At 44.9% G+C, this 144,179-nt stretch overlaps 1 protein-coding gene across 1 annotated transcript; it reads right to left on the bottom strand.

Moving 5' to 3' along the window:
- Positions 1-19,682: 19,682 nt before the first annotated feature.
- SEZ6L (seizure related 6 homolog like) lies at positions 19,683-112,445 on the bottom strand. The gene is made up of 16 exons (XM_025399159.1): positions 111,569-112,445; positions 110,315-110,448; positions 107,705-107,897; positions 105,600-105,785; positions 98,976-99,141; positions 94,283-94,449; positions 93,165-93,359; positions 91,196-91,334; positions 63,681-63,877; positions 56,382-56,576; positions 53,180-53,371; positions 38,132-38,326; positions 30,058-30,090; positions 27,843-27,954; positions 25,464-25,566; positions 19,683-23,020 (listed from the first exon to the last, which is right to left on the bottom strand). The coding sequence occupies exons 1-16, from the start codon at positions 111,771-111,773 to the stop codon at positions 22,991-22,993; spliced, it is 2,442 nt and encodes an 813-aa protein (XP_025254944.1). The 5' UTR covers positions 111,774-112,445; the 3' UTR covers positions 19,683-22,990.
- Between the last annotated feature and the right edge of the window lie 31,734 nt (positions 112,446-144,179).

Here is a 144,179-nt window from a genome sequence, read left to right on the forward strand (position 1 = left end):
GCTTTGTCACCCAGGCTGGAATGCAGTGGTGTGATAATAGCTTACTGTAACTTCAAACTCCTGGGCTCAAGGGATCCTGCTGCCTCAGCCTCTCCAGTAGCTAGGACTACAAGCATGTACCACCACACTCAGCTAAGTTTTTAATCTTTTTGTGAAAATGGGATCTTGCCATGTTGCCCAGGCTGGTCTCAAACTCCTGACCTCGAGCGATCCTCTGACCTTGGCCTCCCAAAGTGCTAGGATTACTGGTGTGAGCCACTGCACCTGGCCCTGAACAGATTTTTCAGTGTACAACGTAGCATTGGAGAACTTGTTCATCTTATGTGTTATTTTTATATAAGAAGGGTGTGGTGGTAGGGTTGCTAGAGAAAATTCAGGATCCCAGTAAAATTTGAATTTCAGATAAACAACACTTTTCTTTTTTCAAGTATAAATATGTCCCAAATATTACACTTTCGCATTGGCCCAGCTTGGCTCATGCGACCATCTCTCCACTAATCATGGAACCTCTGATTGGCCGGACCTTGGTCAGGTGTCCCACAGTCAGAACTTTATTATTAATACTACAGGTTTATTTAACTTTCAAATTTAATTGGGTATCTTGTATTTTTATTTTGTACGTTTGGTAACCCTACGTGGAAGAAAGTCAGATGGGTAGGGTGTGGGAGAATTCCTGAGTTTGGGGAAGGAGAGAGATTTGAGTAGGTTCCCAGGAATGTGAGACTCTTGGGGACAGAAATGGGTACAGAGGATTTTATAGAAGTTTTTCTGTGTGATGTGCCTGGTCATACACTTCCCACTCCGTCCCTTCTGGAGAACATCAGCACAAGTTAGAGTGTTTGAAAGTCTTTTGTGTGGTTCACTGGTTGGGGGCAGCGTTGTATGAGCCCTGGGTCCAAAGCCACCCCATTTTTTATCCATAACACGCAGCCTGGGCAAGGAGGAGCAACAATGATGCTGGTTTCTTTTACTGCCAAGAATGAAGGGCAGCCTGCTCATTCTCCAAATCATATTTTGTTTTACCGGAATGAATCCATTTCATCAGATGTCTTTGTCCAAAGAAAATAACCATTGTGAGGAAACAGAAGTGTGATTCCGTTTCTGTAGGATTCGCAAGGCCTTCCTTGAGAATCCCATGCTGAGGATGCCATCTGGTGGTTTAAAGGGACCCAACTTGCCAGTGACACTGGCCCTGTTTTGGGCTTCTCTATTGGCTGATAGTCATTTCTTCACCAAATATTTGAGTGCCTACTCTGCGCCAGGCACCGTGATAGCGCCACCAACAATAGTATTAATGACACAGTTTTAGAATGGTATAGGCATACCATGTTTCATTGGGCTTTGCTTTATTGCACTTTGCAGAGACTGATTTTCTACAGATTGAAGGTTTGTAGCAACCCTGCACGGAACAAGTTCAGTGATGCCGATTTCCCAACAGCATGTGCTTACTTTATGTCTCTGTGTCATGTTTTGTTAATTCTCACAATATTTCAACTTTTTAACTATTGTTATGTCTATTAAAGTGATCTATGATGGGTGATCTTTTATATTACTACTGTAATTGTTTTGGGGTGTCATGAACTGCACCCATAGAAGATGGCAAAAGTATTCCATAAATGCTGTGTGTGTTCCGACTGCTGCACAGACTGGCTGTTTCACCATCTCTCTTCCAATCTTTAGGTCTCTCTGTTCCTTAAGACACAACAATATTGAAGTTAGGCCAATTAATAACCCTGCAATGGCCTCTAAGTGTTGACGTGAAAGGAAGAGTTGCCCATCTCTCATTTTGAATCAAGAGGCAGAAATGATTAAGCTTAGTGAAGTAGGTATGTTGGAAGCTGAGACTGGCCAATTGCTAGGCCTCTTTTGCAACTTAGCCAAGTTGTGAATGGAAAGGAAAAGTTATTAAAGAAAATTAAAAGTGCCACTCCAGTGAACACACCAACGAAAAGAAAGCAGAACAGCCTTATTGTTGATATGGAGAAAGTTTAAATGTCTGGATAGAAGATCAAACCAGCCACCACATTTCCTTAAGCCAAAGCCTAATTAAGAGCAAGGCCCTACCTCTCTTCAATTCTGTGAAGGCTGAGAGAGATGAGGAAGCTGCAGAAGAAAAGGTTGAAGCTAGCAGAGGTTGGTTCATGAGGCTGAAGGAAAGCAGCTGTCTCTGTAACATCAAAGTGCAAGGTGAAGCGGCAAGTGCTGATGTAGAAACTGCATCAAACTAACCAGAAGATCTAGTTAAGATCATTGAGGAAGGTAGCTACACTAGATAATGGATTTTCAGTGTAGATGAAACAGCCTTCTATTGGAAAAAGATGCCATCTAGGACTTTCATAGCTGGAGAGGAGAAGTCAATGCCTGGCTTTCAAGCTTCAAAGAACAGGCTGACTCTCTTGTTAGGGACTAATGCAGCTGGTGACTCTAAGTAGAAGTCAGTGTTCATTTACTGTTTCAAAAATCCCAGGGCCCTTAAGAATTATGCAAAATCGACTACTCTCCCTGTGCATGTATGACAGCACATCTGTCTATGGCACAGTTTACTAAATATTTTAAGCCCACTGTTGAGACCTACTGCTCAGAAAAAGATTCTGTTCAAAATATTATTGCTTATTGACAATGCGCCTGGTCACCCATGAGCTTTCATGGAGAGGTACAAGATTACTGTTGTTTTCAGGCCTACTAACATAAAATCCATTGTGCAGCCCATGGATGAAGGAGGAATTTTAACTTTTAAGTCTTGTTTAAGAAATACATTTTGTAAGGCTACAGCAGCCACAGGTAGTGATTCCTCTGATGGATTTGGGCAGAGTAAATTGAAAACCTTCTGGAAAGAATTCACCATTCTAGATGTCACTAAGAACATGTGTGATCCATGGGAGGGGGTCAAAATATCAACCTTAACAAGAGTTTGGAAGAAGTTGATTCTAACCTTCCTGGATGACTTTGAGGGGTTTAATACTTCGGCGGCGAAAGTGATTCAAATGTGGCAGAAATAGCAAGACGACTAGAATGAGAAGTGGAACCTGAAGACGTAACTGAATTGCTGCAATCTCATGACAAAACTTCATGATGAGAAGCTTCTTCTTATAGATGAGCAAAGAAAGTGGTTTCTTGAGATGGAGTCTAATCCTGGTGAAGATGTTGTGAACATTGTTAAAATGACAGCAGTGGATTGAGAACATTACATCAACTGAGTTCATAAAGGAGCAGCAGGATTTGAGAGGATTGACTGCAATTTTGAAAGAAGTTCTACTTTGGGTAAAATGCTATCAAATAACATTGCATGCCTCAGAAAAATATTTCATGAAAAGAAGAGTCAAACTTCACAAGTTCGTGACAAATTTTACTGTTGTCTTATTTTGAGAAATTTCCGCAGCCACCCAGCCTTCAGAAACCACCACCCTGATTAGTCAGCAGCTATCAATAATATCAAGGCAAGGCCCTCCACCACCAAAAAGATTATGACCTGCTGAAGGCTCAGATGATCATTAGCATTTTTAGTAATAACATATTTTTAAATTAAGGTATGTAATTGTTTTTTAGACATAATGCTATTGCCCACGTAATAGACTACAGCATAGTGTCAAGTAATAGACTACAGCATAGTGTCAAGATAACTTTTGTATGCACTGGGAAATGAAAAAATATGTGGGTTTCCCTTTGTTGTGATATTAGTTTTATTGTAGTGGTCTAGAATGGAATCTGCATGATCCCCAAGGTGTACCTGTAATTTCTTAGTTCAGTGCACATAAAAATTTATACTGGGAGTATGAGGAAATAAAAACTAGGTCTTTAAGACTTTTAAGCCATGAAATTAGTGTTGAAACTGTATTTTACTATGTTATGTCATCTTTCAGCGCAAAGGGTTAGTTAATCTTGGACAGTGACATGATATGGAGAGAGAAAGAGAGAGGGGAAGGGAGAGGAGAGGGAGGAAGAGGGCGAAACTTGGCATGGGAAGTTGGTGGGGGCACAAGACTGAAAAGTAGGTAGAACTTTCCAGAAAATGGCATTTATACCTTATCTGTGTTTTTAGATTCCACCTTGATGAACGATTTTCTCGGTTTGTATTTTTACAGCACATGTAGATGCATCACTTAAATTTCGCAATGTACATAGCCAGTTTCACGAATTATGTTTTATGATTCTCTCAGGTGGAATAATGTTCACACCTTCAGAAACCCAGAATTTTCTCTCTTTTTGCCTTAAAAAACATTTTTTTTAAGTTTCATAGACACCGGGGGTACTAGTACAGGTTTGTTACATGGTTATACTATGTCGTGGCGATGTCTGGGCTTCTAGTGTACCCATCACCCAAATAATGAGCATTGTACTAATTGTGCCACTCAGAACCCAAATAGTGAGCATCGTACCATTGTACCTATTGTGAAAAGGTAACTTTTCAACCCTTCCTCCCCTTGCCCCTCCCACCTTTCCTCCCTTTTGGAGTCCCCAGTGTCCATTATTTTTATCTTTATGTCCATGAGTACCCATTGTTTAGCTCCCACGGATAAGTGAGAATGTTTGGTAGTTGATTTTCTGCTTTTGAGTCATTTCACTTAGAATAATGGCCCGAGGTCCATCCATGTTGCTACAAAAGACCTGAGTGTCTTTTAGTATTGTGATAAATGCATGAGTGCAGGTGTCTCTCTGATGCAATAATTTCCTTTTCGTTGGGTAGACATCCAGTAATAGGATTTCCGAGACCCAGGGCTTTCTGCTTGTCCACCCCGTCATTCTTCGTGTATTGCTTTTGTCTTCGAGCTGAGCTGATCACTTCCATTGTGAGATGGCCATGGAAGTTACGACACATCATGACAGGGTTCAGGGTAGGAAGACAGGGGCCTGCGGCTGGAGCTGTTGGAACTGTGTCTGCCCCCTTTGATCAGGAAAGCGAATACTTTCTGAGAACAGCCCCTCTGCCTCAAGCCAATTTCTGCTGAGGCTCATTGGCCAAAAGGAGTCAAGAGGATCAACCCTAGCAGTAGGGGAGGCTGAAAAAAATGAATGTCAGGATATTCTAAGTAAAACCAACCATGATGCATTGCCTGGGGCCAGGTTCATAGTTGCTCCAAACAAAACTGGGATTCTGTTAGCAAAGGGAAAGGAAACAGATACGGCGGGGTACTTTGGAGTGTCTGCCCCAACATTCCACGACAGTTAGTATAACTTTTTCTCTTTCTTTTGCATGGGGAGGTAGAAACCCCCTCTTGGGGAGTCCCACAATGATGCAGGAGGAAATTTACCCCCTCCAGGGTCCCTCACCCCACTAAGCTGCTAATCATCGATGGAGTTGAGATTCAAACCCAAAGTTCCAGCTCTTAGCCACTGCCTAATCCATCCCTAACACCTCCCGGGATATGAGCCAAATAAGGCCAGACTCCTGCATGCAGGGCATCCCCAGGCTGAAAGAGCCCTGCTTTGTTCTGAGCACCCTGGGAGGAAGTGGCTCTGCTCTCTGAAGGTTGGCCTTCTACCCCGGTATCCACAGGGAGCCAGACCTCCTGGGTGCTGTTCCCTCAGGTACCAGCTGTGTGAACCTGGGTAAGTGACTTAGCCTATTTGCACTTCAGATGCCGCCATCTGTAAAAGAAAACGGCTGGTTTCTTTACCCACAAAAGTAAATGAGATACTACAGTGCATCGAATAGCTAGGAAATCTAAAAAGTATTCTAGAATTTAGAAGGTGTATTTAAAATGTAAAAAACAGCCAGGTGTAGTGTGTCACACTTGTAATCCCAACACTATGAGAGGCTGAGGTGGGAGGATGGCGTAAGTGCAGAAGTTTGAGGTTGCAGTGAGCTTATGATTACACCATTGCTCTCCAACCTGGATGACAGAGCCAGACTCTGTCTCCAAAATAAAAACATACATTGGCTGGGTGCAGTGGCTCATGCCTGTAATCCCAGCACTTTGGGAGGCTGAGGCAGGAGAATCGTGTGAATCCAGGAGGCGGAGCTTGCAGTGAACCAAGATGGCGTCACTGCACTCCAACCTGGGTGACAGAGCGAGGTTCCATCTCCAAAAAAAAAACAAACAAAACAAACAACAACAACAAAATACATAAAATAAAGTAAAAAAACAAAACAAACAAACAAACAAAACAAACAAACAAAAAACAAGCCAGGCGTGGTGGCTCACGCCTGTAATCCCAGCACTTTGGGAGGCTGAGATAGGTGGATCACTTGAGGTCAGGAGTTCGAGACAAGCCTGGCCAACATGGTGAAACCCCATCTCTATTAAAAATGCAAAAATTAGCTGGGTGTGGTGGCACGTGCCTGTAATCCCAGCTACTCCAGAAGCAGAGGCAAGAGAATTGCTTGAACCCAGGAGGCGGAGGTTGCAGTGAGCCAAGATCACACCACTGCACTCCAACCTGGACGACAGAGCAAGACTCTGTCTCAAAAAAGAAAAAACAAACAAACAAAAGAAAAACAAACAAATAAACAAAAACAAACAAAAAATAATTAGCTAGCAGTCAACAAATGCCAACAATTATTATTATTGTCATTACTGTGTTATCCTGACCGGGATCTCTTTGGTAACTTTTTTTGGGGTCCTTTCTCTCTCCTGGCCCAGGTCTCTCTATCTTGTTTCATTTGTCTAAAGCACATCTACTAGTGAGGTAGGTTCTGATCTCAGGAGAAGCTCTGTCTCTTCACTATTACTCTAAACTTGGAAGACAGCCAGGCCTGGGAAACAGGATCTGGGTTTCTGAGGCATCTGGGGCATGCAATGACCTTTCCATCTTTTTTCTTTCCTTTGTCCTTCCTCGGAATCCCCATTCTTTTACTGGCTGAGTGACAAGCCCATGAATGATCAGCTGAGCTCTGGACCTGCCAGCTGTCCCAGGTTCACTGAATAGGCTTCTCCCCATGGGGCCTGTCAGATGCCCAGCCCTCTGTTTGCTTTTTCCTTTCTTTCTTTTCAATTTTTTTTTCTTTTTTTGAGATGGAGTCTTGCTCTGTCACCCAGGCTGGAGTGCAGTGGCGTGGTCTCAGCTCACTGCGACCTCCACCTCCCAGGTTCAAGCGATTCTCCTGCCTCAGCCTCCTGAGTAGCTGGGACTACAGGTGCCCACCACCACGCCTGGCTAATTATTGTATTTTTAGTAGAGATGGGGTTTCACCCTGTTGGCCATGCTGGTCTCGAATTCCTGACATCAAGTAGTGCTCCCACCTCAGCCTCCCAAAGTGCTGGGATTACAGTGTGAACCACCATGCCCAGACCTTTTTCAAGTTTTTGGAATGGTGTCTCACTCTATTGCCCAGGCTGAAGTGCAGTAGTACAGCCATAGCTCACTGCAGCCTCGACCTCCTGGGCTCAAAGATCCTCCTGCCTCTGCCTCCCGAGTAGCTGGAACTACAGGTGCATGCCGCTATGCCCAGTCAGCAGCCCTCGGTTTTCTAATGGGAAAAAATTGCATCCCTAATGGAAAGAGGCAGCCTGACATGCACCTAGAATGCTTGCCTGACAAGACTCCCTAACTTCCATATGTGTTGTGCATTCTCCATGAAGGTAAAGGGTGAGTGTGGAGCCCCCAAATCCTCCTCCTTGGAAACTAGCCAAACTGTTGGAGTCCCCATGTGGCCGACAGAGGGAGTGTCACACATGAGGTCCACTCTTATCTCTCCCCTACTTCCCTGGGTTGAGGTCTGCCCCTGTGGCCTCTTCAGCCCCCTCCCACTATGTGACCCCCTCCCTCCAGCCTCCAGCCACACTGGTTGTCCCTCAGAGATGCCAAACTCCTGTTGTCCTCCCTCCACATCCTCCATCTGCCCTGAAAACTTTCTCTGATGTTCTTTTACTGCTCCACTCTTGCTTTAGGTCTCAATACCAATCACTTCCTTGACCATTCATCCCAATCACAAGTCCCCCTGGTGCACCCCTGTATCTTTCATTCTTTACACATTTCCTAGCTTGTGCTCCTATGTTTACTTGCCTAGGTAACTGATTAGGGTCTGTCTTCCCAATAGATTATAAGATCTAAATGAATAAGAACATGTTTTAAGCCGGGCGCGGTGGCTCAAGCCTGTAATCCCAGCACTTTGGGAGGCTGAGACGGGCGGATCACAAGGTCAGGAGATCGAGACCATCCTGGCTAACATGGTGAAACCCCGTCTCTACTAAAAATACAAAAAACTAGCCGGGCGAGGTGGCGGGCGCCTGTAGTCCCAGCTACTCGGGAGGCTGAGGCAGGAGAATGGCATAAACCCGGGAGGCAGAGCTTGCAGTGAGCTGAGATCCGGCCACTGCACTCCAGCCTGGGCGACAGAGCGAGACTCCGTCTCAAAAAAAAAAAAAAAAAAAAAAAAAAAAGAACATGTTTTATTCTCTGCTATAGCCTCAGATCCTCGTGCACAGCCAGCCACAGCGTACTACTACATGCTACATACTACAATCCGTCATGCTGCTGTCTGCTACAGTCATGTTTACTTAGCCACAGGACACTACAGTGCTACTACAAGTCATGTGTCACTTAGTGACAGAGATACTTTCTGAGAAAAACCATTAGGCAATTTCAATCATTGTGTGAACATAATAGAGCGTATTTACATAAACCTAGCTGCTATAGGATAGTATATGACTAAGCTATATGGCATAGCCTATTGTTCCTAGGCTACAAACCTGTACAGCATGCTGCTGCACTGAATACTGTAGGCAATTGTAACATAATGGTTAATCTTTCTGTATCTAAACATAGAAAAGGTACAGTAAAAATAAAGCATTATAATCTTACGGTACCACAGTCATATATGTGGCCCATCATTGACTAAAACGTTGTTACGTGGTACATGACTGTATATATATGTGCATGTATATATATATTAAATATATATATATAAAAACTTCTGGCTGGCCCGGTGTGGTGGCTTACGCCTGTAATCCCAGCACTTTGGGAGGCCAAGGCGGGTAGATCACCTGAGGTCAGGAGTTTGAGACCAGCCTGACCAACACGGAGAAATCCCGTCTCCACTACAAATACAAAATTAGCCAGGTGTGGTGGTGCATGCGTGTAATCCCAGCTACTTGGGAGGCTGAGGCAGGAGAATCGCTTGAACTTGGGAGGTGGAGGTTGTGGTGAGCCGAGATCGCGCCAATGCACTCCAGCCTGGGCAACAAGAACGAAACTCCATCTCAAATAAATAAATACCAAAAACTTCTGGCTACCTTTCAATGATCTTAGAACAATAGCTAATACAGTTCATGGCAAACAGAAAAGGCCTTTGAAGTTTCAAATGTGTCTAGAGATCATGCAAAGTGACTGATTGGTTAATCAAATAACAATATGACACTGATACTATAGAATACAATAACATAGGAGCATTTATTCATCAGATTCTAAGTTACAGGTGATCTGTACTTACAAGATCCTGGCCTATATATTATGATTCTGTTGAGCTTCAGTGTGAACAAACCCCCAGTCTCAGACACATCTGTAGTTAAACTACAGAGGGAGATGGTGGGATGGCTGGAGAAGAGTGACAGGAACATCTCCAGCTGGGATTTTGAACCGTCTGGGGGAGGCTTCTTCTTCTTCTTCTTTTTTTTTTTTTGAGATGGAGTTTTGCTTTGTTGCCCAGGCTGGAGTGCAGTGGCATGGTCTTGGCTCACTGCAACCTCCGCCTCCTGGGTTTAAGCAATTCTCCTGTCTCAGCCTCCTAAGTAGCTGGGACTACAGATACCCACCACCACACCCAGCTAATTTTTGTATTTTTAGTAGGGATGGGGTTTCACCATATTGGTCAAGCTGTTCTTGAACTCCTGACCTCAGGTGATCCACCCACCTCGGCCTCCCAAAGTGCTGGGATTATAGGCGTGAGCCACCGCACCTGGCTGGCTTCTTTGAAAGCCACCTCGGATTGCATGGATTCTGATTCGCCCTATGGTAACTGTGCTTTCCTGGGTACAGAGGGCATCTCTCCCAGCTCTCCTGTCCTGCTCTGAGCTTCAGGCATGGCCAGGATGTTCAATGGGAGCACTGTGGGATACGGTTGAAGGACGGGCGCTGACTCCCTTTATGGCTGGGGTTTCTTGGAATTCCCAAGCGGCCATTAAAAATTTGAAAAAAAGTCAGCTCTTCGTCATCTTACTTTTCCCCAGTGCCCCCAGAGATTAAGACAGCCATGGAAATTCTTATCTCTCAAGAAGGGCTCATTTCTTTCTGGAATTTAAGTAATTTGGGTGTATTTGTATCCCAAGATCTCTGACAGCTTTGGGGTTTTTTAAAAAACTTTTTTTTTTTTTTTAAGCTTAACTGACTTGTTCTCAGGGTTGGTTGGAAGCAATGGTTTCTTGAGCCTTTTCTGTTGCAACTGGAGGTAAATATCCAATAAGCAATTTTTGAATGAATAAATATGATTCGGACCCCTTATGGGAACTTGGCATTACCAGGCTCAAGAGAGAGATTCCGATATTGTTACTGATCTCTATTTCATAACCGATACAGTCACAAAACATCACAGCTAGTTTTTCTATTCTTTGTGTGCGTGTGTGTGTGCTGAATATTTTGCTGCATTTAACGCCAGAGGAAAGGCTGTAGATGGAACCGTCTTTCTTATTTTTCACCCCTTGGTCCTCTGCTCAATTGCTGGGGAACAGATTGAACTTGAAGGCAATTTTGGTGCCACCGCTTGGCCAAATTGTTTTCTTTGGGCTGTGTCGCTCTAATTCCCATCAAGATTTTTCTTCTGTCCTTTCTTCTAGGCATCATCGGGAGATTGGTTTGTCAAATGGATACAGGCCTGAGAGAAAACATCAACTAAAAAGACATCAGTTTTGTCTGCCTCACATCACTTTCTGGAAAGGCTGTAATGTGATCTTTTTGATGGCTGACTCTAAATCCTATGTAATGTGTAGGAAACATTTGATGGTACTTGGGTATATTATGGTCAAGGAAAGTCACCCAAAAGGCATTTTCTCTGTTGCTTAAGGATGGTAGGGGACACTACTTGAAGGGGTGGCCTGCCCCTCCACACCTGTGGGCGTTTCTCGTTAGGTGGAATGAGAGACTTGAGAAAAGAAATGAGACACAGAGACAAAGCATAGAGAAAGAAAAAGTGGGCCCAGGGGACCGGCGCTCAGCATACGCAGGTCCCACGCCGGCACCGGTCTCTGAGTTCCCTCCGTATTTATTGATCATTATCTTTACCATCTTAGAAAAAGGGAAGTGGCAGGATACTAGGATCATCGTAGGCAGAAGGTCAGCAGTAAGACATATGAATAAAGGTCTCTGTGACATGAATAAGTTTAAGGAAAAGTGCTGTGCCTTGATATGCATACGCAAACATCTCCATAAACCTTTTTAGTGTATAAAGAGCAGCATATAGCACGTCCCACCTTCAGCCCTAAGGCGGTTTTCTCCTTTCTCAGTAAACAGAACGTACAATCGGGTTTTACACCGAGATGTTCCATTGCCCAGGGACGGGCAGGAGACAGATGCTTTTCTCTATCTCAACTGTCAAGAGGCCTTCTTTCCTCTTATACTAGTCCTCCTCAGCACAGACCCTTCACGGGTGTCAGGCTGGAGGACGATCAGGTCTTTCCCTTCCCACGAGGCCATATTTCAGACTATCACATGGGGAGAAACCTTGGACAATACCCAGCTTCCCTAGGCAGAGGTCCCTGCGACCTTTGGCAGTGTACGTGTCCCTGGGTACTTGAGATTAAGAGAATGGTGATGACTTTTCACAAGCATACTGCCTTCTGTGTTTAACAAGCATACTGTGTTTAACAAAGCCCTGCACAGCCCAAAATCCGTTAAACCTTGAGTCACCACAGCACATGTCTCTTGCAAGGACAAGGTTGGGGGTAGGGTCACAGATTAACAGCATCTCAAATACAGAACAAAATGGAGTCTCTTATGTCTACTTCTTTCTATATAGACACAGTAACAGGCTGATCTCTCTTTTCCCCACACTACTGTAATCAAAGCCTTGTTTTATACTGTCAATTCAACTTTTTTGTAGATTTAGGAAACAATCTGTGAGGAAGCAAACAATGATGAATTAATTCTCATGCAGGATCATGGCATGAAAACATATACTTGTCCGCAGGGTCTTGCAACTGTAAATGTGCCCAATTTTGTGTGATCTTGGAAGCTAAGCAGGATCAGGCCTACTTAGTATCTTGGATGGGAGACTGCCTGGAAATACAAAAGCCTACAGGTGCTGTAGGCTTTTGAAAAAACAAAACAAAAAAACACACACTTATCTTACACTGCAAATCTGTGTCTGTCATGTGAATAGACTTCCAACTTATTATAAAGGGTAGATCAAGAAGCAGTTATAAAACTCTTGGGTTACCTGCAAACCCTCATTTTAAAAAACTCTCTATCCTACAGAAAGCTATACAAGAAAGAAGTGGGGCCGGGTGCAGTGGCTCCTGCCTGTAATCCCAGTACTTTGGGAGGCTGAGGCATGTGAATCACTTGAGCTCAGGAATTCAAGATCAGCCTGGGCAATATGGTGAAACCCCATCTCTACAAAACAAACAAACAAACAACAACAACAACAAAATCCCCCAAAACAAAAATTAGCTGAGCTGCCACCAGCATGGTGGCAGGTGTCTGGAGTCCAGCTACTCAGGAGGCTGAGGCAAGAGAATCACTTGAACCCGGGAGGCGGAGGCTGCAGTGAGCCAAGATTGCGCCACTACACTCCTGCCTGGGTGACAGAGTGAGACCCTGTCTCAAAACAAAAAACAAAAAAGAAGTGCACAGGGTAGACTCTCTCTGCCCAGAGTAGAAGCGGTTTAATCAAAAAAATTTTAAGCACAATTTAAATCCTTGTAATTCTATCTTTTCTCCTTGCTGACCTCACCAACAGCCACTGTTTCACCACGTCACGTTCCAAAACGTTGGTATTATGTACACTATCAATTTCTTTCCTTCCTTTTAATTTTCATTTATTTATTTATTTATTTTTGAGAGGGAGTCTCACTCTTGTTGCCCAGGTTGGAGTGCAGTGGTGTGATCTCGGCTCACTGCAACCTTTTCCTCCTGGGTTCAAGTGATTCTCCTGCCTCAGCCTCCCCCGAGTAGCTGGGATTACAGGTGCCTACCATCATGTCTGGCTAATTTTTGTATTTTTAGTAGAGATGGAGTTTCACCATGTTGGCCAGGCTGGTCTCGAATTCCTGACCTCACTCAGGTGATCCACCCACCTGGGCCTCCCAAAGTGCCAGGATTACAGGCACGAGTCACCATGCCCGGCCTCTTTCTTTCTTAACACGCCTATTTTGCCTATTTTAAGGGTAAGCATTTATAGAAGACAAAGACAAAATGTAACCTCATCAAGACTGAAGACTACCACTCCCTTTTGTTGAGATCTTTCATCCATCCTTTCCTGGTCTCTAATAGCTCAATTTTCATCCTCTTACAATTCCCTCCTAGCTAACATTTTTGGTCCCATTAGTGTTAGAGGTGATATAATGAAACATGAAAGCAAAACTAACCAGAATTTTGTCACTCAGATTTTTTTCTTTTTTGAGGAAAGATACAAGCTCTTAAAAACACAAATTGCTGATGCGGGAATTTTGTTTTTTTCATCCCAAATTTTATTACTGAGTTGGAAACATTGGTTTCAAAAATGCCAGCTGAAAAATTTCTAAACGTTAGGGACTTTTTTTTTTTTTTTTTTAAAGAAATAAGCGGCCGGGCGCGGTGGCTCAAGCCTGTAATCCCAGCACTTTGGGAGGCCGAGATGGGCGGATCACGAGGTCAGGAGATCGAGACCATCCTGGCTAACCCGGTGAAACCCCGTCTCTACTAAAAAATACAAAAAACTAGCCGGGCGAGGTGGCGGGCGCCTGTAGTCCCAGCTACTCGGGAGGCTGAGGCAGGAGAATGGCGTAAACCTGGGAGGCGGAGCTTGCAGTGAGCTGAGATCCGGCCATTGCACTCCAGCCTGGGTGACAGAGCGAGACTCCACCTCAAAAAAAAAAAAAAAAAAAAAAAAAAAAAAGACATAAGCAAAAGAAAAAAGATTTAAAAAACAAACAAAGAAATGAGCTAGTGTGCCTTCTTTTGAAAACAGTGTTTAAACCTGTGTTTTAATTGAAATACATTGTTATCATCAGAAGGGGAAGGGTTAATTTTAAATGAAATTACTTTGATTGAAATCTTTAGGCTTTCTTTCTTTTTTTTTTTTTTTTTTTGGGTCGGTCAGGTTGAATGACATCTTTAGGCTTTTAAATTTCAATCCCACATTTACTTATATTTTTAGTTTGACCAAGTTACCAAGGTGTTGGCATCACAATAAGCTGCATTTTTAGGTGCTAAAAATATTTGTTGATGAATTGATTGACGATTGACTTGGGCAAGAAGTAGGCATAAAAAATGCTGCAGGTGCTTTGCCCATATTCCTTTGGCAGTCGCTTTTCCATGAACTCTACTTGATGCTTTCTACCTGCAGCCATAGATAACTCTCTTTCTCTAAGCACAAGGAAACCCAGAGGTGCCTAGGAGTTAATGCCTCCCAGAAACAACTCAATCCCTAACAGTTGGGAACTGGTGGATAAATACCCCAGCTCCCTCACTGCTCAGAGGGAACAACCCTGAGGCTTTTTTTTCACCATCTCGCAGAATTATCCAGCCTGATGGATTCCCAGTTGTCCCCAGGAGTAACTTGCTTGACCAATGCACTTTGTATTGGCTTATTTTCCTTTCTAGTCTCACTTTACCACTCCTTTACTGGTACTCTGTGGAATTGCCTAGCAAATACATTATTTGCTCTTGAATTTTGATCTGAAGGTTTGCTTCTGGGGGAGCCCAACCTAAGATATGAGGGTAAGTCAAATATGCCTATATCTCAAGAGTTGTGAAAACATTTTTCTGTTTCTCTCTGAGAAATAGCAACATCATTGCAAGACTTTGGCATGGACACTATAGCTCATTAGAGTGGTCACCTTGCATTTATAGGGCTTTGGGAGTGTGACAGTTAATTTTTGTCAATTTGACTCGGTGATGGGATGTCCAGCTATTTGGTCAGACATTATTCTGAGTGTCCTCGTGAGGGTGTTTTGGGATAAAATTAGCATTTGATTTGTTGGTGGACTAAGTAAAGCAGATTGCCCTTCCTAATATATAATGCTCATCCCATCAGTTGAAGGTCTGAATATAACCCAAAGGCTGACCCTCCCATCAGTAAGAGGGAACCCCTCCTGCCTAACTGCTTTGAGCCAGGACGTCGTTCTTTCATGACCTTTGGATTTGAATGTAAGTATCTGTTCTTCTTGTGTCTTATGCCTGCTGGCTTCCAGATGGGAACTTACATCATTTGTTCTTCTGGGTCTCAGGCCTTAGGACTTGGACTGGAATTACATATCAGCTTCCTGGGTTTCCAGCTTCCTGGCTGCAGATCTTGGGACTTCTCAGTCTCCATAATAGCATGACGTAATTCCTTATAATCTCTCTCTCTCTGTCTCTCCACACACACACACTTAGTTTATTGGTTTTGTTTCCTGTGGAAGTGGCTTTGGAACTGGGTAATGAGTAGAGGCTGGAAGGGTTTTGAGTTGCATGCTAACCTACATTACCATGAACAGAATGTTGGTAGAGATATGAACATTAAATGTCATCCTGCACTTTGGGAGGCTGAGGAGAGTGGATTACTTGAGCCCAGGAGTTCGAGACCAGCCTGGGCAATGTGGTGAAACCCCATTTCTACAAAAAATACAAAACTTAACTGGGTGTGGTGGTGCACGCCTGTGGTCCCAGCTATTTGGGAGGCTGAGGTAGGAGGATCAACTGAGCCCAGGAGGTCTGGGCTGCAGTAAGTTGTGATCACTTCATTCCACTCTAGCCTGGGTAACAGAGTGAGACCTTGTCTCAAGAAAAAAACAAACAAACAAACAAAAAAAAACCCCCCCAAAAACAAAAAAACAAAAAACAGGTCATTCTGGTCTGCTGAGGTCTCAGACAGAATTAGAAACATGTGATTTGAAAGTGGAATTAAGGCAGTCCTAGTTGTAAGTGAAAAAGAACTTAGCTGAACTTCCTCCTAGTGTTTTATGGAAGGTAGAATTTGTGAACAATGAAACTGGAGACAGTAGTTCTCTCTTATCTATGGTTTTGCTTTCTACATTTTAGTTACCCAAGGTCAACTGCCATCTGAAAATCTTAAATGGAAAATTTCAGAAACAGGCTGACTGCAGTGGCTCACGCCTGTAATCCCAGCACTTTGGGAGGCCGAGGCCAGTGGTTGACTGAGGTCAAGAGTTCGAGACCAGCCTGGCCAACAAATTGAAGCCTCATCTCTACTAAACATACAAAAATGAGCCGAGCATGGTGGCAGGCACCTGTAATCCCAACTACTCGGGAGGCTAAGGCAGGAGAATCGCCTGAACTCTGGAGGCAGAGGTTGCAGTGAGCTGAGATTGTGCCAGTGCACTCCAGCCTGGGCAACAGAGCAAAAACTGTGTCTCAAAAAAAAAAAAAAAAAAAAAAAAAAAAAAAATTCCAGAAGTAAACAATTCATAAGTTTTACATTGAGCCCCGTTCTTCTGAGTAGCATGACAAAATCTTGCACTATCTCACTTTGTCCCGCCTGGGACATGAATCACCCCTCTGTCTAGCGTGTCCATGCTGTCTATGCTACCTACCTGCCCATCACTTAGTAGCCATCTTGGTTGTCAGATGGACTATTGTGGTAGTTCAGGGTTTGTATTCAAGTAACCTTTACTTTATTTAATAATAACCCCAAAGTTCAAGAGTAGTGATGCTGGTATATTGTTATAATTTTTCTATTTTAATATTATTCTTCATCTCTTTATGTGCCTAATTTATAAGTTAGACTTTATCATAGATATGTATGTATATGAAAAAACATAGTATATATAGAGTTCAGTACTCTCTGTGGTTTTAGGCATACACTGGGCATCTTGGAAGGTACTGCCCACAGGTAAGAGGGAATTGCTGTATTTAGCTGAAGAGATTCCAAAGCAAAGTGTTGAAGGAGTGGCTTGGTTCCTCCTGACTGCTTATAGTAAAATGTGAAAGGAGAGAGATTAATTAAAGAAGTGAGAAGTCACGCCTATAATCCCAGCACTTTTGGAGGCTGAGGCAGGTGGATCGCCTGAGGTCAGGAATTTCAGACCAGACTGGCCAACATGTTGAAACCCTGTCTCTACTAAAATACAAATATTAGCTGGGCATGGTGGCATGCACCTGTAATCCCAGCTACTTGGGAGGCTGAGGTGGAAGAATTGCTTGACCCTGGGAGGCAGAGGTTGCAGTGAGCCAAGATTGTGCCACTGCACTCCAGCCTGGGCAACAGATCAAGACTCTGTCTCAAACAAAAAACAAAACAAAACAAAACAAAACAAACAAACAAAAAAAGTGAGAAATAACAATAGAATTCTCAGCTCCCAACTGACGGAATGAATTTCCTCTTGGCCAAGGAGACCCCAGAGAAACTGAAGCTGAGTTTCTGGCCATGATGGGATGGAGGTCAGACACACCTCATTATCCCCTTGCCTTCAACAATTACCATCAATCTTTCTTCTCTAAGGGCTAAACAGAAACCAGCCCTTTCAAAAGACTCTACACTGATAATGTAGATAACTAGCTTATTTCCCCAGGTACAGAACAAAGATGAGATCCATCGTTTCTTCACCCCTCCCTGAGATGTCTGCTTCCTCGATTCCTTTTTCCTTCATTCATCTTATCTTATGTAAAATGTAAATTTTGGGGGTACTAACTAAAGTCTCTCACAACTATGTAATTATTTACCTCATTGCCCCCTCCTTCCTTTTAAGGAAAATGTAGAACTACTAAACCTCTTAAGAACATCTCTGGAAAATACAGCCACAGATGTGTCTGTGACTCACATCTTTCCTGGGTGCACCCTTCAGCTGGCTCCATAAACCTTGATTGATTGAGACACCTGCCTCCGTCACTCATTTTGGTTGTCAGAAAAAACAATTAAGCAAAAAGGAAGCAGAACTTGAAGATTTCGCAAAATTTCAGCCTTTCCCTATTGAAAAAAAAAAAAAAAAAAAAAAAATTAGAAAGCTTGTTCTGAAGAGAGCACTGAGAATGTGTCTGAACAATCACGTGGTGAAGAGATCACGCACGAGGCCAGGAATGGCGGCTCATGCTTGTAATCACAGCACTTTGGGAGGCTGAGGTGAGGGGATCACTTTAGCCCAGGAGTTCGAGACCAGCCTGGGGAACATAGTGAGACGCTGTCCCTATAAAAATAAATAAATAAAAATTTAAACAATAGAGATCATGAGTACAACTCATGCACTTCATCAGCTATCTTGGCAGAATCCAGGAATGGGATTATACCAGTGAAGACACTGCCAGTTTGAACTAAAGGGGGTAGAGAAAGCAGGACAGAATAAAGGATGACTCTCAACCTTCTTGGAATCTACAGGACCAAACCATAGAGCCATCAGCTATGAATGTGTGCTAAGAATGAAGCAGAAGGTGATTAAAGAATCATCAGGGGTGCCATTGCCACCATAGGCCCCAGAACCAAGGTGTTTTCTCCTCTGTTTCCAAGGGCAGGGCTTTGTCTCTGGTTTCAGCCAGGACAATCCCATCCAGTGCCTCAGGGGTGGACTGCTCTCTGAAGAAAGCTGTGTGAACAGGGAAGCTTGAAAGAGCCGTGGAGGTGATGCTGCCACCTCAGTGGGCCTTTAGGGCAGAGCATCAAACCAAAGAAGCTTATTCTCAAGTCTTGAGATCTAATGGAATTTACCTTGCTAGGTTTTGCACTTGCTTGAAACCTGACACCCCTTTCTTTTATTATTCTTTCTTATTATTCTCCTTCCTTATTTCTCCCTTTTGGTATAGCAATGTCTATCCTAGGCCTGTCCCACCATTGTGTTTTGGAAGCACATAACTTGTGTGGGTTCACAGATTTACAGATAGAGAGCAGTTTGCCTCAGGATAAATCATGCCTTGGTTCTCACTCATACCTGATTTAAATGATATGTACATGAGACTTTAGACGAGTCGATGGTGTTATGAGTTAAGACTTTGGAGGCTGTTGGAGTGCAGGAAACATATTTTGCGTGCAAGAAGGACATACATTTTGGGGGTGCCACGCGTGCAATGCTATAGACAGCTGTGTCTCTCCAAAATTCATATGTTAAAGCTCTAACCCCCAATGTGACCGTAGTTGGAGATAAGACCATTAGCAGGAAATTAAAGCTAAATAAGGTCAAAAGCACTGGACCTCATTTGATAAGACTGTGGCTTTTTAAGAAGAGGAAGAGCTGCCTCTGCCTCTTTCTCTTCCTCTCCTCTCTTCCTTCCTGCCTTTTCCCGTCCCTCCACTGTGTGAAGACATAGCAAAAAGGTCATCTATAAGCCAGGAAGAGAGCTCTCACCAGGAACTGAATTGGCTGGTACCCTGATCTTGGACTTCTCAGTCTCTAGAACTTTTAGAAACAGGTTTCTGTTGTTTAATCCATCTAGTTTGTGGTATTTTCTTTTGACAGGCTGAGCTAAGACAGGGAGGATGGTGGAACATCTGATGATGGCAGTGCTGCCAAACCCATCTTGTCCCAAACATCCCTTGAAGGTCCCAAAACCATTCCAGAGTGGGATGTCCTGTCTTAGCATCCAAAGTATCCGTAGGTGTTACCCCAACCCAATCCCCAGAAACTGGAAACATTCCATTTGGTGCCATCCTGAAGTGTCTGTAACAAAAATCCCACACACTTGAGTCTTTTTCATCGGTTTTATTAGCATCAATATATACAAAGTGGAAAATGACTTAATTTCATTATTCTAGCTTAGAAAGTTTGTTTTGCTTTTTATTCCGTTTGGCGATAAAATGGAAATGAAGATTTCCCAGGAGAAAGCCTACCTTTGGGGGTGCTGAACAACTCAAATAATATCTGACCTCAAATGACCCATCATGCCTAGTCAAGGACATAGGAAGGTCATGCCCTTTGGATTCACTCAAAGGGCATTTTTGCCTGAGGCCCATGCCTCAGCCTAAAGCTACCCACATATTTGCCAAATCACTACTTCTTACACAACCCTCCTGATTATGCAGACGCTTTGCTTCCTTCTGGGCTGTGTGGCAGTTTTCAAAGCTATCAGCCTGAGGTTCTATAGGCTCTCCAAGGGGTGAGCTTCAGAAGATCATAGTTAAAGCACATCTATGAAACTAAGTAAGAATGGCCATCAGGTAGCGATCAGAATACTTATGTTAGCTAAATAATTCTACAAAAAAAAAAAAAAAAAAAGAGCAAAAAGCTGAGCTCCAAGCTAAAGAGGGTCAAGTGTGTGCATTTTTAAAGCACAGGGTGGTAGCTGACAGATACAGCTTATATGAATTAGCATGTAATACACGCCATCACATGCATTCTCTGAAGCTCACAATCTCTGTAAACGTATTTCCCCACTGTTTTAAAAACAAAGAGTGGCTTGTAGGAAGGCTCAGTCCATTCTCGAGTTTCTCAAGAGTTTATCCTATTCAAAAATATTTAATCCCAATGGGTTTTAATATTGATCTTATAAAAACAGACGTCTATGAACTGTAATGAGATGCCTTGCACATTTTTGGCACTATTGTTTTTTTACCTTTACGTATTACAAATACACATTCAGATATTTTAAAAAGAAAAATAGACACCAACCTGTCTTTTCAATCACACTGTACATCGTTGAACTCGTATGATCCGTCTCTAGGCTAAAACAAACTTTTAAAACATGGTTACAGGTGCGGTACTACTAAGACAGAACTGAGACACTGGTCTCCTGAAAAAAACAACAATGACAGCAACAACAACAAAAAAACAAAAAACCCAAAGCCTTTTCTATCTTTCCAATAGCGAATAAGAACACCTGGGGTGTGGCCTGGCTAGTTTTGGGGATAGGGTTAGGATAAAGATTTATATTTTGTCAGTCTTTATAGAAGGCAAATGTTTAGTTTTCACATAACCATAATATGTTCTAAAATCAAATATTATTAATAGAGTCTTCACTCCAGGTGACCCAGGGTTAGGGTTAGAATGAGCATCCAATAAGGATTGGGTTCTGCCTTTTAAGGAAAGGTTACATTATTTTTGTTGTTATCTTTCTCCAAACATGACATTGTTCACTAATGGCCTGGAACACTTCTCTGGTTCTTGCATTAAATGGGGCTTTGGGTCCTGGAAAACAGCCTTGAGCTATTTCTTGCCATGGACCACACAAGCATGCCTTCAGGAGTATACATGCAAGATTCTTTTCTGGCAGAAGGAAAATATTCTGGTCTTAGACCCCAAGATTGAGGTCTGAGTTCCTGCTGGCAAGGAGAGTACATGTGTGCATAAAACCAGCTTTCCCTATCTTGCTTAAGATGTTTTCAATGTAACCACCAAAACATAGATTCCCCACCATTCTCCCTACGGTTAGAAAGATCTTTTCTTGTTTGAAACCCAGCAGACTTGAAACAATTCCAGAGAGAATGGGAGGGCATCAAAGAGAGTTCCAAATGCCACTGAGCCCGTGTGCCTGTCCAAGCCATTGACTGTCACCACCACGTCACCGGTCCCAGGGAGGTGAGTCTGCTTTACACATAGTATTTCTTCCATGCACCCACACCCTCCACCTTCTCTTTATTCCTGTATTTAGAAAATAATTTTCCAAAGAGTCACACATGCACCAGCTTCACTGGGTTGGGGGAAAACAGACCCTGATAAAATAGGAGGAATGCCCGTGTGATTAGATGTGGGGCTATGGAATCCTTTCTGGATGAAATTCCTCTCTCTGTCTTCATCGATGTTCAGGTCAGACGATACAGGATTCCACTGGACGGTTTGCTGTGATTTAAAATCTCCTGCCCCTGTTCTCTGCAGCTCCTCAGTCAGCATTCACACCACCCTCCAACATTCAGACAGCTTCAGAGAATAGAAAAATAGTTTCTTCTCATAGGACCTCCCGCCCCCTGAAATACTTGATGGCAAGTATACTCTGAAGATGACACCTTTTAGAGAATCAGTGCACTTGACTCTCCTCTATTTTGAGAGCTGAGAGATATTCCAGAACCCCAGGAGAAAACAGAGCTCACCCCTGGATTTCCAAACATAGCACCTCCTTTTTCCCATCACAAATCCTTGTCACTGTATGAGTGGGGCCGCCGGTGCCTCCTAAGCCTGTGTGTTTATTATCACAGCTTGAGAGTGGCTTGCTGAACATGGTGATTGATTCTGGCACTCGTAGCATAAATTATGTGCTCTTTCATCGTTGAAAGAGTGTCAAAGAACAGAACATTTTATTAACCCACTTCCCTTACCCAACGATCCCCCTCACCCAATTCTTCATTGGAACTCTCAAATCTCTCATTTTTTCTCTGAAAAATTCCCTTTGGTCATTTGTCACCTTTTTAGAAGGAAAACGTTTTCTTGTTTTGTCACTGTCCAGCAAGGCTAGAGTGGTAAAAGACAATGTTTATGTAACACCTTTGCTACCTTCAGAAGAACTGTGAGAGGGAGGGGATGTGGTAAAACCTTTCGGAAGCTGGTAGAATGGGAAGAGAGGACACAGAATTTGTTTTGGAGCGCAGTTCCCCAAATGGGTTTAAGTACCCATGCTAAATTCCAACCCAAACTAAGCCAACAAGAAATACCCTTTCCAACCTAATCTTGGGACTTAGATTTGTACTGAAAACACCATGGGCATGGTTCCCAAAGATGCATGCAATTCGATGCAGCCTTAGCATGGCATTGCTGATGGGAGAAACTCCATCTGTTGTTTTGTGTTTTTGCTGCCGCGATTTGCCACTTTGCAAGTCTTCCACCTGCCTTCAGAATTGAGGCTGTAACATGAATTTTGCTGAGGCCGCAAAACATCCAAACCCACACCTATTTCACTTTTAAATATAATAAATACAGGGAAGAAAACAGTAAACCTTCAATAAAGAGTCTAAAGAAAAGACAGTCGACATTCTGGGATTTCAATCAAATGCCACATGGTCTCTGGATGAATGTCTCGAGGAGATTGTGGCTGAGTTCACAAGTCCCCTTCTCAGGTGTAGCTCTCTTTAGATAGAAACCTCATACTCTCTGGTTTCCTGCAAGAGAGAGAAGCACAGATTTGTCAAACCCTTGTGTGGTAGAGTGATATACATACGGGGATGCAGTTCTTGGCTCCTCTGTATGTCCATGCCCTTGGTCGTAACTTTGCAGTGCCCTCTCACTCTGACCCTGACTTGCTTTTGCCAATGGGTTATAAGGAAATGGGGTACAACAGCTGCTTGAAACATACTTGTATGTTTCTGCTCACATCCTGCCCATCTGTCATCACCATGAGCTAGGCTTTAGTCGCTGCAGGAAAATGAAAGACACACAAAGCAGATCTGAGTCACTCAGCCATCAACCAGACAATGTCAGGATTACCACCCAGCTAAAACGCTGACCCACAGACTGAAGAGCAAATGAATGCTTGTTGCATTAAGCCATTGAGTTTGGAGATGTTTGTTACTCAGCATTACTATAGCTCTAGGTCACTGATACACTCTACTAATAAGTATTCATAATGTCTAGTCTCTAAAATTTTTAATTTCAGTCTGACCTTTTCCCATGATTTCAAAGCAAGCTACATAGAATGCAAAACAACATATGCCCTGATCTACCATTGCCATATGAAATGACTACAACATGTGGGTAGTTGAATTTCTTCAATATTTATGGAGTGTGAGTAATGTATTCCAAGCCCCAGGGACAAGGAGCAAGGAGATAGAAGAAGTCACAGGCTCAGCCCTGGAAGTTGTCACTGTCACATACTTTAATGGAAGTCTCCAGCTCCCATTCAGCCAACACAGATGTGCAATCACATCTATGCTTCATGGTACATGGGAGTGTGGTGGGCAGGCCCCAAGGTGGTCTCCATGATCCCCACCTCCTGGGGCTCATGCCTTTGTGTGGTCTCCTTCTTTTAAGGGTGGGTGGAGCCTGTGACTTGATTCTAACTAGGAGAATACACAGGTACTAGGATGTCACTTCCATGTTTGCATGACACAGGCTTGTGACTTCTATCTTGCAAGATGACTCTCTCTCTCATGGTGACTTTGAAGAAGCCAGCTGCTATGTCATGAGATGCTCTATGGAGAGGCCCACATGGAGGAAACTGAGGGTGGCCCCTAGAAGACAGCTCAAAGAAATTGAGGCCCTCATTCTAACAACCTGCAAGGAACTGAATGCTGTCAACAACCATGTGAGTTTGGAAGTGGATCCTTCCCTGGTTGAGCCTCAGATGAGACTGCAGCCCAGTTGCTGCCTTGTTTGTAGCCTGTGAGTCATAAAGCAGGGGGTCCAGCTAAGCTGTGCCTGGCTTCCTGACTTATAGAAACTATGAGATAATAAATGTGTGTTGTTAATTTAGGCCCCTAAGTTTGCAGTAATATTGTTACACATCAATAGATAACTAATACAGGAGATCAGAGGAAGTGGAGGTGAAGGAAGGTTAGTGGGACAAGAAACAAGTCAGGTTTATTCCCCCCAAACATTGGGAGATGGTTGCACATCGTTACACAGTGAATTTGAAGGATGATGGTTTTGCAAAGTCATAACCAGCCTTTTGCTTCCTCGCATGTGCCCTGGACCTTTGCACATGCTCTCCCATCTGTCTGACATCCTCTTCAGCCCACCGTCCAAGCCCTAACCACTTCCCATGTCTCAGCTATACTCTCACTTTCTCAACGATGCCTTGCCCAACTCCAAGTGTCCCCATTATACATTCTCCTAGCAATTTTTTCATAGTCCTTAAAAAGTATTATTTGTTGTAATCAAAATATTCATGGACACATTGGATTGTCGGAGGTCCAAGGGAGGCAAGATAGCATCGCAATTAAGAGTGTGAGGTTGAATTTGCATCCTGGCTTCAGGCTGTGCATCCTGGCTGTGCACCACCTTGGCCAAATTATTCTTTCCTCTCTCTGGACCTCAATGTCCTCATCAATCAATTAGAGATAACTGTGGAATGTATTGCAGAGAGCTGCAAGGATTCAAGGAGATTATGCATTTAAAGTGCTCAGCACATGACATGTATTATTATTGATAATAGTAATTCACAAGATGGTAAACTCATTACTGGTGGAATCTGTGTCTGTTCGGGTTCATGACTATGTTCCTAGCACCTAACACAGGGTCTGACACTCAAATGTGTAGGGATGTTTCACATGCCTTTGAATAAAGGGTGGAGCCCAGTGGGATGTGTGGGAATGCTGTACATTGCCACCAGACCACTGGTGGTCTGCTGTCTGTGGGTCTTGGGTGCAGCCTCTTTTTTCTGTGGGTGTTCTGCTGACAGTAATCAGCCTCTTGGGCTCGTCCTCAGCACCAATCACTTGTAAAGAGAGCTGGTTTCTCCCAGCAGTTATCTCTTTAGGGCTCTTCGTGGGGATAAGACAGGACCACTGGCTGTGCGCAATAGGAAATGAAATGTTTTGTCTTATTGTTGGTGAATTCAGAGCAAAGAGGGAGGGAATTGGAAAGAGACGAGAGAGATCAACTCACCCCTGTCTCATAAATGGGGTTGTCAAACTCGGTTTCCACGGTGATCTGGCTGTAGGGGTGGGAGTACATCAGAGGCAGGCGGAGATTGGAATAGTAGCGACATCTAGGGGAGAGAAAGGAGACAGAAGTTACTTCTCCCCAGCTAGGAGACACATTACAATATTGAACGGGAACAGTTGGTGCCACTTCCTGAGCAGCGGCACCTCTGTGAATGACAACGAGGATGTGTGCAAACAGCCTTTCTCAGGCGAGAATCCTAGTGAGGTGAAAGCAGAAATCATAACTGCTCTCAACTTGCAACCCAGGCAGCAAAAACCAAAGCCTTGTGACCCCCTCTTACTAGGGAGGGGGCGGAGCTTAATTTGTTTTCTCCTGGAAGGTCACTCAGGTCCCTCTTGAATGCAAAGGGAAACAAGAACAAGGATGAGCATTTATTGAGCACCTACTGTATGCCATATTGCCTTAGATCAGCCTTCCTTGACCACCTATTTATTTATTTATTTGTTTTGAGACAGGGTCTTGCTCTGTCACCCAGGTTGTAGTGCAGTGGTGTCTCACTGCAACCTCTGCCTCCTGGGCTCAAGTGATTCTTCTACCTGCACGCACCACCACACTTGGCTAATTTTTTTTTTTTTTTTTTTTTGAGATGGAGTCTCGCTCTGTCGCCCAGGCTGGAGTACAGTGGCCGGATCTCAGCTCACTGCAAGCTCCGCCTCCCGGGTTTATGCCATTCTCCTGCCTCAGCCTTCCGAGTAGCTGGGACTACAGGCGCCCGCCACCTCGCCCGGCTAGTTTTTTGTATTTTTTAGTAGAGACGGGGTTTCACCGTGTTAGCAGGATGGTCTCTATCTCCTGACCTCGTGATCCGCCCGTCTCGGCCTCCCAAAGTGCTGGGATTACAGGCTTGAGCCACCGCGCCCGGCCTTTTTTTTTTTTTTAAGAGACGAGATCTCACTATATTGCCCATTTCCCAAGCTGGTCTCAAACTCCTGGGCCCAAGCAATCCTCCAGCCTTGGCCTCCCAAAGCGCTGGGATTATGGGGATAAACCACTATGCCTGGCCCATGACCACCTATTTAAAGGTGATTTCTCTGTTACTCACCACACCTAACCATTTCCTTCATTGTGTTTATCTTAGTGTGTTATAATTTATTTGTGTACTTACTCTACCCTGCCCCCAGTAGACTGTGGGCTCCATAAGGGCAGGGACGATTTATGTTAGGCATGTTCCTGCCTCAGAACTTTTGCACATGCTGTTTCCCTGCATGAAACCTTCCTTTTTCACATATCTGCATAGGTTTCTTTTGTTTTTGAAATGGAGTCTTGCTCTGTTGCCCAGGCTGGAGTGCAGTATCACTATCTCGGCTCACTGCAATCTCCTCCTCTGAGGTTCAAGTGATTCTTCTGCCTCAGCCTCCCAAGTAGCTGGGATTACAGGCGCCCACCACCATGCCCAGGCGAATTTTATGTTTTCTTTTTTTTAGTAGAGATGGGGTTCCACCATGTTGGCCAGGCTGGTCTCGAACTCCTGACCTCAAGTGATTCGCCTGCCTTGGCCTCCCAAAGTCCTGGGATTACAGGTGTCAGCCATCATGCCTGGCCTGCATAGGTTTCTCATGATCACTTTCAAGTCCTTGCTCAAATGTCATTTCTCAGTGGGGCCTCCTCTAGCTACATTATTTAAAAGTCAACCACCACTTCTATTCCAGAATGCTTGCCCCCTCCCAGCCTTCTCTTCCTGCACTTATCAGTTTTAACACATATATTTGCTTACATACTTTGCTTACTGTCTATCTTTCCTTGTTAGAACTTGAACCCCAGGAGAGCAAATATTTTCTTCTATTTTTTTTTGTTTTTTCACAAATGATGTTTCTAGTACCCAGAAAACTGAATGGCACCTAGTAGGTGCTCAACAACAGTGAATGTGAATGAATGAGTGGTTATTCTGGGACATGGTTTAATCTCTTCCTTCTGCATTCAATGCAAGTTTCTATGACCCCCAACACCTGGGACAGTGTCTGATATACAACAGATTGCCAATACGTATTTGTTGAATAAATGAGTGAATGCATGAGTGAGTGACGGAAGGAACGAATCAACATGTCTGGCAATATGTCATATCTACGTCCTCCAATAAACCATAACCTCCTTGAGAGCAGGAATAGTATTTGTCTTACTTGCTTGGAGGTTTCATAATCGCCCAGTGTAAATATTTATCCCACAGAATTGGGCTGAATCTGGGCATCTCTGCGATCACACAAACGCCACTATGCCCGAGCTACAGGTGGAGACCTTGAGGCTCAGAGAGATGAACCGCCCAGTCCCTCTGAGTGCTGGTGGCTGAGTGCTTGGCAGTCATCTCCCCCATCAGCTCCCTACCTTGTGATGTAAATGTAGGCTCCTCCCAGCAGTAAGGAGATGATGAGGACCGGGATGAAGATAGCCAGGGCCATGTTCCCCCCTTCCAGCGACGTCTCTGCTGCCGCTTCTGCTACTGAACACAGGAGCCAGTGAGGTCCTCATTTCCCAGGTATCTGACTCCCATTGAGTGCCCACCTGCCCAGTTCTCCACCCTTTGGAGACGGCTTTCCAAGGTCTAAGGCTCTGTGAGGGCCTTAGACCTTGGAGGGCCATCTATAAAGACTAGAGGAAATGGTGCTGTTCCTTTGCAAGAGGTCCCAGACTCATCCTTGGGTGGGTTGGCCATAAGAGCTACAGAAAATCACACTGTTTGAAACCTGATCATACCATTCCCATTTTTGGGGGGCTACAGTTAAAATCTGGTTAAAGTCCAATTCACAGGAAGACTAGGAGAAAATCCCAAATTCAGTAATCGGGAAAGCAGATTTGCTGGACATTCCATGGAGTGGAGAAGAGAAACAGGAATGGGTCTGGACCCCAGATGCAGGAGTGGTGGGCGAATCTGGGTTTGTGTGTGTTGTTGAGTTGAACAGTGCTGGTGGTTTCTCACCCACAAGGTTTCTAAGGGATTCTCAGACTTGGTGCTCACCTGTGGAGCGGGGAGCTTGTTGCATGCAGACTGGCGGGCCCCTCCTGGACCTTTTGAGTCCCACTCTCCAGTCCAGGAGTGGGCTCTGAGCATTGGGGACAGCTCTCCGCCCTGCACACCCCAGTGACACCCCAACTCTGAAGGCCCGGTGTTGATTCCCAGAGGCTACCCTTGCACATTCCCTGGCTGCTCTCTCAACCTCCCATTATTTGTGGCAATTGCAAGAACTAGAACAGCTGCTGCAGGGGACTGGGGCAGAGGGCTGCTTTCCCAGCATAGCTTGAAGGCGGATCCTCCATCCCTTCTAGAAACTTGGCCTCCAGGTTTCCTCTGCCATTCTCCACGGTCACATCTAATAGAGCTTGGCTGTACACCAATCTATAACCCATTAACCACCACTTTATGGGGTCTGAAAAATCAATCCTAATACCCACAATAAATGCATGAGCACAAAACGTTACGATGGCTCTCATAAGCTCCGAGCACCCCCAGCCCTTTGACACGTTCTCATGGTTCATTGGTCGGCAAAAGGCAGAAAAAGGATACTCTGAATGGAAACTAACACGAAGTGCCCTCTATTTTCCAAGTGGAGTGTCTAATTCATGCTCCTTCACTTATATTTGAGCCCTGGTTCCACCCTCTTGGATTCAAGTGTTGTCTGTTACAAGGAACAGCCACTAGTGAAATGTAATTTACATAGCCCCAGATTCTAAGTGAACTCATTATTGTCAGAAGGCTAAAGATGGCTCCAGGAATAATCAAAACTGCTTGATTGGGTAAAAACACTTTTTTTTTAAAAAAAGAAACAATATATTACAGTATATATTTTAAAATATATATACTATAATATACTGTATTTGTATTTACATGTATATACAGTAATATATTACAGTATATATTTTACATCACAGCCCCGGTGAGTGGTTTTGTACCGAATTCAATAGCGGTGACATAGAACGCTGGACATTTCACACACGGGAGGGGTTGGAAAGGGAAGGAACCACAAAATGAAAACAAAACTGAAATAAAATCCTGGATAGATTTTAACATCTGCTCCTCATGAATAAGTCTCAGTTGGGAATTTCTAATAAAAGGAGAGCTGAAGTAAGGAGACATGGGAGAAGGGGTGGGTATGTTGAGGGGAAAAAAGACTCAAGGAAAAATGGACCATTGAATGTTTCCAGGGCAAACTCTTCTCTCTGGAAACCAGGAGGACTCTCAGCATGGAAGGTGACACGTCACCAGATTTAGTTCCCTTTCTAGAATGGCATCATGAAAAGTTTTACAATAGGGTTATGCCTTTCTCAGGCTCATGGGCTCTGAGCTTTCCTTGTCTCGTTGCTGTTACCATGTAGAGAACAGCTGTCAAATCCCTTTCAGGTTGCTCGTAGGATCCTGACTTGCAAATCCCATAATTTTTTTCCCTTACAATATTATTTTAAATTTATCTTTGGCAGTGTGAAGGTAGAATTTATTTATTTTTTTAAGTGTCTACATAAAGATATTCAAAGACCTGCCCTTGTTTTGTGTGCTATTAGTTTGATTTATTAAACTTTTTTTTTTTTTTTTCATTCTGGAACTCACCTTCTAAAGCATGTTCAAAACTGTCTTGATTAACTGAAAGAGAAATCAGGAAGCATTGGTCAATGTAAAGTGAATTCACTTCATTTGCATGAAATGAGGCCAAAAAATTAGATGCAAAAGCCCATGCCATGCTTTGGTGAAGTTAGTGTTATGTTTTGACTTGTCTTGGGCCACTATAATCAGTGAACGTGCCTGATTATACTTCACTTCCTAAGTTCCCAAGAGAAGATGAGATAGATAAGACCCAACGTCAACAACAGTGATAGTGAATAATTACTGAACACTCACCGCGTGTCCAAAATTGTGCCAAGAACTCTATATACATTTGCTCATTTAACCCTCACGACAATCTTGTTAGGTCAATGCTATTATCATCCCCATTTTACAGATGAGCAAACAGAGGTTCAGAGAAGTGAAGCGACTTCTCTGACATCACACAGCTTCTCAGTGATGGAGGCAGGATTTCTATCTGGGTTGCTCAAGCTCTGTGGTTTCTGCTCTCAATCATGTGGTTAGGGTCTTTTCATCATTTTCACGTGGGGCAAAGCACGAATGGATTGCGAGGCCCAAGACCTTTATACAAAATCCAGCCAGAGATGGAACTGTTCTCTTGTTTTGAAGACTATCTATGTACACCTCTCTAATTTCATTCTTATTCCTTTTTATTTGATGAGGCTTTGTATTCCATGTGAAACTATTTTTTTTTTTTTTTGAGAAGGAATCTCGCTCTGTCGCCCAGGCTGGAGTGCAGTGGCGCACGGTCTCTGCTGACTGCAGAAACGATTTTTAATCATTTATATTTTCTGTAAAACTTCTCTGGAGGTTCAAGATGATGGGGACTGGCACCCCATCTTTGTCATCAGTCATGGTGGTAGCTGAGCACAAAAAAATACCAACAAGGATGGACGTTTATTACAGGAATGCAAAACCCCAGCGTGAAGGACTTCGATGAAAAAATTGCAGCATTAGGGGATAGGAGAGAGTGGCCGCCAAAGGCTTAGCTATACTCATGTCTCCAATCCCAAGACATCCTAATCCATGCCTTGGTTAAAGTCACTCTCTGGTTTACGCCATCATCACACCATGACAACAAAACCAGCTGAAAAGCTAGCTGGCTAACTAAGTGCACACATCTCTGCAGCTTTGGCATCAAGAAAATGGAAAGATTGAAGCAGATGGTCCCGCCCCAAGATGTGAGTCGCACCGTGGTTGAGTGGGAGTGCATGAATGTCCATGTAATCCTAGAACTGGGAGGAGGCATTGAATCTTGTGTCCCTTGGAGCCCCGTGCTCATGGACCGCAGGGGGCATGTTAAATGCAGATTCCTGGGCCATTCCTGGGACTTGCCAGGGCAGTATTCTCAGGGGTGGACCTCTGCAGGTCTCACCAATGGCCCAGCAGTGCTGATGCATCCAGTGGGCTCACTGGCTCCTCTTTAGAAACTCTGATCTGGGCTCCCCCAGTTAGTTCACAAAAAGGGAAACCAAGGTCAGAGAGGGAAGGAGGCTCACTCAAGGTCACACAGGTGGTCCACAGCAGAACCGGGCTGGAGCCTGGGGGCCCCATGTCCCAGTCAGGTGGCCTCACATTGGCATTGAGTTGCTTCCCCTCCTGCAGACCACAATGTCATGCATCCCAGTTTCTTTTTCTGAAGAGGAAGTGATTTATCGTTTGCGTACAGAGTTGGTGGTGGGACGCATCTCAGGAGTGGAAATGGGGAGGGAAGAAAGGTGCAGGGGTGTCCCGAGAGCCTTTCCTGCTAGCAATTCCATCACAGCTGTGGGAGAAAGCAGTGAGCTGGTGCACCTTGTGGGGCTTCTAGGGATGCTAGCTCATAGAAAAGAGAGGTTTCAGGGATCACCTGCAAAATGGAGCCTCTTTTTAGCTTTCCTGTTTTTTTTCTTTTTTTTGGTCATTTGTGTATATTCTTTTTTTTTTTCCACAAAATCTTGCTCTGTCACCCAGGCTGGAGTGCAGTGGTGCGATCTCGGCTCACTGCAACCTCAGCCTCCCGGTTTCAAGCAATTCTCCTACTTCAGCCTCCAAGTAGCTGGGATTACAGGTGCACACTACTATGCCCGGCTACATTTGTGTATATTCTGATGGTAGTTTTATTTTCCTATCAGTTTGGCAGCATGTAAAAAACATTGAAAACATACAGTGCTGGTGAGGATGTGGAGAAATGGACATTATTACACGTTGTTGGTGAGCATGGATTGCTCCAATTGCGGGCAACGATTTGGTGACATCCAGGACAACTCTGTATCCACAGGCCTTTGCCCACACCATCAATCCTGCTTTGAGGAACCTGTCCTGCAGGATGAAAAGTGCCAGCATCCAAGGATTCATGGGCAAGAATGTTTTTACAAAACAAAACAAACAAAAAACTGGAAGAGAACTGATGTCTCCATCAACAGAGGAAGGGCTGAATGCACTGGGGAACAGGCAAGGTGTGGAATGATGGGTGGCAATTAAAAAAAATAACATGGTGCTACATTTGTAATAAGTAAAACACAGAGTACAGCATGATATGGACCCCCCTCCCTTTTTTTTCTTTTGATACAGGGTCTTGCTCCCTCTCCCAGGCTGGAGTACAGTGGTGCAGTCATGGCACACTGCAGCCTCAACCTCCTGGGCTCAAGCAATACTCCTGCCTCAGCTTCCCAAGTAGTTGGGACTACAGGAGCGTGTCACCATGCCCGGCTAATTTTTTTGATTTTTTTGTAGAGATGAGGTCCCACTATTTTGCCTAGGCTGGTCTCAAACTCCCAGGCTCAAGTGATCTTCCCACCTTGGCTCCCGAAGTACTGGGATTACAGGTGTAAGCCACCACACCCAGGTTTTTTTTTTTTTTTTTTCTATAAAACAAAAACAAATATCCCTCTCTCTTTCCAAGTATATCTACATGTACAAGCCTAGGGAAAGGTGTGACACTGGAAATTCAAGTGATCATCACTGGCTTCCGCAGAAGAAAGAAAGGGGTGGAGGAGAGAGGAAAACTCTGCTTCTTCCATTTGAAACTCTGATTTCTTCTACTTGTTCCATGAGATACCTTCGCAATTAATCCAAGAAGAATTTAAAAAGCCACGTGGCAGATACAAACACGTTGTCCAGGCCAAAGTTGCCCTTTTCATGGTTTTCTTATTTGGGTTTTTTTTTTTTTTTTTTGAGAGGGAGTCTCTCTCTGTCGCCCAGGCTGGAGCGCAGTGGCTGAATCTCAGCTCACTGCAAGCTCCGCCTCCCGGGTTCACGCCATTCTCCTGCCTCAGCCTCCTAAGTAGCTGGGACTACAGGAACCCGCCACCACACCCGGCTAATTTTTTTTTATGTTTAGTAGAGACGGGTTTCACTGTGTTAGCCAGGATGGTCTCCATCTCCTGACCTAGGGATCCGCCCGCCTCCGCCTCCCAAAGTGCTGGGATTACAGGCGTGAGCCACCGCGCCTGGCCAAGGTTCATTAAGAAACAAATCCTGCTGTTTTCTCCCCTGCAGAAAACTCCTCAACAACGTCAAATTAACTTCAATTAATGTCCATATGACAGTTACAGGGTTTACAGGCAATCTTTACTCAGGAACTTCCCAATACTTAAGCTCTACAAAGCAGGTTTCCTGTACTATCAAAAATAAATTTAGGCCGGGCGCAGTGGCTCACACCTGTAATCCCAGCACTTTGGGAGGCCGAGGTGGGCGGGTCACGAGGTCAGGAGATTGAGACCATCCTGGCTAACACGGTGAAACCCTGTCTCTACTAAGAATACAAAAAATTAGCCAGGCGTGGTGGCAGGTGCCTCTAGTCCCAGATACTCGGGAGGCTGAGGCAGGAGAATGGCATGAACCCGGGAGCGGAGGTTGCAGGGAGCCGAGATCGCGCCACTGCATTCCAGCCTGGGCGACAGAGGGAGACTCCGTCTCGGAAAAAAAAAAAAAACAAAAACAAAAAACTGCTTATATAAGTCATTGTCATTCATGTGATGAGCCCCTGCTTGATACCTGGTAAGATTAAATTGCATCACTTATGCTAGTGTTTCGCATACTTGGCTGATGACACAATTCACCTGTGCGGTTAAACTGGTCCCTGGGTCCTGCTTCAGACCCAGTGAATCAGAATCTCAGTGGAAAGGGCTCAGGACTCCGTTTATGTTTGCACTAAATGTTTGGAAATCGCGGCCTTAAATGGTTCTCAAATTCAAAGTGCATTTGAGAGCTTGTTAAAATGTTTATTCCAGGCCCGCCTCTCAATGATTTTGGCTTGGGAGATCTGGGGTAGATTCGGGAATGTATGAACACACCTAGGTTTCCATGCTGCGGTGATTGGCTGGTTGGGGGTCTTTCTTAGTAGCCCTGAAAGTGGGAAATTTACAGTCATGAGATGCGGGTTCAAGTCCTAGCTTTGTCTTGTACTAGCTGCGTGACTTTGGGAAAGTCACTTAACTTCTCTGAGCTTCTCCTTCTACATCTGTAAAACAGGTAAGATGACTCACCTATTTTAGTGGTCATAAGACTTAAATGAGGTGATTCAGGGTTTTTTTTTTTTTTCTTTTAGGTAGATAAAATTCACATAACATAAAATTAACCATTTTAAAGTGTTAACAATTCAGGGGCATTTAGCACATTCACAATGTTGCACAACCATGACCTCTGTCTAGTTCCAAAACATGTTCATCATCTCCAAAACAAGCCCCATACTCATTAAGCAGTCCCTAGACAACCACGACTCTGCTTTCTGTCTCTATGGATTTACCCATGCTACATATTTCCTATAAACAGAATCCTAAAACCTTTTGTGTCTGGCTTCCTTCACTTAACATAATGGCTTTGAGGTTCATCCGTGTTGTGGCATGTGTCAATATTTCATTCCTTTTTTTCTGGCTGAATAATATTCCCTTTTTTCTGCCACACTTTTGTTTATCCATTCATCAGTTGAGGGGCATTTGGGTTGTTTCTATCTTGTGGCTCTCGTGAATAGTGCTGCTATAAACATTCATAGACAGTGTTTGTTTGAACACCTGTTTTCACTTCTTTTGGAAATATACCTCAGAGTGGACAAACTAGCTGGGAATGTAGTTTTAAGTCTCAGAGCTGGGGTTCATGAATAAGGCATTTGGGGATCCACTGGAGTTATGGGTTCCCAAGTAGAGACATAAAACTTCACGCTTCTGAGGGCAAATTCAGTGCCTTTTGCCTGATTCTCAAAGGGGCATTAATGCAATAAAGGTTAAGATCCACTGGCCTAAAACACTGAACGTATTTCCGTTACTATGACTGACTGTGCACTTCAAAGATCCAGATAAACGAATCCAAATTTTACTCAGTGTGTTACAACTTAATTTTAGTGATGAGTGTTCAATGGATTCTAAGATGCAATTTTCTCACTTCACCATCTGGGAGGTCGGGGCGAGGCTTAAAGCAATAGTGTGTAATAATAACTGCCACCAGGTGGCGCTCATGATTCGCCGTATGCACAAACGTGGGGGCGTAAGAGTATCAGGGTTTGCAGAATGCCAGGCAGCACCCTGGGAGATCACCCCGTAGGCAGTGGGAGAACACTCCTAACCCATGGGAACTAATTGGTTGTGAGAAGGCGGTGCAAGAGGTGGGAAATAATTAAGCAGTGTTCTCTAAGCAGGGGTCAAAGGCAGGCAGAGGTTGGACGCGGTAATCACAGTACTTTGGGAGGCCGAGGTGGGAGGATCGCTTGAGGCCAGGAGTAGAGACCAGCCTGGGCAACATAGCGAGATCCCCATCTCCACAAAAATAAAAAAATTTAGCTGGGCATGGTGGCGTGCACTTGTGATTCCAGCCGCACGGGAGGCTGAAGTGGGAGGATTGCTTGAGCCCAGGAGATTGAAGCTGCCGTGAGTCATGATCACGCCACTGCATTCCAGCCTGTGCAACAGAGCAAGACCCTGTCTCCAAACAAACAAACAAAAACAAACAAACAACAAATAAACAAAAGCCAGGCTGGTTCACAGGGCAGGGACTAGGGCAAGGCGAGGCGTCTAGGGCGAGAAGTGTACGGAGACTCTTTTTTAAAGGCTGTTCTATGGGACACTTGGTCACCTCCTTACATTTTTCGCCTCAGGCACCTCTCTTGCCTCAACCTCGTCCCAGCCCTGCCTCAATGTAACTGCAAGCCCCTTGTATCAAAGACTTTAGTTCGTTATGGACATTCCTACTGAATTCTGCATCCTTGATGCTTTAATGGGACAGGAGCAATATATATATGTACACATGTGTATGTATATGTATGCATATACATGTATGTATGTAAATGTATATATATTTTAGTACAGAATGACATTCAACTGGAGCAATATTGAGTGGAGGTTAATGTTGAAGACCTGGAGTAAAAAATGATTCTACAGCTGGGTGTGGTGGCTCATACCTGCAATCCCAGCTACTCAGAGGCAGAGGAGGGAGGATTGCTGAGGTCAGGAGTTCTAGGCCAGCCTGGGCAACATAGCAAGACCCTATCTCTACAAAAAAATTTAGTAATAATTTAGAAAATCAAAAGTGCCAGACTTTGAAGGTGGGGAACTTTTAAATACACTGGAACCAGTTTATTTTGCTTGTATTTTGTTTGTTTGTTTGAGACAGAGTCTTGGTCTATTACCCAGGCTGGAGTGCAGTAGCGTGATCACAGCTCATTGCAACCTCTGTCTCCTGGGCTCAAGTGATCCTCCCACCTTAGCCTCCCAAGTAGCTGGGACTACAGGCACATGTCACTATGTCAGGTTAATTTTTGTATTATTATTATTATTTTTTTTGTAGAAATGGTTTCACCATGCTACCCCAGGCTGGTCTCGAACTCCTGGGCTCAAGCAATCCTCCCACCTCCGCTTCCCAGAATGCTGGGATTACAGGTGTGAGCCACTGCGCCTAGGCTGCTTATATTTTCATTTCAACATTTTCATAATTGTGATATATGATAAAAAGCTTAACGCTTAAAGACCTTTTTATTTATTTATTTATTTATTTATTTATTTATTTATTTTTATTTTTAGATAGAATATCACTGTGTCATTACAGGCTGGAGTGCAGTGGCGTGATCTCAGTTCACTGCAACCTCTGCCGCCCGGGTTCAAGTGATTCTCCTGCCTTAGCCTCCCGAGTAGCTGGAACTTCAGGCGTGTACCACTAGGCCAGGCTAATTTTTAAAAATTTTTAGTACAGATGGGGTATCACCATGTTGGCCAGGCTGGTCTTGAACTCCTGACCTCAAGTGATCTGCCTGCCTTGGCCTCCCAAAGTGTTGGGATTACAGGCGTGAGCCACTGTGCCTGGCCAAAAACTCCTTTAGTAAGTAAAAATAAAAATTCTAGGCCGGGCGCGGTGGCTCAAGCCTGTAATCCCAGCACTTTGGGAGGCCGAGACGGGCGGATCACGAGGTCAGGAGATCGAGACCATCCTGGCGAACACGGTGAAACCCCGTCTCTACTAAAAAATACAAAAAACTAGCCGGGCGAGGTGGCGGGCGCCTGTGGTCCCAGCTACTCGGGAGGCTGAGGCAGGAGAATGGCGTGAACCCGGGAGGCAGAGCTTGCAGTGAGCCGAGATCGCGCCACTGCACTTCATCCAGCCTGGGAGACAGAGCCAGACTCCATCTCAAAAAAAAAAAAACAACAACAAAAATTCTAAGCCAGGAGAAGACATTGTGTCATAGTGTAATTGGCGACATTTTTTTTTTCTTTTTTAGTGGTGACATCTTAGATTTAATGAAGTACAGTAGCTCAGCTTTTTATTATTTTAAAATTTAATTTAATTTTTTTGAGACAGAGTCTTGCTATGTCCAGGCTGGAGTGTAATGGCATGATCAAGGCTCAGAGCAACCTTGACCTCCTAGGCTCAGGTGATCCTCCCATCTCAGCCTCCCGAGTAGCTGGGACTACAGGTGTGTGCCCAACTACTTTTTTTTTTTTTTTTTTTTTTTTATCAGAGATGGGGGTCTCACTATGTTCCCTAGGCTGGTCTCGAACTCCTAGTCCAACTTTTTAGAGCAAGTTCAGAACTCCTGTGAGCCAATCCTGACATCTCCAGGGCCCGTGGACCCTGTGTGGTGAGTAGGTTTCTTTACCTTTACACACGGGCAGGGGCCCGTTCCAGTGGGATGGCTGTCCCAGGATGCAGCGGATGGTCACTTCGCCCATGAGCTCGAAGCCTTCGTAGCACATGAAAGTGAGGGACTCTCCTGGCAGGTAGAGTCGCTTGTACAGGATTTGGTATCCATTTTCAGGCAGCCCTGGATTGTCACATGCCAGGGACTCCTCCGCTGAAATGCAAGCCAGAAGGAGCTCTGATGAGATGATGTAAATCTTTGGGGAGTCCTGCTCAGAATCTGTGTGATCTAGCTTTGGTCAGCCTCTCCAGCATCCTCTGTCTGCATCCCCACCTCATGTCAGACTGTTTTCTATTTCTCAAACTCTCCTTTCTGTCTTCCACCTCTGGGCACAGATTACATATGGGAAAGGTAGAATGAAGTTGGCTGTGGAATCAAGGTTAAAATACGAGTTCTGTTACTTATTAGCTGTGCAATCGCCAGCAAGTGGCATAACCTTTCTGATCCTGTTTCCTCATTAGCGTAATGATGATCAAAGTATTATCTGTCTTACAGGAATTTGGAGGACTAAAATAGATAAAGAAGGAAATGCGTAAGATGTTTTTGGCATGTCATAGGTGCTTAGTAAATGATGGACGGTGGGGGTGTTTAATTATGAAATCTTCTCCTTGCTTTTCACCTGACACCTAACCTGCGTATCCATCATGACTAGGTCTTGTCTTTCAACACTCAGTCTTCATTTCTCCGTCTCCAGGAAGCCTTCCTTGATGCCTCTTACCATCAACTGAGTCGTCAGTCTTCTTAGTTTTTCCAGCACTGCATGCACTGTATTGTACTGAATTATTTATCTGTTTCTCTCACTGGAGATGAGCCTGTTAGAGCAAGCTTGAAGCTCAGGGCCTGGGATTTAGAAGGAATGCAATAAAAGGCCCCAACTATTAAAAATAAGCCCACACTGCCATCTGGTGACCATTCTCTTCAGCTGCAGACACAAAGCCCCCGGTAGCCTAAGACACCCAGGCTGGAGTGCAGTGGTGCAACCCCGGCTCACTGCAGCGTCAACCTCCCAGGGTCAAGCAATTCCCCTGCTTAAGCCTTCTGAGTAGCTGGGACTAAGGGCGTGTCCGGCCACACTTGGCTTTTTTTTTTTTTTTGGTACAGACAGCGCCTTGCTATGCCTCCCAAGCTGGTCTCAAACTCCTGGGCTCAAGCAACCCTCCTGCCTCAGCCACCCAAGATGCTGGGATCACAGTATTTATTGGAGAGTTGAACCTACAGGTTTAACCCATTTCAGGCCCCAGGTGAAATCTAGTCCTTTTTCAGCACCTGGATGGAATGGACAGCTAGCAAATTGCTTCACACACAGGACTACACATCCGAAAACATTATAAGCTTTATTATTTAAAAAATTTTAAATTGTGGTAAAATCCACATAACATAAAACTGACCATCTTAACCATTTTAAGTGTACGGTCCAGTAGGTTAGTGTACTTTTACATTCTTGGGCAACTTATATCCAGAACTCTTTTCATCTTGCGAATCTGACACTCTATATGCATTAAACAACTTATCCCTAGCCCCTGGTATCCCCCATTCTACTTTCTGTCTCTATGAAGTTGACAGCTCTAGCTATCGCGTGTAAGTGTAATCAAATGGTATTTGCCTTCTGTGACTGGCTTCTTTCACTTAGCGTAATGTCCTCAAAGTTCATCTAGGTTGTAAGATGTGTCAAAAATTTTCTTCCTTTTCAAGGCTGACTCATACTCCATTGTAGGCAGGTGCCACATTTTGTTTTTTGTTCATCCATCGATGGACACTTGGGTAGCTTCCCCTTTTGGCTACTCTGACCAATACTGCTATAAACATGGGTGCACATGTTAAGCTATGCCCAGATTTCTGACCCACAGAAACTGTCAGATAATAAACATGTGTTGTTTGAAGCATCTTATTTTGCAAGATGAATCTCAAGCATCCCTTCAAGACCCAGATTGCTACCCAAAGGCAGGTGGGAACTCTGTCTTATCACCATCACAACTTCAGAATCTTTTCTGGCACCTCTTTCCCAGGCTTAAAACTCATATTATGCTCATACCCAGTACAATGCCTGGTTCACAGAAAGCATTCCTTTATTTACTCAAATAATGTTTATTGAGCAATTACTACGTGCCAACAACATAAGTAGTACTGAGGACACAGAGGTGAATAAAATAGATATAATCCCTGGTCCTATGGTACTTGTGGTTCAAGGCACACAGTACAATACAGGTCCCAGCTAGAACCCTTTTCTCTGTGAACGTGACTTACATCTGGGCTCTACTTAGCTTGAGCAATGTCAACTAAAACAATAGTTACCGAGCTTTCACAAATTAGGAGATTTCAAATAATAACTTAGATTTCTGGATTCTTCTGAAACATTAGAAGATTGGGCAATACTGGGTTCACATAGTTACATGGCAATGACTGGCTGGAGTTGAGAACTGGCTTTTCCTGTTAGACCAGGAATATTCTTTACTTTGGCCCCAATCTCTGCCATTCCCTATTGCCTGGCCTTGTAGGCATTTAAATGTATCACTTTTCCCATGAAAAGATGAATGAATCAATTGATGAGTATGTTTGAGTCACAGTAATCACCACACATGAAGAATCGGGGCTTTGATCTCCTCCAGTGGGTGGATGGGTAGGAATCCGGCTTCTAGTCTTGAGGTTGAAGGGTTTTCCTTTATACGTCGATAGCAGTCTTCACTGGGACTTATGAACTGTTTCCTTCCCACCCTTGAAATCTAGCCCAGAAGTAGCCTGTGGAAAGAGACTTTCCAGGTCCCTGTGCAGCTGGAGTTGCATCTTGGATGACACCATAGATAGCTCTGGCGGGCACCGTTGCATTTATTCAGAAAATATCTCATGAATGCTTACTTCACGCCCAGCAATGCGTCCAGCAATGGGGTAAGGAGGTGAATCTGGCACCATTCCTGCCCTCTAACGCTCATGGTCTGCATGCTCTAAGGGGCCAAGCAAATGTGTACATGGACAATGTAATTAAAAATGGCAGGTGCCATAGAAGAGAGAAACTCAGAAGACCCTGGCTGGCTGGAGAAGACCGCTAACGCAGTCAAGGGAAGGGGCTGTTGGAATAGTTGAGCGAGAGAGGCAGAGATGCTGAAAGTACTTCCCTTTCCACAAGATTCCCAGAGATGAGGCAATAAGTGGTTCAGCTGACACTTGGCCAAGGCTAATCCTTCCACTAATTGAAGGTCATTTGTATACTTGAAGTTTACCCCCTGGCATTCCAGAGCAGGATGGATATGCAGCCAATGCTTCTGTGTCTGAGCCCAGAGTCAAATCACAAAGGCTTGCTTAAATCAATCATGGGGCTCCCTCCAAGGCAGCACTCTATTATGTGTTTATGGACGAGACCTAAAAGGGCTGGCAAGGGATCATTAACCCTGCAGAGCGTGCCTTGGGGATGTTCTGTAGGAAGGGAGAATTTTATTTTGATTTTCACAGCCTGTGCTTTGTTGTATTTTTTTTTTTTTTAATGCAGGGTGGGTCTGCATTATTTTACCATAAACATAGATGGTATAATGAATGTTTTATAATGTACATTATAATATTTATAATATACATTATAAACCCAGTGCCATTCATGTTCTAATGATTCCTCTGAAAATATCCTTAGGAAGTCTTTGGTCCTCAACCCAGCTGAGCTCGCTGCTGCATCCTTGGCAGCCTGGTACAGGATAGGAGCCCAATAAATGTTTCTTGAAAGACCTCACATCATTTCATTTAAAGGCAAATTGCAGAGTAGAAGCGCTTGGGCTCAAGTGTCCAAGGGCTCAGGATTCAGATCCTAGTTGTACGTCTGTGAGCACAACTGATCTCTCTGAGCCTCAATTTCCTCATCTTGAAAATGGGCTATCTCATGGCGTTGTTATGAGAATTAAATAAACTTATGCACATGAGATGGGCAGCATATAGTGAGCACCCAATACACACTGATTATTTTTATGACTTTTATAACTCTTGTCATATTTTCATACCAATTGTACTGTTGTTTACTTAATGCGTATATATACACATATACGTGTGTGTGTATATATATATGGAGAGAGAGAGAGAAAGAGAGAGATGGAGTCTCACTCTGTCACTCAAGATGTAGTGCAGTGGCATGATCTCAGCTCACTGCAACCTCAGCCTTCTGGGTCCAAGCGATTTTCCTGCCTCTGCCTCCTGAGTAGCTGGGACTACAGTCATGTGCCACCACGCCTAGCTAATTTTTTTTTTTTTTTTTTTGTATTTTTAGTAGAGACGGGGTTCCACCATTTTGGCCAGGCTGGTCTCGAACTCCTGACCTCAAGTGATCCATCCACCGCAGCCTCCCAAAGTGCTGGGATTACAGGCGTGAGCCACCACACCTGTCCTCTTTAATATATTTTTGTAAATTTCTATTGACTTGTTTTTCTATTTAGATTGCACTATATAATTTAGCCTCACTCTAAATAATAATAGTCTTATAATCAGAGGCTTCACATGTCAGTTTTAATTTTTCTAATTTTCTAAGCCAAATGACTCACAAAAAGTTCATCTGGACACTGTTTAAAGCCGCATGGGTACTCCCGTAATGTATCTAATACTCCTACTCCTTGGGAAATGCAGCCCGGTGCACTACACTTCATAGTTTTTGAACTCCTAGAGTCCAGAATACACTCTCCGGTTTTTTTGTTTTTTTTGTTTTCTTTTTAGACTGTAGACTCTGTTACTCCAACATTCCATCCGTGTGCTAGGAGCTGGGTGTGAAGTAGTGAATTAGAGAATCATGGTTTCTGTTCTCCCAGAACTCAGTCGAGTGGGGAACAGAGAGCAGTTATCGGGTCATTGCAACCCAGTGTGATCTCAGTTGTGCTGGAGAAAGCGCAGAGGAGAAGCCTCACTTTCCCTCCCCCTGGTGGGGGAGGCTTTTTCTTGTTGACATTGGTGGCTCCCTTCAGAGAACACAAATCCCCATTGTGTTACCTGCAGTGCAGCAAAATGACCAGCAGGTGGCAGTGGCAACACAAAAGAATTCCCCCAAGAACCTTTCCCTGGAAATTGTCTTTGATAAATTAACAGATTAATTAATACAACACACATTTATTGGACACCTTCTGTGTGCCAGGCATTGTATGCGCCGGGCATACAATGATGAGCAAGGTGAACATGGTCCCTGCTTTCAAGTAACTTAACACTAAATCAATCCTCTATGTATTCCACAAGTATCTCCTGGTACCAAACCTGTGCTAAACACTGTCCTCGCCCTGGGGAGGTAGAAGGTGGATAAAGTATAAATCATTAGACCTGGATTTGTAAAGGATGATATTGACAGCTGACCTAGGAGCGGGACCTCCAGGCTAAGTGCTAGAGTGGCCTTGGGTTATCCTGTGCCCTGGCTCTGCCCCCATGATATTTTAATTTAATTAGTCACTCAGAGTATTCTTTTTAAAACTCTCCAGGCGATTTTAAAGTTTGGCAAGGGCTCAGAACCACTGCTTTGGTGTCCTGGCATGGTTAACATATGAACTCATCATTTAATTAATTTCCAAAATATTTGCACAACCATTCTGTATTAGATGATTTGCATATATTATTTCTAATCCTCCCGCAAAGTCCTTGAAGGTAATAACAATCATGACCAAAACAGCCAACATTTACAATATTGACTGAGTGCATTCTCTGAGCCAGATTCCATTCGGAGTGTTTTATATCTATGAACTCATTCAGTTATCACAACAACCCTAAGACACAGATGTTATATCTTCATTCCTAATTCATTTTATTTTTATTTTTGAGACAGGGTCTCACTCTTTCACCCAGGCTGGAGTGCAGTGGCATGAATACAGCTCATTTCAGCCTTGACCTCCCTCTCAAGTGATCCTCCCACTTTAGCCTCCTGAGTAGCTGGGACCACTGGTGTGCACCACCATGCCTGGCTAATTTAAATTTTTTTTATGAAGACAGGGTCCTGAGGACCCTGAGGTTACCCAGGCTGGTCTTGAACTCCTGGCCTCAAGTGATCCTCCTGTCTCGTTCTTTCAAGGTGCTGAGATTACAGGCGTGAGCCATCATGCCTAGTCATCATCCCCATTTTATATCCAAGGCAAATGGAGCACAGAACTGTTGGGTAACAAGTCAAAGGTCACAGGCTAATTAGTGGTATAAATAAGATTCAAATCCAGGTGGTCCAAATCTGGTCTTAACCACTGCACCATGCAACCATTTTACAGATGAGAAAACTGAGGCTCAGGTGGAACTCACTGGTGAAAATTCCCCTCAAGCAGGAAGTGGCTGAGCTGCGAATTGAGCTGAGGATTCTCTAGCTTTCAAGTCAGCCTGATTCGATTTTGACCCAGTCCTCAGTAAGAGTTTGAAAACAAGGCCGGGCGTGGTGGCTCAAGCCTGTAATCCCGGCACTTTGGGAGGCCGAGACGGGCAGATCACGAGGTTAGGAGATCGAGACCATCTTGGCTAGAACGGTGAAACCCCGTCTCTACTAAAAAATACAAAAAACTAGCCGGGCGAGGTGGCGGGCGCCTGTAGTCCTAGCTACTCGGGAGGCTGAGGCAGGAGAATGGCTAAACCCGGGAGGCGGAGCTTGCAGTGAGCTGAGATCCGGCCATTGCACTCCAGCCTGGGCGACAGAGCGAGACTCTGTCTAAAAAAAAAAAAAAAAGGAGAGTTTGAAAACAATGTCATATGGAATTTTTCCCCAGCAGGAACCAGCTCTTGGAAGGCATTTGTGTGGATCTTCAGTGCCTAGAAGATGGCAGAAAAGTGAAAGGAATAGGAGCTTGAATTTGAAACTGGAGGCCTGTGTCTGCTGCACCACCTTGAGTGAGTTGCTTATGTCTCCGGACCCCATTTTTCCTGCCCATAAACGGGCTGGATCTTAGCTGAGACATGGCTGAGCAGTGACATGTAGTCACACTTTGAAATAAGATCATCTAAGGCAGATTTTCTCAACTTAGACAGGGTTTACATTTGGAATGGATACTTCTTTGTGGTGGGGGCTGTCCTGGGCACTGGAGGATATTGAACAGCGTCCCGGACCCTGATCTGCTAGAAGCCGGTAGCACCCCTCTTCCTTGACAAGTTGTGACAACTCATAATTTCTCTAGAAATTGTATTGACACCTGTCCCCTGGAAAGCAAAATCGCCTCTGGTTGAAAACCACTGGTCGAATGTTTTAAACAATTCGGGTTGCAACTGGTGTAACTCCAGCCGTTCTCTCCCAGGAATGCAAATGAATTGGACCGATGGCCTTATAGATCTAATCACAAACCTACCCTCATTTCTATTTTCTTTTTCCATTTTCCTCTGTCTTTAACAATAGGAGAAAATGTATATTTCTGGAGCACATTTGAACAAAATGCTCGAAAGCAATCCCCTAGTAACAGTTACAAATGGTTTGCGATATACCCTACAAGTAGTGGAGCTTTGAAACAGAGTGGTGATTAGGAGCCGATGTTAATTGAAGACTTGCTATGTGCCAGGCACACCATTCATAAAAGCCTTTATCTTTATGATTGTCTTGTTCGTGTTTCAATCTTTCTGATGAGAAAGCTGGCTTGTATAAAGTCTTGGTGCTTGTAAAAGGCAGGGCTGGGGTACAAACCTAGACGTGCTGGTTTTGAGTGCTGTCCATGTAATAGTTCTGCTATAACAAAAGGCCCTTCTTTTACCCAAATCCCCGAGGTTATCATGGATTTCTCTGAGAGACCGCTTTCCCAGAGACAGAGATTTCTAAATGAGGACGGGCACTCAGCTAACACTGGACATGCTGGTTAAGACGTGGCCACAGGAGACGGCTCAACAGTGGAAGCTCCTACTGTGGCCAGTCTGGCCACAGCACCTGTGGGCTCTGTCCAGGCTGGGAAATCCCTATGTCTCGTATCCCAGGTGTTCTGGGCTCAGGGCTGTGATGAACGAGGGCCTTCCCGGGGAATGGCTGTCTTTTAAGCAAGCTAAGTGACTCCTGGAGAGCCATCCATAAAACCCTCACTGGATTTGTCAGATTCTTGTTACTTTTGGCGGTGTGGTTTATGTCTCTGGGATGGGTGCCTCAGGAGTCGTCCACCACGTCCCTATCAAAGAGGGGAAGTTGCAGCAAAGCGGAGGTGTGATAAAGACCACATTCGTTTTGCTAACAATATCAGCAACAGTAATAGTAACATTGTTTATTGAGCCTCCTGGGCCTGGGGGATTCAAGGATCAACTGGAGACAATCCTAGCAAATGAGTTATGTGTTTGATTCTATATATTTGAAAAAATTATTTCCCTTTCTTACTCTAGGGAATGTGATTCTACAAACATATAAACAGATCATTTCAATAAACTGCAGCAGCTGTGGTGACAGATGTCACTGTAGGTTCCATGGGAATTCTGAGGAGAGAAACACAACCCAGCCTAGGGAATCAGGGAGGACTTCCTGGAGGAGGTGATGTTGACGATTCCTTCATAGACCTGTCTTTCCACCCTCCTTTCCAAATAGGCCCCAGGTTCCATGAGAATGTGGGTCATATGTGTTTATACTTTACTGTTTTTTCCAGGGACTAGTGCTGGGTTCCCAAACTGTGCACCAACGTGACCCAGGATGCCACCAGGAACTCACAGGGGTGCTGTGGGATTTTAAAAAGTTCTGAGGGCCGGGGCCGGGCACGGTGGCTCACACCTGTAATCCCAGCACTTTGGGGGGCTGAGGCAGGTGGATCACAAGGTCAGGAGATCAAGACCATCCTGGCTAACACGGTGAAACCCCATCTCTACTAAAAATACAAAAAATTAGCCAGGCGTGGTGGCGGGCACCTGTAGTCCCAGCTACTCGGGAGGCTGAGGCAGGAGAATGATGTGAACTTGGGAGGTAGAGCTTGCAGTGAGCCGAGATCGCGCCACTGCACTCCAGCCTGGGGGACAGAGGCAGACTCCATCTCAAAAAAAAAAAAAAAGTTCCGAGGAAACACAATGATATGTTGGACCCTTGTGAACTACCAGCTCGAGATAGTTCACCGTTTCAAACATTATATTGCACCACCTTTTTTTCGATGATGACCCATCATTGCAAAGTTGGATTTTTTTGTGGTGCTTGTGCTAAAAAGCAAGAACTGTGACAAAATCAACATGGAACAGGAAATTAGGGTGGTGAAGTCTCATCTGATCCTAACGTTTGAGAAGTTTTGCACAGCCCAACGGGAATACACATCCTCGTAGCAGCAATTGTCATTATTATTATTATTATTATTATTATTTGAGATAAAGTCTTGCTCTATCTCCCAGGCTGGAGTGCAGTGGCGTGATCTCTGCTCACTGCAACCTCTGTCTCCCGGGTTCCAGTGATTCTCCTGCCTCAGCCTCCTGGGTAGCTGGGATTATAGGCACCTGCCATCACACCCAGCTAATTTTTGTATTTTTAGTAGAGACAGGGTTTCACTATGTTGGCCAGGCTGGTCTTGAACTCCTGACCTCAGGTGATCCGCCCGCCTCAGCCTCCCAAAGCGCTAGGATTACAGGCATGAGCCACCACACCCGGCCAGCAATTGTCATTATTTCCATAATGAAAAAAACCATTTTTCTTTTAATGTATGTGCATTACTTTTTCAAATGGCTACTACGTTGTGAAGAGATAACTATTCATTCAGTTGTTTGTAACTCACTGTTTAATAAATGGAATTGTTGGGTTTTTTGGCCTAGGAAATCTCTGAAATAATTCATGCGACACCAAGGGTATTGTGAGTTGAGAAAGTTTGGGAACCTCTGTCCTAACGTGTGCCTGCATATAGGAGGCCTGAACAACTGAGTAAGTTGAATGACTGAGCTGCTCCCAACAATCCTTCTTGGTAAAGGGTATTATTTTCTTTCACAGATGGGGGCTTTGAGGCCCAGAGAGGGCAAGTTACTTGCCCAAGGTCACACAGCAGAACTGGAGGGTGTGTTTGACTTTGACACCCAGACTCTTCCCTTTAGCTCTGCCTGACCTGTGTGTTCTAAAAGTGTCCTGGGGTAAATGGACTAGGATTAAAAAGACATGGCTTTGAGTTCCAGGGGACCAAACTATGGCTTCGGGCAAGTGACTGGGCAAGAGGCTGTAGACACCCAGAGCTTATGCAGTTTTCTTTCCTTGTTTTCTTTTTTCTTTTTTTGTTGAGACAGGGTCTTCCTCTGCCGCCCAGGCTGGAGTACAGTGGTATGATCTCTGCTCACTGCAACCTCCGCCTCCCAGGCTCAAGCGATTCTCCTGCCTCAGCCTCCTGAGTAGCTCAGATGGCAGGTGCCCACCGTCAAGCCTGGCTAATTTTTGTATTTTTAGTAGAGACGGGGGTTTCACCATGTTGGCCAGGCTGGTCTGGAACTCCTGACCTCAAGTGATGCTCCTGCCTCAGCCTCCCACACGTGTTGGGATTACAGGCGTGAGCCACCGCACCACTGGGCCTGGTGGCTCATGCAGTTTTCCGTCTGCTTCATGAACTTCTTGGTGGAAGATCTTTTTTTTTTTTTTTTTTTTTTTTGAGACGGAGTCTCGCTCTGTCGCCCAGGCTGGAGTGCAGTGGCCAGATCTCAGCTCACTGCAAGCTCCGCCTCCCGGGTTCACGCCATTCTCCTGCCTCAGCCTCCCGAGTAGCTGGGACTACAGGCGTCCGCCACATCGCCCGGCTAGTTTTTTGTATTTTTTAGTAGAGACGGGGTTTCACCGTGTTAGCCAGGATAGTCTCGATCTCCTGACCTCGTGATCCACCCGTCTCGGCCTCCCAAAGTGCTGGGATTACAGGCTTGAGCCACCGCGCCTGGCCTATGGAAGATCTTTGTCCACTCCTAAGCACCAGAGGTTTGCCCAAAAGCTGAACCGTAGAGCGATGAGGTTGGCAAGATGCTTTTGGGTTTGGTCAGGCTTGAGTTACAATTCTGGTCCTCCTTTCTGTTGTGTGACTTCAGGAAAGCTACTCACCGTCTCCAGTCCTTCTTTGCCTGCTTTTAAGTGGACAGGCATTCACCTATGCAACGTCTGTGAGGCTGAACAGTGTTAGTGCCGGGGAAAAGGTCAGCCTACTGAAGGGGCTCATCAAATCGGTGCTGTTCCCTTTGTTCAGTCGACAAAATGTTTCAAAGCTGTTTTATGTCCGGCAGCCTCAACCTTAAAAATGCCTTCAGAACCTAGACTGCATCCTCCCTCTTACTCAGGAGCTGCGCTGCCAGGATCTGACCATCTCTCGCCTCCTGTGTTATCTCCCATCAGCCTCGCCTGCTTGTCACGTCGCTGCCACCACACGCCGGGCTCTTCTTCAGGCTTTTGGGAGTACTGCGTGTCTCCTGACACCCCGCGTGGCTCGTGAACTCATTAGCATGGGTGTCAGGGAAGCCGTCTCTACTCAGCACTGCGGATCCAACGCTGAGATCTCAGGGAAAAGCGTCCCCGAAGGGAGGGAGGAAGGCTTGCCTCTTGGAAATCCAGCAGCAGCTGCCGCAGCTCAGAGGGTCTTTAGAGACTGGGTCTCATTGGCGAAGTGCTTTTTCTTTTTTAAAAAATGATGTCTCCACCTTTCAGTATTTTAATAGAAGCTTTTGTTTTAAGCTTTTCATCTCTGGGTCTCTGCAGCTGGAGTTACTAAAGTGGCTGCTTCTGATCACTCTTGTAGTCACTAGAAGGAAATGGGAATGGCACTCACGTCCTAGGGCTGCCCTTGACAAAGGACCACAAACGGAGGGGCTTGGGACAGCAGAAACTTACTGGCTTGTAGTACTGGGAGGCTGGAAGTCCAAAATCAAGGTGTCAGCAGGGCCATGCTCCCTCTGAAAGCTGCAGTGGGGGGATCCTTCCTTCGTGCTCCCTGGCTTGCAGCTGCATCGCTCCAGTCTCTCCCTCTGTCATCCCGTGGCCTTCTCTGTATCCGTGTCCCCATCTGTGTTCAGATTTCCCTCTTCTTACAAGGACACCAGTCATTGGATCGACACCCATCTTAATCCAGTATGACCTCAGTTTAACTTGACCACATCTGCGAAGATTCTATTTCTAATCAAATCCACAGTTACAAATACTGTGGGTTAGGACTTCAAAGATGCTATGTCCAATCCAGGTCACAGTTACAGATACTGTGGGTTAGGACTTTGAAGACCCTATTTCCAGTCAAGGTCACAGTTACAGATACCATGGGTTAGGACGTCAAAGACGCTATGTCCAATCAAGGTCACAGTTACAGATACTGTGGGTTAGGACTTTGACATATCTTTTTGGGGATGGATTGAACCTATAACAGGAACCAACCAATGTGGACTTGGCCCAAGGTTCTGGGGCTTGGGGACGAAGTGTGGTTGTGGTTAAGGGGCTAGGGTTAGTACGTGTGTATAAATACACGCACACGCATACATTCACAAATATATATATATATATAGTGTCTAGAAATGTGTCTTACACATTCAATGAGCGATGATTCTTGTTATCTATACTTCCCTCTGATTATCAGTTTCCTTAATATATGCGTATATGCATATATATGTACACATGCACACACATTATACATGCACGCACATGCACACATATGTATATGCATATATACACATGCACATATATGTACATGCATATATACACACATGTACACATGTTATATATGCACATATATGTATGCACACACATATATGCACATACACACGTAACACATTACATATGCATATACACACATGTACACACATGCATATGCATATACACACATACATATTAGATATGCATATATACACATATGCACACACATTATATATGCATATACACACATGTACACACATTATATATGCATATACACACATGCACACACATGTATATGCATATATACACACATACACACATTATATATGCATATATGCATATGCACACATTATATATGCATATATACACCTATGTACACATATTATATATATGCATATATACACATATGTACACATATTGTGTATATATACACATATGTACACACATTATACATGCATATATATACACATGTACACACACTATATATACACACATACACAAAAGCACATGTTTACAGATATGTGTAGTGTGCTTAGCAGTGTGTCTTATACATTCAATAAGTACCTCTTGTTCTTATCTGTACAGTGGGGGCAGTTGCATTTTATCTCTAAGTCATCCTGCAGTTGTATTCTATCTCTCAGCTTCCCCTCAGCTCTGAAATTCTGGGACTCTGACTAAAAAGACAGATGGAGACACAGGGCTGTGTGGTCCAAGAATCCCTGTTACTTGTGGAAACAGAATAATAAAGTCTGCCTTTTTGAGAAGAGAAAATAAGAACACAGAAATGGAAAATTTTCTCTCACAAGAAAAGGATCAGATGTTAAGGGAAATCTGGGAAGTAAGTGCTGTGGGCCTAAAACTCTTCATTCTTTTGGGGTCTGTAGAGTAAAGCCCTTCTGCGGGCTGAGGAAGCTGAATTTATGAACTAGCAAACGGGAACTTGGCTTTGGCTGGCTCATGAATAGAGCAGAGAGGAAGGTCTCTTGTGAGTTTGAATTTGGCTGTGCCCTGTCTTCAACGAGAAGTGACAGATATCTCTATTTTTATTTTCCTGCCAGGAATAAAAGAGTTAATGCATGCGCCATTCTTAGAACGACACCTGGCATACAGTAAGTGCTCAGTAAGTATCAGCCTATCCAATGAAAACAGATAAAGACTTTCTTGCTTTCTGGTTGCCTTTCTGCAGTTTGCTCATCTGAATTGTAGAGCTGCTTGTTAGTGCGGTCATCGAAATTTGTGAAGCCTGTTTTAGGTAGTTGTGAGAAGTCACAAAACATAGCCACTATAGGAGGTGGCCAAGTCTATAAATTGTACACAGTGTTACTCACATCAGATGTAGGGGAATTTATAATCAACTTACAAGAATTCTATTTTTTCTTTTCCCTTTTTTCGCTCCCCCCAGAGTTAAATTCTTGGTTCTTCAACACTATCAAGACCTCAGTGTGGCTTCTGGAGTTTGAGCTGGCTGTATTCCAAATGGAGTTGTTCATAACACACTAATTTAAAATATTAGTGCAGCTGACAGTTTCTAACCCCCAAAATACTGTGTAAGACTCTGCTCCTTCCATATAACTTCATGCTTTCTTTATGCAATGACTGTGAACGCTGTTTGTACATCAGAATCCCTGGAGAGCTTTGAAGTAGTATCCTCTTCTTTTTGCACCCAGGCTAGAGTGCAGTGACACAATCACAGCTCACTGCAGCCTTGACCTCTCGGGCTCAAGCAATCCCCTCACCTCAGCCTCCTGAGCAGCTGGGACACCAGGCACACACTACCGTGCCCGGCTAATTTCTGTAGTTTTTTGGTAGAGACGGGGTTTCGCCATGTTGCCCAGACTGGTCTCAAACTCTTGGCTGCCTTGACCTCCCAAAGTGCTGGGATTACAGGTGTTAGCCACCACACCTAGCATAGTATCCTCTTCTTAAAATGAAACCAGTGAGGCCAAGGCCGTGGCTCACGCCTGTAATCCCAGCACTTTGGGAGGCCAAGGTGAGTGGATCATTTGAAGTCAAGAGTTCAAGACCAGCCTGGCCAACATAGTGAAACCCCATCTCTACTAAAAATATAAAAATTAGCCAGGCATGGTGGCATGCGCCTGTAATCCTAGCTACTCCGGAGGCTGAGGCACAAGAATCACTTGAACCGGGAGGTGGAGATTGCAGTGAGCCGAGATGGCACCACTGCACCCCAGCCTGGGTGACATAGTGGGACTCTGTCTAAAAAATAAAAATAAAAATAAAAAGAAGGAAAGAAAGAAACCAATGATACCATGCACCTAGGGCTACTTGAGGAAGAAAGAGTGACATTTGGTAGAAGACTTAGAGCAATGCAAGATAAATTTACCATAAATGTTATAGTATGTGTGCCCCCAATCCGTATTAGGTACTGTTGTGCCATAGTAACAATAATAAAAGCCCCTATCGAAAGGTAGAATGCTTTCTCCTAGCAGCCCAGCCTCCCATCGTGAACAAGAGGAAGTGAATCTGCTTCTACCTACTGGGGACCCAATTCAACAAACAGGACTCACAAACGCAGTGGGGCAGGCGAGACGTCCAGATGGGAGTCCCTGTTTCGCGGCTGTAGCAGGTCAGAAGAGAACTCCCTTCAAGCACAAAACCAGGGTTGCAGGTGTATTGGATGGTGGTCCCCACCAGCAGCACAGGATCCGAAATTAAGCGGGTCGAATGATCCACCTCTCCGGGGTCGGTACAATACATAACTACATGGGATGAAACCAGACCAAGTGGACGTCAGACCTCTGGATAACCGTGGGTTTGCTGAGAATTACAGAATGATTTAGAAAGTTTCCTAACTTGGCCGGGCGCGGTGGCTCCTGCCTGTAATCCCAGCACTTTGAGAGGCCGAGGCGGACGGATCACGAGGTCAGGAGATCGAGACCATCCTGGTTAACACGGTGAAACCCCGTCTCTACTAAAAACGCAAAAAATTAGCTGGTCGTGGTGGCGGGCGCGGTGGCGGGCGCCTGCAGTCCCAGCTACTCGGGAGGCTGAGGCAGGAGAATGGCGTGAACCCGGGAGGTGGAGCTTGCAGTGAGCCGAGATCGGGCCACTGCACTCCAGCCTAGGGGACACAGTGAGACTCCTCAAAAAAAAAAAAAAAAAAAAAAAAAGAAAGAAAGAAAGAAAGAAAGAAAGTTTCCTAACTTAGTTCTTTTCCTTTTTGGAAGATAATGTATCTTTTGCTTGATAAAGGTGGCTGGAGAATAGGCCAGGAGAAAATAGCCTTGAATTTAATTCCTCCTTTAGGAATTTGCCCAAAGAGATGGGGCGCGGTGGCTCATGCCTGTAATCCTAGGACTTGAAAGGGAAGACAGAGGTGGATGAATCGCTTGAGCTCAGGAGTTCGAGACCAGTCTGGGCAACATAGCGAGATCCAGTCTCTACAAAAAACACAAAAATTAATGGGGCATGGTGCCATACACCTGTTGTTCCAGCTACTCAGGAGGCTGAGGTGAGAGGATCGCTTGAGCCTGGGAGGTCAAGGCTGCAGTGAGCCAGGATGGCACCACTGCACTCCAGCCTGGGCAACAGAGTGAGACCTTGTCTCAAAAAAAAAAAAAATATATATATACACACACACACACACACACACACACACACGTACATATATATGAATTTGCCCAAATAATTTGCATCAGAGTCCAAAGACCTATGTAGAAGGTTGCACATTGCATTATTATTTGTAGTTTTTTTTTAAAAAAGGAAACATTGCAAATAGTTTAACAGGGAAATAGTAAAGTATCATGGAATAGCCATCCCGTGAAATTCTGAGCAACTGTTAAAGAGAAGAAAATGAGGGGGAGCCTTCACTGCTTTCTCTGCAGTGCTGGAATATAGTAAAATAAGTATTCATTACTTTGCACATGAAAAAATCAATATAGATAAAAGGAAAACAATAAACCAATTAAAAGAGAATAAGTTGGACAACATGTATGATATGAAAAGATATCCACATTTCTGAGCTGAAAAAAAGCAGATGCAGGATTTTTAAGAATGGACCTGCTGGGTGCAGTGGCTCATGCCTGTAATCCCAGCTCTCTGGGAGGCTGAGGCAGGAGGATTGCTTGAGGCCAGGAGTTTGAGACCAGCCTGGGCAAGATAGCAACACCCCTGTCTCTGCAAAAAAAATGTTTTAAATTAGCTGGGTGTGGTTGTTCACGTCTGTAATCCCAGCATTTTGGGAGGCTGTGGTGGGAGGATTGCTTGAGTCCAAAACCTCGAGGTTATAGTGAGCTATGGTTGACATATGACACATATATAGATGTCTATGTGTGACATGTGATGTATGTATGATGTGCATGTACACACACACAATTGAAGCAATATCAAATAAATTTTTAACAGTGGCATTATTTCCAAAGAGTAACATCATCAAAGTTTTTCACTTTCTATTCTATCATTTTACTACTGCTTGGGTACTATAAGTAAGCATCATTACCAATGTCATTTTAAGATATGGCTATATATGTCTTTCAATGTCAAGACAGGAGTGTAGCCAATGAAAGCTGTTAACAGCATCCAGTGATTTCTATGGGGAGACCATTGTGCCAAGGGGTTTTTCTGACCTCATTTCATCAGAAGAGAGAACAACAGAGGTGATTTTGTGGGTCTCCTCTGTCTTGGATGGAGGATAAGTGAGAGACCCAGCATGGAAATGCAAACAGTTCCACACAGAAGGGGCCCAATTCAAATTTATTTGCTCCACTTTTGGCCTTTTCTTGGCAAAAAATGAGGCAGGTAAGAAGACTTCTATGAGGAACCAGTTCATGTTCATTCCAATCTCTTAAAATGGTAAATAATAATGATTTTTCCCTCCCTCCCTTCCTCTTCTCTCCTCTCCTCTCCCTTCTCTCTTTTTCCCTCCCTCCCTCCCTCCCCTCCCCAGCCCTCCCCTCCCCTTCCCTCCCCTTTGCTTCCCTTGTCTTCTCTTCCATTTCCTCCCCTTCCTTCTCTTTCCTCCGCTTCCTTCCCTTCCCTTCCCTTTCCTCCCTTCCTCCCTTCCTTACTTCCTCCCTTTCACCTTTTCTCTCTCTTTCTATCTCAGTCTCTCTTTCTTTCTTTCTCTCTGTCTCTCTCTCCCTCCCTCCCTCCCTTCCTCCTCTCTCTCTCTCTCTCTCCCTGCCACCCCTCTCAACAGGGTTTTGCTCTGTCACCCAGGCTAAAGGGCAGAGGCATAATCACAGCTCAAAATCCTGGGCTCCAGCAATCCTCCTGTCTCAGCCTCCTGAGTAGCTAGGACTACAGGTATGTCCCACCACACCCAGCTAATTTTTATGTTTATTAGTATTTTTTAGAGATGGCGTCTCACTGTATTGCCCAGGCTGCTATCAAACTCATGGGCTCAAATGATGCTCCCACCTCAGCCTCCCCAAGCACTAGGATTACAGGCACAAGCCACTACACCCAGCCAAATGTTCTTTTTCACCAGGCTACATACACTCCCCTTCACTGGAGTTCACACCACTCCCTAATGTCTCACACACAGCTTATCTCACTCGTTTACATTATGGGCCAGGTTTCTGAAGGCACCTGAGTCTGTGATCCCACTGACGGTTATAAAATGACATTTGTGAGCAATGCTCGTGAATTGGTGGGGTAGGGGGAGTCCAGATTCTACATTAAACAGCTCCACGGCACCCACCCAGAAAAGATCCCTAGAAGGGATTTGCCACCCAGGGACCTAGGGGAAGGACACAAGACCACTCTTACTTTTCTCACAAAATGGGGGGTCGCTGCTCCAGCTGAGGTCCCACTGGCAGGTGAGGGTGTCACTGCCCACGATGTCATAGCCGGGGTCACACTGGTAGGTGATTCTGGCTCCCCGCACCAGCTCCGTGTGAGAAGTGGTTTTCCAGCCATTCTGGATCTCGGGTAAATCTGAGCAGGAGTCATTCCTTGACACCTCTTTAAAAAAGAAACGTCAGCCTTAGATGGGGGAAGCGGTCTTATTCTTGGGGCCTCCTTTTATGAAGGCTAGAGGGATGAGCGAAGAGAAAAAAAAGCCTCTAGAAATGAGCAACACGCTTCCAAAATCACTTAACTGGCAAGAGCTCGACGATAGTGAGGCTTTATGGTTACCTCTCTCTGGGGGCCACTGAACTCACTGAACATTGTCTTGGTTTGATAAAACCAGCCTAGGATTTCGAGTCAGACAGAATCCTAGCTCTGCCACTTACTAACGATGTGACGCGGAGACAATCGCTTTTTGACTCTGCAGCTCAGGTTCCTTGACCTTTCATGAGGGAGTAATTATAACGGCATCTGCCTCACTGTGGCTGCTGCTCACCGGATGTCACTGGATGACTCTCGCCTCCGAGGGTTTACACTCTTTTAAAATTTTTTTTATTTTTGTTTTTTATTTTATTTTTGTTTTTCATTTATTATTATTATTATTGTCATCATCGTTATTTTTACAGGCAGGGTCTCTGTTGCTCAGGCTAGAGTGCAAGGGTGTGATCATAGCTCTCCACAGCCTCAAACTCCTGGGCTCAAGTGATCCTCCCACCTCCGCCTCCTAAGTAGCTGGGACGACAGTCATGTACCATCACGGCCTGGCTAATTTTTAAAAATTTTTCTGTAGAGATGAGGTCTTGCTATGTTGTCTGGGCTTGTCTTGAAGCCTTGGGCTCAAGCAATCCTACTGCCTGGGCCTCCCAAAATGTTGAGATTACAGGCATGAGCCACTGTACCCAGCAGAATTTACACTCTTGTGTAGTCCTCACCAACACTGAATAGGAGATTGGAAAAGTGGCCCTGGGTGGCTTCCGAGGTTAGGTCATAACCACATTGAGGTTCTCCCCTTGCTCTCTGTTGAATCACTCGTTTCAGCAGAAGCAGCTGCCATATTGTGAGGATGCTCAAGCAGCCCTCCAGAGAGACCCACAGGAAGAGAAACTGAGGCCTTCTGTCAACAGTTGGCATTGACGTGCCAGCCACATGTGTGAGCCGTTTGGAGGTTCATCATCCAGTGCTCATCAAGCCTTCAGATGACTGCAGCTCTGGCTGGCATCTTGACTGGAGCCTCATGAGAGACCCCAGGGCAAAGCCATCCAACTCATGCTACTCCTGAATTTCTAACCCAGAGAAACTGCAAGATGATAAATGTTTACTGCTAATTTGGGGTATAATCTATGACACACCAATAGGTGATTAATAAGCTCAGCTTCATCCTAAGAATACCTATAAATCCATGAGTTTGGTGAATAAGTAATATATGCATTTTTAATATTCATTAAGAGAAATAATTAGCTATCAAAATAAAAACAAGCTGGGCACAGTGGCTCCTGCCTGTAATCTCAGCACTTTGGGAAGCCAAGGCAGGAGGATTGCTTGAGCCCAGGAGTTTGAGATCAGTTTGGACAATATAGGGAGACCCCTTCATCTCTACAAAAACAATAACAAAACTAAAAAATGAGCCAGGTATGATGGCAAGTGTCTGTAGTCCCAGCTACTCAGGAGGCTGAGGCAGGAGGATTGCTTGAATCCAGGAGTTTGAGACTGCAGTGAGCCATGAAGGCATCACTGCACTCCAGGCTGGGTGACAGAGTGGGACCCTGTCTCAAAAGAAAAGAAAAAAAAAAAAAACCAATTTGAACAAAAATAAATAAAAATAAACCGTTGGTATATTCTTCAAATCCAATTGCATATCATTAGTGAACATGAAGCATACTCCAGAAAATGCTACCCGCAGCTTATTACTGTGTCTTTCTCTGTAATTGTTCTGTTTTTCTCCTACAAACTCTTGTTACTAAGGTAGCAATGCATGGCAAACTATTACTATTCTTGCTTCAAAGTGCCCACTGCACAGATTTGGAGGAGCGAGCTAATTATGTTGTATAATTAATTTGCAGTTCTTATGTGCTTCTGGGGAACGCAGAGCACCTCCGCCGTCTGCAGGAAAGTCATTCTGAGAACCAAGCAATGGCTTTTCCCGGGATTTCATCATGATTTTATTTGGGGAAAGGAGATCTCATGGGTGTCTGCAAGAAGAAGGGTAAGAAAATAGCTTCGAGAATTGCTTGGTGGGGGGACAGGAGCCTCTATTTTTAGGCCTCTGAAAAATCAGCCAAGCCCTGGATTTGGGACACAGCTGCAGATGCTCAGACTGTGGATGAAAGGGGAGAAATGGGAGCAGACACCAGAAATGTGGTCTGCCTTGAGCCAAATGCTTTGAGACGGAGAAAGGCTTGTTTGTCTGATTTTTCAATATGGGCCACCACGGCTTCACGCTCCCGTGGGACCTCCTGTCTCCTTGGTGGCACCCACTGCATTTGTAATTTCTCAGTTGCTGCCACGATGTAGAAGAAGCTTGGCTTAAATCTTGTCCCCACTGTTTACTAACTGGGTGGCCTTGGCTAAGTCACTTAACCTTCCTGTTCTTCAGATCCCGGGGCCTGTACCCCAGGGACCCTGATTCAGGAACACGCATTTTTACCAAGCACCCTAAGTAGAGGTTTCTAGAATGGTCCATCCCCATGGGCCCTTGTTAACTTTGCTAAGAATTAAAAAACTGCCCTATAACCTTCTTGTTCTTCGGATTCCAGGGCCTGTACCCCAGAGACACTGGTTCAGGAACATGCATTTTTTTACCAAACACCCTAAGTGGAGGTTCTGGAATGGTCTGTTCCCATGGGCCCTTGTTAACTTTAGTAAGAATTAGAAAACTGCCCTAGGAGTTGGAAGACTTCTTTTCTAGTCTTCTTTCTTTTTTAAAGAAATGGTGTGACTCCAGTCATGCCCATTAACTGCTCTAAGCCTCATTGTTCTCATCTGCAGAGTGGAGTCAATAATTATTGCATTGCCTATTCCAATGGGCAATGTGAAAGTTAAGTAACATGCAGGATATGATGATGTTGTGTGAACACTAAGATGTGTTAGATGGATTCATTTGTTTGTTTGACTGAGATATTATGAGCATCTTATTAGACGCTAGAAATACAGGGATCTGAAGTCATGGTTTCAGTCTCATGGTCAAGATTAGCACCAAGGTTCAATTTTTGTGCAAAAGAAATGCACAAATGCACTTAATACACACCACCATCTACCATTTCATGCGCATGGCAGACATCACTAATCAAGCACAGCCTTCTGTTTGTTTGAATCAGGCGGAAACCTCCCAATCCTCAAAACAGCACTCCAGGGAGCCACTGTCATTTGATTGGAGTTGACTTACAATATGGAGCTTAGTTATTATCCTAGACTCAGAAGAATAAACACACAACAAATAACCAAAATCTTCTCAAAAAGTACTGCTTACTCGCCTCTGTTTCTTAATCCCTTCCATCCCATGCATTTGGCCATAGACAGTGGGCAAAGAACAGGAAACAGTGAATGGGTCTTTGCATCTCTCTGTTCAAAGGTGAATTCTGGGAGGTAGAATTCACATTCCAGAACCATGTAGGCCCAGAGTCTTCCTGTGGAAGGCTCTAATTGCAATCATAGCAGATAAACTTTGGCCACCTTCCAGAGCTGGGCTTAGGCATTTAGGTCAATATAGGAGCTTCAGAATTCTCTAGTGACCACAGGAACCCCTGACCCTACCATCTGATGCATCCATTGAATGGGAGTTACATATGTGTATGGTAAAATCTAGATCCAGAATGGCAAATACCCTTCTCATGCCCATGGCAGGCATCACTAATCAATCATGACATTCTTTGCCATAGACTTTAGGCATGACCTCCTTGGAGTTCTTTCAACACGGTCTTCAACATAAGTAGTAAGCAACTGAGTGGCATCACAATTAGCTAGAACGGTCTGTTTGCCATTCTTGTAAAATTAGCTGTGTGTCTCTTTAACAGGAATAACAATCAAGAGCTGTTCTCTCTTTTTTTTGTTACCCAAACTAGCCAAGCTGTGTATCCTTGAAAAACATTCTCTGCAATCCTTTGCCTGCCTCTTCCCCAGCATCAGCTTGTGATCCTGATATTGTCTGTTAATGGGACTGCCTTTCTCGTTTCCACTAATGCCTTAAGGGTAGGGAGAATATTCTATTCATCTCTATATCCTGGTATGCAGAGCCTACCAAATAGGAGGTGTCAAGGGATTTTTTTATGAACCAAATCCTCTGGAAAATGGAGATAATGCATTTGAAGATAAAATAAAATAATATATGTTAAAGTGCTTGCTGACTGTAAGTTGTCATACAAATCACAAAAAGTTTCGACTTCAATGAACAGGAACACTTCTTCAAGAAAGTGAACACTGGCCCGACTTTCTGGTTAACCTTGATCAGCCTTGGATAGAGTCAGAGTCAGATTTTTTTTTTTTTTTTTTTTTTGGCATCAAGCTGAATGCAGGTTTGGAATACTGACTTGGGCACTAGGGGAGATAAATGAGCAAAACCATGACCTCATCTTTCAGTGGAGAGGGAGAGGACATCTAAGGAGAGAGACAGGAGCCAGGAGACCAGAGATTCCTCCAAAGGCAGCTGAGTCTGGAGGGTGTATTGCCTGGACAGCCAACATGAGTTATCCCCTGAAGCCCAGGGCACTGCCCAGAAAAGAGCAGGGAACCCACACAAAATTGTAGCAATAACATTCTGAAAGTATTTAGCAGCACACTCAAAGGTAAAAAGGCCCCTGGGAAACATAAAAAGGAAGATCAATACTCGTGTTAGCCTCTCTGAGGGGAGGACATGTAGCAGGCAGGGGTGAAAAATGTTCACCATATGGGAATAAAAACACAAGAAATGTACTTTGGCATGCATGAGGCTTCTTGAGACAGCCCATGGTCAAGGGGGTAGCTTGGTTTTTTAGGTGCAAGTGCTGGTACAGAGGACAATTCATATTATTAGGTTGGCGCAGAAGTAATTGCAGTTTTTGCAAATTAAAACTCCAAAAACCGTAATCACTTCTGCACCAACCTAGTTAGAGACGGACAATTCTTTTTTTTTTTTTTCTTTTCTTTTCTTTCCTTTTCTTTTTTCTTTCTTTCTTTTTTTTTTTTTTTGAGACAGAGTCTCGCTCTGTTGCCCAGGCAGGAGTGCAGTGGCACAATCTCGGCTCACTGCAACCTCTGCCTCCCAGGTTCACACCATTCTCCTGCCTCAGCCTCCTGAGTAGCTGGGACTACAGGTGCCTGCCACCACGCCCAGCTAATATATATATATATATTTTTTAGTAGAGGCAGGGTTTCACCGCATTAGCCAGGATGGTCTTGATCTCCCGACCTTGTGATCTGCCCGCCTCAGCCTCCCAAAGTGCTGGGATTACAGGCGTGAGCCACCGCACCCGGCCTAGATGGACAATTCTTTAAGTGAAGGGGGAGAAAGAACCAAAGACATGGAATCTTGCTCCAACCACAGGGTCTTTGGTGGTAATGGTGGTGGCAGAGGGCTAGGTAGGATGAATTCTCCTTTTCTCTGCTCCATCCTGGAAATCAAGATGCCAGTCTAATTCCTGGGAAGTGCACGCACGTTTCCTAATCACTGGCCGAATCCTGCCCATTGAAATTCTTGGGGTGCAACCACCCACCCATTCTTCTGGATGTCAAAGGATGCTACGTCTTAATTACCCTCTGTGTCTCCCAGGTTCTCCGCTGCTGCCCAAAATGTTGGGGGTGAAGGAAGCTTTGGAGCTGGGAATGAGGAAGCGTGGATGGGAGCTCAGCTCTGCCCCTGATGAGAAACCCTTCATCCTTGCTTGCCCAGGGTTTCTTCTGCTGGGACACAACAGGGCTGGACCAGTTCCTCTGTTAGTGCAAGGCTCTTCTGGGGCTGGGATGAGTGGGACTTCATGATGTCCCAGTCCTCTGACATCTGGGAATGTTGGTAGTTCGGACTAGAGTGGTGACCATAGAAAGATGGGGACACGTGCTTGGATTTGAGACCTATTGTAACAGTGGAGCTGAGAGGATGGATTGGATATGGGGACAAGGAAGGAGGAAGCAGCCTGAGAAACCAGGAGAGCTGTGGTGTCATTTCCTAGGATTGGCAGACAGCAGGGGATGCAGTTGAGTGGCGGTGGTGGTGGGCAGGAGAAGAAATCATTCTGTTTTGCCATGTTAAATCTGACATGTCTACTGGATGGAGGCAAGGGAGGAGTTGGCAGGGAGTTGGACAGATGGATTTGGAGTTTAAGGTCAAGGTTGTAAGTACGAACCGGTCAATGGATATTGGTACTGTTTAAATCCATGGGACCAGATGAGGGCATGGAGGGACTGAGTCTAGCCGGAAAAGAAGATACAGTCCAGGATGGAGCCTGGGACCCTCTGGTGTTTAAAGGTTGAACAGGAGTGGGGGATAGAGCCAATAATGAATGAGGGAGAGTTACAGGGTGGGAAATGAGAAGGGAAGAGTGTGATTGGGTGAAAGCACAGGAGGGGTTATGGGAGTGTGTGAGCTTCGCTTGAATTTGATAGCAGGTTTTTTTTGTTTGTTTGTTTTTTTGTTTTAGGATGAGCGGGAGAGACACGGTTTGGAGGCCACATTGAAGATCAGGGAAGACACCTCTTGCATCTATAGCTCCTAGAGTACATGAAGTGGGAGAGGAAGACTGTCCTTGTTCAACGAGGCTACAGGAAAAGAAGAGGCCTTAGAGGAGAGCTGAGCTTCAGTTCGGGCTAGAAGGTGAAGACAGTGTTTGAGAAGTTGCATAAATTGGGAAGAAATTAGGAAGTATGTTGATATAAGATCTCAGCTGACCACAAATGAAACATGAGGACAACAGGCTCTCAGCTGACCACACATGAAACATAAGTTATGAGGCACTGTTTACTAAATCCTGGTATCAACCTTGTGGAATAGGTATCACTATTCCCATCTTACAGATGACAAAAAGAAGGCTCAGAGAGGTTCAGTAACTTTCCCAAAGCCACACAGACCTCGATGACCGTGCTGGGGCTCAAACCCTGGTCCTCATGACTAGAGAGCCCAGGCTCTTAAACATGACTGTGCCAACACAATGAAAAATCAGTGTAGTACAAAATTACCAAATAACCTAGAGGAAACCACCTTAACCTGCATCTAAACACAAAGAAAAAAATAAATTGACCAGATGAGACACCTACCTATGTAGTTCATGATGAATCCCTGGCCCTTTCCAAAGATGAGGCCAGCAGGGTCCGAATGGAACTGGATGGTTAAGTCTGGCGTGGAGGAGTACAGCTTCTGGGGGCCACTGTTCCCAAGGTACTGCCCCAAGATGTGGGGCATGACCTCGTCGCCATCGTAGATGGTCAAGATGTCACTGTTGCTCAGATTCAGGCTTGGAGGACAGAGAAGAGGGAGAGTCATGTGAAACAGAGTATGGGAATTCAATAAGCCCTTGATTAACTTTTTCAGGCAATACACAATTTCTTAAGTGTGTATGTGTCAGGCCCTAGACTAGTTGTCTTACCCCCAGGCTGAGGGTAAGATTGGCATAGACTGCAAATGTGACACAGAGATTTGTAAGTCATTTTTTTTGAGACAGAGTCTCACTCTGTCACCCAGGCTAGAGTGCGGTGGCACAATCTCAGCTCACTGCAACCTCCGCCTCCCAGGTTCAAGCAACTCCTGTCTCAGCCTCCTGAGTAGCTGGGACTACAGGTGCATGCTGCTATGTCTGGCTAATTGTTTTTGTATTTCGTAGAGATGGGGTTTCACCATGTTGCCCAGGCTGGTCTCGAACTCCTGAGCTCAGGCAATCTGCCCACCTCGGCCTCCCAAAGTGCTAGGATTACAGGTGTGAGCCACCGTGTCCGGCCGTCAATTGGGTTTTTGAAGACACATTGATGCAATGGTCTTGCCTGCATGGGACTCATTGCAAAGTCCAATGCTGCATTGTAAGAAGAATCACCTTCAAAACTCCCATTATCGGCAACCATTTTGTAGGTGACAACTCTGTGTTAGGCACCAGGCTACAGGCTGGGGCTATGACCTGCATCTTTCATTCTTCTTCAATGCAGAACATGCTGACAGCTTGCTAATTACAACTTGCATCTTTATATAAGGTGAAATGATCTTTCCATTTATCATGGGACAAATTCCTCAAAGTCAACTGAGTTATCCATTATGTTTAAGGGGTAGGGCAGAGGTGGGATGGAGGCACCTTATTTATGAGATGTACTCAAACCTGTCACCATTCATACCGTTAAAGGATGACACATTTTCAAAGACTCCAATGCAAGAAAGTACCTTGACACTAAATAATTAAACCACAATGGACAGTTAATAATCCAGAAATCACTTCAATATACCACAGAAACATGTGCCATCTTAGACATGCTAGATACAATTGATCTCTAATTGAAAGAATGCCAGAAAATTCACCTTTGGCTTCATCCATCATGGACAGATATAAACTCATATTTCTTTCTTTCCTTTTTTCTTATTTCCCTCTCTCTATCTTCTCTCTCTCATGTCTTTCTCCTTTTCTTGTCTCCTTCTCCTTAATTAATTTTTTTTTTGAGCATTTACTATGAGCCAGGCACTGTGCTGCACTCAGAAGGGTCACAGAGTAGTGATCTATTTAGATTTGTAAGCCAGGGATTGTGGCAGGAGTTATAATCAAAGTAAGGACAGAGAAAATAAGGAGAAACTGAGACTGGGGGCTTCCTGGAAGCCTTCCTGGAGGAGGTGATGTTTCTTGCTCTGAAGCCTCAAGAAGGAGTAGGAGACCCCGAGGCAGATAAACAGAGAGTAGGGAGTCCAGGTGCAGTGGCTTACACCTGTAATCCCAGCACTTTTGGAGGCTGAGGTGGGAGGATTGTTTGAGGCCAGGAGTTGAAGACCATTCTGGGCAACAAAGAGAGACCCTGTCTCTACAAAAAAAAAAAAAAAAAGGAAAAGAAAAGAAAAGAAAGTCCGTGCATGGTAGCTCATGCCTATAATCCCAGCACTTTGGGAGGCCAAGGCAGGCAGATCACAAGGACAAGAGATCAAAACCAGCCTGGCCAACATGGTGAAACCCCATCTCTACTAAAAATACAAAAAAAACAAAACAAAAAAAAGTAGCCAGGTGTGGTGGCAGATGCCTGTAATCCCAGCTACTCGGGAGGCTGAGGCAGGAGAATCACTTGAACCCAGGAGGTGGAGGTTGCAGTGAGCCGAGATTGTGCCACTGCACTCCAGCATGGGCAGAGAAGCGAGACCCCATCTCAAAAAAAAAAAAAAAAAAAAAAAAAAAAAATTCTGGTGTGGTGGTGCACCTCTGTAGTCCTAACTTCTCAGAAGGCTGAGGCAGGAGGACTGCTTGAACCCAGAAGTTTGAGGCTACGGTGAGCTATGATTGTGCCATTGTATTCCAGCCTGGGCAACAGAGCGAGAACCCATCTCACAAAACAGAACAAAACAAAAAACAAAACAAAACAATAAATGGTAGGGAGAAGGCAGAGGGAAGAAAGGAGTAAGGCCATGGTTCCTGAAGGAATTTGCCCAGTGGTCAGTGTGCCTGGGGTATGGGGATAGGCATAGGAGCCTGCAGAGTTCTGCAGGGATTAGACCAGGAAGGGCTTAAATTGCCAAGCTTCAACATTTGGACATCATCTTACAGGAGATGGGGAGACACTGAAGGGTTTTATACAGGAACTGCATGACTGAGCAATTCAGTGCCAGAGGAGAGGTGTTCCAGGAAACGGCCCTGAGCAGAGTTCCCGAAACTGATGCAGACTGACAGCGGCCCTCCCTGCTGATAGCTTCATCCAATGGCCAACGGTGGTGTTTGCTGCTAGTCTGGGAGTAGGGAGGCGAGATGGCAACTATCCATGTTGGTGTTTCAGGTGGTCAGAACGAAACAACAGAAACACAAAGAAAGGTATCGAAAGTTTGCTTCTGGGAGGCAGGGATTGTATTTTATTCACCCTAATACCTTCCACCATAGTTCCTCGTGTAAAGTTGCTCTAAGGAGTGGCTTAGGGAGATTTTGATTGCCCCCCAAATTTTCATCAGTTTCCCCTATGCTACTCCCAAAACGTCTTCTTCAAATAAAAGCTATCTGCTTGCTTTGCACACATGTCTTCCAGACAAAGCCCCAGACTCCTCCTACCCCCTGACAGTTTTTAACTAGATTGAAACCCCTAAACCTTTGCCATATTGAAATTCTGGAGTTGCCACTTTTTTCTTGCACACAGTAGGTGCTCAATAAATGCTAAGGTATAAAAGAGCCTGCCAGAGAGTCTACTTGACAGCGAAAAGAGTGAGACTGATGTCAACTTTGGACCTATGGTAGGGAAGGACGTCTTTAGCTCTAAGTACCATGAAAACATCGATTGTTCATGAAAGTGCTGGATTAGACTAGTGTGAAACATGGTAGATGGCAGATATATTCCTTAAGCCGACTTCACAACTGATCCGCTGGTAACAGTTTACAGACAATGCGCATCTTGGCTTTATTCTTTCACTTCAATGACAAAATGCAGTAACAGCATCTTCAAGGGTGTAGATAGCTTTCATTGTAAAACCATACGGCAACTCTTTGTTCTCCATAAAATAGGATGGAGCGATGTGCTGGGAAAAGCACGCTTGGAAATCAGAAAGCTTTGGCTTGATTCTCAGCTTTGCCACTGTCATGGAAGGTATGTGGTTTTTCTGAAATTTCTTATCTGTGAATCAGCCTTAATATTCCTCATCTATGTCATGAGCTCTGGGGATGAGGTGAGTTAGGCAGAAGGTCTGGACTCAAATTCCAGCTTCACCGTTAGCACCTGAGCAAGCTCGGTGAGGTCATTTGAATGTTATGTTGTTATATTCCACTTTCATTTTTGGCATCATCATCATTACCATCACCATCATCACTATCGTCATCATCACCATCATCACCATCGTCCTTCTTTGGATTTCTGTTTCTGCCAAATGACATCAGATGATTTATGTCAGTGGTTTTCAACTAGGGGCAGTTTTCCTCACAGGTGACATTTGGCAATGTCTGGAAACATATTTTTCCTAACTGGGTGGGTACCATGGGTGAGTGGAGGCCAGGGATGCTGTTAAACATACCACAGGGCACAAGACGGCCCCTCACCCCAAAAAAGTATCTAGTCCAAAATGTCAATAGGGCTAAACTTGAGAAACCATGACTTACATAAATGCACATTGTAAACTGTGTGCAACAAACTATTAAATGCAATTTACCCTGTTGTCCTGAAATTTTAGCAGTGGCTCCCTAAGCTAAGAACAAGACAATAGTTGCAGTGCATTCCCACTTTCCAAAGAGAGATACTTGGCTGTTGATTGCATTTGGATTCTCCAGATGCAGAGATCAAGCAAAGATATGAATGTCTTCTGAAGTCTGGCTTGTCTGGGAGGCCATCCCAGGCAGCACTGGTTGGCAAATGAGACAAGATGAAGGGAAGGACTCAATGAAGAGTGCATTGATGAGCAGGTTTCACTGTGCATTTTGGGTTCAGTCCTGCAGGAAATTTAGAGATGGTGCAGAACACATCCATTGGGAGAAGGAGCTGGGGTATTTATCCTCCAGTTCCCATCCTTTATTGACTGAGGGCTGCTCCTGGATGTGTTGAGTCCCTAACACTTCTGGCCTGCCCATGTGACCACATGGCATCAGAGAAAGGCTGGAGAAGTGGACAGGGTCTTGCAGTAGGAAGTCATTATGGGCACATGGTGGCAAGTATTGCACGGTTTAGACAGAGTACCAATGGCATCATCTACTACCATTGATGCAGCTCTTACAGTCTGAGCCCTTCTTCCCACCTCTAGCTTATATAAGAGAAGGAGAAGAATGCATTGGGCCATTGAGGAGGTTGGCAGGAAGGACTGTCTTGAGGGGAGCGGTCACTGTGGGGCATAATAGGAGGAAGGGTAGAATGTGTATCACCCTCACATTAAGCCTAGTGAAGAGGGCTTCAAGGGAACTCTTCGTGACTTGGCAGGTCCCTTTCTTTTGTGGCTTGGATAACAGTGGCTGGATTTGATGCTCAGTAAGATAAATGATAAAATCAGACTGGGGCTGCGTGCCTGCCTCTGGGCAGAGCAAGGAGAATAAAAATGGGTATTGACAGTGAGCATCCCATCGCTGATGACAGTAGGGATATGATCTATGTTTTCTGGGTCTAGTTGTGAAGTTTGCAGGCAGAAGCCAACTATAGGTCTCCTTACAAGTGGCCTTGTACTGAAAGGGTGATAGAACCCCAGCAAAGGGGAAAGTTAAGAGCAGCTGGGCTTAGGAGACTTTCCCACATTGAATACCCTGTAAAAGACAAAAAAGTCAGCATTCTATATATTCTGTAACATAACAGTGTAGCCAAACTAGGGTCTCCTGTTCCCTTACCTCCCTTGCCTGTTGTCTGCAAAATTCCCTGCCAGAGGAGCTCTGTGGCAGGAGGGATGAAGTTTCAAAATGAATGATACTTAGGGTTATAAGATTTTCAGACTGGACTGTACTTATTGTGACCAGAAGACCTATGAAAACGCAGCTTTCACCCAGAGGAAAAAAAATAATATAGGATGTGCCTGAAGGGTCACTGGGAGAAAGAATCAAGTTACTCTCTGCCTCATTCTTCTGAATCTGCTTTTTTGACAGACTGGTTCCAATTATGTACACAGAGGCTGGCAATTTAGTTTTTTCCCCTCAATGCAAAGAGAAGCCTTCATTTTCACTTGCTCATCCATGTATTTACCAAGTGCATTTCGTGCCCCTGGAATCGGACCATTGTAAGCAACCAAGATGAAAATGTGTTGAGTTCACTGCAGGGAGAGCCACGGGGCAGAGCGTGGTTTTCCGCTGAGGTCTGAATTGAGATGTCAGCTAGATACGATCCAAGGAGGCGCTGGGAAAGCGGGATGGCAGTTTGACTCCAGGATGAAGGGGAGATGGAGAGATGCAGGCACGCTTGGTCTGACTGTGATGGGGAGTGGCAGGATCCCCTCTGGGAGAATCCCATAGGACCACAGAGCTTCCCAAGACCAGACCCTGCCCACTCCGGCCCCTCTCAGGTGCCAGAGTGAAAGGCTTTCCACAGGCACAAAGCGTGAGCTCCTGGTGGAAGACCTCAGCTCCCATCTCCCCCTCTATAGTCCACCTCTGTCTTCTTGGTCACTGTCGCATGCTATGCTCAGACCATCAACGCCTTTCTCTTGGGCCGTTGGACAGCACCTCGGTGGTTTCCTGACCTCATCCTCACCTGGCCCTGATACTCCTCCCCTTAGCAGCCAGATGAATCTTTCCAGAAAGTAAATCGGATCTGTTCCCTCAACAGATGAATGAATGAGCAAAACATGGTCTATTTGTGCAGTGGAGTTATTATTCAGCCATAAAAGGAAATGCAGCAGTGGCCCACGTGCAGCACGGGTGAACCTCGGAAACATGACACGCAGAGAAAGAAGCCCGCCATGAAAAGTCACCTATTGAATGACTCCATTTATAAGGAATATCCAGAATAGGGAAATCCACAGAGAGAGAAGGCAGATGGGTGGTTATCAAGGGTTACGGGGTGAGGAGAAGTATGCGGAACAATTGCTTAATTGGTATGGAATTTGTTTTTGGGGTGACGGAAATGTTTTGGCGCTAGATAGAAGTGTTGGTTGCACAACATTGTAAATGTACCACACACATAGATACATATGTTGTATATGTTAAAATGACTAACTGTATGTTGTATGAATTTCACCTCAATTAAAAAAAATATCTTAGGATAGAGTGTAAACTTCTAACCCTAGTCTCAAGGCTCTGTAGGTCTATCTTTTGCATTACTCCCTGCCCCATCCCTGCCGCCTTATTTCTGACTCTCTCTTCCAATGCATTATTTTACCTCCGACCAGACTGCATTGCTCACCAGTCTTTCCAAAGCAAGATGCTCTTGGCGACCTCTGGGACTTTCCACATTCCCTTCCCCGTGCCCTGAATTCTCCACCTGGGAAACTCCTACCCACCCCTTAGTTTCAGCCTTCCATGATTCACTATTGCACAGAGCCCTCAGCATCCCCTTCTGGTCTGGGCTGCAGCCCTTGTGATCACCCTCCTTATGGAGCTCAGTCAGCACTCAGGGCTCGGTTGGTCTGGGGATGCTTGTCTGCAGCAGATCAGGAGTTCCCCGAGGCCCTAGGGCTCAGCACCATGCTGAGTGTGTGTCTCTGGTGAACCAGTGCCAGCTCAGGGCATAGGGCCAGGTTTTGGGCTCAGCTCTTGCACAGAGTGGACTGTGGCTTTGACCCCAACCCCTACCTAGGACCCTAACCCCGACTGGACTCTTCCCTGCTCCAACTTTGGGAAGGGGACTTCTCTCAGCCAGTGCCCTGGCTGCTTTCAGCACTTGCTCCCCAGGGGGGTTAAGTTGAAAACTTCGATATCAGAGGGAGGCTGCCCCAAGGGATTTCTGCCCCGCCTGCCTCTAGGGCTCCTTGTTGGTCATGCCTTCATTCTTCTTGGATATGCAGGTCACCAGAGTCGAGTCCGATGCCACCTGACACCCTGCATGCCTGAGAGACCACTCCAAAGCCAACCCACTGGCTCGTCCAGCATGTCTAACCTCCCCTCCTTCCCCAAAATGACCCTGCTCTGGTCACATTCTGTGGCCCCTACAAGGTCCTGAGCAGCCATTTGTGGACATGCCATTTAGTGTTCCCACTTCTGGCTGCTTCCTTTAACTCTTCCCTTTCTCAGGGCAGTGAAAACACCGGTCCCATTGGATAGCTGAGAAAGCATTTCCCAGGACTCACATTTAGCTTTTGAATAACAACAGTGCTGTCCGCCAAGTATCAAGCATTCAAACAACCTCACAAAGTAGGACTTGCTCCTTTATGCACATAGGGAAACTGAGGCTCAACCAGGAATGTCAGGGTTCAAACCTAGGTCTGTTGATGCCACAGCTTGAGATCTGAACCACAATTTTATACAACAGCCCATGAAAGCTACATATACACGTTTTGAAGAAGTGTGCCCCGACTGAGTCTTGTATCAGAAAACATGAATTTAAAAACCACATATAAAATCTTCATTATAGCCGGGCATAGTGGTTCATGCTTGTGATCCCAGCGCTTTGGGAGGCCAAGACTGGAGGATGACTTGAGTTCAGGAGTTCAAGATCGGCCTGGGCAACATAGTGAAACCCCCATTTCTATAAAAAATAAAAACATTAGCCAGGCACGGTGGCATATGCCTGTGGTCCCAGCTACTCGGGAGGCTGAGATGGGGAGATCACTTGAGCACTGGCGGTTGAGGCTGCAGTGAGCTTTGATTGCACCACTGTACTCCAGCATGGGTGACACAGTGAGATGCTGTCTCAAAAAACAAAACAAAACAAAACAAAAACACATAAAAAAAACAAAAAAAACCTAACAACAAAAAACAAAACAAACAAACAAACAAAAAGTCTGGACCGGGCGTGGTGGCTCACACCTGTAATCCCAGCACTTTGGGAGGCCAAGGTTGGTGGGTCACCTGAGGTCAGGAGTTCAAGACCAGCTTGGCCAATATGGTAAAACCCCATCTCTACAAAAAGTACAAAAATAAGCTGGGCATGGTAGCATGCGCTTGTAGTCCCAGCTACTTGGGAGGCTGAGAATTGCTTGAACCTGGGATGTGGAGGTTGCAGTGAGCTGAGATCACGCCACTGCACTCCAGCCTGGGCAACAGAGTGAGACTCTGTCTCAAAAAAAAAAATCTGTGGAATGAGAACATCCCTTTCTACCCCTCCAATCCTAGTGTGCCTGTTATGTTCTTATGATATCACTGCTAATGTTGGTTTGATTAAACCTGTGATTTCCAACTTTTTTCCCCAACTAAGGTAATATTTCTCTCTATGAGCTTCCTATTTTTTTTTCATTTTAAAAAAATGCTTCCAATTTATTTATTTCTAGTTTTTAATTAACACATAATTGTACATATTTATTAGGTACAAAGTGATATCTCATTACATAGTAAAATGTGTACTAATCAATTCAGGGTAGTTAGCATATCTGTCACCTTAGACATCAATCATTTCTTTGTGTCGGGAACATTGAAAATCCTCTCTTCCAGCTATTTGAAAATATACAACCAATTATTGTTAACTGTCGTCACCCTACAGTGTTATAGAACACTAGAAGCTATTCATCCTTTCTAGCTGTGATTTATGTATTACAGACTTCTTTTTTTTAAATTAAATTAAAAATTATTTTTGAGACACAGACTTGCTCTGTCACCCAGGCTGGAGTGCAGTGGTGTGGTCTCAGCTCATTGCAACCCCCACTCTCTGGGTTTAAGCGATTCTCCTGCCTCAGCCTCCCAAGTAGCTGGGATTACAGGCACGTGCCACCACGCCCAGCTAATTTTTGTGCTTTTTAGTGGAGGCAGGGTTTCATTGGCTGGGCTGGGCTGGTCTCAAACTCCTGACCTCAGGTGATCTGCCTGCCTTGGCCTCCCAAAGTGCTGGGATACAGGCTTGAGCCACCGCACCCAGCCCAGACTTCTTGTTTTAAAAAGATTTTGTCTCCCTAACATTTTACATTTCTTGGTAAGAAATATTCTTTGTGTTTTGTTCGTGGTTATTATTGATCAGGTATAACAGAGTTTGCAATAAAATCAGTGTTAATCTAGTTACTTAGTCTGGGTGGCTTAATTTTGATAGATAAGAGGTTTCTGTTATGGTTTTTGAAATATTTAGAAAGATCTGGGGAAAGATACATAAGAAAGTAATTGCATTTAGGGAGGAGAGTCAGGGAGGGGGGCTGTTTGCTGGGGAAGGATGGGAAACTCAATTTTCACAGTAGACTCTTTTGTACCTTTGAATTTTGAATCATGTGAATGTAGTACCTCTTCAAAAAGGATAAGAACAGCCTAAGGGACCCTCATTGCTTTCACTGGGGTCTAGAGAGTGGAAGAGGTGAGGATAGAACGCAAATTAGAATCTGATACAGACCAGCGAACCCATCTCGGGTAATGTAATCCTTCTCCTCACCTGCAGAGGGCAGTGCATGCCTAAGCATGGAATGGGCTGACTTCACGGAAGTGCCCTTTTTACCCCAACCAATCAGGAGCCTGGATATGGGGAGTAGGTGGTAGGTGAGGTTGGTAACTATTGAACTAGAGTCAATATTCCAGAGAGGGCATAGAAAGGCATGATGAGCAAGCCCCCTTTCTTTTCCTTATTCCTTTCTAAACAAACGCTTGACCCTTGGCTTAGAAATCTTGCCTTTAAAAGGCTTTTTCGAGCCTCATTCACAGGACGATTTTAGGTAGGCAAACATACTTTAAAATGTCTAATGTTTATGCATTTCTTTAAATGCGAATTAGAAAAATATATAAATATATGGTTTGCACATCAAACTTCTAATTTCATGGACATTATTTTGGTTGGAGTAAGCCAAGTGAAAAAGGCAAGCCAATTTACATGCATTTTCTGAAAAACAAAAATGGTAACACAAAAAGAAGTAGCTGGTAATAGAATTGGACTGTGGAAACTGCAAAAATTAGCCCACAGACTCAAGTCCAGTTTCTCAGCCTGACCTCCCAGGAAGTCCACAGCTGGGTCTCAGCCCATCTCTTGCTGTCTCAAACACCCAGTACACCAAGCCCCTTGCAGCCCCTAGCCCCTTAAAGCCTCCATCTTTCATGCCTTGGCTCATGCTGGTCTCTCTACCTCGAAAGCCCTCTTCTCTCTTCTCTGCTAGACAACACCTTACTAATTCCCCAGGATCCCTCTGTCCACCCTGCATTTACAGCTATCTAATAATTAGCTAAGGTTTTCAAGTGCTTTTCAAAGCACTTTACATGCACCATTTCATCTTATCCTCGGACTAACCCGTAAGTATGACTATTCACACCCATTTCACAGATAAGCCTACTGAGGTGCCCAGAGGTGAGGAAACATGCTCACGCTCAAGCAGCTGGTTATATAGCAGTGTCAGAATCCAAACAGACGTTTCTGGAAGACAAAGCCTGAGCAACAGACCAGCAACCTTCATCTGCCTGTATTGGCTCCCTGAAGTCACATGTCTTTACCCCGATTCCTGGAGGTCATCCAGGACTTGGCACAGGTGAACTAAAGGTCACTTAAATGAAGGAATGACAGCGAATTTATGTCCATTTTCCAGATGAGGAAACTGAGGCTCAGGGGAATTAAATGACTTTCCTAAGAAAACACTATCTTGCACTTCAGGCAAGATCTTTACGGAACAGTAGAGATACTGATGAAATAAATCATAGGATCTAAAGGAAAGAAAAACAAGAATCGAAACCTGTAAATTCAGTTGTATGCATTAAAACTTTGATAAAATATTTGTAGTTTTTTTTTTTTTTTTTTTGAAGGCCTTAGAAGGGACATGTTTAAAGTTGTTTTGTATCTGTTTTCTCATCTGATCCCCTTACCCACATAGTCAGGTGGTCAGAGAAAAAAACGTTATGAATCCCATTTTACAGAGGAGTAGACTGACCCCCAAAGGCCTAGATCCTAAGGCCTCTGTGCTCCTTTCAGATGCGGCACAACTTTGCCAGGCACCTCTCAGCACCACAGAATTGCCTAGGGACCTTTGACCCAGTGAAACCCAATTAAATTTGCTTTCAATGTAATTTGATAAAATGGCAGACAGGACAAGAAACCATGTCAGCTCCAGGGAGGATGTAGAAAACCAGTATCTTTGGCTCCCTAATAGGACACTTTAAAACACACAAAAATGATGACTTTTCTTTTTGTTTCTTTTTCTTTTTTTTTTTTTTAAGATGGTGTTTCACTCTGTCATCCAGGCTGGAGTGCAAAGGCATGATCTTGGCTCACTGCAACCTCCGCCTCCCGGGTTCAAGCTATTTTCCAGCTTTAGCCTCCCAAGCAGCTGGGACTACAGGCACCTGCCACCATCCCTGGCTAATTTTTGTATTTTTAGTAGAGACGGGGTTTCACCGTGTTAGCCAGGATGGTCTCGAACTTTTGACCTCAGATGATCCACCCGCCTTGGCCTCCCAAAATGCTGGGATTACAGGCTTGAGCCACCGTGCCTGGCCTGTTTTCTTAGTCTCTTCTTTGTTCTTTCTTTCTTCCTTTCCTTCCACCCTCTCTTCCTCCCCATTTCTCTCCAAAAATATTCACCAAAACGCTTGTCCACTCCAGGCTGTGAACCCACTACCCCATGGTTCTCAATCCTGGCTGCACATCAGAATCCCTGGGGAGATTTAAAAACTCCTGATCCCAGGCTGCACTCCAGACAAACCAGGCCATCAGAAACTCTGGGGGTGGAGACTGGGCATTAGTGTCGCTTAAAACTCCCATCCCCAGGGGCTTCCCCTGGGTAGCTGGGACTGAGAGCCGCAGACCTGGAGTTTTCAGCCTGAATGAGACCCAGCCCTGAATTCAGAGAGGCTCCCAGTCTCCATCGCCTTTCTTCTTTTCTTCCATTTCTCCATTTCCTCGTCCTTTCTCCCTTTTCTCAATTTCCCTCTTATTCTCAAAGAGAAAAAGAGTAGGAAAGAGATTCCCGTTCTCGGCCTGCCATCCCTCTGGGCCTGCCGCCACGGGCAGCTTAAGCAGTTTCTCATTTCCACGTCCCTGGACTGAGCCATCTCTGAAGGCAGCGGGCGATGCTCTGGCAAGGTCACTGATAATGTTTTACACCCAGAACCATGACCAGGAAACCCCAACAGCTCCCCAGATGCTTTGCCTACAAAGACGGCTGTCCTTAACTACCCTGGTGTTTCACCTCCAGCTCAGGAGGCAGCATTAAGAGAACGGGTTCAAATTCTAGCTGGGGGACCTTGAGGAAGCAGATTAGCCTTTCTGAGCCTCAGTGTTCCCACCTGTAAAATGGGGATAATGTTGTTGAGAGCCGTAAATGACAATTAACGTCAGGAATTCCACTACGAGAGTATTTTTCCTCTATTACAAAAACTATTTATAAGGAACTAGGCACCCTGCTGAGGGGCAAGGGCGGGGTGGCAACAAATCCTGGCATGACAAGACCTCAGTAAGGGTCTTTCTGACCTGTGACTGGACAAGAGGCTTCCCAGCCCGGGTCTGAGTTTCCCCAGATGCAAATCTCAGAATACACAAATTGCAAAAAAGTCCATTAACAATGGTCATGACCAAGCCACTACATGCTTCTCTCTGTGGAGCAGGCTGGATCCACACACTTTCCCCATTTCCCCATTCAATATCAAGGAAGGGGTTGATCTGGGGATACAAGGCTTTAGAAATAGGCTGCTGAGGCCTGAGTTTTCCAGACCTAGGGGTGACCCCAGATGGCATCTGTGGCCCTTCTATGAATTTCCTCTGTGGCATTGCCCACATTGCTTCCTTTTTCCGGATGTAAGCTTCCCCAGTTTTATAAAACACGGAGTGGAACCCAGGGTCGTCTACATTCCGGGACATGTAAGTCAGGGTGCGAGAGCTCGCCTCGAGGGACGCGTGATCAGCTGGTGAGGTTGGATGTGTGTGTGGCAGTATGTGTGTGTGTGGTGTGTGGCGTGGTGTGTGTGGTGTGTGTAGTGTCAGGTGGTGTGTGTGTCGTGTGTCATGTGGTATGTGTGGTGTGTGTGTGGTGTGTGTTTAGTGTCATGTGGTGTGTGTGTGTGGTGTGTGTGTGGTGTGTGTGGTGTGTGTTTAGTGTCGTGTGGTGTGTGTGTGTGGTGTGTGGTGTGTGTAGTGTCATGTGGCATGTGTGGTGTGTGTGTGCTGGTGTGGTGTGTGGTGTGTGTGTGCACGGGTGTCTGTGGTGTGTGTAGTGTCATATGGTGTGTGCATGGGTGTGTGTGTGTGTGTATGTATGTGGTGTGTGTACGATGTGTGTAGTGTCATGTGGTGTGTGGTGTGTGTAGTGTTGTGTGGTGTATGTGTGGTGTGTGTAGTGTTGTGTGGTGTGTGTGTGGTGTGTGTTAGGGTGTGTGGTATGTGTAGCATTGTGTAGTGTGTGTGGTGTGTGTGTGGGTGTATGTGTGTGGTGTGTGTAGTGTTGTGTGGTGTGTGTGTGGTGTGTGTGTGGTGTGTGTGGTGTGTGGTGTGTGTAGTGTTGTGTGGTGTGTGTGTGGTGTGTGGTATATACTACCGCACACACACAGACACGCACGTGTGCAGAGGGCGGTGGGCCAGGGCTCTGCATTGCTGGAAGAAGAGTTGACGGAGCTTTTCCCAGCAGAAGCTGGCAGTGGCTGGGGTCGTGGCCTCCTGCCGTTCTGCATCTGCATCGTGCACATACTCTTGAAGGCCTCCCCTGGAGAAAGCCGTGGCGTGGCCGATCCGAGCAGCCAGAACACCCCCAGGAAACTGTACGCAGGGGCCGCCCCCACCTGTCGTGGGAACTCCTCCAGGAAAACCGAACCCTTTGAAACCTGGAGGGATTGTCCCAGCTTCTCCCCGGAAGGCCCCAGAGGGGCTTGCAGGAGCTTCCCCAGGCCTTGGCCATCACAGGACCAGGCCTGGGTCATCACAGGACCAGGCCAGACCAGTGCTGCTGCCCATCTGCCTCCTGCCTGGCTTCCTGCCACCTCCACCTACCTCTGCCTTCCTCCCAGGGGTGCTGTCTAAGTGGCAGGTCTGACTACACTGCTTGCTCAGCTCTCAAGGGAGGGTGGCTGCCCTCAGGATGAAGTCGGTTCTACTCTGTGAAGCAGGGTTGAGGGGTGATGAGAGGTGTGAGGCTGGCACTCCTGGGTCTAAGTGGCGAGCCATTTTACCCCTCTGAGGAGGAATGCTGTTCTCATCTATTACATGGAGAACACATCATGTGACTCTCCTAGGTAGCTTTGAGAATTAACTAAGAGGTAACGTGCTCAGAACAGAGCTTGGCACAAAGGTAAGGGCATGTGAGTGTTTTGGCACCACAGTAATCCATGTGAGTGATTATTGTCATCTCCAGACCTCTGATAATTGGATGCAACTCTAGCCACATGGTGTGCCCGCAATAAACACTCGTTGAATAGTAAGTGCAGGAGGACAGTGCATGTCAGGGACTCGTAAAACAAGCAGTCGTGTCTCCCTAAGATGTCAGGTCTAATTGCATTAGAATGCCTTGAGTTTGTAGGGGGCGCACCAATAAGGCAATGTCCAGCTCAGACAGAGAGCAGGTCTCCTCCCGAGTAGGCTCTTGCAATCACCAAGGTGAGAAGAGTGTGGCGTGGCTGAGGAGCAGAACACAGGCATGAGTTGGTGGAGGACCTACCCCTGGTGCTTGTGTTTCCAAGTTACCACCACAATCCCCTGCAAATCGTGGGGAAGAGGAAGGTAATCATTCAGGTGGGATACCTGGGTAAGAACTGTGTATGGATTCTCTTCATTCCTACTGTAACAATCAAACTGCAAGCTCAGAGGGATCAATGTGTGTGTGTGTGTGTGTGTGTGTGTGTGTGTGTGATTATGCAAACGAGCTCAGTTTGTACACAGGACCATGGGCCATGGGAGGAATTAATCGTCATCACAGCTGCCAATTAAATTGTTGAGTGTGTGTAATGTACCAAGCCCTTGCCAAGTGCTTCTGCACATGGTATAATTTCATCATCTCAGGAACTCAAAGAGATGGGTGCCACTGTTATTTTCATTTGAAAGATGAAAGAAACCGAGGCCCAGAGAAGTGGGGTGACTTTATCCAAGGTCACACAGCCGCTCAGTGGAAGAATTGAGACTGGAACCCAAGACTTCTTACTGTAGGTGAAGGCTTCTTCCTGTCCCTGAAGGAATTCAAGATCGTTCCAGAGTGTCTCCCACATGCTGAAAGCCTCACGTAGGGAAAGAAACATTTTCTGAGTCTTCTCTATGCCAGGCACCAAGCCCTAGGTGCAAATCTTGTCTCTTATTCTTCCTAGCTGTAAGATTTTACACAAGTTCCTTCAGCTCTCTGAGCCTCAGTTTCCTCATCTGTAAAATGGGGATAATGATGCTCAGACCTCATGGGATCATTGTACACAGTGATATCATTTGGAACTTTGGGCTGGAACCAGGAGACCTGAGTTCTAGTCTCCACTCTTCTGTGGTCATGGTAGCTTGAGGGCAAAGATGATCCCAAAGCTTGGCCCCTCTCTGTATCCACACCATACCTCTGGGCTGGGCCTTGCTTTGTGGCTTGCCATAGGATATGGCAGATGCGCTGCTGTGCCACTTCCTAGTCTGGGCTCAAGAGGACTTGAATGCTTCTTCTCCATTTCTTGAAACCCTGGCCAGTCACCACGGAAACAAGCCCAAGCTAGCAATTGGAGGATGAGAGGCACCTGGAGCAGAGATCCGTGTCTATGTCAATCCCAGTCTATGCCCACCTAGACCACGACAGCCAACCCACCCCCAAATACGTGAAGAAGACCAGTGGCCACCCAGAGACCCATCTGCGAACCCAGCTAAGACCAGAAGCACCACGCTGACCTGTAGACTCATGAACAGAAATACATGCCTGCTGTTTGATGCCAGTGAGTTTGGGATGGTTTGTTATACGGCAATAGCTGACTGATACAGTGGTCTTGGGGCAATGTCTTCCCATCTCTAGGCCTCAATTTCCTCATTTGCAACATGATGGAATTTGGGCTCTATGAACTTTTCTGCTCCTTTTCTAATGCCTCCGAACTTTTGGCTCCAGGGAAATCCTGTCTGCTCTTTGCTAATGGGCCAGAAGATCTGAGTTCAGCCAGTTTTATTTTTGTCACGGGCATTTCTCCTGTTATTTTTGCTAATATCTGGAAATCTATTCTCCCAGGGCTAATGTTGTCCTCAACTCTTGAATCTCCCTCCTCCTTGCCTGGCTCTCAGGTAGAAGTCTTACAGTCCAAAGCAGCTATATCTCTGTCTGAAGAACTGAAGTGCCTCTGGAGAAGGCACTTAATTTTTAGGGCTTGGAATTAACTTAGCGCAGAACAGGTTGGCAGCGGCTGAAGAGGACTGTTCCGCAGCTATCAATCATATGGTTACCTGGGTTTGTTATTAGGCCTTTTTATTTCCTGGTTAGAGAACTGTGCTGGGGCTCACAAACAGGGAGCAACGTTGGGAACTTTGCGGAGGAGCAAAGGAAGGCACGCTGGAGCCTGGTTGAGACTTTTTCCCTGCAGAGATAGATGTATGTTCGCAGCAGATGTCCAGGAAACAGGGAGCAGGAAACATTTTGAGCCTCAATTTCTTCTTCTGTAAGATGGAGCTGGGAATTTCTCCCATGTGGAACACTTTGCTACCTTTGTGTGTGTGTGTGTGTGTGTGTGTGTGTGTGTGTGGTTACAAACTGGCTTTGGTCTTAGAGACCTGGGTTCAAGTCTCTAAGACCATCTCTGACTTGCACACATCCTAGTTGTGTGACCTTGGGCAAGCAGTTTCATCTCTCTCAGCCTCAGTTTCTTCATCTGTACAAAGGAGTAGTCATACTGACATGATGTAGATATTGCATAGGGTACTGGTACTGCATTGGAGAGTGAAATGAGTTACTATAGGTAAAGAAAGCACGTAAAGAGTGGCACGTTGTAAGTACTCAATGAATGTCAGATGTTGGTCTTTCATCATTATCATCATCATCAATGAGATAATGTGTGCCTGTATTTATCATAAAGTCTGGGATATAGTAGGGGTAAAAATAGTGTTAGCTATGGTTATCTGCCTATCTTGTGTCAGAAACCTTATGTTATTTGTTATTTTAACTTTTACATGACTTAATTAATTTACACACCCACCTCCTCTCTCTCTCTCTCTCTCTCTCTCTCTCTCTTTTTAGAAACAGGGTCTCACTATGTTGCCCAAGCTGGTCTCAACACCTGAGCTCAGGTGATCCTCCCACCTCAGCCTCTCAAGTAGCTGGGACCACAGCTGCATGCCACCATGTCTGGCTAATTTTTAAATTATTTGCAGAGACGGGGTCTTGCTTTGTTGCCCAGGCTGGTCTTGAACTCCTGGGCTCAAGTGATCCTCCCACCTTGGCTTCCAAAAGTGCTGGGATTACAGGCATGAGCCACTGTGCCCAGCCTTACCGTCTCTTTCGTTCAACGGATATTTATCAAGCACTTTCTTTGTACCAGACACTGGGGATAAAGTGAACAAAATATCCCATTGTGGGGGCAGGCACCATCACCTTCAATAATCTGCCTGAGGCCACAGAGCTGGTGAACATCAGGATGGACTCACATGTGCCTCTTTTTGACTCTAGATGCTTTTATGTCTCCTTGGCCGTAAGGCGTCTTCAAGGTTGTGGCCCCTGTGCTGAGCTCTTGTGGCCACAAGCAGGTTGTCTTTCTGGTCCTCTCTCGCTGTGTGATACTTGCTAAGCTCGGGGCCCCTCTCGGATCTTCTATTCCACGATGCCTTCACCAATGTTAGTTCCCTTATTTTCCTTTCCGTAATTTATTTTGAGAGTTGGGGAGGGCGTGGGGGGGAGAGAATAAATGAGAGAGAGAGGAGAGCAATATGAGAAGTCCCTTAGGATGTCAGTTTCTGTTCAGTTGTGTTTTTAGGGTAAGAGGCAGATTTCTGATGGAGCTGGGAGGGATACATGGTGGGTTAGGGCGGCATTTGGGGTGTAAAGAAGGTTTACCCTGAGGGCTCCTGGCTCATCCCAAGTTGATGCACCCTCCTTCTTTCCTCCATCCAACAATGAGGGCAGATGGTTCTCACTGACGCTGTGGTTCGGAGCATTTGTTCCATGCCTAATGGTCACTGTCGTCACTGCTTGAATCCTTTGCTTATGACACTTTTCTCCCATTAACTCCGGGCAACTGGCACTCTTCAAGATTCCTTCTGGATGTCACCTTCTCAGGGACATTTCCATAATTCACGGAGATAAATCTAGTTCCCGTCTACCTCCCCAACTCCCTCTCCAAGCCACAGGACTTTGCTTACATTTTGCCATGTTGTCTGTTTATGGCTGTATGTCCCTTCGTGAACTTTGAGTCCCTACAGGCCTGCGAGCCTTCTTGCGTCATTGCTGCATTGCCGAGACACACAGCTGGGGCCCCGAAAGCTGTTCAAGTCAGTGGAAGCGGAGGCTATGGTGTGGGCTCCATCTTTGCTAGCTGTGTGACCTGAGGAAGCCACGTAACCTCTCTGTGCTCTCATGACCCAATCCATAAAGTGGTAATGATAATATCTGCCTTATCTGAGGATTCCTGATAATAGTAGTCTCCATTTGTGAAGCACCAACTACGTGCCAGATAACATGCAATGTGCTTGGCATACATTATCTCTAATTTGGGTAATTACCCTTCTGTAATTATCTCTACCCACATTAGCTCTAATTTATGTCATTATTATCTCTGCATAATAATGTTCACATTTATTATTGCTCATGGACCTAAACGATGCAGCTCAGGGTCCACCTAGCACATAGTAGGTTTTTAATAAATGGTAACTAATTAGAACCGCCATGCCCATGGTATCAACAGACTGCCCAGTAGACAAAGAGGGCTAGAGATCCCCTCTCGCCTGGCACATGTGGCTTACGTCCTCATTCATGACTCAGCAGACAGCTAAGTCATGCGCCTACTATGGGCCACCTACCCAGCTCGGTCTGCAGTGCAAACTCCCTCCTCCTCGTCGATGTGAAAAATAACAATTGCAAACACTTAGGAGGGCTGAGGGGCCTGGAGGACGGAATTATTTTTACTATCAAACCCAAATTGGTTTACTAAAACTGTCAGTGGAAAACCAAGCAAGATAAATTAAACCCAGCAGCTCTTGGGCCTCACGTAACCCTGGCTGTTGAGATGCTATTTTCACTCCCTCTGTGGGAGGGAGGAGGTGCCAAGTCCAGATGCCACTCTGCCAAGCGTGCGCCAAGCTTGTCGGCGTGAGCCTCGGGCTGGTGACCAGAGGACGCAGCTCCCTTCTGCAAAGCTTTAATCTCTTTAAGTGCTTAAACCCTTTTCCTGCTGCCCAATTTGGGGAAGCCCAGACTCCCTAATGTGGCCTTCAAGGCGTTGCTGAGTCCCACTCACTGCCAGGCTGTCCTACTTCATGGATGCATCCTTGAACTCCAGACACACAGGGTCCTGGAGACATGGCAAGTGGGGTGAAAGTCCAAGCTCCACCAGCTTCTAGCTGTGCGATCACAGGCACTCTCCCACCACCCCGAGCCTCAGTTTACTCATCTGGAAAATGGAGATAATAACAGAACCCAAGGCATGTGCTTGTCGTGAAGATGTCTAGGATGTAAACGCTTGGGATATCCTAAGTGCTCAGCAAATATTAAATATCATGGACAGTTAAGAAGGGAGCTGTGCTTTCCTGCCTCTGGACCTTAGCACATGTTGTTCCTTTTGGCTGGAACACTGTTCCCCTCCATCTCTGCCCATCTTCTCTCTGGCTTTCAGGTCTTAGCATAGATCGGGGTTTCTCTGCTTCAACACCATTGATATTTTGGGTCAGCTCATTCTTTGTGGTGGGTATTGTCCTGTGCATTGTCGGATGCATAGCAGCATCCCTGGCCTGTCCCCAGTAGATGCTGGCGGTGCTGTCCACCCCACCCTCCAGTTGTCCCAACCAGAAGTGCCTCCAGACATTGGCAAGTGTCCCCTGGCGCAAGATAGTTCCTGGTTGAGAAAAACTGACTTAGACTTTACCGTTCTCAGAACAGCTTCTCCCTCACATTCTCAGCCAGGCTCACCTTCCCTCACTCTGGGCCCCCAGAGGGCTGTATTTCCTCTTGCTGGTGCTGTGTCAGCCTACGACATGGCTCCCCGAGGGCAGGGCTGCATCTGTTTTGCTCACTGCCAGGGCCCAGCCTCAATACCTGCTACATAGTGGATGCTCAATAAATATTTGTGGAATCGAATTAAACTTGTTCAGTGACAAAAATGACAGTCCTCACATGTCCATGATGATTAAAACTGGGACTGAATCGATTTTGATGTCACTGCAAATCCTAAGGCCCCGGGGTGACGCTGGCTGCTTGTCCTAACGCAAGTCATGACAGCTGCCTTGGGGAGGGCGATGCCCCCCTTATTGGCCCCATTCTGAGCCTGTCTGTGGTTCCATCATCACTTCCTACTTGGCTTAGTGTCCAGTGCTCAGAATATCCGGGAGAATGAAATAGGCTTCCCAAGCGCCATGGCACTTGGTCCCTGAACTCTGCCAGCATATCTCGGCATCGCTGGATTGGGGGACCTTGAAGTCCCCCTCCCGCTAGATATTCTGATTCTCAGGTCTGTGATGACACATCTTTTGACACCATAACCCTATAAAATGTTCTCTTGGGGAGTCCTCCTACTTCTGTTATTTAATACTTTACCTGATAATTTTTAGCCAAATTTATTTCTTATCAACCCAGGTTCCTTGTCATGTAACAAACCTGTATTTATTAAAAAAATGGAGGCCACGTCCCCAGAAGGTCTTTCCATATTTTTCTGACCCTCTTTCTTTCCCTCCATGTGCATCATAGCCAGCAGAACACAAATTTGGGTTCGAATTCTCCCTTTGAAGCCTCATGTCTGTATGATCGTACAAGCTATATTTATTTCATTGGCTTTTATTTATTAAGCACCTACAATGGGCCATGCACTGGTCTATATGTTAGGGTTACAGCAGTGAATAAGACAGAAAATAAGCTCCTGCTCTTCTCATGGAGGTGACGTTCCAGGTGGAGGTGGTGGGAGTTGAAGTACTTCAAGATATACTACAATGTGTAGTGCATTGGGTGGTGGCGAGGGCTCTGGAAGTGAAGCAAAGTCAGAGGATGGAGAGTTGGGGAGCAAGCTCTGCAGATATTTGAGGCAGAGCATCCCAATGGCAGAGGAGACAGCAGTGCAAAGGCCCTGAGGTATGCGTGTGGAATGCCAAGAAGGCGAATATGGTCGAATATACCATACAGAAAGGAGAAGAGAGGAATAAAGTGATGCTGGAGATGTAACCAGAGCTAGATCCTGTAGGGCCTTTTGTAAGAACACTGGCTTTACCTCCGAATAAAACAGGGAGCTATTGTAGAACTTCAAGCAGAGCATGGGTGATATGACTTAGGTTGTAACAGGATCACTCAGAGTGTTGGTTAAAAAGAGCCCAGAGCGGGCAAAAGTGGGAACGAGGATACCTCAAAGGCCATTGCAATAATCCCGGGAAGACACGGGGTGGCTTGGACCGTGGCAGTGGAGGTATCAGAACTGCTTGGACTCTGGGAAGACTTTGACTTTTGAGTAGAAGCAACAGGATTTCCTGAAGATTTGGTCACAGGGTATGGGAGAAAGAGAAAGGTCCGGTTCACAGTGAGTGTGCTGGGCTGGGGGCAGGCTCATACGGGCTTGTGAGAGCTAATGGTTAAACGTCCAGGCATTTGGAGAGCCTGTTGTCATTATGTTGTTCGCTTGAAACGGGTCATAGTGGGAGTATTTACACCGCGGAAATTGACAGATGCTACCAATCGGGGTGTGGCCCACTGTGCCCCCAACTTGCTAAAAAAGCCAGCACTCCACTGGGCCAGAATAACACCAAGGGTTCTGTTTCTGTTGTTGTTTGTTTGATTTTTTTCCCCAAGCGGCAGGTGGAATAGATCATACCTTACACATATGGGAAAGATGGGGTAAAATAGGTATAATAGATAAATAAATATCTCCCTATAAATAGATATAAGGAGGGAGAATCAGGAGTTTGACTTAGAATATGTTTAATTTGAGATGCCTCTTAGACATCCAAGTGAATTGGTGAGGAAGCAAGAGGATATAATTAAATGTAATAGTTGCACCTACTTCATGGGATTAATCCAAAGAGCAAATAATACAATTTATTTTTAACTTACACAAGGTAAAAATTAATGTTAGTAAAGACCTTGAAAATAGTAAGTGCTTCAAAACATGCATTTCTTCATTGCTGCAACGAGAAAGGAGCTTAATCCTTCAATCACCTTAATCGTTTGCAAGAGTGGCAAACTGATGGCCCTCAGCTTGGATGCAGCCAGTAGGCACTTTTTAAATTTTTTTGAAGGAGGGGATGCTATTTTTAAAAATTGAATTTATGACCGGGGGCAGTGGCTCATGCCTGTAATCCCAGCACTTTGGGAGGCGGAGGCAGGCAGATCAATTGAGGTCAGGAGTTTGAGACCAGCCTGGCCAACGTGGTGAAACCCCATCTCTATTAAAAATACAAAAATTAGCCAGGTATGGTGGCGCACACCTGTAATCCCAATGACTCGGGAGGCTGAGGCAGGAGAATCACTTGAACCCGGAAGTTGGAGGTTGCAGTGAGCTGAGACGGCACCACTGCACTCCAGCCTGGGTGACAGTGAGACTCTGTCGCAAAAAATAAAATAAAATAAAAATTGAATTTAAATGATTTTAGATAGGGTATGTACTTCCTAATTCATCACAGATCCCTCCCCTCCATATAATCTCACACCAGCTCTAAATCCTGTATTTATGTTGCCTGGCCCTTCATAATTTTGAATTTGCATCTACCCTTGATTCAAGGCAGCCCATCATTTTGCAGAGGAGGAATCTAAGGCCCAGAGAGGCTAGGTGCTGGGTCCAGGGCTGCTGAGGGCATGGAGTATCAGGGCAGGGAGGCAGGAAACTGAGGGTCCTCTCTCCTAGTCAACGCTCAATCTACGACTGCGAAAATGTTCAGAAGACTGAAAGTCTGCCCCCGCTGCAAGGGCTCCCTTGCTGATGCTAACACCAGTGGCCTGGCTTTGGGGAAGCTTTAATTGCTTGAGATTCCCAGATCGGCTGCCTCATCGCATGCATGCTTAGTGGTAGAAATAAAACCCAATCTGGTGTCAGGCTGAAGGTTAATTGAATATTTGATGCCTAGAGATGATGAAAGTAAAGATTCCCATTTTCTTGTTTCCTCCTCCAGACCTCTGGCACCAAAGGGAGATGTGGGCCCGACTTATTTAAGCAAAACCACCCATCTGGGAGGCTTCCTGTGAGGCGAGAAGAGGCGAGCCAAGCAGAAGAGGGGGGATTATAGATGACTTCATGGGGCCTAGAGCTGGGCGGGATCTTCTGCCAGAGAAGCCAAGAACTCAGGAGTTTGTCGTACCTTCTCTTGGCTGAAGACAGGTGGTTTTCCTGGTAACTTCTGGGGGAAGGAATTCATAAGCTGGAACCATAAATTTGTATTTATGGACAAGGACAAGGGGGCAACACAGAAGGCTTCCTAAGGGATGCAGGCTTAGAATAAAGTTTTCTATGTGAAGCTTCAGCTAAGAAGACCCCAGAGCTTCCCTTGGATCCATTCCCTCTGTAGCCCCTACCCACCTGCCATGCTTTGCTCCAGCCACGTTAAACTTTATGCCATTAAGTGGGTCACACTCTCTCATTTCCAGGCTTATAGATGCTTTGCAGATGCCCTTATCATGTAGGTAGGACATGCTGCTGCTACTGCTTCTTCTCCTTCTCCTTCTCCTTCTCCTTCTTCCTCTTCCCCTTCCCCTTCTCCTTCTCCTTCTCCTTCTCCTTCCTTCTCCTTCTCCTTCTCCTCCTTCTCCTCCACCTCCTTCTCCTCCTCCTTCTTGTTTTCTTTTTCTTTCTTTCTTTTTTTTTTTTTTCTGAGACAGAGTCTCGCTCTGTCACCCAGGCTGGAGTGCAGTGGCGTGATCTCGGCTTACCACAATCTCCACCTCCCAGGTTCAGGTGATTCTCTTGCCTCAGCCTCCTGAATAGCTGAGGTTACAGGTGCCCACCGCAACGCCTGGCTAAGTTTTGTATTTTTAGTAGAGGCGGGGTTTCACCATGTTGGCTGGGCTGGTCTTGAACTCCTGACCTCAAATGATCCACCCACCTCGGCCTCCCAAAGTGCTGGGATTACAAGCGTGAGCCACCATGCCTCGCCGGGGCATTCTTCTTTTCCCCCAATCACCTGCCTACCTTCTCTTTCATGGTATTATAGAAGTCACTTCTTCCTGGGAGCCCTCCTGATTTCACTCAGGTGCCCTCACCTGCCTGTCACTGCTCGTTTCACACTGCATTTACTTTCTTCCCCGCCTCACCTGCTAGGCATGCAGAGTGAGGACTGCCCTGCTTTTCTCACAACTGTATCTTCAATGCTAAGCCTGCTACTGGCACACAGTAGGTACACAGTAATTTTTTCCCTAGAGTTAAGAGAGACAACCCATTCCATTCTTTTTTTTTTTTTTTTTTTTTTTTGAGACTGAGTCTGGCTCTGTCGCCCAGGCTGGAGTGCAGTGGCCGGATCTCAGCTCACTGCAAGCTCCGCCTCCCGGGTTTACGCCATTCTCCTGCCTCAGCCTCCGGAGTAGCTGGGACCACAGGCGCCCGCCACCTCGCCCGGCTAGTTTTTTGCATTTTTTAGTAGAGACGGGGTTTCACCGTGTTAGCCAGGATGGTCTCGATCTCCTGACCTTGTGATCCGCCCGTCTCAGCCTCCCAAAGTGCTGGGATTACAGGCTTGAGCCACCGCGCCCGGCTCCCATTCCATTCTTTTTAATATGAATTTTATCACTGAAGAAACAACCATTAGAACCTTTCCAGCACATAAAATTATGCTTGCCTTATAGTAGACACTCAAACAATTTGTTTGGAATGAATGAATAAGCATCTTATTCCAGACTCTAGAAGTCAGAGAGAAATGAATGGGGGGAAGAGGATGAGGTCTATTTAATTCAATTTTAATTTTAACTTTTTTGTTAGAGACAGAGTCTTACTCTGTTGCCCAGGCTGAAGTGCAGTGGTGTGATCATGGCTCGCTGCAGCATGGAACTCCAGGGCTCAAGTAATCCTCTCACCTGAGCCTCCCAAGTAGCTGGGACTACAGGTGCCACCAAGCCTGGCTAGTTTTTTTAAATTGTTTGTAAAGATGGGGGTCTCACTATGTTGCCTAGGCTGGTCTTGAACTCCTGGCCCTAAGTGATTCTCCTACCTCAGCCTCTCAAAATGTTGAGATTACAGGTGTGAGCCACTGTGCCCAGACGAGGATGAGCTTTATTGAGGAGTGAGGCAATGGGCAAGGAACGCGAAAAATCTGCCTCCAGCAGCCACAAAGCATTGATATTCCAAGACCCCCTTACAGGAGAGAAAAACTGAGGCCCAGAGAGAGGCGAGAACAGGTGAGCCCAGCCCAAAGTCATATGTGAAGGAGGTGGAATTCTTTCTTAGATTGGCCTGACCCCAAGTCCACAAGGGGCGGCTATTCAAGCTGTGGAAGTCTCTGACTCCGCTGGAGAAGGAGGTTCTGGGACAGCCTCTGGGGACACTTTTTTTTTTTTTTTGAGACAGGGTCTTACTTTGTCACCCGGGCTGGAGTGCAGTGGCATGATCACGGCTCACTGCAGCCTCAATTTCCCAGGCTCAAGAGATCCTCCCATCTCAGCCTCCCAAGTAGCTGGTACCACAGGCGTGTGCCACCACACCCAGCTAATTATTATTTTTTGAAGAGATAGGATACCCCTATGTTGTTGGGATTGGTGTCAAACTCTTGGTCTCAAGCAGTCCTCCTGCCTCAGCCTCCCAAAATGTTGGAGTTACAGTCATGAGCCACGGCACCTAGCCTAAGGACACTCTTGCTGCATCTAAGGAACAGCCTCAAAAGCCAGTCACTAATAATTTGAAAATAATGTCTCTTTCTCTTGCAAGGTTCCTCTGCAGAGCCAGACAACCCTGAGTGCTGCTTCCCCAGCCTGCTGGGTTTCAGCACTCTCTCCTCCCCCAACCACCCTCCCGTCTGCCACCTGGGTCTGCCAGGAACTCTGTATTCTGCTTGCTCCAGACACCACCATCTGTCTTTGTCCACTTCTCACCCCCATCTCACATGGGGCAGTGGAAAGAGCATGACTGAGAAGCCACAGAAGTCTGAATTTCAGCCCTGCTACTCGCTGGCTTTCTGGGTGGCCTCCCTGCATCTCTGCTGCCTTCTCAGACAGTGGGGTTAATGACCTCCCAGGCAGGGTTCTTTGTGAGAATGACCTAAGACAGAAATGTTTAGAGCAGTCGCTTTTGCATCTGGCCCAGAGTAACTGCTTCCCTGCAAATGTCACCCTCATGGGGAGCTAGTGGGGAACATTCTGGATGGAGAATCTAATGGTTACCCCCTGTGAATATGAGAAACCCAGCCGCACAGTCAAGTAAGTCTGTTCATTAAAAACATTTTTTTTTCATTCAGCAATCATTTCCTGAACATCTACTGTGTATCAGGCTCTGTGTTAGACTGTGGAGACAGAGGGTGGTCAGCCCCAGCCCCAGCGGAGAGGACCTTCTGGTTTAGTTGAGGGAGACAAACAGGAAAATAAACAACTGTAGTCCTGTAAATGAGTGTTATAGTGCCCCCCTCTCCCTGGCCACACTGGCCATTCGGTCCTTTGAAAATGAGATGCTTGCCACAGGGCCTTTGCACATTCTGTTCATTTGGGATGCATCACTCCAACTCATCTTTTAGTTCTGAGCTTTAGTATCAGAACCTTGGGGAAGACTTTTCTGACCTTCCTCTTTATATCAAATTCCAGTTATAGAATCTCATAGCAACATTCACCTCTCCTTACATCCCTTATTGAAGTTAGAGTGTACAATTATTTGTGTATGCCCTCATTTCATATTTGTTTCCTTAGACTGAATTTCCCAAAGATAGGGACTCTCTCTCTCTCTATCTCTCTCTCTCTCTCTCTCTGTGTGTGTGTGTGTGTGTGTGTGCACTGTTGTTGTCGATCTCATTATGGGAATGCCTGTTCTCTGCACAGTCCCTGGCACATAGTAGATGCTTAGTTACTACTAGTTGAAAGAATAAAGCAGGAGCAATTTCTTTCCCAATCTCCCAAATTTTGCCAAATTAGAGGACCGCCCATTATAAACACTCACAACTGGATATCTAAGAAGATCCGTTTCTCTTCTCCCACGTGGATCTTCCAGATACAATCTTCACCTTCCACGTAGGGCTCCGGCCAGTTTGGGGACAGTACCACCCCAGCCACAGCAGAGAGCTCACCACCGCACATGGCTGTAAAAGACAGATAGGCAGGAAGGCGGACTTTAGTTGTAAAGAAGTCAGTGTGGCATAGCGGCTAACCATGTGGGCTATGAAGTCAGACAGCCGTGAATCTCTGTGTACTGTGGACAGGTGCCTTTACCTCAGGCAGCCAGCACGTGTGTGTGTGTGTGTGTGTGTGTGTGTGTGTGTGTGTGTGTGTGTGTAATGATTAAATGAGAGCTGGCCAGCTGCCTGCCCTGCAGCTGACAGTTGGTAAAAGTTGGGCTAAGGAGTGCTATTGCTCTTTCAAGACCAAGGATGGAGCTCAGTGGTCAGAATGACTCCTCAACAGCCTCTGCTCTTTTGCAGGGTGAGTAGTGGCTAAGAGACCACTCACTCAAGTTAGGTGGTCCCAGGGTTCCAATCTTGTCTCTGCTGCTAACAATCTGTAAGAGGAGGTATGTAATTTCCCAGAGCCTCAGCTCCCTTTCTCTATAAAATGGGGGCAATACCACTGCCAGCCTCATTGGGTGATTTTGAGGCTTAAGCTCATGAATGTCAAACATGCTGCACAGCGCCTGGCACGTGGTAGCTGCTCGATAATTTAGATAATGTTGCTATGACAGGTCCCGGACCTGAACTGGAAGCAGAGATGTGACTGCGGCAGGTGCCCTTTAAATTCCACTCTGTGTTTACCGCTTTGGAAAGTTCTCAACATGGCAGAGGCCAAAGCACCAATAAATTCCGCTCTGTTAAACCGGCACATCTAATATAGGGATCAATTCCTCACCATGGCAAGGCTGTGATTTCACGCCAACTGCCATTGAGGCGGTGGCTGCCAAGAGTGAGGGCACCCTTCATTACTCCACGTGCTACCAGGAGACCCAGGCTCAGGGTGGCTCAGCGGCCTTGAATATGGGGAAATGGGCCGGGCGCGATGCTCATGCCTGTAATCCCAGCACTTTGGGAGGCCAAGGCAGGTGGATCACCTGAGGTCAGGAGTTCAAGACCAGCCTGGCTAATATGGTGAAACTCTGTCTCTACTAAAAATACAGAATTAGCCGGGCGTTGTGGCCCATGCCTGTAACCCCAGCTACTCAGGAGGCTGAGACAGGAGAATTGCTTGAACCCGGGAGGCAGAGGCTGCAGTGAGCCAAACGAGTCTCCATCTCAACAATGCCAAAAAGAATATGGGGAAACTGGCAGGACAGTCCACTGGAGCCTGTGTAGATGAGGGTTCTCTGCAGCCAACACTGTCCAGTGGGGCTCAGAGCACAGTACTCTGAGAGCAGAGAGACCTGAGTTCCATTCCTGTCCCTGCCAATTCCCCTCAGTGTCTTCTTAAACAGGTCACTTCATAGCATTAGTTTTCTCACCTGCAAATAGGGCTGATAGAATCTACTTTATAAGGCTATGGTGAGGTTGAAATCAGATAATGCACATACACCCTTAGCAAAGCACTGGTAGCATAATTATTACACACCAATTAAGAACTATTATTATTCTTATTAATGAGATTCAGGGCTGCCCTGGGTTGTTGCATGGGTTGTGCACTGCACAAGCATGCATAGCAGAGGGAGTATTTACGAGCTGAAATCCATGCAGTATTCAGCTCACCAAGCTGTGCACTATGGGACCTATGCCCGGAGGAAGGCGCACCTTTTAAAATTTACCCATTTTGTAATTTTCTCAAGACCTGCACCAACCCTGAACCAAAGGACAGTGAACCCTGGAAAGGGTTCTAATCCTAAAATTGGTATGAAAACCGGGGACAGGCCTCTAAGCTGGGGCCTTGGTCTTCTCATCCGAAGGGTGGAGGTCCCTGGGGTGCCATGGGAAGAGTGTCGTGGGTCCGCTCACCTCTGCAGAGGGGCTCCGTGTCATTCCAGTATGGGTCCCGCACATTGATGCATTCGATGATGGCTGGGCCCTGCTCCAGGGAGTGGCCGGGGTCGCAGGTGAACTCCACTATAGTCCCAATGTTATAGGTCGGGTCGGATGTAGTGAAGTTCCCATTCTGGATGTAGGGCTCGTAGCAGTGGCCTTTCTCAAACGCTGAGGAAGGGAAACAAAGAGAGGCAGGAGTTCAGATGAGGCAGGGACTACCCCATGGTGCTGTATTTCAGAAGATGGGTCTCCTGTGCTGTTTAGAAAAGCCCCAAAGAAAACAAGTACCAAATCACATGTCCTGGTTCCAGACGATGTGCTGAGAACCCTGGGGCCACCCAGTTGACTCCCTGGGGCCTCATTTAAACAAATCTAAAATAGAAATAAGAATCTCTGTCTTCTCCACCCTGTGGAGTTGTTGTGTTTTAATACCTTTCCACGTCCTATTCCACAGAAGGATCTTCAGAGCCCTGATTTTTTTTGCCACTGGAAACTGTAGGGTTGTCTATGATAAAAACCAACTTTTCTTGGCAAAGCCAGAACAGAAGGTCCTCCAACATACATGAAATGCCCAGCGAATCCCTTCTTCAAGAGTCAGGGTCTCAGCAGGAGGGGCTCTTGCTAAGTTCTTCTTGGAAGAAGAAGTGGCTGAATTATAAGAGGTCTACTAGGTGGAGTGGAGCAGAGCTTAAGGGCTCCCCAGTATAGGATGGACAGAGATCTTAACTCCATCCTTGTTCACTGGTGGTCTTGGGCAGGTCACCCAAGTTTCTTAAACCTCCGTTTCCTCACCGAAAATCAGATAGAATAACAGTTCTAATGTTTCAGTGTGATGAGGATCAAACATGATGCAGAAGCTGAAATCCAAGGAGACAATGCACAGAAGGCACTGAGCACGTAGTAAGTGCACAGCTAATGGTAGGCATTATTATTAACGAAACCAAGAGCCTGTCTTTGGAAACCAAAGGATCCACATGGCCACGGGATTTCCCACATCCTTCGCAGCCCAGATTTCTATCTCCCCATGCTTTCCCTGCTCCCAGGCTACTCCCAGCCCCACAAGAGAAGGGGAAGCCCCCAGGGACCCTCACCCTCAAATCGGATGTTGAAGGTGGAGGCTGCTCGGGCCTGGTCGGACGTGAACTCGATACGGATGGTGTCGCCCTCGCTCAGCAGGCCCTCAAAAGGGACACTCTCAGTTTGAAGGGAGTCGTAGAGAAGAGCTGACTTGTTGGTCTGCCCGCTGTGAACCGTCATCCTGGTAGTGGGAGCAGAGAGACAGAGGGACACTGACAGATTTTCCTGGGTCACTGACATGGCAGAGGAAGGGGTGTGCTATGACTGCCACCTCTGGAGCCTCATTACCTGATCCCAAACCTAACTCTCCCTCTTTATTTTTTTTCTTTCTTTTTGATGGAGTTTCACTCTTGTTGCCCAGCCTGGAGTTCAATGGTGCGATCTTGGCTCACTGCAACCTCTGCCTCCCACGTTCAAGCGATTCTCCTGTCTCAGCCTCCCGAGTAGCTGGGATTACAGATGTGCCCCACCATACCCAGCAAATTTTTGTATTTTTAGTAGAGACAGGGTTTCACCATGTTGGCCAGGCTGGTCTCGAACTTCTGACCTCAGGTGATCCACCTGCTTTAGCCTCCCAAAGTGCTTACAGGAGTGAGCCACCGTGCCCAGTCCTGACTTTGCCTCTTATGTGCTCAGACAAGTGTCATCTTATCAAACCCGTTTCCTCTTCTGTACAATGGGACTAAATGCATGTCCTGGCTTCCTTATGATTTATTCTGAGGTTGTAGGGAGAGTAATGTATATGATGTAATAAACCAAACGATGAACTAATGAATTGATGTTGACTATTATTATTAATTGAGAAGTTGGAATTAATGGACTAATCTCATTGCCGAAAGGGTGGCTTATGTAGTCAGGCAGACCTGGGTGTAAGTCCTGACTCCGTCACTTCTGACCTGTGTCACTTTGCACAAGAACACTTCACCTCTCTGAGTTTCTGTTTTCTCATCTGTAAAATGGGTACAATTGCACCTATATCAGAGTGTGGGGCGCAGTGGCTCATGTCTATAATCCCAGCACTTTGGGAGGCCAAGGTGGGTGGATCATGTGAGGTCAGGGGTTAGATACCAGCCTGGCCAACATCATGACACTCCGTCTCTACTAAAAATACAAAAATTAGTCAGGTATGGTGGCGTGTGCCTGTAGTCCCTGCTACTCTGGAGGCTGAGGCAGGAGAATCGCTTGAACCTGGAAGCCAGAGAGCGCAGTGAGCTGAGATTGAGCCACTGCACTCCAGCTTGGGTGACAGAGCAAGATTCAGTCTAAAAAAAAAAAAAAAAAAAAAAAAAAAAAAAAAAAAAAAAATTAACAGGGCACAGTAGGTAAGTTTTCTTTATTAAGCATTTGACCCCCGCCAGGCTCTGTCTCTGATCCCTGTTTTCTAAGAGCACTGTGTGGGAAGTCAGGAGTCATAATTCTTGTTTCCCAATTCCCCATCTGGATTAACATTAAGTCTTAAAACATCTTTCAGCCTCAGTGTCCTCAACTGTGAAAGGAGGGACCTGACCATAGTGTCGTTCTGACCTATCTTACAGGTGGGCTTTGAGAATATTTCAAAATAAAAAGTGCCCTGAAAAATAAAATGTGTTAAACAAAATGTTGGGTATTTATTTTTATTGTTATTAAAGCTATTTGAACTTGTATCCTTGCCAGCCTTGGTTTTTTAAAGAAATTATGCAAAAGTGGTGAAGAAAACAGTATACAAATTAGATAAGTTTCTTTTATGGAGTCATAAACACACATTTTTAAGCCTTTGAGGTTTTTACTGACTCATAAAAATAGTTTATTTTATGTTGCCCAGATGAATTTCTAATGTCACTAAGATGTATAAATGTTGGAGCCACAGTTGGTTTCTTTCGCTATATGTCCAGTATGGCTGAGGCAAGGATGGGGGCTGTGGTGAAGTCCAGGACGCATCCCAGGAGTGGGAAGGGGCGTTGACATAGTCTTCTGATTCCTGATGACTCTGTGGTATCTTAGGGACTGTGTGTTGCGACACCTCTTTCAAAGAACAGGAGCCTTTGGCAAAGAGGGTTTCTCTGGAGGAAAGCTTCAAGATCTCAAAATCTCTATAGACTATTAATCTTTTAAAACCAGCAATTTTCTAACCATATTTTCTAGAACGTCTGCATTAGTAATGTATTTTCTCTCAAATTCTTATGTAGTCTATGGTCAAATGGATTTGCAAAATGCTGAATTAAATAAAAATTAAATTTTTTTCTTCCTGCGGGTCTTAACAGTACCTTTGTTAACTAGTACATATTAGGACCTTTCAAGGCAAGGATAGGGTGGGCACAGTGTCTTCCAAACATGCTTGACTATAGAACTCACTTTTTATGGGGCATGTTATGGGACGAGTTTAGAAAGAGCTCATTTGGAGGAAAATCATCTTAAAATCTTTATTCATGTCCCTCCTCTACTAAAAAGCCTTCCATGGCTCTCTATTGCCTGTAAAAGTAGCCTGGCATTCAAAGTCCTTGAGGATATAATCCCAGTCTACATTCCCAGCTCTCTTTCCTCCTGTTCCCGTGAGAACTTCTGCTGCAGCTCCCCAACAAATTTACTAATTCTTTCCTCTACATCTTCGTGCTCATCCCCCAATTCTCCATGCCTGGAATACTCCTCCTTCTGTATTTTTTGTATCTATTATCCAATCTCCTTCCATTTTGACTTTAGGTCAAAGTCTTATTTCTTTTGTAGAGTCCTATCTAGGTCTGAGTTCTTGCAACTGACATATTGCGGTATTTTAGCCGTTTCCCCTCAATAAAGTACATGGGACAGACATAATTGATTTCTCTTTTCTTCTTGGCCCAGAGAGTAGTGTCTTCATCGTTTTTTTGTGTGTGTTGACCTTAAACCTTGATGAACTCTACAAACTTCTCTTCCTACTGATACACTTGAAAGCTGGTTTTTTTTCCTGGTGTGTGTCAGCTCATACAGATCTTTGCAGGACCCCAGAGAAACTGCTAGTGACTAGTACCAGTGGGGGGCCCACTTGTCAGGATTTAAACAACTTGCAAAAAATACTCATTTTGACGCATTCTTTTGTCTCTGCTAATTCTTGTTGTCTAGTATAAACTTAAGCTTGGCTCATCTCAAGCACCCCTCAGAAGAGGCAGATCTGAGGTCTAAGATTTGGAAATGGTCCTTCACCAAGGGTTCCCATGCCTGGATTTTCAGAGTCTCCAGAAGAAAGGATAGGGAATCTTATTTTTAAAGAGTTCCCCAGGTTATTATTCTGGTGCTGCTGAAAAACCATGTTTAGGAGCCCCTGCTTGATACCTTACACTTTAAAGAAGCAATTTATCGATATACAGTTGTTCTGGATAAAGCTGAACTGCCTAGACGGAAGTGGACTCAAGAGGCATGGGAAAATTATTCAGTTGTCTTTTTGTTTTTTTTAAAAAAGTCTTTCCAACCTAAAGACCTGATAGTCTAGGTTTGACCCATCAAAGAAGCCAAAACACTAGAATTCTTAGATCAAAAATTCTAAGGTGGGGGCATTCTGGAAGTGCAATAAACACTGCTAGTGCCCTACCCTCTCCTACCCCTCAGGAGTCAACTGCTCCCACATTTTCTGCTGGCCTCCAACCACAAATCTCTGAGAATCAGTCAACTCAACCAGCTCAAAGGGTGGCAGCTGATGTTGGGGATAGTTAGTGCTCCTCATCGCATCTCTCATCCAGTGATGAATGGGAGCTGGTGCATAAATACCCCAGCTCCCTCACTCTTCCAACAGGTCCACTCTGAGGTATGCTCAACACAGTTGCCCAGAGGTCTCCAGTGGACAGAATCCCAATTTTCCCAGCCGTCACCTGATTATTTGTGCAACTAGTATTCACAATCTCACTTTCCCATGCACCTCCTAGTGCTTAGTAGGATCAGCTCCCCAGTAAACTACTTCCTCTCACATCCTTATCACCATGTTTGATTCCAAGGAAACCCAATTCACGACAGCAAGTCAAAATAGCTAAAGTCCTAGTTTTCTAGACTATCTTAGAATAAGATCGCAGAATAATCCAGAATATTCTAGAACAAGACCCCATAATATTCTAGAATAAGACCCCAGAATATCCCAGAATAAGATCCCAGAATATTTCAGAACATTCTGGAATAAGACCCCAGAATTTCTAGAATAAGATCCCCAAATATTTTAGAATAAGATCCCAGAATACTAAAGTTGTATAATGCTGGATTCTGTGCATATTATTAAGAGTCTACAGACACACTCTTGCTTAGATACTGCCTGGTAACTTCTCTCTAGTTCTTTCATGTGCATACGTCTAGTTTTTCCTTCTCAATTTCCTATCATGCCAGAAACTAATATTTTCTACTTCTTTCCTATTCTCTATGGAGCCTAATATATGGCTGGGTACTGAGCAGATGATCAATACGTACTCCCTTTTTGTTCAACTGCAAAAAGGGGTGTGCAAGAGAAAGAATAGGGCAGTTCCCTTTTTGCCTCTTCCCCTAGCCTGCTGTATGAGCTGGGACAGGTCCCTTTCCTTCTGCATGCCCCGGTTTCCTTATCTGTAAAAGGAAGACATTGAAGCTGATGGTGTCTAAGATATTTGCCATCCACCCCAGCTCTTCTTTTCTTGAATTCCATGAGTCAAAACTTCAGCCATTTCAAGACTCCAAGTCCCCAAGTCATGTTCTAATATTCTGGGAGGAAACGGAGTTGGGTGTGGACCTTCAGAGCTTTACCTGTCCTTGTCATGCAGCGACAGCCTCTCAAAGTGCAGGTGCAGCTTCTGGCCCTCTGGAGCTTCAATCGTCCAGACGCAGAATTGGCTCCCATTGGTGTTTCCAGGGTAGCTTGGGGAGAGGACGCGGCCGATGGTGGCATTGTGCACTGTCCCTCCACAAGGAGCTGGATCCAGAAAGTGGTGGGTGGGCAATGTGAGAGAGCAGAGAGAGGGAGAGAGAGAGAGGAGAGAGACAGAGAGAGAAATGAGAGAGAGAGAGAGAGAGAGAGAAGGAAGTGAGTGTTTCACTCTCCGCTGATCCCCACCGCTGCCCCTTGCCTAGGGTGAAACATCAGAGACCTGGAGCGGGAGGAAACAGGGCACGGAGAGAAAGCTTGGAAGGGAATTGTCCTCCTGGGAGGAAATCCTCCTGTTTGACAGGAGATTTCACTCTACAATTGGAACCATCAACATGTGTATTTCATGGTAGGGAATGACTGCTATTTAATGACAGTTCTATGGTGCTGGCTGTGCCCTGACTTTTAATCACAAAATGGCAATCAAGAAGGATATAAACAGGCAGTTCACAAAAGAAGAAATATATTTCTAGTACTCAGTAAGCACGAAAAAATTCAGCCTCACTAATAAAAAATGAAATGCAAATCTAAACTGTATTCTACTTTCATCCACCTAATTGATCAAGATAAAAAGCAGCCATAAAATCTGGAGATGGTAAGGGTGATGGGAAAGGCTCACTCTCATCGTAACTGGTTAGAATGCAAACTGTTATGACCTTTCAGGATGGTGATTTAGTGAAAAGCCTAGAAAACATGCTCAAACACTTTGACCTGGCAAATATGGTTCTGGATAATTATAATAAAAAAAGATTTACGGATTTGCACCAAGAGTTAGGAATGAGGATATCTTGTTTCTAAGAATGAAAAATAACAACAACAACAAAAAAACAAGATGAATGTCCACTCACAGATGTTTAGTGAAATACATCATGTGCCACATAACAGTATTTCAATTTACAACAGAGCGCATATATGACAGTGGTCCTGTAAGATTTTAATATTATATTTTTATTGTATCTTTTCTATGTTTAGATAAACAAATACCATTGTGTTACAAAGTATTCAGCACAGTAACATGCTGTACAGGTTAGTAGCTGAGAAGCAATAGGCTGTACCATATAGCCTAGGTGTGTAGTAGGCTATACCATCAAGGTTCATGTACATACACTCTATGATGTTGACGCAATGATGACGTCACCTGGAGATGCATTTCCTAGAACACATCCCCATCGTTAAGTAATGCATAACTGTAAATACACTCCAGCCATTCAGAAATTAAATAACATGTTCTCAAAGAATACTTCAGCATATAGGAAGATGCTGCTTTTTAAGTGAAAAAAAAAAAACAGTTAGAAAATAGTGTGCCATACCTATTTTAATGAGCTATTTGCAAGGATCTATTGAGACCATGAATATAAAAGTGATTTGTTCCTATTTCTTACGCTTCACTATTTCTTGAAAAATTTCTTACCAGAATCATCTATTACTTTTATCATAAAAATCTAATAAAAATATTAAAAAGTGATGTGTGCACTGGAAAGAACACTTTCCAGTTCACAAGCAAGAAGGTGTTCTTATTTGTACTCTAATTCTTAGGAAATATTTGGTTCTGAGGAAATTGTTTTCTCATGTACTATTTGGGAGAGCAGTTTTGAATTTTCTTTTCTCTTTTTTTGAGACTTTTCTTTTCTTTTTTTTTGAAACAAAGTCCTGCTCTGTCGCTGAGGCTGGAGTGCAGTGGCATGATCTCGGCTCACAGCAACCTCCGCCTCCCGGGTTCAAGTGATTCTCCTGCCTCAGCCTCCTGAGTAGCTGGGATTACAGGTGCCCACCACCACGCCGGGCTAATTTTTGTATTTTCAGTAGAGATGGGGTTTCACCATCTTGGCCAGGCTGGTCTCAAACCCTTGACCTCGTAATCCACCTGCCTTGGCCTCCCAAAATGCCAGGATTACAGGCGTAAGCCACTGCACTCGGCCAGTTTTGAATTTTCTAAGGAGAGCTGGTGGGCAGCAGACACCTCTCACCAACTGTTGCAGGCAGTCCAGGAGGAAGGGATGTGAAGTATAGCCCAGGGTTATGATTGGGTAAAGTCCTACACCAAGACCAGGGTTTCACTGGGAGCCATTTCTATCTTTTAGGAGGATCAAAGGAGCTTGAAAAATATTTCCTTCCCAAGCACAGAACCCTTGGTTCCCCCTTCCTTTTCAGAGAAATAGGAGAGGAAGCAAAAGTGGGACAGGTTATTTGGAACCATCTCACAGATGGCTAAGGTGTTTGTAGGTTCCACAAAAGCTGGGACACTTTTTGTTTGCTTGCTTTCATCATACTACCAGCAACCAGAAGAGCTCCTGGTATGTAGAATGTGGTCAGTAAATATTTATTGAGTAACAACCATTAATTTTGCAAAATAGGAAAAAAGAAGTTCAAGGTGTTACGCCACTTCCTCAAGGACATACACATAATAAGTGGAGCAGTTGAGATTCAAGCTCAGGCTGCCTCACTCCATTATCTCTTACTGAAGTCGCTACTCCGCTGTCTGTCTTATTTATGATAACCTGTTAATCCAGAAAGGTACATGGAATATAGTGGGTGCTTTATAAAATGTTTCTTGAATGAAAGAATGAATATTTTTTCCTTTTTGTATCTCTAGTATCAGCTCAAAGCTTGATACATAGCAGGTACCCATTAAATGTTTGTTGAATGACAGTATGACTGAATGGGGCTTGTAGTAGCAGAGAAGGGTGGATAATTCTTCTCTCCGCTCCAGACTGTGTTGTGACCTACAGCAAAGACATTGCCAAGAAGCTCCATACTTCTTTCAGGACCACAGACAGAAAACTAGATTCATTTCTCTCTCCAGGCTGCCCTTCTGTCCTAGAGGAGAGGTTGTCCTGTGAAATAAGCCAGCCCTAGGTTCAAACCTTGCCAGTTAGCTGCTGTGGATCTAAGACAAGTCACTTGAGTTTACCCACTGTAAAATGGTGATAAGTCCACCCTCCTTATAGGACAGTAGTGAGAAATCAATGAAATGATGGGTACGGGGAGCTTAGTGCCATTCCTGGCACAGAGTGGGCACTCAAAGCATAGCCAGCTCTATTGCCCTGTGGTTCAGGAGCTGAGTGATGGAGGACACTGTCCCTGGTGGGGGGCTCTGGCCATCTGTCCTCCCAAGCCGTTGATCGTTTGCAGCTTCTCTGCTTCCCTTCTTTGCCTGATTAAGCCGACTGATGGCTCTGTTTGGCTTCAATTTGCCAGCCGTGCCTTCCCATCCATCTTTCTTAGTACAAATTGAAGCTTAATTCCTCCCTGATTTCACACATAGATAAAAATTAATGTGAGAGAGGCATGGAAACCAACTGCCCTATGGTTTGGATTTTTATCTTTGTTTAAAAAAAAGAAAGAAAAATTCTGGAGGGCCTTGGGGGAACAATACTGTAACAATTAAATCTCGGAATTCATCATTAACTCTCATTTGCTTTTTGAGCTCCACTTGGCTATGAATAACTGCAGGGTGGGAATTATGTTTTATTATTTCCAATATTGTCTTCACACACGGCTCCTAGCCTGGCACATAGTAGGTGGCAGGGCAACCTATGCTGTCTCAACCACCATCAGGACTTTCGAGAATTCTGAAAGGGTTTTGTTCTCTTGAGAGCTGAAGATGACCAAGGCTGTGCCTACTGGTGCAGGGATAGTGTGGTACAGACCAGTGCTTCTCCAGGTGTAATGTGCACATGAGTCACCCAAGGGACATGTTAAAGTGAACATTTTGATTCATTTGGTTTTGCATGGAGCTCAGGATTATGCATTTCTAATAATTTTGCTAGTCTGAGGAGCACACTTTGAGTAAGGAAGCTGTAAGGGGAAGAGCTCAGGAGAGAAGGGTTCTGGACTAAGTTCTGCCACTTCAAGTATGTTACTTCATCTCTCTAAGCCTCATTCTCTTTTCCTATGAAAGTGGTAATCTTATCTCCCTGAGTTCAAGTGAAATAGTAGATATTGTCCATCTTGATTTCCATGGATGCACTCTGACCACCCTCAATCATTTTTGCCAAATAGAAGTCAGAATGATCACCCTTATGCTTACATTTTTCCAGATATCTCCTGCCTAGTCCACCTGTCTTCTCAAGACCTTGAGCAGTACAGTTTCTGACCACTGCCCCAGCCTCCTGTCCTGATATTTTCTCTGCACTTTAGCCAGATTGATCTTATGTATTTATTTGCTCTCTCAAACTCTTTGAGTTCCTTCCCACCTCTGAACCTTAGCATATGCTAGTGCATCTGCCTGGAATGATTCCTCCCCCCCACCATTTTCCACCCTCGGTCTATTTCCTACTCAACTTCCAAATCTTGGAGTGTCATCAGGTAATCCTTCCTTGACCCTTCGCTCATCACTGTCCTCCTCCCAGGTGAGGTCCTCTATCACATCTTCTTCCTGCACACGTTTTCTCCATTGCAACGCCTCTCACAATCACTGGTGTCTTCTCTGTCCTCACTCGGCATCATTCCACCCTGTGAATTTCTTTCCTGGTCCTTAACACAATCTGTTACCAGCATGTTTGCATCCTTGTTTACTCGTTTACACACTACAGCCTCACCTTGACTAGAAACTGTGACAGCAGGAACTGGGTCAGGGTTCCTGCAATAGCTCTAGCAACAGGTGCAATGCCTACCACACAGTGAGTGCTCAGTGGATGTTTGTTGAATGAGTACATAGATAGGAAAGCCTCTGAATGACAAACAATGCCCAACAGGTGCTTAAAATTCCATCTGTCCTTGAAGTCTCAGATTCTATCAGCTGGCTCAGCAGGCCTACTTCTCTTTACTAGAGGGCATCAGACTGCCTCAGCAGCCTACCTTCAACAATTTCTGGGCTGGGCGTGGTGGCTCACGCCTGTAATCCCAGCACTTTGGGAGGCCGAGGTGGGTGGATCACGAGGTCAGGAGATTGAGAGCACCCTGGCTAACACAGTGAAACCCCATCTCTAGTAAAAATACAAACAATTAGCCGGGCGTGGTGGTGGGTGCCTGTAGTCCCACCTGCTTGGGAGGCAGGAGAATGGGGTGAACCCGGGAGGCGGAGCTTGCAGTGAGCGGAGATCATGCCACTGCACTGCAGCCTGGGCTACAGAGAGAGACTCCATCTCAAATTAAAAAAAAAAAAAAAAAAAAACCACCACCACAACAAACAAACAAACAAAATTTCTGTGTGGTGACTGAGTAAGTGACTTCATCTCCATGAGCCTCATCTGTAAAATGGGGATAATGGCTCCCATCCTATGGGATTGCTGTGATGTGAGGATTAAATGCAGCTGCTGGCATGGTGCACAACACACATTGGCTGGGCTTGAAAAATGGCAGTAGTTACACTCAAAGCACACGAAAGAAAGAAAAAATTATTTAATTTTTTATGTAAAAGCTTTGTGCATCAAATAACACTGTTAAGAAATGAAAAGACAACCCATGAAATGGGAGAAAATATTTGCAAACCACTGATAAGAGTCTAGTGATCAGAATATATAATGAATGCTTACAACTCAACAACAAAAAGACAAACAACCCGATAAAAAATGGGCAAAGGACTTGACTAGACATTTCCCCCAAGAAGATCTACAAATGGCCAACACACACGTGAAAAGATGCTTGATGTCATTAATCATCAGGGAAATGGAAATTAACACCATGAGATCCCTTCATACCCATAAGGATGGCTATAATAAAAACAATGACGTGGAAAATAACATGTGTGGGCAAGGATGTGGAGAAACTGGTACCCTCACATTGCTGGGGGGAAGTAAAATGGTGCAGCTGCTGTGGAAAATCATTTGATGGTTCCTCAAAACGTTATCCGTACAATGACCATAAGACCCAGCAATCCCACTCTCAAGTATATATCTAAGAGAAATGAAAACCATATGCACACAAAAAACTTGCGCACAAGTATTCATAGCAGCATTGTTCCTAATAGCTGAAAAGTAGAAACAACTCAAATGTCTACTAATGAATAAACAGATTGACAAAATGTGGCACATCCATACAATGGAATATTATTCAGCCATAAAAAGAAATGAAGTACTGATACATGCTACAACATGCATGAACCTTGAAAACACAGTGCTAAGTGCTAAGTGAAAGAAGTCAGACATAAAAGTCACATATTATATGATTCCATTTACATAAAATACCCACAGTAGAGAAACCCACGGAGACAGAATGCAGATGGATGGTTGCCGGGGAGTGTGGGGAGGAAGGAGGGGTGGGGAGTGACTGCTTTCAGTACAGTGTTTCCATTTGGGGCGTTAAAGATGTTTCAGAGCTAGATAGTAGTGATGGTTGCACAGTAGTGTGAACATACTAAAATGTCTCCAGTGTTAAATTTCATATTATGTGTATTTTGCTCCAATACAAAAAACTAAATAAATAGCAATAGTCATCTATATTTGGAGCAGTTTCTTCCCCTTGGCTGAAAGCCATTCCCTGAGGTCACTCTTGATGTTCTACAGGTTGGTCTTTCCCCTCTTAGCTGGACCATCAGGTTTGGTCCGGCTGAGACTGGAGCATACCTGAGCAGATGGGCTCCTGGCTGCTCCAGTGCGGCTTGGAGGCATTGATGCACGTCAGCATCTTAGCGCCCTGGAGCTCATAGCCCAGGTGGCAGTGGAAGTGGGCCACCCCACCTGAGTGCAGGTCCATCACCGTGACATCCCCAGAGTCAGGCCGGCGGGGAAAGTTGCAGCTCAGCATGAAGGCTGGGAAGAAATGCAGAGGCAGACTCAGTCACTACTCGGAGCGGGAGATCAAGAACCTGACCCACATCCCGGGAGCCAATTTGTGCTGGGGAGAGAAGATGAGGCCCCTGGGGACTCCAGAGCTCCAGAGAACGCTATTTTTGTGACTCTCTTTGATCATATCGTGCTGAAGCTGCCAGGTTAGCACTTTCTTGGGGCTTAAAAATTGCCACCTTGCCTAACCAGAGACAGCGGGTTTGGGATGAAAAACGAGTTTCCATACCTCCTTTGAGCCTATCTCTATCTATGTGGACACAAAATGGCCTTCTCTCTGGGACTGGGAGGGGCAAGACCACCCAGGAAGTTTAGTCCTGCCTGCATGCACATCTTGGGTGCTTGTTAAAAATGCAGATGCTTGAACCAGGTCTTTGGGAAATGCCCAAGGATATGAAAGCTTGAGAACTACTGGCCTGTGAGACAAGAGCTTGGGCTTTGGAGGGAAAACCAATGTTAGTTTACATTCTTACTCTATCAATTACAAACGATGTCACCTTGAGACAAGGACTCAGTGCCTCCACCTTACAGGTGGTGGAGGGGATTAAATGAGATAACACAGAGAAAAAGCCTCCTTCGAAGTCAGTAGATGGGGGTAGTAAAAGGGTACATGGGGCCATATTGAATTCCTCAGTTTTCACAAGAGGATGTCAAATTCATCCTAGCTTCTTCACCCTAGACCATAGTCTGATCTCTCCTGCAGCACAGAATATCTGTATTCTCAGTACTGATTAGGAGGAGTACATTCACGTTCACAATTCAAATTCCTTTTTGTTGTTGCTTTTAAATTCACAACAACAGCAAAGGGAAGTATCCATATTGAAAGGCTGTGATGAAGTGGACACTCCCCTATACAGTCATCCACCTGTTTCAGAAACAGGTGAGAGAAAAGTTGAAAATGAGTTATTGTTTTCAAATGTCTGGACGATTTGATACAAAACATGATGACTCTCAATATCTGGTTGCATGGTTCACGAATCCACTTTCCATTCAGATATTTCAGCAGTTGGTAAGTATCCAAGGGAAAGTTCCTGGGTGAGGCAAAGGAGACCTGAGGTCATGGGAACTGCGCAGGAGGAAATGGGGTGGAGGGAGAGGGGAAGAAAAGAGGAAGAAAAAGGGGGACTAGGAAAGGAGAGAGAGAGAGAGAGAGAAGGGAGGGAAAATAGAGGGTGGAAAGGAAGAGAAAGAGTGGAGGAAATGAAGAAACACATAAGAAAAGAGGGAGGAGAAAAGAAGGAAGGAGAAAGGAAGTAAGAGAAGAGAGGAATGAACAGAGAGGAAAACAGAGGAGACTTAGGAACAGACCAAAAGGAAAAACAATAGAGGAAGAAGAAAAGAGAGAAGGATCCTGTTAAGGCTCTTTATCAGGAGTCTGTGGACGCACAGGGGATCTACATATTGAACTCAGGGCCTGCCAATTTGAATGAAGGAAAGTTACTTGCTTATTTTCATTAGCCTCTACCTTAGCTGTGCTATTTCCTGACAACAAACTGCAACATTGTAGTAGAACCTGTGACTTTGACACCAAGAGAAACCACAGATATTTTTCACATCATAATGGATATCTCAACATATTTCTTATGCTCCTTAGTACTTTGAAAAGTCAACAGTTATAAGAACTACTAGAAGATATTGTTTAATGAATTAATAAAAAGCACATAGATTAAAGCATCATAGATTATAACAATATTTTGATAACTGCGATTCAGTAATACTGTTTTCTTTAAACTTGTATATATTTTATTTTATACTTTAAAAAACATTATTGTGAGAAGGGGTTTGTGGGTTTTACCAAACTGTCAGAGAGGCCCCTGAAACAAAAAGTTGTAAAATCCTTTTCTCCAGAGGGAAACTGAGGCTTGTCAGCCTTGGCCTGATCCTACCCTGGTAGTGTAGCTGGAAGGTCCCAAGGCCGTCATCCTGGAAGGTCCGGAAGTAGACGGAGATGGTGTTGGTGGGGCTTCGGATTACCTGACCCTCCACCAGGAGTGTCTGGTTGGCCAGGACGGTCAGGGTAGGGCCATCCACCCCGCGGATGGACAGCAGTTCCCCCTCGGACAGGTTCACACTCTTCACCTGGGAACAGGCAGAAGCAGACAGAGAGAAACTCTGAGTTGTGTTTGAGACAGAGCCCTCTGAGGTTGCAAAGATGTCACTGAAAAGTGGCCCAGGCACTGATAGCCCCTGGTCAATGGGACCGCTGGGCCCCATAGCCAGCCCACAGAAGCCCTGGGAACATCAAGATCCCTCTAATTTCCCCGGAATCCAAGGGGATAGAGTGAAACCAAAGTGCAAGGCAGAGGCATTGCAAGGGACTTGCAATGTGAGGCCCCCATTGCTATGTCCTGTAAGAGGGGTCTTTGGCAGAGGCCCTGGATGCTAGCGGGTGGGATACATTGTCCTGGAGCTGGTAAGTGGAGGCAGCATTTGGATCAGCTTGTGCTTGAGGTCCAATCTCCAGGGAGCCGGGAGAGGCATTCCACCAGAATGTATACTCTCCAAGGATAGGGATTTCTCCATGCTGTTCCATGTTTCCAGTGCCTAGAATAGTATCTGGCACATATTAGGTGCTCAGAAAATATTACAGAAAGATTGAATATGTTCTTCCATTTTCTGCATAAATTGGTAAGTGAGGGGTGGAGTCCTCATTTCTAGGGCACTCTCTGGCCCACTCTCTTATCCTCCCAAATGGTGGCTACAACTGCAGGACAATCAACCCCTACCTCAAAGGATCAGGCGCTTGCTTTGCCATTTACACTCTGTGGGATATGAGAAGAAATAAGGGAGATACTTTAGTTGTATGCAGGGAGGCTGAACAAATGGTATGTGCATGTGTGTGTGTAAGGGAGACTTTAGTCAGGTTTCCATGCCCAATTTGAAGACTTATGCTTTTATGAGTAGGGTTTGGAATTTTAGTTTCTCTGCCTCTCCTCTAAACAGGGCAGGCCTTACCCACAAGCTCTTCTTCCTTCAGGCCTTATATCTTATCCTCTTTTCTCTTGGATGAACTCCTACTCATTCGCCAAAGCCCCATTAAAATTGCCCTCATCTATGAGACCTTCCCTGATTGCCAAGGAGTTTGCCTGTCCCTTTGCTGTGATTCTACAACATCCTCTGTAGACACCAACTAGAGTCCCTATTAAATGGCATCCTATGTATTTCTCTTTTAGGGCAGGCATTGCATCAATTTTTTATATCAATATATTCTCCTGTATCAACAGCTTTGCCTGGCACATAGTAATTGCTCAATGAATGAATGAATACTGTGCCTGGTAAAAGGCTCCACACAGTGTTGGACACATAGTGGGTCCAATACTCTTCATGACATGGAAGAAAGGGTTCATTAAGCACTAGAATCATCTGGACTGCAGATTTTCTCCAGTTTATTTTAATTCCATGAACAATTATTAAGCACCGACAGTGTGCCACACACTGTGCAAAGCTCTGGGGTCTGCAAAGACTACAGGTTCTACTGCTGAGGGGCCTACCTTTTATTTTTGTAAAAACAAAAACAAAACCAAAAACCCTTCCTAAGGTAAGGTCATACACCTGCCCCAGCTCAGAAACTTCTGACGGCTTTTTATTTCCCATGAGAAAAAGGAACATATTCAGGGTGATTAGCATACTGAAGATAACGGATAACATGCACTGCATGGTCGCGATTTCTGCTGGGCTCTGGCCAAATGGTCTCTCTCTCTCTCCTCTCTCTCTCTCTCTGCTGGACTGTGGCCAAATGCTCTCTGCATTGTCATATTTTCTGCTCCCTCAAATTTTAAAAAGCAGTAACATTATTCCTATTTTATTGATGGGGAAACTGAGGCTCAGAGAGGTGAATCTCCTTGCTCAAAGTCACGCAGTTTTAACCGGAAGAGGTAGGACTTAAAACCCAGATGTTTGAGCATTATGCCATCCTGCTTTTTCTCTCTTACTGTGTGGGCAAAAGTTTAAGAATAAAATGTTCTAATAACCAGAAAATGAAAGAAAGCAAGCAAACAAGCAAGCAAGAAAGAAAGAAAGAAAGAAGGAGAAAGAGAAAGAGAAAGAAGCAAGAACACAAGCAAGCAAGCAAAAAAGAAAGAGAAAGAGAAAAAGAAAGAGAGAGAAAGAAACAAGCAGGCAAGCAAGCAAGCAAGAATCAAATGAATCAGGTGGAGCTTCCGTGTGTGTGTGTGTGTGTGCGTGTGTGTGTGTGTGTGTGTGTGACAGAGAGAGAGAGAGAGACAGAGAGAGAGATAAGCAGAGTATCAACGGATTTTCCTTCTGGGAAATGCCTCAGAATTTGTCAGCATGTCCCTTCCATCCCTACCAAGATATTTCAGCGAGGCATTGAGTTAAGAACTCCTACTCATTCGCCAAAACCCAGCTAAAGTTGGCCTGGTCGAGCAAAGACGGAACCAAACTGGTTAGCATAACAGTAAGCCTGACTCATGCAATCCTCTTGAGACTTCCTGCTAGAAGAGGCTGCCTCTTGTGAGATACCCTCCTGGGGTTACCTGGAGCTCCACCCCGTAGCCAGTGTAGACTGTCACGTTGTATGTGCACTCCAGAAAGTTGTTGAGGGGCAGCGGTGGGTAGTCGCTGGAGTCAATGTACCCCTCAGGATTGGAGAAGCTCACACTGCAGAGAGCTGGAAGGAAGGACTTTAATTAGGACACCAAAGACAACTTGGATGTAAGCTCAACCATGGGCTGTGGGGTGGAATGGGGGCTTTAGGGGAACCTGCATTTTGCTGTTCCCATCTGTCCTTCTGCTGTTAATTCATCAGCTCCAGAATCGACATGATAATAAAAATAGCAATAATTGATGGGAATGATCGCTTACTATATCCTGCTAGGCACCATTTTAGCCAGTCAACAGGGGTGACCCCACTCATTCTCATAGGGACGGATAATATTTCATCCCCATTTTACAGGGAAGTAAACAAAAGCTCAGAGAGGGGCCGAGCTCAAACAGCAAGCAGGATTTGGACCCAGAGCTTACATGCTTTGAAGGGTGGCCACATTGCACTTGTCCAAAACCCATGTATGCTTGACAACTGGGGGTCCCTCTCCCATTTTAAAGATGGTAGAGAAGACTGGAGCACAGAAGAGCGTTTTGTCAAGTCTAGAAAACACATGCGATGCTAAAGGTAATGTACTTTGAAAAGGCTAGTGGCTTTGAAGCAGGTTAAATGAAGAATTCTGTTCCAAGATGAAAAGATTTTGAATCTTGTTCATTAGCTGTGTGACCTTTGGCAGGTTGTTTGGGGGACTCAGGGTTTCAGTTGTCTCATCTTTAAAATGGGGATGTTAGCTGAGTGTCCTGGCTCATGCCTGTAGTCCTAGTGCTTTGGGAGGCTGAGGTGGGAGGATTGCTTGAGCCCAGGAGTTCCCCAGCCTGGACAACAAGCAAGACCCCCTTTCTACAAAAAAAAAAAATTAGCTGGACATCATGGCGCATGCTTGTAGTCCCAGCTACTAAAGAGGCGGAGGCAAGAGGATCACTTGAGCACAGGAGTTTGAGGCTGCAGTGAGCTATGATAGTGCCATGGCACTCCAGCCTGGGTGACAGATCAAGACCCTGTTGCTAAAACAACCCCCCAAAACAACAACAAACAAATGAAATGAGGCTGTTAATTCTGAGCCACAGGGCGAAGCTCATAGTCAATGCTCAATAGACAGTAACTGATGGTAGGGCTTGGGCTTCTTGAGCATAGTGAGTGCCTCACGGCTGTTTCTGGAGGGCTTCAGAAGTTGGGGGCTGCATACCTGGTGCCTGCTCTGTGGTGATGACCGTGGTGGTGATAATGGTGGAGGTAGTGGTCTCCTGGCTCTCTTCTGAGGCTGACCCAGTCAGCTCATTCTCACCTTTGTCCATCAGGGCCATGGGGCTGGTGTCCTCTTGTGGGGCCTCCTGGGCCATGTCAGGCCCAGGTTCCCCAGGTTCTGACCTCTGGGGGAGCGTGTGGGCCATATAGGGCTGTGAAGTGAAGGGGGAGATTTGCAGGGGTGCGGGTGTTGTGGGGACTGCACTCTCCTTTCTGTCCAGCCAGAGGGGCACTTCTGATGCCTCCTCAGAGGCCACGATAGGGTCCGGGTCCCCCGGTGGGCCAGGCTTCTCTGTGGAGGAGGAGAGGAGACCCAGGCCCTGGGACGCTGGCTGGGACCCCGCCCTTTGGACAGTGGCTGCGGAGGTGGCCTTGGGCCTCAGCTGCGTCCTGGCGGAGTTCACCTGCTTGAGCGAAGGCAGTTTCTTCTTGGGGGGCAACGCGTGCTTGGGGCGGGCCTCCTCTGGAAGCAGCAGTGACAGGGCTGGGGTGTCGTGATGTGCAGAGGGTACGGTCCCATCCAGCTCCAGCTCTCCCAGCACTTCCCCGGACTGTGAGGAACTGGGGGGTGCAGTTACCAGTCTCTCTTCGGGGTGCTCTTTGCCAGGACTGCCTCTCTCCAGGGCTCCTGAGGGCAGGAGGTAAGGACTCTCGGGAAGAGCGTCTTAGAAGAGGAGAAAAGACACCAATTAGTTTGGGGAGATTTAGGACCTTCACCTGCTGTCAGACTCTGAGGGTGGCCTCCTAAGGGCGGTGCCCAAGGCTCGTCAGGCTGGCCTTTAAACCAACTCCTTCTTTCTCTGTCCCTCCCTTCATTTCTTTTTTCTCCCCCTTCCCTCTCACCCTCTTCCTCTTCTTTCTTCCTTCTTTTCCTCCTACCCTCCCTCTCTCTCCTTCCTACCCTCCGTCTCTCTCCTTCCTTCCTTCCTTCTTCCTCCTTTTTTCTTTCTTTCTTCCTTCCTTCTTCCTCCTTCCTCTTTTCTTTCTTTCTTTCTTTCTTTCTTTCTTTCTTTCTTTCTTTCTTTCTTTCTTTCTTTCTTTCTTTCTTTCTTTCTCTTTCTTTCTTTCTTTCTTTCTTTCTTTCTTTTCTTCTTCCCTCCCTCCCTTCCTCCCTCCTTCCTTTCTTCTTCCATTTTTCTTTCTTCCTTCCTCCTTCATTTCCTTCCCTCATTCCTCCACTTCCTTCCTTCCTTCTTTTTCCTGAAGACTTGGGCTTGATCATGCCAGGACTGAGTTAAGCATTAGGAGTATAGAAACAAAAAGCACAGGGGTCTCACTGCCTGGTTGTATATGTACTGGGAAGGGGGATGGGAAAGTAGACACAATCATATTTGATATGATGAATGCTTGGAAAGAGAAAAGCTTGTGTGCTAGGAGGACAGAGAAGACAGGCCCCTAACCCCGTCTGCAGGACAGGCCTGCTGTGTACAGTTGGGCAGATTGCTCCCTGTACAAAGACATGCGGCGGCTAAGGGGATGAGTGGAGATGGACACCAGGCCACACTCTCTTTTCCAAGCTGTGTGCTCTGGCTGGGCTTGTTAGGGGGAGCAAAGTTTTTTTTTAAATTCAAGTTTTAATTTTAAGTTCTGGGGCACATGCGCAGGATGTGCAGGTTTGTTACATAGGTAAACATGTGCCATGGTGGTTTGCTGCACCCATCAACCCATTGCCTAGTTATGAAGCCCAGCATGCATTACCTGTTTTTCCTAATGCTCTCCTTTCCCCCACCCCAACCCCCAACAGGTCCCAGTGTGTGCTATTCCCCTCCCTGTGTCCATGTGTTCTCATTGTTCAGCTCCCACTTGTAAGTGAGAACATGTGGTATTTGGTTTTCTGTTCCTGCCTTAGTTTCCTAGGGATAACGTCTTCCAGCTCCATCCATGTCCCTGCAAAGGACATGATTTTGTTTGTCTTTATGGCTGCATAGTATTCCACGGTGTACATGTACCACATTTTCTTTACCCAGTCTATCATTGATGGGCATTGGGTTGATTCCACATCTTTGCTATTGTGAATAGTGCAGCAATGAACATGGGCATATGTGTACCTTTGTAGTAGAATGATTTATATTCTTTTGGGTATATACCCAGTAATGGGATTGCTGGGTCAAATGGTATTTCTGGTTCTAGATATCTGAGGAATCTCAGCACCATCTTCCACAATGGTTGAATTAATTTATATTCCCACCAACAGTGTAAAAGCGGGGTTGGGGGAAGTAAATTTTAAACTGAAAGAGTGTAAGAGTGACCTTGTGGGAGACACGGAAATATTTTAGGATTCAGAATCACGAGGCAGATTCAGAACAGAGGCCTGTGTGAAGACCCACGGAGGTTTGGAGGCTGGGCAGAGGTGGGCACAAAAGAATTGGAAGGGGTTTTGGAGCACAAGTGGAGGGTACAGGGGATAAAGCTGGTATGATAGGGAGACAGGGGCCAGGCCCTGGAGGGCCTTGTATACCTTGCAAACTTCTTGTAATTCGTTTTGTTTTTTCTTGAGACGGATCTCACGACGGCTGGTTGCAAACTCCTGGAATCAAGTGATCCTCCCACCTCGGTCCCCATCCTTACGATTTATTTTTGTCTTGAAGGTAAAATCATTTAGTCATTTTAAAGAAGGGCTGGCCCAGGTGGCTATCTGGAAGAATGGTGCTGGAAACCAGCATTGTTTGCTTTTTAAAGACCCAGTTCTGCCAATTGCTGGTTAACGACTTCACTTTCCGAGCCTCAGTTCCCTCAGCTGTCAAATGGGGCTATCATTTCCTGTTTCCTGGGGTTGCCATCATTCAGCGAGTTGATGTGTGCAAAGCACTTAGGACAGCGCCTCACCCGTAGTGAGTGCTTAGCAAATGCCAGCTGCCGTCACGGTTTTTACTCTTGTCATTGCAATCACAGCCCCTCGGCAGGAAACTGGAGCAATCAGAACATCCCCGTGATGATGTCTAGATAGAGAGGAATTACATCACGGGGACAAAGGCCCTCAGACTGATAGCTGTCCTTGTCGATTTTCTGCAGAGAGACACTCGCTCAGCTACAGTCTCTAGGCCCTCCAGTGCTGTCATTTAAATTTATTTCAGCAGTCGTTGGAGAGGCTCATTTACTTTCATGGAGTTGGCGGCAGTGGCTTAATCTATATAGACTGCAACAGTTTGCAACTGGCATCAACAAATGTTCCTGTTGTGTAACATTGATTACCAGCCAGTGTTCCTTCCAGGCCGCCAGTGATGCTGGGCCAGGAGTGGGTATCTGGGAGCTGCGTGAGTGGATGGTATTAGGGCAGGTCAAGGTCATTCAGGCGTCAGGCAGATTTCCTAGTCTAAGATGGGGAGTAGTGAAGCTTCAGAGTTAGGGTTCAAATCCTGCCGGTTACAGTTACAAGCTGAGTGAGTCTGGGCAAGTCCTTGAAACTTACTGAGGTTCAGCAGCCTCTTCTGTATAATGTATAATATAATTCTATCTACCTTGTTGGATTAGACCAGACGTGGATCTGCCCCAAAGCAATGGCTTTTATGCTCACTGTTGCTTTTCTAAAATGATTGATGTTGACCATCTTTGTAGACAGTGGAGTGAAAAGAGGGGGAAGGGACAAAAAGACAGGGGGAGGGGAGGGGTCAGGACACCCAGCTTCCAAGACCCAGCTGTGGTACAACACAAAGTACTTGGATACAACCAGGAGCTGGGGGACCTGGGTGGTGTCCTATCTTGGCCACTATTCACTAATATGACTCTGCACGGGTCTCCTCTTCTCTCCATCTCCTCTATGTGTCAAAGGGGCAGCCAGACTGCATATGATGGAAGAGCCTTTCTAGCTCAGACATTGTTGGGTTTTTGAAATGACCAGGGAATTGACAATTGTTCTTAGAGCCATTTGTTAACCCTGCTAAATTGGGGAAGGTAACTGCTGAATCCCAACAGGGCGTTTTATTTATTTATTTATTTTTTGGATTATCTGGCCAGCCAGCTCTTTTACAAACATTACCCCTTGATTATAAGCAGGAATGAGACAGAGAGAGACAGACAGAGAGAGAGGGAGAGAGAGAGCATGATTGGGAGCACACGTTGTGTCATCTGCACACAAGGAGGTGACCAAAAGCGCATCAATTCACCTTATCCAAAATAACAGTGATATTTATAATGTTTTAGTTTTGATTGCTTTGTTGAGTGATGAAGAGGGCTTTGCATCCATTGCCTCATTTTTAATTCTTTCTCAACCTTATCAGGCAGAAATTATTGTTCCTATTTTCTGAATGATCAAAGTGAGGTTTTGGGATGTTAAATCACTTTTTGAGGTCACACAGCAAAGGTGGGTTTCAAATCTCAGTTTTTCTGACCCCAAAGACCATGCTACTAGCTCTCTTAAGAAATATGGGGTATTGGTGTCATTTGGCATCCTCCTCCTCCGTTTAAATCAGCCTCTTTCCTTTCCCCCTCATTTTGTTTGTCTCTGTTGGGTGGGCTAGAGTGTTTTTCTAATCTCCAACCCCACCCCTGCAGAATTCAGACCCACCACATCTGAATCTCCAGGGCTGGGTCTTGGGAAGCTGATGATTGAAAAACTCCTCTGGTAACTTTTATTATCAGGGTTGTCAGGGAAGTTTGGGAACATGTGAACCCACCTGACTTACTACGTGTTCCTCATCTGTTTTGTCTTCTAAGTGCCTGAGGATGCAGGTAGCAGGAAACAAAGTATGGGTTTGTGCAGCAGGTGGTGACTCTTTGACTCTTTCAAGGCTTGTGATCTCCTCTAGCAATCCCAGTCCTCCAAGACCCAAATACAGTCAAAGGAACAGAAGGAAATGCAAGAAAACAGATTCCCTAATTGGCTCCCTCTTCACAGCTGCTGTTCTTACTCTCTGGGTCCCCCAGGGTACAAGGGTGCTAACCACAGCAGCTATAAAGCACTTTAGGAAGGAAACCCAGCTGGGTCCGGAGTCAGCCTTTTCCCACTGAAAACCTGACCATCAAGGAGAGTTTCGTATCCACCAGATAAATTCATCTCTCAGTCCCTACCATGCCCTTTTCCTTAATCATACACAGGCTTGGATCTTGCTAGCTGGCTCCAAACTTAAGGCCAAGTCCAACACAGATGATATGCATCTGTGGTCTGCAACATAGGCAGCCCACAGGCCTCATTCTTAGCCAGGATGTTGGCCAGATTAGTGCCGTGCAAAACCAAGTCCCATTGGGAATTAGCGAAAATTGTACTTCAGGGCCTCAGCAGGAAACTGGAACAATCAGAATACCCCCATGATGATGTCCAGATAGAGAAGAATTACGTCATGGGGACAAAACTCCGTATCCAGCAACTTTATAACTTGCTCCAATAGCCTTGTTTTTCTTGGTGTCCGATGACCACTGAGTTAAATTAACTCATTTTTTTTCAGACATTTAAAATTTTCAAACACGATAGTCACATTTATCTGATTCTTCCTTTATTATGTACATACGGAGCTCTACTCAAATGCGGTAAATCAATCAATCAAAGTGTTGGGTGTTCACTTTCTCCTACGGTTGACACTCGACACAAGAGAGTGAACATTCTAAGATATGGCCCCTGCCCTCAAGGAGTCAGGAAAACAGACACACGCTGATAATCCACTACAGAGATCGAACAGAAGAAATGGCGCTTTCCTTAAATGCACGCTGATGTTGCTTTTCCCCCCAGGGACACAGCCGTGCTACGTCGAAGGCAGTTGAACATTTGTTCTGCCATCCAAGTTGGGGAGGCAGTGTATCTCTCTTTCTCTCCCATTTTTCTAACTTTGATGGGGAGATAGGAGATTAGACTAGGAACATCTCATTAAAGTGAAAAAAACAAAAACAAAAACAAAAAACAAAGGCACAAGCTCGGCCAGGTGTGGTGGATTACACCTGTAATCCCAGCACTTTGGGAGGCTGAGGCAGGCAGATCACTTGAGGTCAGGAGTTGAAGACCAGCCTGGCCAACATTGTGAAATCCCATCTCTACTAAAAATACAAACATTAGTCAGGTGTGGTGGCAGGTGCCTGTAATCCCAGCTACTTGGGAAGCTGAGGTGGGAGAATCGCTTGAACCCAGAAGGTGGAGGTGTCACTGAGCCACTTACTGCACTGCAGCTTGGGCAACAGAGCAAAAATTCCATCTCAAAAAAAAAAAAAAAGAAAGAAAGAAAGAAAGAAAGAAAGAAAGAGCGAGCACAAGTTCCGAAGCTGAAGGTTTGTATCTTAAATCCTCAGCCGCAGCAGAATGCCTGGGAGAGGTACAGAATTCCAAGCAGTAGCGTAACACATCATTGTGCAGGCACAAGGTGATGTGAGTGAAGAAACGAGAGCTGGGAGATGCTACTGCTATAATGTTCAGTGAAAAGAACGAGATATAAAATTCTACGGTATGTATGAAAATGACTAGAAGCAACCAAGTAAAACAAATTGCAATGCAGAGAATCATGTTTTGACTTGAAGAATGGCGCTAAGATGGAGGCCCTGGGGGCCTCTGGGTGTATTTTCTCCTTCCTACTTTTTGGCATTTTCCAAAATATGTATAATAAGTACTTAAAAGACTTTCTTAAATGAAATAAATATTTACAGAACGGGCTGACTTTAAGACGCTGTCTCTAGCCCCTGGTGATTGAGTGGTCTAGGAATGCACACACATGGTTGTAACCACAGAAGCACTTCACAGACTGAGTCACTGAGCCTCTTTGGAATGCAGTTTCCTGGTGGAGAGGACCACCATTTTTCCCTCATGGCACTAGGTACAGTGACCTTTAGGACGCAGGACTGGCAGGTGAATCAATGAATGCATTTTCGGCAAAAGGTACTGCAAAAATGCTAGTCACTATTCTAATCCTTATTAATACCCAATCCAGTGGTTATTTCTTATACTTCAGACTCCACAATACAAAGACTCGCCCAACCTGCCTTGGTAGTTTGTTTGGCCCCAAAGGGGACAAAACCGAAAACAAATGTCACATCTTAAAGATCCAAAGGCTCCTGGAGATCATGGTTACAAACTGCCCAGCAAACGAGTGTGAGGTTCAAAGAGGGGAAGCAGTTGTCCAGAGTCAACACAGCACTTCAGTAGCAGTGAAAGAACAAGGCTGTTTGAGGCTTGAAAAACCACAGCAGAGCACATCAAACAAAATTAAAAACAAAGCCAGGAACATCTGGACTGATGAAGGCATAGAATCAGCTGTACTGCCAGTTACTTTTATGCCTTCGATATCTAGGCTTGATCATTTTTGCTGGGTGACAAGGGGCTGCTCTGTGCATTGTAGGAAATGGAGCAGCACCCCTAGCTTCTACCCACTAGATACCAGCAGCAAACCTCCCCCAACCTGCGTGCCCTACCCTCCCATCCTCTGTCCAGTTGGGACAACCCAAAATGATTCCAAACACTGCCAGATGGTTCCCTGGGTGGCACGGTTGCTTCTGGTTGAAGACCACTGGGTTAATCACAGTGAACACAACACAGACGTGATCTGGCGCTGCCCTCAGGACTGAGAAAGTCTTCCTTTCCAATTCCTGGAATTGATCAGTTTTGTGTTGCTTGTATCATTGAATTTTGGGGTCGGACAAGATCTTAGCTTAATCTCTATTTTATAAATAAAGAAGTTGGATTTAGCGAGAGCTGAGTTTCCCTGTCTCGGGCATGTTTGATAATCACTTCATTCATCCATTTATCATTCATTCATTCATTCATTCATTCATTCAGGACTTATGACATGCTCGTCACTGGGCCAGGCAACAGCTACTAGCACCCCGAGGTCCACTTGGAAGGATAGATTCATAGTGTTGATCCCATTTGCACTTTGAGAAGACCTTCTGGAACAAAAGGCAGAGGTGGTGGTGGCCTTGGGGGCAGCAGGGGTCTTCCCTATCAGTCAGTTGTAACCCTCTGCCTGTATGCCCATGCTAACAACACTGCTATTCAAGTGGCGATTTATACTCCACAGAGTTCATTCCCTCTTACACTCTCATTCCGCTCTCCAAACAATACTGTAAAGTTGACATCTTGTTTTTCCCATTTTACAGGTGAAAAAAAAAAAAAAGGTTCCTACAGGGGAAGTGACCTGTTCAAGATCATAGAGAGAAAACTGGGGTAGAGTTAGACACTTTCTGACATTGTTTCCTGTGCACTTTTCCTCTTTCCCACATCTTCAAATAATTATTTCCTGTGAAATAGTTTATTCAAAAAATTCAAGAATACCTGAGAGGTAAGAAATAAAAAATACAAGCATTTCTCTCCCACGTTCTGTTCACCAATCCTGCTTTCTACAGGGTATCCGTGTTAATTGTAATCTTGTTTAAACCGTTGTTAGGGTTTTTTTTTTTTTTTTTTTTTTTTTCGTATGGAGTTCTGTTCTGTCATCTAGGCTGGAGTGCAGCGGTGCAATCTCAGCTCACTGCAACCTCCACCTCCTGGGTTTAAGTGATGCTCCCATTTCAATCTCCGGAACAGTTAGGGTTACAGGCATGAGCCAATATGCCAGGCTAATTTTTTTCTGTATTTTTAGTAGAGACAGGGTTGCACCATGTTGACCAGGCTGGTCTTGAACTCCTGAACTCAAGTGATCCATGTGCCTTGGCCTCCCAAAGTGCTGGGATGATAGGCGTGAGCCACCGCACCCGGCCAAGTCTTGTTTCATCTCTAAATAAAATGTATTGATATAAAAACTGTTACACATTTTTACTTTAAAAGGCAAAATAGCACCTAGGAGTGTGAGATTGGGAGTCAGAACTGTTTGTGTTCTGGACTTAGCTCACCGTTACTGCCGGGAAGACCCTGGACAGCTGCTCCCCTCCTCCGGGGCTCACTGTTCTCATCTGTAAGGTGGGATTTCATCAGTTTTGTCTTTTGGAGTTGTTAGACAGTAAAATGAAATCATGCCAGTAAAACGCAGAGCTCACACAGCAGCCTGCCAGCCATCATGAACACATATGTCATTTTCTATCTGTCTGAACATTTACAAAGTTATCACATGGCATATATTGTTCTGTCACTTACTGAGTAACACATTTTGATATATTTCAGTCAATCAAAAAGAGTTAAAGGCTAACGCAGCAAATACCCACATATGTGCACCTTCATCTTAAAGAATAGAATATTCCTGATACAGTTGAAATCCTTGCCTTTCCTCCCCCATAACATTCTCCATCTCCTTCTCCACCCTCTGGGAATGGACTACTGCCCTGAATGTGGCATTTAGCATTCTCATGTATTATGTGCACTTGTTCTTATTTTACTGCTATTATTTATTGTATGCATTTATTTGTTACAGATATAAATATCTGTGAACAATATATGGCATTGTGTGGTACATTTTAAAATATTATATAAATGCTGTCATACCATAGGAATTATCCTGAAAACTGCTTTTTTTCTGTTTTTGTTGTTGTTGTTGATCAACACTTTATGGAATTCATCTGTGTTGATAAGTATAGTTGAGACAGATTCATTTTTCACTGCTGTATAGTATTCCATTACATTAGTATTCTACCACCAACTTTGTACTTAGAAGCCATGGGCTTTTGGCTAGAACATACACAGTCACTTTACTCTTTTTAAATGATTACATTAAAATATATACATCACTGAAGCAGTCTCCTATTGACTAATATTTGAATGATTGCCATTCCCCTCCCTTCCTCCAATTAGCACCATAATTAATACGCATCTTTGGTGATTACATTCACATAATTTCTTAAGGAGGGTGCACTAGAAGTTGTATTGCAACCAGATGCAGTGGCTCACGCCTGTAATCCCAGCACTCTGGGAGGCCAAGACGGGTGGATCATGAGGTCAGGAGTTCAAGACCAGCCTGGCCAATATGGTGAAACCCCGTCTCTATTAAAAACACAAAAATTAGCCAGGCATGGTGGCGTGCCTGTAGTCCCAGCTACTCGGGAGGCTGAGGCAGAAGAATCGCTTGAACCCGGGAGGTGGAGGTTGCAGTGAGCCAAAATCATGCCACTGCACTCAAGCCTGGGCGACAGGGCGAGACTCTATCTAAAAAAAAAAAAAAAAAAAAAAAAAAAAAGTTGCATTGCTCATTGCTCAGCCAAAAGATTTTTACACATTTAAAATTTTGATTGACATAGAGAAAAAAATCACCTTCAGAATAACCTGAACCTATTTACCCTGCCACCAACTCTATTGGAGAGTGCTGCTGCTCTTCAGTAGTGAAGTCAGCATTGCATTTCTGATGATTTTAACTAGACCGTCTAAATTGGAATCTGGGGCAGCTGGATACTGGCACGGGAGGCTTCTAAAAAGCCCCCTTGATGATTTTTGAGGTACTCTCTAGCTTTCTCTAGATGCTGCTTTCTACCTGAAGCTGTGCTTCCAGTTGGTCCCAACCTTTCACCTGCCTTACCACACTTTTATCTCAAGAGTATCCAGGGAGCCTATTCTAGGGTGCTTTGCAGATGTGCTCCACATCAACCGGAGTTTATGTAACAGGTCAGACTGGAGATCCATGAGGTAAATGAGGGCTAGGAAGACAGTTTGGGTTCAATGGCATGAGAACCAAAGAGGCTTCACTGAAACAGCAATAGATTTTTAGGTAAACAGGCTGCCTGGTCATGTCCCAAAGCTGAGGGACCTTTGTGGTCATTGACAGGTACTAGCGTGTTGCAAAGTGTTCACAATACAAAGCATTGTTTACAGTAGCAAACGTCTGGAAACAACATATACACCCATCCACAGAGGACTAGTTATATGATTGTAGAAACACAGTAAAATATCTGCAGGGTTTAAAGGAGTGAGATGAAGTCACTGGTGAATACCATAGAGTGTAACATGGCAAGAACTTTCAAAATTATTTGTACATCTTCCCTTTGACTCATGAGTCTGCTTCTGGGAATTTATCCTACAGAGAGATGTTTGCCCATGTGCAAAGTGATACACAGACGGGTTAAGCAATGCAGCCGCATTTGTAGTAGCAAAAGGCTAGAGGATAAATCAGGAATACATCAATAAACTTAAGTCAATTACAGAACATCCAGGTGGAATGCCATGCAGCTGAGACAAGAGAATGATGACGCTATCTGTACACCGAAGAGGAGAGGTGGCCGAGGATTCTGTAATGTTAAAAAGTAAGATGCAGTGGAATCTAAAAGGTGGAACTCACAGAAGCAGAAGGTAGAATGGTGTTTACCAGCGGGGTGGCCAGGGGCAGGTAGGGATTAAGGAGATGTTGGTCAAAGAACACATAATTTAAATTAGGAGTTCTTAGTTTGTTTTCCACTGCTTATCACAGAACGTCGGAACTGGGTAATTTGTAAAGAAAAGAAGGCCGGGCGCGGTGGCTCACGCCTGTAATCCCAGCACTTTGGGAGGCCGAGGCAGGCGGATCACGAGGTCAGGAGATCAAGACCATCCTGGCTAACACGGTGAAACCCCGTCTCTACTAAAAAAAATACAAAAAAATTAGCCAGGCGTGGTGGCGGGCACCTGTAGTCCCAGCTACTCTGGAGGCTGAGGCAGGAGAATGGCGTAAATCCGGGAGGGGGAGCTTGCAGTGAGCCGAGATCGCGCCACTGCACTCCAGCCTGGGCGACAGAGCGAGACTCTGACTCAAAAAAAGAAAGAAAAAGAAAGAAAAAAAAAAAGAAAAGAAACTTATTTCTTACAATTCTGGAGGCTGAGAAGTCCATGGCTTGGCATCTGGTGAGGCCTTCTTCCTGGTGGGGACTCTCACAGGGCCGCAGAGCCTCACGCGGCTGCAGGGCAGAGCATGCTAATATGCTCATATCTCTCTTCTGCTTCTTATAAAGCCACCAATTGTACTCCCATGATAACCCATTAATCCATTAATCCATTAATTCAGGAGTGGTTAATCCATTTGTGAGGGCAAAGCCCTCCTGATCCAACAGCCTCTTAAAGGCACCACCTCTCAATACTGTCACCCTGGGGATTAAATTCCAGCATGAGTCTTAGAAGGGACAATAATTTAAGCCAAAGCATAGGAGGGATAAGTTCAAGGGATCCATTGTATGACATGATGACTACAGTGAATAACAAGGTATTGTATCCTTAAAAATTGCTGAGATTAGATTACAAGTGTTCTTACCCCCAAAAATAATAAGTGTGTGAAGTAAGGCATGTGTTAATTAGCTTGACTTAGCCATTCCATGATGCCTGCATATTTCAAAACATCATGTTGTATATGATAAATATATACAATTTTATTAGTCAATTAAAAATAGACAAATTTTGAAAAATGAGTTCTCTGAACACCAGGTTTCCCTTGGGTTCAACCCTATGTCAATATAGATGCAGCGGAGATGAGCAGCTCAGAATTGAACTGTAATGACAGTTCTTTGCTCATAAGGGTGGAGTGGGGAGAGGTAGGGGTGTAGGGTGCAGTTTTAGGAATGTTTTCAGACTATATAGACAAATTGGCTGCTCAGTCCTACTAGCAATAAAGGAACCTTCTTCTTTCTAAAAAGAAAACAAAAACCAAGGTGCTGAATGATGTGCAGAGTATGTTACCTTTTGTGCAAAAACAGTGAGAGAAAAATAAGGCTACATATATTTGCATTTGCTTACCTGTGCATAAAGGAGCTTTGAAAGACTATACAAGAAATGAACTATGCTGGTTATAGGGGAGGTGGGGCATTGGAAATAGAATCATGAGGAATAAAGGTGGAAAGGAGAATTTTCATTATAGACTTTTTCTTACATGCATATATGTGTATATATATGTGTATAAATGTATGTATGTATTTATAGGGAGACTATTACTTATTCAAAAACAGTGTAACAAATTGAAAAATAATAAAAAGAATGGCATAGCTGTATGTCAAAGCAATTCAGTTTGAAGCAAGAACAATCAAGGTAGGCAGGTGTGCATCCCAGCCCTCACGTGTGTATATTTGAAGCAGGTAATGGGCTTTGCCCCAGCAGAGTAGAAATGAGGTTTGGGCTCAAAGAGAGAACCACTTTTTTTTTTTTTATTGTGTATCATTTTATACAGTTCGATTGTTTTGCCACATGAATGCTATTTTTTTAGCAATAATTAAAGAAGAAATAATTAACTCCCTTTGTCACCTCAATTTCAGAGGAGGGCAGAGAACAAACCCTAGCCTTCTCAGGTTTTCTAACTACTCTTACATTTCCGTGGGGAGCAGGGAAATCTGCTTCTCTCCTGCAGGGAGTCCCCAAGAAAAGACACTTGGGTTGCACCTCTCCAGGGGGAGGAGGGATGTTTGGGGGCATTTAGCAAATGCTGAGGAGCTGATGATGTTTCCAGAAGTTCTGTAATTCTGAAAGTAGCTGTGCATGGGTGACAGGGAGCAGGGTGTAGACATTACTCACACAAGAGCAAGTGCCCTGGCCCCATCCTGATGGAAACTGCTACAGCCTTGTCCTCAGCCTTCTCATAGATCAGTTGTTCTAACTTCCTTTCTTTTCGCCCAATTTTTTCCTCAGGATGAACATGGACAGATCTCTATTCCATGTACTTCCTCTACCTGGAGATGAATTTATTGGCAGTGAGAGAGGAAAGGCAGGAAAGAAGAGGAGAAGGCTGGGGTCATCGATTGACTCTCTGTGATTCTACACCTCCAATGTCATGGCACAGGAAAACCCCAAGACCCTCAGCCTTCCTCTTCCTCTTAGTGTCAGTGGCTGGGTGGGAAAGCAAGGCTGGAAGCAAAGCCCCATCACATTCTCCTATAAGCAGTTCACCCTCCATGGGAGGAGAGACAAAGAAAATCTCAATACTGGGTCTGCCTAAACCAGGAGGCCATCCAATGTTCATCCCTTAGGTTCTGCTCAACACTCTGAAAAAAGTCGCCTAAGGCGATTACTTGCAGTGGCGTGGTGCAGTCGCAGACATAGCATAGGAAATACCCAAGGGAAATGCCTAACTTTCCATGGGAAGTGGAGGCACTGGAGAGTCATTCAACGTGGTTGGGTGGGAAGTTGAATGAGCTCAACTTTTCCTTTTTTCCTTCTTTCCTTCCCTTTCTTCCCTGTTTCCTCCCTTCCTCCCTCCCTCCCTCCCTTCCTCTCTTCCTTCCTTCCTTCCTTCCTCCCTCCCTCCCTTCCTCTCTTCCTCCTTCACTCCCTCTCTCCTTCCTTCCTCTTTCTTTCTTTTCCTTCCTTCCTTCCTTCCTTCTTTCCTCCCTCCCTCCCTCCCTCTCTCTCTCCTTCACTCCCTCTCTCCTTCCTTCCTTCCTCTTTCTTTCTTTTCCTTCCTTCCTTCTTTCTTTCCTTCCTTCCTTCTTTCCTTCCTTCCTTCCTCCCTCCCTCCCTCTCTCCCTCCTTCACTCCCTCTCTCCTTCCTTCCTCTTTCTTTCTTTTCCTTCCTTCCTTCCTTTCTTCCTTCTTTTCTTATCTTTCCTTCCCTCTTTTCTTTCTTTCTTTCTTTCTTTCTTTCTTTCTTTCTTTCTTTCCTTCCTTCCTTCTTTCTTTATTCCCTTTCTTTTCTTTTTTTAAAAAACTCATTCCTTTTAGTGAATGGAACACATTTCATTGTTACAATACACCAAAGAACCTGGGTCCCACCACAAGAGAAGCCAGGAGAGCAAGCTGTCTCTTAAAAAGACATTTTTAGGAATGTAATCATGTCCTTTGCAGCAACATGAATGGAGCTGGAGGCATATCCTAAGTCAGAAACACAAAACCAAATACCGCATGTTCTCACTTAGAAGTGGAAGCTAAACAATGGGAACACATGGACATAAAGATGGAAATAGTAGACCCTGGAGGCTCCAAAGGTGGAGAGGGTGGAAGAGGGGTGAGGGTTGAAAACTTACCTATCAGGTACCACATTTACTATTTTGGTAATGGGTCCACTAGAAGCCCAAACCTCATCGTTATGCAATATATTCATGTAACACACTGCACCTGGACCCCCTGAATCTAAAATTGAAAATTTTAAAGAAAGATATTTCTTTTTAGATATCTTATTATTCCCAGAGTGATTGTTAGGAAAACCCTGCTTCTTTCCTGGCCCTCACTCCACAACCTCCTTGCTGGCCTCCACAGCAGCCAGAGTGATCGTTCTAAACCACCCCCCTTCCCTGGCCGGTGGTCCTTCCTGGTAAACTTCAAATTCCTTACCTTTCCCTGGGAAGTTCCTGGTGATCTCTTCCAGCAAATTTCCCCATCCTTATTTCTCACTGCCTGCCTCATGGCAACTAAATTATTTCAGTTATCCTGAGTTCAATTAATCAATGCCTCTCTCTCTCCCTCTCTTCTAAGATATCCAGCATTTTCATAGCCTATTATCTTTACTTGGATTTACTCTCCTTCCCTCAATTCTTAACTCCACCAAAGAAATAAGCCAAACCATTAATCACACTCTCATAATTACCTGGCTCCTTTCCTGTCTTCCCTACTAGGAGGAAGTTTCTTGAGGAGAGAGATCATGTCCATCCTATTCATCACTGTCTCCCCAGAGCCCATTCTGTGGCCGTGGTCCTGACACATAGTAGGCCCCCCATTAATATCTATTTAATGAATCACAAATGTGCCTGCGGTGCTGAGAAAAAGACTTGGTGTGTATGACAAAGTCGATCTCTTTAAGTGACGGATTATAGATTTGTAGATGGTTTGTGCTACTGGTTATCACAAAGGTTAATCTTTCGTAAACTTAATCCTAGATAAACGTTTCCTACCAGCAAAGAACATGAAGGCAGCTCATCCACATAACTCGCAGGGTTTGCTTTAGCATTAGGAATTCAAACAGAAGCCCAGCTGATTAATTTCCTGCTGTTCTCTCCCTTTTCTGGCATATGCTACGGTCATACAAATGGAGCGGGGATTTTTGCCACCCTAAACAGCACATAAACTGCACACGTGAACTCACACCCTGGATATCTCCTGAGTCTGCTGCAGAAACCTAGGGACCTTTGAGGGACTTGTAGCAGGTGTTAAGCGGGAACGCTTGTGCAGGCAAGAAAAGAGTCTTTCAGTCTGGGTGCAGTGGCTCACACCTGTAATCCTAGTGCTTTGGGAGACAAACGTGGGAGGACTGCTTGAGCCCGGGAGTTAGAGGCTGCAGTGAGATGTGATCCTGCCGCTGTACTCCAGCCTGGGTGATAGAGAGACTATATTAAAAAAAAAAAAGACTCAGTGTTTCGGCTACAAGAGTAATTACTGGATAATCGTCTTCTGTGAGCTGGCTTCTCCCCCACGAATGGGCCTCCTTTGTAATTCATGTTGGGTTCAGAAAGCCTTGAACATTCTTTTATGTCCAGTTACATCTCATTAGAGTGTTGGCTGGGCCCTGCATCCATCTTCCCCGTGAATGAGCCCAGAGAGCCTGGCACAGGAGCATGATCTTGCCCTTGTATCTTTAGCAATCTGATTAACTGTGGCTGACATCAATGCCAACTGATTAGCATTTAAACACTCCTCTTCCTTTCCTCCTCCACATCCACCTCCCCTCCCACCCCACACACCCCTACTCCTTTAGCATCTCATGGTACAGCTTTGTGAATTCTTGCAGGTAGCCAGCGAAGGGGAGAGGAATGCAGTGTGATTTATGTGTGTACATACACAAAAAATCAGTGAGTCATTGAGGGAGGGAGACAGACACACCAGTCAGCACAGAGAGGAAGCTCAGGGTGGGAAATCGATCTGGATTCAATTACCTATATGCTATACTTCAATTACCTATGTAGAGAAATATAATACTTGGAAATGAAATCAGTTTGCCAAGTGAATTTAAAAGCCATCATGAGTAAGTTAACAATTTCTCTCCACCCGTTTGCTCCGATTCCCAGATAAGAATAAAGAGTAGCTTGGCCTTCCCAGATGCTTACAAGGATGTGCTCAGAGGTAGAAAAGATCTGGGAAATCAGGAGACCTGGATTCTAGCACTGGTTTTGCCCCCACGTTGCCATGTGACCTTGAGCAAATTCCATCTCTCAAAACCGCAAGTTTCCTGCTTTGTAAAGTTTGGACAATAATCTTTGACTGGTTAACCTTAAAGAAACACTGGGGTAAGGCAAGGGTTGGGTTTTAGATGTTGAAAGCAGTCTTACAAATGCAAGGCTTAATTGGTCTCATTTAAGAGACAGGAACTGTACTCTCTTTAGACATAACAGGGACAACAGTGGCTTTGTGATGGTTAACTTCATTTTAATGGTGAGCAAACTGGGGCTCTGAGAGAGGTGCCACAGCTGGTAAGTGGTAAGGCCGGGATTTGAAGTAGGGCTGGCTGACCCACACACCTATGCCCCAGTGAGGTGAGGGAAGGGGCTGTATTTGCTCCGTGTCTCTCCTCCAGCCAGCCTTTGAATCCTGGCCTGGCTGTGTCCAGAGTGAGCACCACCTATTACAAACAAATCAGCAGGAGATCTGCTCCAGCTAAAAGGTCCCCAGTGATTCCTCAGGGAAGGAGCCCTGGGGATGAAGGAGGACACTTGGTGGCCCCAGAGGTAACTGAGAGCCAGGTGCTCCAATTGAGGATTAGACTGCAGAAAAAGGTGGGAGAATAACTTCTGTAAAGGCAGAGCCAAAAGGCACCTAGGAGGTGGGGTGCTAGCCTAGCACCCTCATTTTACAGATGGGCAAACTGAGGCCTGTGGTGTGACAGAAAAAGCTCTGGGCTAGGACAGCCAGAAAGCCTTATTAACTCACTCTGTGGCCTTTGGGAAGTCCGTTGTCATTTCTGGGCCTCAACTTACCCTCTGTATAATGGAATCATTCCTTCAAATAAAACCTTAAGAGGAATGACAGTATAGGTGCTCTTTGACTTATGATGGGATTACATCCCGACTAACCCATTGTAAATGGAAAATATCTTAAGTTGAAAATGCATTTAATACACCTAATCTACTGAACATCCTGGCTTAGCCTAGCCTACCTTAAACACGTTCAGAACACTTACATAGGCCTACAGTTAGGCAAAATCATCTAACATAAAGCCCTATTTTATAATGAATTTAAAGAATTTTGAATCAAAATTCAAAGTTAGAGGTACTGAATACGTATCTCTTTTGCAACATTGTAAATTCAAAATAAAAAAAAGTCAAACCATCGTAAGTTGGGGACCATCTGTACACTGTTGTGCAGTAAAGGATTAACTCAGCAGGTCTGGGTTGTCCACACCCTGCACAGTCTGGACAAAGGTTTGGCCTTTGAGCTTGGCTCCAGAGAGGTAATCTCTAAATCCTTGGAATATCCTGCTCGATTAGAGTCTTTTGTACCTAGGGGCCTTAGGCAATGCCAGTGTTAGCAAGATACTCCATGCTAACATCGTGATTGATGGTGGGGGCCTTGGCCTTGGTATTAGCTTGACATCTGGAGAGGCTGGAGACTAAGGGTAGCCACAGGAGTGGTCAATCATGCTTGTGTGACCAACCCCAGATAAAACCCTGGGCACTGAAGGTCAGGTGAGTTTCCCTAATTTGCAATACTCTGGGCGGGGGGGAGGTGGCCATAACACCATTGCTGGGAAAAGTGCTGTCCATGAGGCCCCACAGGGAGAGGAAAGCTGGAAGCTGTGCCTGGTTTCTTGGACTCTGCCTCATGCACCTCTTCCCTTTGTTGATTTCAGTCTGTGTCCTTTCCCTGTAATAAACCTTACGGTCCTGGGTATGATGCCTTTCTGAGTTCTGAGTCCTTCTAGTGAATTATTGAAGCTGAAGTAGTCCAGGGGACCACTGAGCCCTAATAATAAGTAAAAAATAGGGGCACATGGATTTAATCAGGAGTGGGGGCAGGAGTCTGAGAGCAGCTCCCTAAGTTTTCCCCTTACTTGAATCATCTTAGATACTGATGATGGTGATGATGAAGGCCAATGGTGATAAGTGCTTGTTACATGTCAGGTCCTATATTCATGGTCCTATATCCAAGGTCCTATATCCAAAGTCCTACATTCAAGGTCCTATATCCAAGGTCCTATATCCAAAGTTCTACATGCAAGGTCCTATATTCAAGGTCCTATATCCATGGTCCTATATTCAAGGTCCTATATCCATGGTCTTAAACTTATGGATCATTTCATTCGCTCCTCTCAACATCCCTGGGAGGTAGAGAATGTTAATACCCACATTTTACAAATGAGGAAATTGAAGCTTAGCTCAGTTTAGCCACTTGCTCAAAGCAATATAGGTTATAGATGACAGTGCCGGGATTTGAACATAATCTGAAAAGCACTGGACAGAAAGCTCTCTAATAGCCCTTCCAAATCTCATGTTTTATGGATGGGTGATCCTAAGGTACAATTTCTCTTTTGGGGCCATGGCTGAGAATTGCAGGGCTTGGAGGGAGAAATAGTTTCTGCTTTTTGCCCCTGCTCTCTCAGGTGACTCTGTCCATGCCAGGTCTACACCTGCTGACTTCTCGGTCAACTTGAGGAAGAATTTGGATCTCAAACGAAAGAAGAAAATGTCCAGAGTCTATTCTATTCTATTCCATCCCGTCCTACCCCACCCCAATCTATCCCATCCTGCACCATCTTACCCCACGGCAGCCCAGATCCCAGTCATCCTGTAATCTTCTATTGAGCACCACTTTGAGCTAGGAGGACACAGGGATGCACAACACATCATCTCTACCCTCTTCCTCCAGAGTCAAGGTTCTCACTGGGCAGCGGAGCCCCAGTGCATGTGGGGGAGTAGACTGGCATCATCTAATGCCAAGCCCCAGGCTCCTCCATTCTTTGAGTCGTGGGCCTTGATGTCTGCCTCCTGGAGTCCAGCCAGCCTCTGCCCAGAGCCTAACGAGCTATCTTAGCCAACAAGAACAATGCCTCGGATGTGTGTGGGCCTGAGGCCGAGGCGGTGCACAGAGCCTCCCTTCACTTGCGGGCTTGCCCAGTGGGCAGGTGCTGGGTGTGGGGCTTGGGGAAGCATAGGAGGAGGCAAATTTAATGGTCCTCAGAGTGGCCATTGTCAGCTCCCCACCCGGCAGGGGCTACACAGAGCGCCTCAGTGCCCTGGCGCCCACCTGGCCCCCTTCACAGGCATGATGCCTGCATGCGGTGGCACTGGGCCATTTTCCTGGGGTGGGGGAAAGATGCCCTTTTATTCACTCAGCGGCAACTCTGCCAAGGTTGGCTAAGCACGCGTGGGGCTTGTGACACGAGAAAGAGAGGAAGAGAGAGAGGCAGAGAGATGGAGAAGGAAAGATGCCAGTTCCCCTCACCCATGAACAATAGCGACAACTTCATTCACATGATGATAGCAACTCTTTCATAATGACAGCCATGGCTACCACTTTTTTCAACCTTCCAATGTGCTAAGTGTTTTACACGCATTGTCTCATTTAATCCTCAGAACTACTCTGTCATGTGGGGACTGTTGCTTTCTACATTTTGCAGATGGGGAAACTGAGGCTCAGAGACGGAAGTACACACACCCACAAACACACTGAGAGAGGTTGATGGGTCTGGGATTCACACCCAAGTCTGCCTGATATGAGCCCCATTAACTACTAGCTCTATTTTATTTTAGGTGATGTTAAGAGCATTCTAAATACATTATTTAATTTTCACAATAAAATGAATTCACTCATGAATTCATTCATTCATCCATACCCTCATATAGCTGTTCAACAAACACTCACTACAAACCCAGTGGCTGCCAGGTGCTTTGCTAAGGAACATGGAAGGTAATATAAAATACTCCAGAGTCCCTGCTTTTTCCTCTCGAAGGCACCCACATCTTTCTGAGGCTAGGGAACCAGGGGCAAGGGCCACCCCAAAGTTTATCCTTCACCCCTGCCTACCCAGTCTGGGTTTTCCACTGGGCTTAAGATGACCAGATGCAACCTGGCCCAGTGACAATAACACTGGGTAAAATTTCAGTTTTTTTTGTGTGGCCCAAACACAAACTAAGTGTTTGGGGTCCAACACCCAAAGTGAGGGATGTCATGTAGAACCTATTTAGAGTCATATGGTCCTAAGCATATCTTTTCATGTTTTTTATAAACTTTTATTGAATGTAACTCACACAAAGAAAAATCCCCCCAGTTGTAAGAACACGGCTTGATGAAATTCCTCATATGAGATCTGGATAAATAGCTACCAGATCAATATGCAAAACATTTCCAGCACACTCAAAATTTTTTGGTTTGCTCTCTTCATTGAATTCATTGGCTCATTATGCAACGTGTTCTCTTTTGTATCTGGCTTATTTCAGTCGACATTATATTTGCAAGATTTCTCTACGTTGCTGCATGTAGTAGTAGTTCATTCCTTGTTTCTCACTGTGTAGTATTCCATTTTATGACAACACCACAATTTATTTATCTTATGGCTACCTCACAGTTTATCCATTTTACTGCTGATGGGCATTTGAGTTGCTTCACAGTTATTATTATGAATAGTACAACTGTAGACAATTCTTCTGTTATTCTGCTCTCGCACTGCCACGAAGAATTACCCAAAGCTGAGTAGTTTAGAAAGAAAAGAGGTTTAATTGGCTCACGGTTCCATGGGCTGTACAGAAAGTATGGTGCCAGCATCTCCTGGGCTTCTGGGGAGGCATCAGGGAGCTTTCAATCACGGCAGAAGATGAAGCGGGAGCAAGCACATCACACGGCAAGAACAGAAACAAGAGAGAGAAGGGGGAGGTCCCTGACTCTTGTAAACAACCAGATCTGGCAGGAACTGACTGAGAACTCATTCTTCACCAAGGGAAAGACGCTAAGCCATTTATGATCATGAGGGGGGATCCGTTCCCACGATCCAACACCTGCCACCAGGCTCCACCTCCAACACTGGGGATCACATTTCAACATGAGATTTGGAGGGGACACATATCCAAACAATATCAATTCCATTCCATGTTTTTGTTGTATGTGTATATTCATTTCTGTTAGGAAAGTTCCCAACAGGATGCTGGTTGCAGGATATGGTACTTTTGTATTTAATAGATACTAACAAAGATTGAGTGCAAGTGTTCTGATTTTGATGAAGAATCTAGACAGCTGCTTTCCTATGATGTAGTAACCAGCAGAGCAACAGAAACCTAATGTTGTTTATGTAAATACTACTAGTAATTACTATTTTATTGCTGTTCTATGGGTCCTATCCTTCAGGGACTTGGGAATGAAGGGATGCGCTAAGCACCGAATGAATGGTTTGGATAAAAACCCAGACGCATGTGCACCCAAAGAGGCCGATCTGACATTATTATTCTAATACAAATTGTCATCTTCTGAGGGTCGACTGGCCATGCTTCATCCTTATTTTTGTATATGGATCATTAGTGGACATCTCATTATGCCCTCGAATGGGGATTGCTTCTCACAGCTTCCTCTTTAACTAAGCATGAAATGAGTGCAGGGGCTGGGCTCGCCTTTAATGAAGTTTCAAGGTGGCTGCCCACTCATGGGGGTTGGAAGCTCGAGGCTGGGGAGCAGGTTGTCCAGGCAGAAGGAGGAATGATAGGTGTCCCAGCAGACACCAGCAAGGGCTTTTCCATGAGAGCCAGCCTTAGGCAACCAGGCTTTAAGCTTGAGACAATGCCTCCTCCACTATTCCACCTGACCCCCTCTTGATGAGGAAGAGATAAAGAAGGGTATAAAGATAAAATTGCGCAAATCTTCAGTAATCCAAAATGTAAATCTCTAAAGGATCTGAATGCATGTCCTCTCCCTGCAGAGCACTGAAGATGTCTATAGCTCCTATTCCATACGTTTGCTTCTTATTTTTTGTCCATCATATCTATGCTGTTTCTTCCTCCAGGAGTGCTTCACTCTCGGACACACTCACATATACACACACGCACACACACGCACACACACCCCTCACAATTGTCAGCACCAACATCTCTGTTTCCCAAATCTCTGATAATTCTATTTCAAGTTAAGCCTCCTGTTTCGTGTTTTGTTTTTGTTTCATAGATGCAAAGGAATTCTTATTCTAGAGTTGGAGAAATTGAGGCCCAGGGAGGAAAGGTGACTTGTCCAGTGTTACTCAGGAAGAAATAAAGATAACAACAAGAACAACAACAATAATATCTCCATAGTAATCACTGAGCTCTCCCTGTGTGCATTAACTGGGCTGAACATTCTACCACACATCGTCTTATTCAATCCTTCTGTGCCAGGTTCTATTTTTGGGGGGGGTCCATTTTATAGATATGAAAACTGAGGTTCAGAAAAATGAAATTGTCTTCATGAAGCTTCTGCAGGCAGGCTTAGCAGTGTCCCTGGGTCTGTCCAAGGCCGGGGCAAGTGTCCTTAACCACTTCTCATGTCCTTGCTCCTCTGAGTCTTTCTCCGGGGTCTTTTCCCTGACACTGTCTTTCTTGTCCCCTTCTGGGATGGCTTCTCTTCCCTCTCTTTTCTGGTCCTTTTCCTTTGTGCACTCGACTTGTAACACGAGAATGACAACTCATTGGCCATAGCTGGAACAACACTGGTGGCCGAGATAATACAATATTGATCTTCCCACGGTAGACTCTGTGCCTTGTAACCGAGTGGAAGGGAGATTAATGCCGGGCCCTGGCAGATAGCAAACAGCATCTGTAAGGCAGCTTCTGTGACAGGCAGGATAACATGCTTTATTAGCCTCATGACAAGATGATGTTTTACCACATTTTTTGATCAGAGACTGGGAGATGTTAGCAGCAAAATATGTTTGGGAGGCAGTCACGCTGCATAAACAGCAAATGAAAAATAAAGGCAAGGACGGGAGGTGGTGTGTCGAAGATTGGGATTAACCTCAAGTTTCCAAAGGGACACAGAAAATGCAATGAATGCTCAGATCAGCAAACAACCAGGTTAGGGTTGCAATCTTGACCTGGGGGGTGTTAGCAATACCTTCTCCCACTCCTGCTCTAGGTTTATGCATCCATTCAAGTTCCTGAGCCCCTGCCAGAGAGCAGTGGGTTCTGCTAGTTCAAGCTCTGAGGGAGCTTTCTTCTACATGAGTAAAAGACCACGTGCAGCAGTATCTCCGGGGCTGATTTTTAAAAGGCAGATTTCTAGGCTTCATTCTGACCCACTGATGTAGGTGGGAGCAAGGTGTTTGCACTCTTACCAAGGACTCTAGATGAGTCTCAAGCCTGTTAACATTTAAGAACCACTGCCTTCAGGAGGTCTGGACATGGGGAAAATTACATCCCATAATACCCCCTAACCATGCCATTCCACCAGCACAGCATTGAACAGCATCATAGTTAATCATGTGACATTTTAAGCACTTTTTCATGTCAAGTGCAGAGTCACATCCATTGTCCTGTTTGATCCTAGAGCAAAAACTTTGCAGGGGAGAAATTATCCTTCTCACTTTACAGATAAAAGAATTGAGGTTCAGAGAGGCTAAAGGGCTGGGCAAAAGCCCTCACATTGGGTAAATAAACCAGGCAGTATTTATTCCCTAACCCTTCTTCAGACACATCTTGCTTTCTGAAAATTTCCATAGGCCACTGGTTCTCAACTGAGGATAATTTTGTCCTCCAGAGGACATTTGGCAATGTCGGGAGAAAGTTTTAGTTGTCACAACTAGGGCAGTGGTGCTACTGGTGTATAGTGGGTGGAGGCCAAGGATGTTGCTAAACATCCTACAATGCACGGGACAGGCACCTTTCCCACAGCAAAGAATTATGCATCCCGAATGTCAGTTGTGCCGCGGTGGAGAGACCCTGGCCTATGCGCCCTCTGCTCCATCCCATCGGATTTTATTCTGAGTTCATTGAGACGTCTCCAGGGAATTTTTGGCTTAAGGGATCTTATGATCAGATTAAGGTGCTAGATCCCCTGGCTACAGAAGAGGGAGTGTACTGGACTGAAGAAAGAGTCAAACCAGGAGACCAGTTTAGGAAGCTAATTTAACAGTTGCATGACCTTGGTCATGTTGCCCCTCCTTGCTGAACCTCAGTTTCCTGTTAGGTAAAGCAGGGGTGGAGGGGCTAGGCAAAACAAGATGCCTCTTAGCACTTTAAAAATGTTCTATGATCTAATTCCATCTAATTTTCTGTTCATACCGGGTGACCGACTTCAGAAAGAGAGACAAGATCTGAGAGGCTGGCCCAGGTGGAGGACAAAGTCATTGTGCATGTTGGCCAATCCGTCTTCCCACCTCATCAGCCAGATTTGTTCCACATTAAAAAGGAAACTCCCGAGGCAGAGAATGCATTGGAAGGAAATTGGATTGGAATTTAATTGATGGCCTGGGCGATTTGCCACAGTCATTAAATTGCCCTGAAAAGCCAGCCCATTGTTCTATAGAGAGGCAACACGGCTTTGTTTGGATAGTGCCATGTGTATGAACTCAGTTTCTTCCCCACTGGGTCCACTGTGAGTAGAAGCCTCTCTTTGATGCCAATGGGCCAGATGCAGCCAGACTTCCTCTTCCTGTTGGTCTTTGGCACATCCTGACTGGGAGGGTCTTGAATTCAGCAAACCCTCTAACTCCTGCCTCTTAATTTCAGTCACCTTCCCTGCAGTCCTGGTGAGCTCTCTCATCTGACCTCAAATCCTTAAATCCCCTCCATGGATCTCCATTATCTATGCCAGCAATCCCCAAATTCACTATTCTATGGGCTATTGAGAAATATGCCTCAAAAGTTAAGTTTGAAGTGCTTTTTCTGCCTCTTGCATAATTAAAATGCCTACTTTCATGGTAGAGGCTCTGACAAGTCCTGCAGCAAAAAGAAAATGTGTTTAGCTTGGTTGAAGCTGTGTTTCCCAAATAATTTGCATAATGAATTTCCCCACATCCCCTTTACCCAGAGCTCACTTATTTACATCTTGTAAAATAGTGTTTTGCAGAATTCCAGTTTGGGAAATATTGACCTATAAATGGAACTACAAAATCTTTAGCTTAGCGTTCAAAGCTCTCTATAAAAAGGTCCTTGGCTATGTCACCAGCCTCATGTCCTACTTTCCAGCACTCATTTCACAGCCATATCAAACCCCTGGATACTTTCTGTGTTTTGAAAACTCACGTTTTGGAAGGGCAGGCAGGAAAACTTGGCGGTTACAGCCAAGCTTGGCATCACAGGATTAGTAAAGCCACTGAGGCACATTTTTTTTTGCCATTTCCTAGCAGTGTGAGCTTAAAGAGTTAACCATCGTGACCTCAATCTCCTCACCTGTGAAATGGGTATGAGAGCACCACCTCATATGGTAGTTGTGAGAATTAAATGAGCAGATGCAAGTAAAGAGCCGAGAACATAGTAAATAATAAATGTTAGCTCTTGGTTTAATTATATTACTATGACTCTGTACACACGATTTCCTCTGCTTAAAATACCTTCCCTCTAATTGGCCATCTGGTGAGGATGAGCCTCTACTCATCTCAGCTCTAACATCATTTCTTTGCAAAGCCTTCTTTAGATCCCTTTGATAGAAATAGGTGCTTCTCCCCCTCTATTCCAGCAGCATCTTGCATTCATTCATTTGTTGCTTTCACCTTGCATTCATTCATTCACTTGTTGCTTTATGCATTTAATTCTGATTGAGCCTCTACTCTGCCTGCCACTTTATAGGTACTGGGAACACAGTGGAAACAGAACTGACCTGGTCTCTGCCCTAAGTCTAGAAAGAAAGTCAGACTTGAATAAAGCAAGGCAAAGATAATGAGCTGCAACCAAGATGAGAGCTATGGGGACACTTACTGGGGCCTTGGTTTGTATTCTTGCTCCTAATATATTGCTTTTTATTTTTATTTTTTTAAACACACAACACAAATGCTTCATGTAATAGCCACAGATCATCTCTGTGGGCCAAGCGGTCAACCCTGCCATCAAGGACCCAGCAGTCGAGCACAGCACAGCCTCCGAGCCTCTTGCTCTGACTCCCATAAATTCCACACACACCCGTGTGCACTGTCCTTGTGAGCTGGTCCTGCCCAGCACCTTGGTGGCCTTGACTAGCTTGATAGGCTGCATACAGCTCATGTCCATGATGGCAGCGAGGCATTGGTCAGGTGGAGAGCCTTATATGTTGCATTATAATGACTTGTTTTCAGGAACATCCCCCCAGCAGACTGGGAGCTCCTCCAGGGAGCTAGAGTGAGTTCTTGGACCATGGAAGATGCACCCGAAATATTTACTGAATAGGAAGAAGGCCTGGGAGTAGCAGAGGTTGGGAATGACCCTCATCTCCCCACCTGCTCCTAGGACATCAAAGGCGTGTCTGCCTCTTGCCACCAACCACAAACCCGAGCCCTTAAGACGGAGAAGAGAGAATGACCTGGTTTATTCTATTTGAAGAACTCAGAGTTCCCAGTGCCCTGGGTGCCTCTTAGAGCTCCATTTTTATTTCTTAAAGAAAAATAATAAACCAGGTTAGCTCTAAAGAAGATGGATAGGAATGAAGGCAGGCTAACAGGCAGTCTGCAGCTCTCTGAGGTGCTTTCCTTGTCAGTTCCAGTGAGAGGAAGAGAGAAAAGACACGATTCTTCAAATAGCTCTTCTCTTTTTGGGGAATATGTAATCGTCTCAATTAAAACACAGACCAGAATATTTAATGGCATGGAAATTGATTTTGATGCTATTTAAATAATTTCCCCCTAGAGTAGACGGGTATTACTTGGCCTAATTTGATGGAAGCATTCATTTTTTTTTCTCAGCTCAGAACTTGTGTGAGGGAGGTTCTGTTCACACATGGCAGATCTGAATTCCTATCAGGCTCAGAGGACTTTTCCGGGTTACCAGAAGAGGACAGAGCATAAGCTAAGGCAATTTGGGTTGACAAGAGAGGTGCACAGGGTAGTGTAAGGAAACTTGCCCCAGCTATGACATCATTACCTCCTCCCAGGATAAGTTTTCATGATGCCCAGCCATAGGGAGGAGCTTCCAGAAACTGGAGAATATAGGATCCTGCTGTACTGTTCAAAATGTCATTAAGAGTGGGGGCTAAAAGGGGGAGAGATCAGAGATAGGTGGTCCTGCCTGTAAACTTCCTCTACCCCTAAAACACATCTAGTGCAATATGAATGCACTGTAACCTGCCGAATATCCCCATATTATTGTCTCTAAGTTGCTTTTCTTGGAAGAAGATACAAAGAAGGGAGGAAATAAACTCATATTTGCTGCTTGCTAGGCACTTGCAGAAGCTCCATGAAGACTCCAAACTTCACGTCCCAATCATTTCCCCTTCTTGTGATAACAGAAAATCCATGGGTTTAAAGCAGGAGTTGGCAAACTACAGCCCATTGGCCAAATTTGACTTTCCTCCTGTTTTTGTAAATTTAAGTTTCATTGGAACATGGTCCTGCTTTTTCTTTTTATGTATTGTGTAAGGATGCTTTCATGCAGAGTTGAATAGACGCCCCAGAGACTAAATAACCATCAAAGCCTAAAATATTTACTATTTGACCCTTTAGAGAAAAAGTTTGCCGATCCCTGGCAAATATCTGTCCCTTTAGAGAAGTATAAACATACGATATTACCATGTATTTTAATAGATAAACTTTAAAAAGGTCAAATTTTGATAATTTCATGGGTTCTATCTAATGACCCAATTTGGCATTAAATCCTGGAAGTAATACAGCTTGTTTCATCCATCTTCCTCATGTGTATTTGCATAGTAAATAGAACTGAAGCTCAGAGAGTTTAAGTGATTTGCCCAAGGTCACACAGCTGCAAAACGACAAGATCAGTACACAAGCCCAGGGGCCCAAGTCGAAGCCTCACAAGCTTTTCCTGCTCCCTATGCCTCCTACCAGAAGAGCCCTGACAAAACTTGTGCTCTGTTGTCAGCCTCAGAACCCTCATAGTTAGCAAATATTCATATTCCCCCATGCAGTACTTGCCCTAGCAAATGCAGCCTCAGAATCTGTCAAGAATCCAGAATTGGAGTGACCCTGAGTTTACTCTTTGTGTTGCTAACACCAAGTTTTGTGACTGGAATCCTTCATCTGAGAGATGGCCAAAGATAATCTTAGCTGTCCATGTTGCAGGGTTTAGACGCTCCTCAAAAGCAATGGGGGTGGGGGTGTGGTTTCACACACGAGATAGAGGGAACATCACTAGAATTGCAAAGACCACTCTACTTTCTGGCTGGAGCTTCGAGAGGCATTAAAAGTGGAAGCAAAAAGGTCAGTTCAGGTGAGAGATGATGAGGCATGGTTAGCTGTGGGGACTAAAAGGTGAACAAGATTTAAAATAGATCTGTTTAGAGTCAAGAGGTGTTGGGATTGAGTTAACTAGAGAGGGGAGAAGGCTAAGAGAAGGAGGAGATCAAGGAGGATGCCCAGGCTTCTGCCTGAGCAACCAGGTGGAGTGGAGACTTTCCTGAACTGTAAATGCCGAGTAAGGACCAGCTTGCGGAAGATCAGATTTGCCCTACAGGTCACTGCCTAAAAGGGAAACTGTCTATCTCAGATGATTGTTGGGAAGTGGGACAACATTTGTGCAGAGCTGAACATACGGGTCTGTATTCCTTAAATGTGTGATTTGAGAAGATAAAAGGATGTCAACAAAGGCATTATGGCAGGATGGAAAGAATGTGGGTTTTGGAATCACAGAAGTTTTCATTCAAATCCAGCATCTTCCACTTACACACGAAGTGATCTTGGATGCTTTATTTTACTTATCTGAGTCTTGATGTCTCATCCAGGGATACGGAGACATGAACAAGCAGACATAGTGCTAAATGCACTTGCATATCTCCGTTAGCCTTCACACGCACCCTGATGGGAGGGGGCTACTTCTGCCAGGCTTGTTTTACAGATGAGGACAAGAAGGCTCAGAGAAGTAAGCATACTTGCCCCCATGTTACACAGTAAGCAGTGGTATTGGATTTGAAATACAGGACTGTAAAGTCTGCAGGTAATAACTTCCCCCTCCTGGGGGAAACAGTTGTGGAAATGAATCCAGGGGAAGACCTAACGTGGTATGTGGCACCCGGTAGACCATGGGAAGCATGAAAGTGCTGGGTGATACCAAGAGTCCTTTCCATAGGAATTTAGGGGAACCAGGGCTAGGTGCTCATGGGGGCTTCTTTGTGGAAATGACATTAATTCTGAGACTGAATGGTAGTCAATATAGCAGGGCAAGACCATGGGAAGAAGGGAAAATGGATGTAGCTGCTCAAAATAGGAGCTTAGTGATTTTGTGAATTGAAAAGAAGTCAAAGTTCTCAGTCCTGTGCTCAAACCATTTCCTCATCGTTGTGATTCCTTTTGCAAGTCTAGTGAATTCATGTTGGTCTCCCTTTAGGGACCAAGATTTCCCTTGATAAAGAATTTGAGCTCCATGTTCTGGGCTTTCAGAAGTTCCCCCATCAACCTATGCACGTGCTGGTCCTCCTTTTCCCCTCTGGCTAGTCTTTCTTACCTGGATTTCATGTTCTCTGCTTAAGCATCACCTCCCTGGCTTTCTAGACTAGTTCTGTCACCCATTACAAGCTCCCTGTGCTGGTAACACTTACATCTGTCCTTCACACTAGGAAAGAAGTCTGAGAGTGGGAATGGTATCTGGGTTTACAAAACTAGCGCCGGCAGCTGCAATATGGGCACATAGAAAAGGCTATGTACTAAATACTTGGATAAAAGAATGAATGAATAAGTTTGTGTGTTACATCTTGGTTCCTAATCACATCTGGATTAATATCTTTCCTTTTTTCCTCTCAAAGATTTCTGCAGATTTACATGAGGAGATCTGCTGCAGTTGAGTTTCACACCGACCATACATGTTCTTCTTCTCACAAGAAGGGTCATGTATATCTTTTTAAAAGAGATAGATGATAGATAGATACATAAATAGATAAAATATATCAATATATAAAAGATGTATGTATCTTTATATATCAATATAAATATATATATTTTTATATATCAATATATTAACTATAGATAAATAGATAGATAGATAGATAGATAGATAGATAGATAGATAGATAGATAGATAGATTCCCATTATACCTCTGGCCACCAGATTATTTCCAGAATTCTTTTATCTAATAGAACTTACTTGCTACCCTGGAAACAAGAGAAAACCCAAATGGTTTGACTAAGCTTTCAAGACCCTCTAGGGCTGGGTCAAACAAACCCCTTATTTCTCTCTGATTCCCAGTCGTGTAGGCTAACTCTTCCTCACTTCTGGTTGATCACTCAGCTGAAATCCACTGGTCTCCTCTGTTGCTCCTCCTTGACCAATCCCACCTCCTCCTTAAAGCTACCTCCAATCACCTCAGTCCAATCTGACTTTTCTGAAATACCCATATCTGTTTTGTCTGAACCACGCTTTTTATTATTTTATCCCCATTTTTTTCATGCTTATCTACCCTCCCAACTCTATTCTTTCAAAGGAGAGACCTCGTGTTGGCCAATTTTGTCTTCTTACAGCACCTGTACTTTATGCGTAGTAGGTACACACTGCTTGTCTCCTCTGTGTAACAAACATTTCTCCGGTAACTCCTTGTTCGTTGTCTGTCTTCCTCATTAGATTATGAATTTCACAGGGTTAGGGACTATGATTCATCTCTGTATCCTCTGTTTCCTGAATCCATGCAATATAGTAAGTGGTCGATAAATGTTTGTTGAAGCAAACAAAAATATAAAGTGGGCAAAAGACACCCTACACAACAAATGGTGCCGGGATAATTGGCAAGCCACATGTAGGAGAATGAAACTGGATCCTCATCTCTCACCTTATACAAAAATCAACTCAAGATTGATCGAGGACTTAAATCTAAGACTTGAAACTATAAAACTTCCAGAAGATACATCGGATAACCCTTCTAGACATTGGCTTAGGCAAAGACTTCATGACCAAGAACCCACAAGCAAATGCAACAAAAAGAAAGATAAATAGGTGGGACTTAATTAAACTAAAGAGCTTCTACTCAATAAAAGGAACAGTCAGCAGGGTAAACAGACTACCCACAGAATGAGAGAAAATCTTCACAATCTATACATCCAATGAAGGACTAATATCCAGAATCTACAATGAACTTAAATAAATTAGCAAGAAAAAAACAAACAATCCCATCAAGAAGTAGGCTAAGGATATGAATAGATAATTCTCAAAAGAAGATATACAAATGGCCAACAAACATATGAAAAAATGCTCAACATCACTAATGATCAGGTATATGCAAGTCAAAACCACAAGGCAATACCATCTTACTCCTGCAAGAATGGCCATAATAAAAAAATCAAAATATAATATACGTTGGCATGGATGCAGTGAAAAGAGGACACTTCTACACTGCTGGTGGGAATGTAAACTAGTATAACCACTATGGACGACAGTGTAGAGATTCCTTAAAGAACTAAAACTAGAACTACCATTTGATACAGCAATTCCACTACTGGGTATCTACCCAGAGGAAAAGAAGTCATTATATGAAAAAGATACTTGCACACACATGTTTATAGCAGCACAATTTGCTGTTGCAAAAATATGAAACCACCTCAAATGCCCATCAATCAACGAGCAGATAAAGGAATCGTGATATATATAATATATATATAATCAATTATATATATAATAGATATATAATATATAATATCAATTCTTTCCAAAAGAATTGCCTCAATTCTTTCCAAAATTGTCATATGTATATATGATGGAATATTACTCAGCCACAAAAAGGAACAAATTAACGGCATTCACAGCAACCTGGATGGAACTGAAGACTATTATTCTAAGCATAGTCACTCAAAAATGGAAAACCAAGCATCATATGTTCTTACTTATAAGTGGGA

This window comes from Theropithecus gelada, chromosome 10 (genome assembly GCF_003255815.1).
Source record: "Theropithecus gelada isolate Dixy chromosome 10, Tgel_1.0, whole genome shotgun sequence".
Classification (NCBI taxonomy): domain Eukaryota; kingdom Metazoa; phylum Chordata; class Mammalia; order Primates; family Cercopithecidae; genus Theropithecus; species Theropithecus gelada.

Excerpts from the sequence above, each read along its gene's own strand:
- SEZ6L (XM_025399159.1), bottom strand. The coding sequence starts at position 111,773 with ATGGCCCACACGCTCCCCCAGAGGTCAGAACCTGGGGAACCTGGGCCT. Across the intron at positions 93,360-94,282 it reads CTTCAACATCCGATTTGAGG|CGTTTGAGAAAGGCCACTGC; the intron begins GTGAGGGTCCCT and ends TCCCTTCCTCAG. Across the intron at positions 27,955-30,057 it reads TTTTGAACATGCTTTAGAAG|CAGAAGCGGCAGCAGAGACG; the intron begins GTGAGTTCCAGA and ends TGTGTTCAGTAG.